This window comes from Leptodactylus fuscus, chromosome 5 (assembly GCF_031893055.1).
Source record: "Leptodactylus fuscus isolate aLepFus1 chromosome 5, aLepFus1.hap2, whole genome shotgun sequence".
NCBI classification, from domain to species: domain Eukaryota; kingdom Metazoa; phylum Chordata; class Amphibia; order Anura; family Leptodactylidae; genus Leptodactylus; species Leptodactylus fuscus.
The window spans coordinates 167,834,715-167,963,276 of record NC_134269.1 but is presented as its reverse complement, the minus strand read 5'-3'; the positions used below and the strand labels follow the sequence as shown (position 1 = coordinate 167,963,276).

The 128,562-nt window shown below is 42.3% G+C and overlaps 3 protein-coding genes across 3 annotated transcripts; 1 reads left to right on the top strand and 2 right to left on the bottom strand.

Moving 5' to 3' along the window:
• Window positions 1–7,568: 7,568 nt before the first annotated feature.
• Window positions 7,569–26,927, bottom strand: ATP6V0E1 (ATPase H+ transporting V0 subunit e1). Its single transcript, XM_075276362.1, has 4 exons — window positions 26,736–26,927; window positions 22,567–22,614; window positions 10,410–10,522; window positions 7,569–8,460 (listed from the first exon to the last, which is right to left on the bottom strand). The coding sequence occupies exons 1-3, from the start codon at window positions 26,837–26,839 to the stop codon at window positions 10,429–10,431; spliced, it is 246 nt and encodes an 81-aa protein (XP_075132463.1). The 5' UTR covers window positions 26,840–26,927; the 3' UTR covers window positions 7,569–8,460; window positions 10,410–10,428.
• Window positions 26,928–26,989: 62 nt separating this feature from the next.
• Window positions 26,990–32,711, top strand: RPL26L1 (ribosomal protein L26 like 1). The gene is made up of 4 exons (XM_075274714.1): window positions 26,990–27,065; window positions 27,975–28,147; window positions 29,461–29,601; window positions 32,548–32,711. The coding sequence occupies exons 2-4, from the start codon at window positions 27,980–27,982 to the stop codon at window positions 32,674–32,676; spliced, it is 438 nt and encodes a 145-aa protein (XP_075130815.1). The 5' UTR covers window positions 26,990–27,065; window positions 27,975–27,979; the 3' UTR covers window positions 32,677–32,711.
• A 22,902-nt stretch (window positions 32,712–55,613) lies between these two features.
• ERGIC1 (endoplasmic reticulum-golgi intermediate compartment 1) lies at window positions 55,614–126,064 on the bottom strand. Its single transcript, XM_075274727.1, has 10 exons — window positions 125,745–126,064; window positions 105,549–105,610; window positions 101,494–101,566; window positions 84,505–84,599; window positions 83,749–83,873; window positions 82,428–82,532; window positions 80,637–80,697; window positions 79,094–79,194; window positions 78,689–78,811; window positions 55,614–56,975 (listed from the first exon to the last, which is right to left on the bottom strand). The coding sequence occupies exons 1-10, from the start codon at window positions 125,762–125,764 to the stop codon at window positions 56,868–56,870; spliced, it is 873 nt and encodes a 290-aa protein (XP_075130828.1). The 5' UTR covers window positions 125,765–126,064; the 3' UTR covers window positions 55,614–56,867.
• Between the last annotated feature and the right edge of the window lie 2,498 nt (window positions 126,065–128,562).

Genomic DNA, 128,562 nt, shown 5'->3' with positions numbered 1-128,562 from the left:
TGTACATGTGCATAATAATTCCACCTAGCTGGTCACTGCACATTTTAAGAACTCTTGCGCTTATACCATCAGGTCCTCCCGCTTTGTCTGCTTTAATCTTCTTCATTTCCTTACATACTAGAGACTCCTGAAGGGTAAGATAGTCATATTGCAGTTTACCACCAGTAGGTGGGGGTTGGGTCTTGGTGTGTGAGGAGAGGGGGGTTGGCTGACATGCTGGTGGAGGGAGCATTGGCTTGGAGTCGAATCTATTGAAGTATAGATTAAGCTCGTTAAGCCACTTCCTGTCCCCAACTGTTCGATGCCCTGTTTTTTTGTTGTGTCCTGATATTGCCATAAGGCTGTCCCACACCTCCGAGATTCTACCTTCCCCCATCTGTAGTTCCATCTTCCGCCTGTAGTTGACTTTCCCTTCTCTGATCAATTGTCTTAGCAGTTTCTGCACCGCCCCCAGGCTATTTTTGCCCCCAGACATAAAAATTTTCTTTTTTTCCCTTGAGAAGAGTTTTAATTTCAGAGTTGATCCATGGTTTGTTATTGGAGAAACACCTCACCTTTCTAGTTGGTACCGTGCTGTCCACGCAGAAATTAATGTAGTCTGTTATGCAGTGTGTGAGTCCCTCAATGTCCTCTGGAAATGAGTCTTGAAACACTTCCCATAATGTTATATTAAAACAGTCCCTTAGAGACTCGACACTCCCCTCTGACCAAATTTCCACTGTACGGGTAACCACCGGTTCTCTGCGCACCAGTGGAGTGTATGTGGGTTGCAGATGTACCAGGTTGTGATCTGATCTGCCTAGGGGTGGTAGGGCAGATGAGTTATATGCATCCCTTACATTGGCAAAGAGCAAGTCCAGTGTTTTGTTGTCTCTTGTATGGCAGGTTACATACTGGGTGAAGCCTGGTAGAGTGGATGCTGGAGAGACATGGTTGAAATCTCCCGACACTAGGAGCAGGGCATGGGGGTGAGATGATTGCAGCTCGCTCACAGCAGAATAAATTCTTATTTTATGTTTTATTTCATATTATTAAGTAATGTATATTTTGTTGTGTCTCGGCTTGCATTGAGATATGTTGTAAATATAGTATTTTCATTTTCAGTATTAAAATATAGTCATGTGTATAGAATATCTGCTTGTCTGGGTGAAATGTAACTCATCAGTATGCAGCTTTCTTATTGTTTTCACTGATTCTCACATCAATAGGTGTCAGCAGTGGCATAACGATCGTGGTCGCAGGGGTGCAATCAGACCCAGAGGGGTACAGGGCCCGTGGTCAGATGGAAATGGACGGGACCCCAGCCACCATGATAGCACCATGAAAGCCTTTCCCGACTGCTATCACTGGGCCCCTTTCTAATTGATGCCATTGTGACTAAAAAAAAAAAAAAAAAATCCTTTCTGAGGCTCTTTCTGCCAGTGACTGAGATCACTGGCCTTTCATTGGGCCCCAGCGGTCACATGGGGCACGCCGGAGTAATGACGTCATCATGCCACACATGACTGCTGAAGCCTAATCACATGCCTCAGATGTGATATTTGGGGAACGTGACCTCAGCTGTCAGGAAGAAGTGTGCGTTATTTTTAATCACTTCCCCTGGACCTCCAATTATTATATTCTGTGGTCTGAGCAGATCTCAGAGTATAATAATAGCACCGGCTCTAGAGTGGGCTCTTGGAAACATAGAATAGTGTGTGGGGGCCAGCATGTATCATATAATACTGTGTGGTGGCCAGTGTGGATCATATAATACTGTGTGGTGGCCAGTGTGGATCAAATAATACTGTGTGGGGGCCACTGTGTATCATATAATACTGTGTGGGGGCCACTGTGTAGCATATAATACTGTGTGGGGGCCACTGTGGAGCATATAATACTGTGTGGGGCCCACTGAGGAGCATATATTACTTTGTGGGGCAACTGTGGAGCATATTATACAGTGTGTGGGGGCCACTGTGGAGCATATAATACTGTTTAGGGGTCACTGTGAAGAATATAATACTTTGTGGGCCACTGTTGAGCATATTATACTGTGTGGGGGCCACTGTGGTGAATACAGTATAATATTTTGTGGGGGCCCGCTGCAGAGCATATAATACTGTGTAGGAGCCACTGTGGAGCATATTATACTGTACCAGTATTGTTTACATGCTAGGCGCTTTGCTGCTCACTCACTGTATTATTGATAAATACATGTGTGGGTACTACAGCTATTCCTTTCAAGTATCTGAGATATTGCTGATGCATATCTATCACTATCAGCAATTCACTCTAGGGAGGGGATAGGGGACCCTGGCCCACTTTAGTTACGCCACTGGGTGTCAGAGTATCCCAGGTATCTCAAGTACTTGCTACACAGGAGCAAGAGCAATTATTATCTACCTTCAAATTGAAAGGCAAATTCAGTAAATTATACAATGTTAAAACTGGTTGATAAGGAGGTAGTACCATCATTCTTCATCTGCTTCTTGTATTAGAAAGCAAAACCAATCTGATCATCAAAAGATCTTTGAGTATTAAGGTGAGACTGAGTGTCTACCAAACTGGGCGACAGCAGACAGCTAAAGGATATAGTGAGCGGAGATAATTTGGGGAACAAAGTGTCCCAGTGTAAGCTGGAGTCCAGCTAGTCTAGGTTTGTATCCAGCCAAGGACAACATCCGCAAGGAGTTTGTATGTTCTCCCTGTGTTTGCATTGTTTTTTCTCTGGGTACTCCGGTTTCTTACCACAGTCCAAGCACATACTGATAGTAAATGTACATTGTGAGCCCTGTATGGGACAGTAACTGTAAATGGCTGCAAAACACTGCAGAATATCTTGGTGCTATACAAGTAGGAAAAATAGTGAAAAATAATAATAATGTGCAGCACATCAACAGCCAAGTAACATCTAAAGCGTTCTTTACTGAAACTTGGATAAAAGGAACAACTTATAACCTATGAAAATTAGAAGTGGTTATGTAGGAACTACTTACTACCAGTCTTCAGTCACTAGCCCTGTGCCAGGGGAGTCTCCCTCTCATAGGTTATGGGAGGAAGGTGTTGGGGCTACTTCTATGAATCATGCCCCACTGTCTGCTCCAGCGCCGCACATCTAATGAGGTGACCTGAAGCAACCGCTTCAGGCGGTGCTACGCTGGGGCCCCATGGGGGGCGGCATTTTTACTGACCTAAGCCAGTCCAGGACAAGCTGTCCTGGACTTTCTTAGCGTCACCGTCTCAGCAACCTGGCAGGGGAAGCGAGCGGTTGTTTGGGGCGGCCCTGTGGACGCAGCGCTGCTTTAACTCACCTATTATCAGCACTGCTCCAGCGGCCGCCCCTCATGCTTAGAAGAGAGCAGGTTGTCTCCCTGCCTGCTCTCTGCATACTAATGCCGCCCCCTCCTCCCCACACGCCGGGTGACGTGGCCACATAATCAGGCCTGCACCCAACGTGTGCCTGCGCTCCTACACAATCTCCAGTCACAAGACCGCTGCGCAGGTTGAAGAGCAGAAACAGGTAAGCTTCTGCAGAACAAATGCAGTGATTTTTCAAGTATTTATCCCCTATCCTATGAATTCAGCGCACTGTCGGCTTTCACGATCTGTGCCCCCTCTGAAGAGCTATCGGTTACGGTACTGTAGCTCTTCACTGTCAGAAGGGTGTTTCTGACAGTCAGTCAGTAACGCCCTTCCTCACAGTAGAACCTATAGCGCTGTAATGTGAGGGGGGGGGGGGGGAACGCCCCTTCCCTCTCCTTACAGTGCTCGTCCATAGACGAGTACTGAGGGAGCGTTCTTCCCCCTCTCACAGACAGCGCTATAGCTGCTGCTGTGAGGAAGGGCATTCCTGACTGACTGTCAGGAACACCCTTCCGACAGTGAAGTGCTATGGTACTTGGTGTAGGTGAGGACAATATGGGTCGGGTGCCTGGAGAAGTGAGGAGTCAAAGATTTCTGTCTTGGAAACTTTACAGAGACAAATCACAGCTGGAAGAAGTGGTCGCGGTCGTCCAAAGGGAAGAGACGGGAAATGTGAGCGATTAGTCAGGGACGTCTCCGGTAAGTCACCACAAAATGTTACTCACTGGCAGCGCCTTTATTTCGTCCACCTCAGGCTAGGTTCACCACTGGTCTGCTCACCAGGTTCCAAAAAGCCAGTACACATTTTCCTAGCTAGAAACTCTTCTCCAGGGTTCACTGAGCTCCACTGTTTAGCCTAACCTTTCACGCACATAGAAAGGATCTGTGGCCTAACTGAACTCTACATGCCTACTAGAAGGGTTTGTCCACCTCCAATGGGTTACTGCACCTAACAGTCTGTGACAACAATATCAATACCCTCTAAAATTCCATATGTTAGCTGCTTTCCACGGTTCACCAGGAGAGAACTAGCTTGCGTCCCTTTGCCTTTAGGCTAAGATTTAAGTGTAGTAACTGATCAGTGGCCAGACGAGGACCATTGTGCAGAATGGAGAACCAAACAATGCTAGTCATATCTTTTTGTGGATTGTGTTCACTTCACTTCTTTATCACAATGACTTATGCAAAGCCTTTCTGAATGTCCTTCCTGAGATCTGTAGAAATGGTGCAGGGTATGACCATCAGTTACCTAAACCCCTTGCTGCCCTGGCAGAGACAACCTCAAGTACAACTCATTTTGGGCTGTCCCCAAAATTCAGCAACAAAAGGCCACTCAACCTAAACCTTTGCAGAGCCTTCACCTTTTAGAGTGGATTTACTATAGGCCATATCCTTGCGCATTTTGTATGTGACACACAGTACTTTTTATGTGTGCTGGTTAAGGTGATCTTGGGCTCTAACTAACTTTGAAATAAAGACATAACAGCGTTCTTATTTGGTATTTAAGTAATCTTTGTTTTGAATGATAGACATTATTGCTATCTTTGCAATGTTTAGTGTTTGTTCCTTTCTCCATACATAACTCCACATCAATCCAACAGTAAGGGAGCGTTCACACTACCGTCGGTGTCCGACATGTAGTGTCCGCTCAAAATCTGTCACGGACACTAGATGTGTCCGTGACACCTGTCATTCACTTGAATGGGCATCGGGTGCGTTCTTTTGCACTCTGTGCCCGTCCTTCTCTGTCCGCAAGAGAAGATGTCCGACTTCTCAAGCGGACAGAGGAACCCTGCATAGTTACTAAAGGTAAACCCTGCCAATGTTGATAAGATCTACTGACCATCATTGGTTCATGGATGGGTTTTGAACATGTACAAAATACAAGTTTCTCTTACCCATTTTTCTGTACTTTTTATTGCGGTCTTTATGCAATATTCTCCACCTAATCTTATCTTCAGAAAAATCTGATTAATAATGTAGGTCCAGATGGAGAATAGCAGCTGCCAAACTTCATTTCCACTCTCTGCTGCCATGACAATTCAACTTTGAGTGAAATAGCTGAGTCATAAGAGACCTGCAGGTTTACTACCGATTCACCCACTACAGCTTTTCATATTAAATGGCCTTATCAGACGTCTGGCCTTAGCTTCTAGATTGTTCTATGGCGGCTATGTATATTAGATCATTGTCAGTTATTATAAACCTAGGATTTTCTAATAACACTCACATGGCACAGCTAAATGCACATTATTACAACACAGCAAGTGAGAAGTTCAAGGATACAGTCCCAAATTGCAGCGCCCATAAGACGTGATGGGTTCTGGAACAGATGTGTAATCTGTTGCACAATTTTGCAGGTAAAGCACATGGCTATTATTGATGCTATGATATTATCTGGAAAGTTTTGCAGTCATTTAAAGGGGTTGGCCACTTTGAATAATAAAATGTTGTACAATTTACAATATACCTTCCGTATCAGTTCCTCATGCTTTCTAGATATTTGCTTGATTTCGGTAAACAGAATGAACGAATGAAAGAGAAGATCTACAAAACTGAAGAATTGAAATAAAGTATATTTGAAAATTGTATAAGTTTACAGATAATAACATTTGAGTCTCAATATTGGTCTGAAAATCCACTCCTCCCAGAGGGGCTGTGGTCTCCTATGGTGAATTCTTGGGGTGGACTGGGTTGGTTTCATGTGGCCGATCTTGTTGACCCTTTTTCGTTGGAGCTCAGGCCCTTTGATTACTTCACTACTACTTTACGCATGCCTAATGTGGAGTGCTTCCATTATCAACAGATATCACACTTTTTGCTTGACACTTTTGGGTCTCTGTCCCTACCAGTTTTGAGAGGTTGTGTCGTTCGGACACCTCTACTAAAGGGTTGATCTCCGATATTTACCAGTTGCTGTCCTCTCCGGAGGGTCGGACCCCCCAGATTCACAAATTTATGACTCGTTGGTCATCTGATTTGGTTAGGCAGATTTCCTTACCTCAGTGGCAGATCATCTGGTCTCGGGCTATTAAATCTTCTACTTGTATCACATACCGTGAAACCCAGTACAAAATTTTATTACACTGGTACCATACTTCGGTTATCCTCCATACCCTTAACCCTGTTAAACTTTCATTTTGTTGGAGATACCTTTCCAGTCTGGGACCATATTTTCAGGGATTGTTGTCTAAATCGCCCTTTCTGGTTGGAGGTTAAATCCCATCCACCATCATACTGTCCCATTAGTCTATCTCCTCAACCTCCCCCCTCCGCTCCCGGAGTAAGAATGCCTGGTATTCCTCACAGCCTCCCTTAATAATTCAGTGAAGTATCAGGCCATCTGGATGCCCTGGAAGGTCTACTCATGGTCTCTGATCATCTCTCTCACCCCCCCCCCCCCCCCTTGGTTCCCTTGTTTATGCTTTTTGGTTTTCTCCTTCCCTTTTTTTTTTTTCCCCTGTTTTTGTTATTGACTTCTTGTCTCTCTGTCTGCGGTTTTAGGGGGCATTCACACGGAGTAGCCCCGGGCGTGTATCACAGCCGTACACGCCGGCATTACGGCAAACTGCCGAACGCTTCCCATTCACTTCAATGGGAGCGCTCGTAACAGCGGCGTTTATGAGCGCTCCCATTGAAGTGAATGGGAAGTGTTCGGCAGTCTGCCGTAATGCCGGCGTGTACGGCTGTGATACACGCCCGGCGTTACTCCGTGTGAATGCCCCCTTACTGACTACTTGTTCATATTGACGGTGATTTATTGCTCTGTCACCTTTGTTTGCATTTGTTTCTTTGTTCTATATTTAAAATTTCAATAAAAATTTGTTTAAAAAATAAATAAATATTGGTCTGAAAGTGGACAACCCCTTTAACTATTTGGAAAGCCCATTAACTGTTTTTTCTTACAATGAGAGATCACCTCCCAAGTAAGCTAAAAAAAAAAATCCATCGGGGGGGATGGATTGATGGGATTATTTTCCTCTCCCCATTTAAATGGACATGCATGAATAGATATTAAAAAAAAAACAAAAACACAATGGCACCCTCAAACTATTTTTATGTCCCCCCACCGTGTACACATACATGGTTGTCTCCATAAATCAGTGAGAAAACATTATAGGTACCACATTCGCCAAGTTTTGAAGTTACCGGTTTCTTGAGAAAAACAACTATTTATAACATTTACGTAATAAATAAAGCAGAAAATGACAGCACAGAGCTCATGGTTTTCATACAACTATATTTTATTCTCCTAAAAACAGGAATTCCAGGAGCCTGACTAAAGGCACACAGTGAGTGATGACGACGAGGAACAGGAACAGCATGTCCTTTGCCGAAAATATGTAGAAATGGCATAAATAAGGCACTCATATTTGCAGATGATTCAATACTGAAGGAGAAGAGAGACGGAACACGTGTGTGTGTCCAATAATTTATAAAATACATACAATATAGAAACCTCTTACCCTCGGGAGTGGTTTGATGGGGAATTTAGGAGGTCAAATTATTTTTGTGACAGGTTTTAAACAGTTGTTGGGAAGCTCAGGTCATTAAAATACAGGTAATAAGATATAGGAATATCCTTCCATTGTGCCCTGCTGCTTGTATCATGGCTCAGTGATGGGTTGGGTTTCATCCATAGTGTTGTAACATCCCATCATTAGATGACCATGTCACCCAATGCGTATAGTGGGTGGGTGTGAATATAGTGTTAGAGCCAATGAGCGTCATGCCCCTTCACCTTACATATAACAGAGCCATCATGGGATAACAGGGATAATGTTACCATTGCTTTCAGTAGTCCTTATGTTCCCAGTGTTTGTTTAAAACCCTTCAAGGCCCAGATTCATCCTTTATCAGAATTACTGGATTTAAGCTGACCATACACCATATACATATATTGTTGAATCTGCTGAGAAGTCAGGAGAGCTAGAGATAGCTGTTAATGTGTATGGCCAGCCTTCAGATCCCATATAAAAAGGTTACTAGTGATGAGAGAAAACATGGCGTCCAAGTATTAGGAATGCATCATCTGAGAAATTTCAAGTAATACACATTTTAAGGCATTTTAAGAACTGGAAGAAAGTGAAGGCCAATCTTGATTGGGTTATTTTCCTGAAAAACAAGGAAGTGCAAAACAGAAATCAGATATCAATTAATTTATAAAATATATATATATATATATATATATATATATATATATATATATATATATACACACACACACTATAATTGGAAGTAATACAGAGGACATAGATCTAACATTCATAGTGTTGATTTACAAGGCAGATCAGTACATTTATGTGACATTTATTTCATAAATCTGTGCAATTGTTCTTTTCATCTGAATGGGGACCTTCAGAAATTGTATTTGCTACCAAACACCTCTATTCAGATGAATAGGACCTGGTTTCAGACACAGAGGTTTGTGCAACAAATCTGCTGCATATGAATCTAGCCCCAAAGGGAGTATGACCAAAATTCCTAACAAACCAAAACAGTGAATTGTAGGGGCATTTAAGAAGAGCAGAAACATATACTGGTGGATACATGCCGATCGAGAATTGCGTTTGTCTACATACAGATATAACGCAATCGATGGCTGAAAATAGAAGGCTGTAGCTCTGTCTCAGGCCTCGCCCCATGCATTTGAAGGCTGCTTTGCATATCCATATGAATAGGATTATGTTTGCATTGCTTAAGTCGTTTTTGGCCACAACAGTAGGTTGCTTTTGCTATCAAAGACCTCCTATTCAGATTACCTAACCTTTGTATAAATCAGCAGCAGAATTTGTGTGTACATGAGACACTATTTCTATCATTATATGACAACTTTTTTTTTTTTTGAGCCAAAGGCAGAAGTGGATTGAGGGAAAAAAGGAGAACTATAAGAACTTCCTATATATTTCCCATTCCTTTTGTAGCCACTCTTGCATTTCTGCAACATGGAGCCTCAGAATAAGGCCCCACAGGATATCCCGAAGCAAAAAAAGCGCTGCGAGAAAAACCGCGGCGGCAACACATCACAGTTCTTCCCAAAGCGATTTAGACATAAAGTTTGCAGAGTTTTCCTCCGCGGACTTTCTGTTGCAATTATACCAATGGGAAAACCGGGGGTGTTTCCGTAGGTATAATTGACATGCAACGATTTCCAAAACTGTGCTGGTGTCCAAACCAGGGTTTTTAATGCAAAGTGGGTATTGGATTCGCTAGAATCCCATCCACTTTGCCCTTAGTGTAAAACACCACCATTTTTCTCACAGTATTTCCGCCATGGGCAAATTGTTGCATTTCCGTCCCGTGGGGCCCCGGCCTAAAGCAGTTTTCCACAGACTGTGCCTGTGTTAGGAGGTTCTGCTATTTTTGGAAGCCCCATATAAGAGAATGGAGAGTTATGCATGAGTTATTCTGTGCTCACTGTAGCCATGAGACAGAGGTTGGGAACCCCTGTTCTCAACATATATGTGTGTCCCAGGGAGAAGATCCATATCTTGTAAATATGCCATAGATTTATGCGCCAACTCTGTGACTATACCCCAAGTGGTCATGAGTGGCAGAATTACTGCATATATCATATGCAAGGAACAGATTTCTGTAACAAACATGCCACATGCAAACATACACTAAAAATAACAGTGACTAGCAAACTGGCAGGTAGGAGTTCATGCATTTACAGGATCTAAAACGGTGTGGCTGAAAATGACAGGAAATATTAGAGTAAGTTCACACAGGTTTTTTTTGTTTTGTTTTTTTTTAGTCTCCAGCCTGGAAAATCCACTTCAAAAGACTAGCGGTTTTTTCAATAAATCACATCAAAAACTGTCATGTTTTTTCCACCTCATTGATTTCAATAGATTTTGCAAGGTAGAATCCACCTGAAGATAGGTTACGTGGCTTTTTTTCCCCTCTAGCTGAAAAAAAAAAAAGTCAGCTTGAGGGGAAAAAAAAAAAAATCTGCTTCTGGCTCCCATTGCAATGAATGAGCCTCAAAATCCTTCTGAAAAAAAATCTCCATTATTACATAGCTATGCTATGTACATATTGTAACTCATTTTACACCTTACCTTCATAAGGGGAACTGGTTTAAGGCCAATGGAATTTCAGATAATAGATCACTTCTGAACTTAGTTGAGGTCCAAATAATGGATTTAACTGGGCCAGTATGGCAATGAGCCAGCTGTGTGAGATAATATTCAGAAAATGAGAATGTTAGATATAAAAGATCAGGCAAATGCATAACACTGTAAGTAATAATAAAATAATTATAACGGCATACATAGAAGCTGACTACACACAGCTAGAACACTACTAAGCGACACTACTGTATCTTCAAGATAAGTACCACCAATGCACAGAAAGGAGCAATAAATGAGTTAACTAGCCTGCCCCTACCACTTCCCCTCTCCATAGACTTCTGTGTGAGGAGTGTATGGAGACAGATTCTCTACAGATATAACAGTCTGAGTGAAAATAAGGAGGAAGAGAACAAACCAGTAAGTGCGGAAGGAAACATTTCTTTCATAAATATTGCTGAAGCATAGAATAATGAAAACACACTGTGTATGTGTAGCGATTTGTTACCCATTCAGAGAATCTATTAAAGGGCTTTCTAGGAATCTACTAAGTAAAGGGACTGAAGCACTCATCTTCTTCTTCTGCTAGGGATGTTACATTCATGGGTGACTTGGCCTTTCTATGGCTTAGCTCCATGTAAGTGAATGGGACAGAGCTGCAAAAACAGGTACAGCCGATGCACATTGTTTAAAAACTGTACTTGGTATTCAATGAAGAGGCCATAGCCCCCACTATAAGATGATCAACGGAGGATAATAGAAGCCTGACCCCAACCAATCTGATACTTGAGGGAAATGTCACCTATATTCAAGCTTTGGCAAACCCCTTTAAGGCTAAGGCCCCTCATAGCGCACTGCAGCTAAAAAGTGCTGCGTGAAATACCACAGCGGAAACGTATCACGTTTTTTTTCCCACAGAGAGGAAACCTCAGAGGACTTTCTGGTTCAATTATATCTACAGGGAAAGATCCGGCCATAGGTATAATTGACATGCTCTGATTGCCAAAACCGGAATGGCTTTAAAAATGGCAGCATGTATTTTTCTACAAAGTTGAGGTGGGATTTGATAGAATCCCATCCACTTTGCGGGACTGTAAAACCCTGCGTTTTTTGCCACATGGGGCCCCAGCATCAGGCCCGTTTACACTGGGTTCACAGTAGCGTTCGGGTCTCCGTTCTGTGGTTTCCATCTTCTGCATGCAGAAGACAGAAACCTGTCAGAGCGGGTCCGGCAGTGAGCAGTGGTGAGCGTTTTATGCATTTTTTTAAAATCGGACACAGGGTACTGCATGTCCGACTCTGTGTCCGGTTTCGCGGCGGAGAGCATAAAACGCTCACCGCCGCACATCTTTCAGACCCATTCAAATGAATGAGTATGAAAGAGTCCTGCAGGTTTCCGTCTCCTGCCTCAGTTTTGTACAGGAAACGGAAACCTGCAGAACGGAGACCGGGCGCAGATATGAGCAAGCCCTTACAAAGGAGAATCAATAAAACATCTTCTGTATGATTCACTTTCCCTGTTGTCCCACGAATCCATTAGGAGAACATAGCTGCTGTTTATGGAGACTTGTAGCTTTCATGGGTTTCTAAGAAAGCCACAAGATTTGCAATTCCCCTTGTAAAATGCATTGGTATATGTAAGGGAACTGTGCATACAGTGTATATATGTATAAGTGTATATCCAAGTCTAAAAGCTTTGCTATGAACGTAGACATATTAAGAAGCCTTCTCTTCTATGCTCACGTCATACACATGTACACAACAGTAAATCAAGCTATTGAGGCAATTGTATAGACAAACAGTAAGCCACGTTGTGTAGGTATTGTGCATCTGAAAAGTAAACTGCTAGTGTTGTCAGAGAAGCATCCTCAGGAGGTTTATATGCCGCACTTTCCAGCTTTGTTTTGTTGCATTGCAGGGTTTAGGGAAAAAAACCACAGCAAGCTAAGCAGAGATTGCAGAGCTCTTGGAAAGAGCGTGGTTATGTAACGCTGCCCCAGAAATTCCAGCAGCTACTTGAGATGGATCCCTTGGTTCAGTTCACCGCTGAGGAAAGATAAAGGGATTTTTTTTTCTGTTATGGAGTAATGCAATGGCAATGTGAATTAAAAACACAGTATCAAAAAGTGACTGTTAATGTGCCATAGTATAACAACAGTAGCAGAGGAGGAGTACATCTGTACGTTACCAAGTTCCAAGACAACACTACAGATATCTTAATATGGTTGCTAGGCTTCGCCTAGGAGCTCAGTCAGCTGCAGATATTTACCATATTAACTTGAATATATTAAGCCTTGGCACTATTCATTATACTATATATCTGTGAAATATATCTATAAGCTATATCCTTCCTGCTGAAAAATCCCACCCAGCTGTGGCCTGATAAAATCACGGCAGACCCCCTGCGGCTACGTTACAGCTGGATAGTTCCAAACACCTCCGAACATTGAGAGATTGAGCCCATGTATAGCATCCAAACCAATGCCCAGGTAGAAGCTTCCATCAGTACAAATCTGACAAGACGTTGTAAGCAAATGACCACTCAAATCAATGGTACTTTTCTCTGGATATGGTGACAAAGATTCCTAGTAACTGGCTGGTTCCATGTGCAGAGCTAAATTATAGTGTATATGGCGCCTCTTCTCCCATACATGGTTGTAATAGGGGTCAAGTGGGGATCAGGTCCTAAAGGAAGTGTCCCCCAGCCACATTTTTATACAGAGGCCTCCACAACCCTTAATCCGGTCCTAGGTGCTGTAAAGGTCAGACCTCAGCATTGCTATTTTCTTATATGCATTTTTTTCAGCCTGGATTTCCCCTTTAAATTGACCTGTGGATAAAGAAGTGCTCTGCCTGTGCTGGTTGCAAAACATTACAGCAGATCTAAACCAAATTCAGGTAACTATGGTAACATACCAAAAAAACGGGTATCTACAACCTAAATATTAGATAACCCTAGAGCTACATGCCATATGGTACATGAGTTTCAATACTGTACACAAAGCAGTACAGGGCACCTATTTGCTATATGAAATGTACTGATAACTTCATATTGGACAACGCAAAGCTGCTGCTGAGGGAGTTGTCCTCATATCAAGGTAAAAAGTTTTTTGGGTTCTTCTTTCTGAAAGATTTTTACAAAGAAAAGATGCCCTAATGCCGCTAAAACTTTGAAAAAGAAAATAAAAAATAACTATATACTTTAAATTTGGTATCGCTGTGATCGTACTGACTCGCAGAATATAGGTGATATGTCATTTTTACCGCACAAGCGCCATGATTGGCACTTGAAATTGGCTGGAAGGGATCATCTGGCAAAAAAAAAACCCCATGGTTTCAAATGATAATTTATTAGCAATATAAAAATGTTTATAATATATTTGATGGGAAAATTCTCTTTTGAAAAATGAGGAAATTTTCCTCTGCCCTTGTGTGTTGAGACCCTCACACTTCTTCTGAAGCCAGTTCATATTTCAAGCAATTTTTATAGTAAGTCATACTACAGTATATGCAAGACAACAACATAGTAATGTGTGGAAGCCGCAGCTCTTATTAGAGCGAGGATTTTCTCAGTTAAAAGCCTCAATAGCAATATTCTTCTTACAGGTACAAAGCATTGGCAGGTACAGCTATATCCGTCAGTACCACAGAAGTGTAAAAACAATTATTTTGTTCCTGTGGAGAACATCATTGCTATTGAGGCTTTATAGCTATAAAGCCCTGACTCTAGTAGGAGGAAAGTGTATTGCTCAGCTCACCATGTCGTTTCCTTGCATCGCCTCAATCTTGTGTTCAAGACCCAGCAGAGACGTAATAAAAGTGACCTGAAATCTCAGAAGTGGCGCCAGTGCTGGGAGGAGGTGAAGGTCTTCCTGTTAAGTTAGTCATCTTCATGGTTGACATTTTTACATTATATACAATACATTGCATTAGAAAATAGCTTTTTCCTATATAAACAACCATTTAGAAATATATATTTTTGTCAAACAACCCCTTTTATACCTGGCCAGAAGAGAACACGCAGTAGCCACAATGCCTTTCATTCTGCACTCAGCTCCTCGAAGACCAGGCAGAAAGAAATGATAGGATCTACCTGCATACAAGTATTATGGCTCTGCCCAATATACGGTTACTACATGCACACCGCTATCATACGGTATTGGTTCTTCCTTGTAAATCACAAACTTCTGCGTGTAAGATTATATTGACAAACATTTTATAAAGAATCTGCAGCAGAAATCTGAGGCTGAAAGATTTGTATCAACACAGGGATTTACCTCTATTATCATTCCCTAGACCTAGTCCCTATAGTCATTCCCTAGGCCTAGTACCTCTAGTAATTCCCTAAACCTAATTGTCATTTCCTAGCCCTAGTCCCTATAGTCATGCCCTAGTCCCTCTAGTCATTCCCTAGGCCTAGTTCTTAGTCATTTCCTAGCCCTAGCCCCTCTAGTCATTCCCTAGGCCTAGTCCCTATAGAAATTCCCTAGCCCTAGTCCCTATAGTCATTCCCTAGCCCCTATAGTCATTTCCTAGCCCCTCTAGTCATTCCCTAGGCCTAGTCCTTATAGTACTTTCCTAGCCCTAGTCCCTATAGTCATTCCCTAGCCCTAGTCCCTATAGTCATTTCCTAGCCCTAGTCCCTCTAGTCATTCCCTAGGCCTAGTCCCTCTAGTCATTCCCTAGGCCTAGTCCCTCTAGTCATTCCCTAGGCCTAGTCCCTCTAGTCATTCCCTAGGCCTAGTCCCTCTAGTCATTCCCTAGGCCTAGTCCCTCTAGTCATTCCCTAGGCCTAGTCCCTCTAGTCATTCCCTAGGCCTAGTCCCTCTAGTCATTCCCTAGGCCTAGTCCCTCTAGTCATTCCCTAGGCCTAGTCCCTCTAGTCATTCCCTAGGCCTAGTCCCTCTAGTCATTCCCTAGGCCTAGTCCCTCTAGTCATTCCCTAGCCCTAGTCCCTAGTCATTCCCTAGCCCTAGTCCCTATAGTCATTTCCTAGCCCCTCTAGTCATTCCCTAGGCCTAGTCCTTATAGTACTTTCCTAGCCCTAGTCCCTATAGTCATTCCCTAGCCCCTATAGTCATTTCCTAGCCCTAGTCCCTCTAGTCATTTCCTAGCCCTAGTCCCTCTAGTCATTCCCTAGGCCTAGTCCCTCTAGTCATTCCCTAGGCCTAGTCCCTCTAGTCATTCCCTAGGCCTAGTCCCTCTAGTCATTCCCTAGGCCTAGTCCCTCTAGTCATTCCCTAGGCCTAGTCCTTATAGTACTTTCCTAGCCCTAGTCCCTATAGTCATTCCCTAGCCCTAGTCCCTCTAGTCATTCCCTAGTCCCTCTAGTCATTTCTTAGCCCCTCTAGTCATTCCCTAGGCCTAGTCCTTATAGTACTTTCCTAGCCCTAGTCCCTCTAGTCATTCCCTAGTCCCTCTAGTCATTTCTTAGCCCCTCTAGTCATTCCCTAGCCCTAGTCCTTATAGTACTTTCCTAGCCCTAGTCCCTCTAGTCATTTCCTAGCCCTAGTCCCTCTAGTCATTCCCTAGGCCTAGTCCCTCTAGTCATTCCCTAGGCCTAGTCCCTCTAGTCATTCCCTAGGCCTAGTCCCTATAGTCATTCCCTAGGCCTAGTCCCTCTAGTCATTCCCTAGGCCTAGTCCCTCTAGTCATTCCCTAGGCCTAGTCCCTATAGTCATTCCCTAGGCCTAGTCCCTATAGTCATTCCCTAGGCCTAGTCCCTATAGTCATTCCCTAGGCCTAGTCCCTATAGTCATTCCCTAGGCCTAGTCCCTATAGTCATTCCCTAGGCCTGGTCCCTATAGTCATTCCCTAGGCCAGGTCCCTATAGTCATTCCCTAGGCCTGGTCCCTATAGTCATTCCCTAGGCCTAGTCCCTATAAGTCATTCCCTAGGCCTAGTCCCTATAAGTCATTCCCTAGCCCTAGTCCTTATAGTCATTCCTAAGGCCCTCTTCCATGCAGGGTATAGAATAAACTGCAGATTCCACAGATTATTTTCTGCTATGTGTAAACTGGAAACTAAATATCACATTTGCTTATGTTAGATGCAGAATGTTGACAGATTTGATCATAGAAACTGGAAATATGTGAACATACCTTAAAAATTACATTCTTTTCTAGGGAATGATTTATACAGAGCACAGTAGTAATAAAGACAATAGGTTACATAATAGTCTGTAACAAAATGTTCCCTATAAAGTTCAGCACTTTGTGGTCTTAAACAGGGACTTTCTAGTTAAAGCCGGAAAGACGCAAGAGTTAATGTGAACCTTCAGCCAGAGCATGTGTCGTGGAAACTGGGAGCCGGCCAGGAGTCTGGACTAAATTAATCTCATGACAACCTGCTGGCCTGCTTTCTATCAGGGGCAGAGAAGCATTCCACCGACATCAGAAGCGGAACAAGGACACCGTCACATCTACAGGAGAGTTTAGCATATAGATTATATGCGTCATTATTAGTAATCTATAAATATAGAAGGTTGAGAAATCTCTAAGTCTTTATAGATTAAATTCCTATGGAAGACCCAGTAACACAAAGCTTATGGTCACGATCACCTGGTCAGAGCTGAAAAAGGAATTGTCTCAAAAAAAGCATTACTGTAAGGAATAAGTTCTGCAAGAGGCGTTTGGCAAGATCTTATCCCTACAATCATCTGCATGCAAAATAGTATACTCAGCCAAGCATGAATGTTTATTAGGACATCAGAGGACATCTCATATATGTGGTATATCATCTAGTCACGTAAATGCAGTCTTAAAGGTGGGTAGCATGATATAACATAGGGGAAGTGAAACAGGCTAACGTATCATTTTGTAAGAAAAGATTCAATATAACTTGCATTCACTGTAATTTTTCTATACTTATGAGCCCAGTGAGTGGCCTTACTTACTAAGTGATGTCTATTCCTGAATAAACACCACTCATATAGGGATGATATCAATCACTAGGGATAGTCCAGTTTTAACACCCCCCCCCCCCAAAAAAAAAAAAAAAACAAAAAACAAACAAAACACCAAAGCACACATCATCATCTCCATAATATATGCTCAAAGAGATTTTGCAAGAATATAAAAATAGTGCAAGAAAGCTGGAGATATGCTAAAATTAACCATAAATAAAAAAGAAAATCATTATTCTCTTTCTAAAACTCCAGTCACTTCCGTGGTCTCCGATGGTCTCTGAGTATCTGGTGTCAGGGTCTGGGGTTGCTAGGTGGGGTGGCATAGACACACAAGTCCAGTTTCTTTAGTCCAAAACAAAGGTAGAGTTTATTTTCACTCAAAAATACAGTGCAGCAACAAAAGGAAACAATACAAAAATAAATACCTGCCCGGCTAGGCTCTATCTAAACATAGAATAGGTTACCTCACCTAGAATCACAGAAATCAAAAGCCAGTTGAGTCATTCAGGACATCTCCAAAAATACGACCTCTCTGTTAGCTCTCCAGCCAAGCTCTGCCCAGAGTCTGCTGCTGGAGCTGGCTTCTTAAGCTCCCTTGATCTGCAGCTGAGTCGCTGCCAGAACATCCCCAAAGTGTGGACTGGAGGGGGGTGGAATGACAGGTGCCACTACCAACCTACCTGCCATTCCTAAAAATCCAGCCCAATACTGAGCATTTACCAAAATGCTCAGCAGACAAAGGTTGTCTGCTGAGAACAAACATTTCTTCTGGCGTTTTCTCATCTCACCCACCTTAGTAGTCTGGGTGAGATGTACACCCCCTCCATTACCTGACTAGCCATCGGCTTACACTAGCTACAGGGAAGACATCTTTATCTACCTATATGACCGTTGCAGCTAATCGCTGGCCTTAGTAGTTTTGTGCCTTATGCTGCTGTAGCGGTCACAATGGAAGACGTGCATGCCATCAATGTAGCGAATTACGGTAAACTAGAGGTAAAATTAACAGACTAATCCTTTTTTCAAATTCTCACACAATCCCTTTAACCCTTTTCTTTTCTCTACATCCTTCCAGGGTGTCACTTGTCTAGCCAAGGACATAGCTACTACGTGCTTACCTCTATTGCCCATATCTCTGGTCTTGTTTGGGCTATGAAGATAATTTTAGATTCATTTTAAAGATGAGAATCTCATGTTAACCCTTACTGTGCCAAAGCGATTCACTGTTGAAAACGCTATTGGGGTTTGAGATCCCATTGAAGATCTCAATTCCCGACAGCGTTTTTAACAGCGATTCGCTCAAAATCTGTAAGGGGAAGGGGGAGGAGGACTCCTGAAGCGAGCACACAGACAGAGAAGCATTTTCTCTGTCTCTGTGCATAACCTATATGTGACCCCAGTAGGGGGGGGGGGGAGGGGAAGGGGCTTTAGTCCCCTTTTCCCCCCTCCTGTCAATCACAGAGCATACTATACTTTTGCACTCTGATTGTCACATACAGGTATAATATAATTTCCCCCTGAGCTTTACTAGTGTGGTATGCTTATGTTATACCCTCTAAACATAACCAGGAAGTTTATTGGCGCTGTCACGCAGACATTTACCATTTTCCAGGTTGCAGCGCCAAAAAAAAAAAAAAAGTCACACCCAACACTTACACAACATATACACAAAATCATGAATAAAGTTTACATTTCACCCATTCCCTATCCTGTCTATACCTGAGCTTTCTAAAGTAAAATACGTCTCTAGTGATGTCCGTTACACGCTAAAATAATACTAATAACTATTATCACTAGAGATGAACGTATAGATTGCTAAACTTTTTATAGGGGGATGGTAAATAACATTTTTATGTAAAGTCCTATTTAATTTGCATGCACAAAATGGGTTGGCGCATTTCTGCGATTTTGGCATTTCTTTAACACCCACCCCTGTAAATATATACATGTGTGGTATGTATGAACTCCTCACATATTGCAGTTTTTTGAAAACTACATTGTGTTTGCAGAAAGGGATTGCTTGAGCCGCACTTTAGTGGCAAATTTGAATTTTTGTGCAATTTTTGCTTGCAAGCTCTGTTTGCTGCAAAGCTGTATGAAGGTGGTTGTATATATGAAACATTAAGTTGTGTTTTTATATATGGTATGCTGTGCAATCTCAAAAAAGTTAGATTTTGGTATCAGAGTCACAGTTTGCTAGGTGCTGTATAGCTTTTTAACATATTAGTGAATAACAGCAAAATCCTGCTTGTCTTCTGTATTAGTGTTTTTGGGAGTCCAAGCTCTTGTTGTAGTTGATGTTTGCGATACATATAGTATATATACACATTGTATACACCATAAGCTATTATTTTAAAAGTATTTTATATATGAATGAGATTGAATATGAATTTTAGGTGCAAATATGTGTTTTAGTGCATTTTTTCAAAAAATGTTTTCTGTTTGTCACAAAGTTGCATGAAGGTGGATGTGGCTATCGATCACCTATTGAGCCATTTGTAATCTTCAGGTAGTCTACTTTAAAAAAATATATAGGATTTAGGAGTTCACTTACTTTTCACAGTGTGTAATCCCTACATTTTATAGCATGATACTTTTTTTAACATTTCCAGCTTCAAAGCAGATTTTTGTTCCTTAAAGTTCTGGTGATTTTCTGAAGAAAGGATCATGCGAGTGTAGGCAATATGAATGAACTCTTCACATGTTGAACTCTTATTTTTAGGTTTTCATTGTTTGGTTTGCACTTTAACAACTAATATACATTTATTAGCATTTTTTCATAAAACATTCAGTTTAAATCAAAATTGCATGAAGGTGCCTGTTCGTATACAGTACCAAGTAGCATTGAGAGAATGCTGCAGGTGTCTACTTTAAGGAAATATATAGGTATGGGGGGGGGGGGGGGGTTGGATGATTTTTTTTAATGTTGCAATTTAGGTTTGATTTGTCCGTCTCAAAACTGTGAAAATTGCTCTGGCTACCGGAGGTACAAAATTTTCAGAGTCCATTGGCAGTGAAAGGGTTAAAGAGGAGTCTAGCACCACCAAAATTGTTTCTAAACCAGTTATATGCTGTCAAAGGGTCAGTTAGGGTCATATGGAACATCACTTTCGTGTATCAAAGTGAAATCTTTCTTCTGAGAATTTCAATTGTTATAACATATGAAATTGAACTGTTCTGGGTTCTCAAGGGCGCCCCAGCAGGTGTGGTCTCCTGTCCTCATCACTGGGGGAGACGGAGATCGGGGTTCCAGTTATCGGACACTTCTACCCTATCCACAGGATAGAAGATAAGTGTCCTTAACAGAACAACCCTTACAATTCTCCATTCAATTAGTTCCATTTTTGTCTAATGTTATAGTTATAACTGAGAAATACAGACATAGCAGAGTTAACCCGAACTTCTGTAAATGGTTAGGCTGCTTTTTTTTTTTTTTTGTCTTCTGTGATAAGATATCATTCTACGGCAGTTTATCCAATTGCAGAAATTTGGTTTAACTCTGGTATATTGGTATAATCTTCTTTGTGTCCCAGAAGCTCAGCCACACTGTAATAGTATGGGTGATATTGGGTATTTAAATATGGAGATTGCTCAGAAGCTAAATAGCCGCCGGGTCTTTGCTTTTATTATACAACAAATATGAGGCTCTAATGCCAGGACTAGTCGTGGTCATTAAGGCCCCCGATGCCTTGGTTAAGGCTGACCAAGGCACCGTTTTCCTGGAGGTACATGTGCACCGCCACTGTGTGGAGGATTCCATTGCCATCAAAGCTGGGAGCCTAGGAGAAAAAAAAAATAAAAATCTCCGCATCTCCAGAGGCAAAATTATAAAATAGTAACGGGTGTCAGGAGTCAGAATATGGTAACTTTAAGAAAAACATTTATTTATTTTACAAAGTTGTGGATTTTTGTTAAGGGGTAAAAATATAAATAAAACCATATAAATTTGGTATCTCTGAAATCAGACCGAAACATAGAATACAGATGACATTGGCTATCAACAAAGCCTTAAAGGGGTATTCCCATGTATATAATCATATCTAAAATTGTAGATAGTTAAAAGTTAAACATTTTTGCAAATATAAGTAGATAAAAATTCTGCAGAGTTTTAAAGATTTTCTCTAACTTTCTTAGTGGTGACAGTCTGTTTTGATCGGTTACCAATGGTTACGACCACTAATGCAGAAACTTTCTATGGTCTGGGACTTGTCAGGGACCCAGCCATGATTTTCTTATTGTAGCTGTGCTATCAGGCAGGGACACTTCATGTATCAGAAGATATCCTGGTCATGACTTATTTTCTGACTTCAGAAAGGTCCTGCATTCATGGTCGTATCCACTGGCAACAGATCATGGTAACAATTTGTGACCATAAGATATTTAGAGAAAATCTTTAAAACTCTGCAAAATGTTTAATTACTTATATTTGCAAAAATGTTTAACTTTTAATTATCTACAAAATTTAAAAATAATTATGTTCGTGGGAATACCCCTTTAAGAAAGGCGCACAAATGCTCTTTTTCTCCAATTCCAACCCATTCTGATTTTTTTTGCAACTTCCCAGTACATTGTACAGAATAATAAAGAGTACCATTATGAAGAACAATTTGTGGCTCTGTGAATGGAAAAATTTAAAAATTTTTTATGGGGTTTGGAAGGCGGGGAGTCTAAAACAAACAAAAAAATGCCTCCAGCGGGAAAGGTTAAAGGGATGATCCAAGACATGTTTTATTATTGAATACTGCTTCTAGTGGGCCAATAAATACAACAAACAAGGACTCACCTCTGACTCCAGGTCCGTTTCTTTGTATACAGGTTCCATGCCGTTTTCACGAGGGGGCTGCTGCAGCCACTCACAGGCCTCAGTGATCTCTTCTTAGGCGTCACGTCACAGCAGTGTCACCTCTTCGTAAATAAAACGTCAGAGCAAGTCACGTGTCGTTTGTGAAGAGGTCACATCTGACAGAAAGTTGAGTACTGGGTTTTTTTTTTTTTAATGTTTATTGGCCCACTTAAGCAGTTTCCAACAAAAAAAAAACAAAAAAAATTTTGGAACACCCCTTTAAATACAAGATCTGAAGTTGAGATATACTCAGAAAATGTAGTCACCAGAACTGTGTTTAGTAGACAGAAAGGTTCATGTTTATTGGACAACAAGGTCTGTCATATGGGATAAGTTGAAAGAAGGGCGTACCAAAGTCACTGCACACACTGACACTAAATACAGCTGTTTATACTCACAACAGATAGCAGCAGACCGCACACGTCACCAGCATTGTATTGATGACCCTTGAATGGAAGCAAAAGCAGGAATTAAAGGTCATGTAAAAAAATTAAGACTTACTTGACAGACAAGAGTACTGGATATGAGAGCATCATCTTTAAGGGGGTTGTCCAAGTCCTCATTTATTTTGAATATTGATGACCTACCCACAGGACAAGTTATCAGTGCGGCCATCTGACACTTGGATCCAACACCAATCAGCTGATCTGACTCCCGGTACCTGTATATAGTGTATACAAGCAGGAATTAGCTGTGCTCTTATACAACTGCAGTTCCCCGGCATCACCACTACAGTATAATACTCCAGAGCTGTAAATCCTGGAGAACCTATTGGCTTGTATAGGAGCAGAGCTGCTTCCGACCATATACTGCATACGTTAGTTGGATTATCTGATTGATGTTGGGCCTGGGTATTGGATCCCCACACATCAGATACTGAGACCTATTCTCCCGATAGGTCATAAGTATCCAGAACACGAGAGGTCTTTATATAGGTTTCTAAAATAGAACAATTTGCTAATAAAACAAAGTTAGCTATACACTTGCCTTAGGAATTAAGTTTGAGCTACACTTTGACTTGTGGCCACATGATATAAGATCATAATGTCACATTGTGAAATGCATAATAGTATGTGTGTTGTTACATTACTACCAAGGCAGGTTAGTTGGCAAACATCTAAACCCATCAGCGTGACCACATTGACTATCATTAACTGTGATTATAGGAGCAGGACATTGACTATCATGTATGCTCTCTCTTATTCCAAGTGCTTTCCTAGAAGAAAAAACAAACAAAAAAAAAACTCCACCACAGCAGTAGTAAAACCACATGAATTTCATGGCATTTTTACAAGTTTCAAAAAGTCCAAGAAAAACCCTTTAGGCTGAGGCCCCATGTTGTGTTTTTTTTTGAGCCAATCTCTACAAAAGGAATGGGAAATACATAGGAATTTCTTCTACATAATGCTCAATCCACTCCTGGCTTTGGCTCAAAAAACTGCAACAAAAAAGCTGCGGTTCCGCAACGTGGGGCTTCAGCCTAAAGAACACTATGCGTTTCCTTCTTGTAATCTTACTATGGATTATTTCAGACTAATGAATAATTCTTCCTCTGCAGCTCTTGAATAAGAGTCACTGCTTAGCAACAAGCCCGATGTCACAGGTAGAAGACCACAGAGCAGAAGGGAATAAAACTGCACAACATTGTACATCAGCCATTATTTTCTTGAGAAGGTGGGGGGGGGGGATGTCAAGGACGCACCATGAAGATGGATAACTGCAGAAATATCTGGTGTGTCGTAGGTTCAAAATCCACAGTGCAAGACAATTTACACAGTGTTTTTGCAGCATGTGGAAGATTTGTACAAGTCCCATCCACTACACTGGTTGTCCCTGTTCTAAAGTGTAATTTAGTTCTTATCAATAACCCACATTTTCTAAGGGGTTATACAAGAAACCACACATCCACAATATAAGCGATAAGTGTCTGATCAGTGGAGGTTTGACTGATGGGGCTCCCATAGAACACAAGCAATTGGTCCTGTATCCCCTGTCCCTTGCAACACAAGGCTCACACTAGATTTCTGCACGCTGTACTTTTATATTTGACATTCACAAAATAATGTAAAAAAAAATAAAAATGCAAATATACACATAGCATGTACTAACCCTGTAAAAACCCTATACATTGCATACCATGTATATTATTTTCAGTGCTGAATAATAATAATAATGCCTGGAACAAACGTGCAGCCCTAATTTGCTGTGTACTTATGTTATGTGCATCTGGGGTAAACAAGCAATGGATCTGCACCTTGTATTTGCATTCTATACAACTGTAATTAGATATACATCCCCCTCACCCAGACTCCTGGAACAACTAGATGTATCTGGTGTTGAGCATACAAACACTAAGTACAGGCTGATTAAACTGGTATAGGCAGATGAAGGTTTACACTACAAATATAGGCACTGCTGTGGCACCAAGCTGTAGAGCTGAGCTGTCAACACAAAAAACACAGCCTGGTTTATTCAGTAAAGGAGCCTGGTCTAGTACTGTGATCTGGTTACAAGCACTGTCACAAGATATGCTGTAAAGAGAAACAGATCAGGTACACAGTACAGAAATGTAGACGTTATCCAAGGAGACCTCAGTACCAGAGACAAGAAAGATCATATAATGTTTGTGAAAAGAGATGTGAAGACACTATTAAAGGAACCAAAACATATATATGATGGCATACAGCACCTAGTACAAGCCCTAAAGGGGTAGGTGCAAAGATAGGAGGAATACTGAAGAGATATAAAACCTGCTTTGCCAGGACTGCTCCTGTGACTACACTGACAGCTCAGTTTTACATAAGAATATTACAGATGTAGATCAACAATGTCGCAAGTTTGGAAACCCACATATGGGCCAGACACAGGCTAAGTTTTAAGTTTGCGGAAAATTGGCCCCACTTATTGTCTACAGCAGGGGTAGGGAACCTTTGGCTCTCCAGCTGCTGTGAAACTACAACTCCCAACATGCTCCATTCACTTCCATGGGAGTTCCCAGAACAGCAGAGCCAGTATGCATGCTGGGAGTTGTAGTTTCGCAACAGCTGGAGAGCAGTACGTTCCCTACCCCTGGTCTACAGCAACAGAAATGTCTTGTATTACATGACTGCGGCATATCTAGGGGGGCCAAGAAGTATCAATTGGCAAATAAGGAGAAGCAACTGCAGCTATGGAGACACAACATCAAAGACTCCTTACCCTGATCACAAAGACTAACTCTAAAGGAGAGACCGAAATGTATCAGGTATTTATTACCTATCGTATGTACAAGGACATATTAGTGTCTGACATGGGAATAGCTCTGAGCTAAATATTTAGTGCTAAAGATCAGTATCCAACAGAAGAAAGCGGAGTATGGGAAGAGTTTTAGTGTTGTTTCCTTTTGACTATAACTGATACAATGCACGGCATGAAAGGGGGTATAGGGGCCCCAATAACAAAAAATCCCTCTAGCACGGTCACTAAGCACTGCAAAATCAAACGCACTATTCTGCCCATTCTATGTTTTTAACATTGATACTATGACATCATACATGGACAAGTGACCATTTACCCAATCACTAACTATACTGACTGTTTCGGTCCGAGAATGGCTGGGTGGTCACGACTGGCCATGTACAAGGCTGCAGGCAAACATGGTACAATCTGGATAAAGCAGAACACGTCACAGCCAAGAGTCGTGCGGTGTGGATATGTGGCAGGAGTCATGTGGGCACTTGCGTTATTACTGTATGTACTGATCCCCTCCTTCTAGGAATCCCTGACTCAGTATTAGGAACAAAGAATATGGGGAAGTTGTGGACATGGACATCATGGACAATGGTGGGGGTGGGTTAAACGTCCGGAGGGCTGCAGTCACTGCAGAGGGCTAGGGGAGTCTCTCCATCACTGGGGTAAAAAATCAGTTTATTGCCATAGTCTTGTATCTTAATACCCTGACCATGACAGAGGCAACTGCCCCGGTCACTCATGGGTGTAAGCCACAATACAGCCAGCACTAGCCATAACGCGGAGACAGATCCAGGTTGTTAGAGGTCTCCACAAAACGTCTAACATTCAATCAACATCTGTCAGAGAATTTCCCATACAAAGGATTACAGTACCGCAACGTTACAGACAGAAGCCGCAGGAATGGAGAAGTCACTGCTCAGTGGCCCCAGCAGGCAGGAACTCACCCCTACTACCCCGCACACTCACCCTCGGTGAATCCACCCCTACTACCCCGCACACTCACCCTCGGTGAATCCACCCCTACTACCCCGCACACTCACCCTCGGTGAGCTCACCCCTACTACCCCGCACACTCACCCTCGGTGAATCCACCCCTACTACCCCGCACACTCACCCTCGGTGAATCCACCCCTACTACCCCGCACACTCACCCTCGGTGAGCTCACCCCTACTACCCCGCACACTCACCCTCGGTGAATCCACCCCTACTACCCCGCACACTCACCCTCGGTGAATCCACCCCTACTACCCCGCACACTCACCCTCGGTGAATCCACCCCTACTACCCCGCACACTCACCCTCGGTGAATCCACCCCTACTACCCCGCACACTCACCCTCGGTTTGGTCCTTTGGGGACGAACCACGGCAGCACACCGCCCACAATGCCCCAGAACACAGTCATGACGATGATAGGGACGAGGAGCCCGGGATACGCCATGTTGTCACCTTAGGACTCACGAAGAGCAACGCCAGCGCCCGCAGCTCAGGAAACTACTCGGCGAAGTGTCAGTCATGTGACTACACCTAGCCCCGTCATGTGACACGCAGTACACGCCCCGCCCTCCGAGATTTCCACTTCTCGCGAGATTTCTACAGTCGACTAACGCGAACGGAAGTTGGTGCTATTTCTCTTTTCCGGCGGCCATAGTGGACTGTGCAGCTGGGTAAGGAGCTCAGGAGAGCGATGTGAAGTGTAATCCAGCGCAATCCTCTCCCGCAGCGCTCTCTTCGTGCCCCGTCACAGGCTGAGTGTGTAGCGGAGGCTTCTCCGAGCTTCACATGGGAACTATTTGTGGTGTTTGGTGTATTTCGGGGGAGTTTGGGTGAATGGAGTAGTCCGCCGGTGCGTGACATTATACGACTCGTGCTGGGTAATAAAAGTGCAACCCCCATGTTAAGCTTAATGGTTTGTGCTGCCCGTGGTTATCACTATTGTCTGGGGTAAGGGTGTGTGTGGTAGGAGTGAGGAAGATGGCCGCTGTGGTATATAGGGCTGTATGGGCCGGGTGTAGCCGGGGGCTGCTGACTGTACGTGCATGTCTCTAGTGTTGTACTGCTATTCCCTAAGTATTGTAGTGTATACGGTAATGCATACTAGTATGGTGACCTACAGCTGTGGTGCTTGGGCCTTGTATATGAGATAGTGCTGGCTCTTATATTGTGACATACAGCTGTGGTGCTTGGGCCTTGTATATGAGATAGTGCTGGCTCTTATATTGTCACATACAGCTGTGGTGCTTGGGCCTTGTATATGAGATAGTGCTGGCTCTTATATTGTGACATACAGCTGTGGTGCTTGGGCCTTGTGTATGGTAGTATATATTGTACTAGTCTGGTGACCTACAGCTGTGGTGCTTGGGCCTTGTGTATAGTAGTATATATTGTACTAGTCTGGTGACCTACAGCTGTGGTGCTTGGGCCTTGTGTATAGGATAGTGCAGGCTCTTACATTGGACTAGTATGGTCACACACAGCTGTGGTGCTTGGGCCTTGTGTCCCTCTGATCCTGCCACACAGTCTGGTGAGAGTCTTGTAATCCAGTCCTGAATGTCATATGTGTTTTGTCTCTACAGTCACCATGAAGTTCAGTCCGTTTGTTACCTCAGACCGCAGCAAGAACCGTAAAAGGCACTTCAATGCCCCCTCTCATGTGCGCAGGAAGATCATGTCCTCTCCCCTGTCTAAGGAGCTGAGGCAGAAGTACAATGTCCGCTCTATGCCCATCCGCAAGGATGATGAAGTCCAGGTAAGTGGCTCTGAGCAGTGTCTGATGGATTATGTTCTCTACCTCTGTCTAAGGCTGGGTTTACATGATTAGCCCCAAAAACTGCATGGAAACACACCCTAAGGTTGCCTATTCACGGTGCAACCTTGGTGCCCTAATTGCATGCGACTCCTGCTAACTGCTGAGCTGATACTTGCTGTTTTAAGTCCAGGGGCAGCCTGGTAGTTAGCAGTAAACCCATGTGATAGCTGTAGCCAGGTTAAATCTATCATGTATGGCCACCATAATGATACTTTTACACCAGCACTCATTCCAGGTAAAGTAACTTGCTCATCAAGTAAGTTATGTAGCTCTTACATCGGGATTACTTGTCTTATTTCATGTGCCTTGCTCTGTGTTACCCATGACCTATGGCAGAGCCTCTATTGCAATTGATCCCTTTGACTTGTATGATTTGGCTAGCTTCTCAATATTAATAAGGGGAACTAAACTCTGCAGACAGTGCTATTCATCCTGATGGGAATTAAAGGGGTTTCTGTTTTCACTATACTGATGGCCTATCCTTGGGCTAGGCCATTAATATCAAATCAGTGGGTTCCTCTTTCAGCAAACCCACTTAATGGAATGGGCACACCGCATGCAGTTAGTTTGAACCATGTAAACCATGAAGATGCTGCTGTTTTTCCTTCAGACAGCTGATTTGGTAAGCCACCATTTTGGTGAAACAGGAAAACCCCTATAAACTGATGGCAGTGTAAGCGGAACATCGTACTTGTCCGCCTCAGCTAGAGAGTTAAATAGAATGAACCATTATATAAGGAAACATACAATCGGCCCAAAAGATATTTGTTAATATATTTGGCTCACAGATGATTTCCTTGACTGGTTGCCGCAGTTTATAGGTATGAGAAGTATTAGGTATTCAACCTCTTGAAGTCAAGTTAGACAGAATGGTCAACCATGTTATACTTGTCATGCTGCACTCCTATATACTGTATATTGTAACTAGCGATGTGAGTATTGTCTTGTTTATATGACTTAGCCTTGAACCTTTTTATAGGCTAAAATGTTAAAAAAAAAAATATATATAATAATTTCAAGGAATGTTACAAGAAGATAACCTTGGACATTTTCTCCTCCCTGTGAGACGTTCCCTTCGATACCTGTGTATGAAGGACTTGTTATGGGGAGGTAGATTGATTCATCTGATTTGGAGCGGTGTCCTTCCTGTGATTTGACACCTCATGAACAGATGGAACATGTAGATCTGTTTCTGCTGTCTTTTTTGCTTTTCTGTTATGTGAACTATTTAATAACTTTTTACTCTCTTGTAGGTGGTTCGTGGACACTACAAAGGCCAGCAAATTGGTAAAGTTGTCCAGGTCTACAGAAAGAAATACGTGATCTACATTGAACGTGTGCAGCGTGAGAAGGCCAACGGCACCACTGTCCATGTTGGTATTCACCCCAGCAAGGTATGTATAGGTTGAATTTACAGTTACTGCTGTAACTATGAAGCCGTGATGATTTAATACAGAGAATATTTTGCGTTTTTTTTTTTTTTATTGAGTACTCTGGTTCTAGACTCTTAACCCTATCCACAGGATACAGGGATAACTGCCTAAGGCTAGGTTCACATCTGTGTTGGGGTCTCTGCTGCAGAAACCTCTGAAAAACGGCATATAGAAAAGTCCTTCACGGAGGACTTTAAGTCAGTTTCAGCATAAAACCATCAAACACGGCGGGCCCCATTATAGTCTATGGAGTTTGCGGATAACCTCTTTTTAAGAGCGTTAGGTTTCTGTCTTTCGGGTCCCCAGTGGACATACTGAGGAATGGTTATCTATTGTGCTTGGTGTAGAACCTGAGGGTTGCACACCTTTTGCTTTAGTGTTTGACACAGTAGGCCGTATATAGATTCAACTCTCTTTTCAGGCAGAATTTCATAGAAAAAGGGTCCATTCAGATAATATAACAAATTTAAAGGTTCTGTCCATCCCCAAATAGAGTTCCCATACTAATGATGTATCCACAGGGATAGCTCATCAGTATGTGGTCGGTCGGAGTCCAACAATCAGACCTTACATAGATCATCTGTTCTAGCAGCCTCCAGCAACACCACTCCTGTACGAATGAGAGCGCTGCTTCAGTTCGTTGGGACCACTACTATGCAGTGGACGGAGCTACGCCAGTGCTGCACGTCATCTGTTTTAATAGTAGCTTCGGATACCTGGAGGCTGCTAGAACAGATGATTTGGATGTTGGATCCCAACAGATCATACTGATGATGTATCCTGTGGATAGGTAATCGGCATGAAAATTCCTAGATCCCAACAACTGGTAAGTGATTTGTTGGCTGCGTTCTTCCTTCCTGCATGCCACATGTACTCTGGTTACAAAATAGTCTCGAGTATGTTGGTATTATGGCAGTTGCAGGTTGGAGTGGGCATATTGAATAGCCAAGAGACTTGCCCGCTACAGTATACCCTTGCAATGTCTAGACATGGAATGAGCTGACGTGTTTGCTATCGGGTTGTCCTAGCGATGTGGAGTGTTCAGGCAGATACTGGCCATATATTGTTTGATGCTAATGATCCTTTCGGTGACAAACGAATGGTACTATAATGAGTTAATTTTGTATTTGCAAGGAACTGTGAATACTTTAGATACTGAACATTATAATAGAATTATCAACTTCTCACTATTAGGTTTCAACTGTGTACAGGCCCCATAAGATACATACGGTGGGCTCGCATGTGAGGGTGCACTGAGGAAGTTGGGAGGTTATATAATCCTGCTGTATGTTGTCGTTATAGTATTTAGTTTTTCTGTTCTGATAAACTAAATTGGTGCTGCCCTGGAAACTAATTCTCTGGGGTTACATGAAAATAACCTTCATGGTAATTATTCACAATTCTGGGTATCTCCAGATAAAGGCCATGCTAGCTGCTTATACATAATCTGTTCTTTATACCTAATGGTTTGCTAAAGGGAACTTGTTAGGTCTTCTTGGGCTCTTGTGGACCAATGGTTTACTGTCCCAAATAGCCCTAACTGTGTCAGTAGCTTTGGTCTTTTGCACATAAAACAATTTTAATGTGGGTTCATATATAAGAAGTGGATTCAAATTTCTTCTATATGTGTCTGACATTCGCTTGTAGTGGAATCTTTCTGCAGCAAAATAGCTTTTGCTGTAAATTTGCTACCGACTTCACTTTTGCATTTTGGCTTTAGGACATACTACACTTTTAAATAAAAAAACAAAAACATAGCCCACCAAGTATATTGCTGGTTTATTTTTGCTTCCACACATGCATGGGACTTTGAAAGAGCCTGCATTAGTGTGATGGGAGAAAATATTACTGTTTGCACCAGTAAACACATCTGCACCCCAGTCTCCGCTTTCAGGGTTCCACCTTCTGCTGACAGGTGACGGAAACCCGACAGACCGCATCTGCCCATGAGAGTTTTGTGGTCTCCGTGGCGAAAGCGTTTTTTTTTTAATATAACCAGACACCAAGTCCTGTATGTCTGACTTTGCATCTGGTTTAAAAAAACAAAACCTGTTTTGTTGCGGAGACCACAAAATGCTCACGGGCGGACACTTTGCAAACCCATTCGAATGAATGGTTTGAAAACTGACTGCCAGTTTCCGTCTCCTGTCCAGTTTCTCGGTCAGAAAACGGAAATCTGAAAGGGGTGATCAGGGCGCAGATGTTAACCTCCCCTAAGAATGCATTTGTGAGCAGATGAGGGAGGGTTCAGTGTGGCAGCATGTACTGGTGGTCTCGCTGCTCATTCACTTATTTGTCCATTAGCTACAGGTTACCTGGAGCAAGTGTCTCTTACTTCAGGCATTCTTTGCTGCAATGAAATTTATTTATTTTGGGGGGCATGCTGCTATTGCCTATGGACTTTTTGCAGCATTTTTTTCTGAATATAGGCCTAGATGTGGACTGATGAGGAAAAAGTGTTTTCAAATTTTGCTGCAGTTCTTTGAGCCAAACACAGAAGAGTATTTGGCAGAGGGGATTAGAATCTGCTTTTTGTTGTATTTACTCCTTGTTTTGACTAAAAAAAAAAAAAAATGCCGCTAAATCTGCCACAACAACAAAACAAAGTATTCTCTGCCACATGGGGACACAGCTCAAATATACGAGGTTTGAAGTCTGCTGGAAATGTAAAAGTCCAGCTAAACAAGGACAGCATTTGCCCAGAGATCACATTTCAGGGTGACTTTTCAGCCAACATACGGTTTGGAGTAAGGCGGATGCAAACTGCTTGGCTGATGTTCTCCTGCTTTGCTCATTTGGCTACACATATACAACCAATGACATTTTGGGGGGAATTTTCCTAAACTGTTATCTTTATTCACTTGTTTGTAACAATTCCATAACTTTTTTTTTTTTTCGCCCCTTCAGGTGGTGATCACCAGACTAAAGCTTGACAAAGATCGCAAGAAGATCTTGGAACGCAAGGCCAAGTCTCGCCAAGTTGGCAAAGAGAAGGGCAAATACAAGGAAGAAACTATCGAGAAGATGCAGGAGTAACTTTATCAATAAAACAAACTGTTCAGTTTCTACAAGTGTGGCTTTCTTATTCATACCTGTGTTTTTTCTAATGGTGACTCAGAACTTCAGGCCTTAGCTATAGTCAGTACAGTATCTTACGTTTTGTTCCACAAATTTAATTGCTGAACATACGGTTTCACATTAAGGCTTGAGGGGTATATAGTAAGGGCGGGTTCACACCTGCGCCCCGGTCTCTGCTTTCAGTTTCCGTCTTCTGCCCAAGGAACTGGACAGGAGACAGAAACTGGTAATCATTTTTCAATCCCATTCATTTGAATGGATTTGTAAAGTGTCCGCCCATGAGCGTTTTATGGTCTCCCTGGCGAAACCAGTTTTATTTAACCGGACACAAAGTCGGACATGCAGGCCTTTGTGTCCGGCTTTAAAAAAAAAAAAAAAAAACTGTTTTGCTGCGGAGACCACAAAACGCTCATGGGTGGACACGGTCTGTCAGGTTTGTCTCCTGTCGGCAGAAGATGAAACCTGAAAGCGGAGACCGGGACGCAGATGTGAACCCGCCCTAAATGGTATAGTCAGTCTAATACTAAACTGACCAGCGTTTCAGGCTGCTGTTGATCTGACAGTCTTTTTCGGTTTTCAAAATGGGGTCACTTTCTAGAGGTTTCCACTGTTTTGACACCTCAAGGCCTTTGTAAGTGCGACATGGTTCCTGAAACTGATCACAGCCAGATCTGCCCTCTAAAAAAAGCTCCTTGGCGCGCCTTCCCTTCTGCGTCTCGCTGTGCGTCCATATATTAGTTTACACCCACAAGTGGGGTACTATGGTAGTCGGGAGAACTTGCATAACAAATTGTGGGATGCGTTTTCTCCTTTAACCCCTTGTGACTGTGCAAATTCTAGGGCTAAACGAAAATATTAGTAAAATCAAATGTGTAAATTTCACCTCCATTTTGTCTTAATTCCTGTTAAGCACTTAGGGTTGAAATACTTTTGTTGTTTTGGCTTATTTAAGGGGTGCATGGGAAGAATATGCAAATCTGTCTTCCATGATGTAATTAGGAAGTCAGCTGCTGCCTCAGTGTTGCAAACCAATAGAGGGCGCTCACTGGAACACTGAGGCAGCAGCTGACTTCCTAATTATATCATGGAAGACAGGTTTGCATATTCTTCCCATGGTCCCTTGCGAAGTGGAGTGCTAAAGGCTTAAGTCTCCACACACCTATATGGTGGTCTCTCCCAAAGGAGTGACAATATCCCCTTAAGGGGTGCAGTTTTGAAAATGGGGTGATTTATGAGGGGTTTTAGTACATAGTAGATGAGGTTACAAGGGTCTTTCAAAACCCCTTCGTAACTGGATTAGTCCCTTAAAAAATGGGTTTTAGAAATTTCTTGAAAATTTTGAATGTTGTTTCACTTGTAAATCTTATAATGTCCGTAAAAAATAAAAGGGTGACTAAAGATTGGCGACATAAAGTAGAGATCTGGGACATGAGATTTATGATGTAATTTTGGCGGTCTATCTGTATGCAATGCACATCATTTCAAACTTTATAAAATGCATATTTCCATTACATCCACTATGACGGCTACACAAGGAGGTTGACCTCTGACCCGCTGTAGGGACAGGAACTGAGACACCTGTTAAATACACCACTCCCACCACCATTCACCAATGTTTTCTGTCCCTACACAGGGTCGGAATCAGAGGCTCTCCTCCGTCTGGGGGATAGGTAAGGTATTACCAAAATCCGGCCCTCAGTCGTAGTCAAAGGCGCCTGCCTCCCTGGGCCATTAAGGACACGGGAGTATCGCTCCGGCCTGCCCCCGAGTGGGAAAACTGCCCCATTCCAGCGGTCCGTTATGGCTAATGCAAGGGGTAGAGTGGATGCCGACTCCGGCCAGCACACGGGAGGAACGGCCTACCTAGGCGTACTGGCGTTACAGGAGGTGAGATAGCCGTACACAAGGGATGAATGCTGGGCGGTGAGTGAACTAGGTGGTATTCCTGCAAGGTATGTGATGTATCACTGTATGTTCCAGCATGTTGCTCTCTGAGGCTGATCACAGATCCCCTGGCTGTTCCAGCTCCCTTGGTGTTGTGAGTACTTGGAACAGCTGCTCTGTACCTGAATTTTTTTATTTTTTTTTTTTTCCCTTCTCCTTTTAGTTGGGCAGAGTGTAATTTGGGCTTCCATTCTCCAATTGTAAGTAGAGACGGAAGGTTCCCATAGGAGCAAGGGTGTATTAAAAACTCCCAGGGAATGACCACTTTGTAGGAAGGAGTTGGCATTCCTGTTCTAGAAGCCCTATGCTCAGGAAGTACGGCAAAGGCCCTTAAGTGGGTAAGCCGACTTGGGAGGACTTAGGTCTTTCAGTATAAAGAAGTCCAGTCCTCGCCTTGTGCCCTGTCTAGATGACAGAAGCAAAAGTAGGTTTATTTGTCTTAAAGCCTTAGAATGGGTAGGACCTTGTGGCTTATAGGAGGCTTTTCCTGAGCTAAAGACTAAGCTTAGCCAGGGAAAACATAGAGGGTAAAGTTCTATTGAGAGGCAAATTCCCATTATGCCTAGTGTGTAACAGTTGCTAGTAGATGGAGTAAAGCTTTGTAGCAGTTTGTTGATTATCCCGCAGATCCTGCTGGGGGAAATGCCCAAGGTGAAAGGCTTATCTCAGGTGAAGCCTCGCTAGCTGGGATTCTGACAAAACGGTTTGCACATGTGCAACATTGTCTGGCGGGGCCTCAGTTAAAGTTTGGCCTGGTCTGATCACCACCTGCCACATCCTAAAGGGTGCGGTGGGTAAGGTCAGGGCTGAGACCTGATCAAAACCGGCTGATCTGCTATGTTAAAGACAGAGTGGTACATACCGATAGGTATACATGCATAACACCATGGGTGAATGATATATAATGGATGCGTTATGGCAGTGCTGGACGATATATACTAAGTGATATATAGCAGGCATAACACCATTGTTAAGGGTAGATACTGATGATACCATTGCCTTACGATATATATGGATAATGCCAATGCTCATTGATGTATGGGTGTATGTGTATATGTAGGTATAGTGTACACTGATATGTATGTGTGTATATACAGATATGGCAGGCATAACGCTTTGTGGTGTGGGTTAACCCCATTGTGGAGTCATATGTACTGATAGCATGCATAACACCATTGCTGGTTGATATATGTGGTTCCTTTTGGAACAATATGTGCTGAAGGTGGTATGCCAGGGTGTGCCATTATGGAATGAGATCTTACAGAGACCTTGGCTGTGCTTATTATATGCTCTTTGACATATGAACACTGTGTGAACAAAGGCAAAAAATTAACTGGATGAATACAAGCCATTTACTGACTTGTATGGCTGCATGGCCGAAAAGCTTTTACTAACCTGTATAGCTTCAAGGCTAAAAGGTATTTACTAACCTGTATAGCTTCATGGCTAAAAGGTATTTACTAACCTGTATGGATGCATGGCTGAAAGGTATTTACTAACCTGGATAGCTGCAGGGCTAAAAGGAATTTACTAACCTGTATGGATGCATGGCTGAAAGGTATTTACTAACCTGTATAACTTCATGGCTAAAAGGTATATCTTCAGGGCTGAAGGCGGTTACTGACATATATAAACCCTTTGCTGAAGGGTATATATGGACAGAGTACTGATCTCCATGGGGGAGATAGGTATAGCATGTCTATCACCATTACGGAACAGCATATACGGATGAACTTATGAGGCTTACATAACTCCATCATTGAATGGTGTGTGTATGTATGTGTATATGTATATATATATATATATATATATATATATATATATATATATATATATATATATATTATGTGTGTGTGTGCATGGCATATATAACACCATTGTGGAATGGTATATAATGCGGGCTACAGATAGGTGTGTGTGTGTATATATAGCATGTATGACACCATTGTTGAATGGTATATAACGGATGCAATACATTAGTATTGAAGGCTATATATACGAAAAGATATAGCATGCTCAATACCATTTTGAACGGTATATAATGATATAGCAGGGGTAGGGAACCTTTGGCTCTCCAGCTGCTGTGAAACTACAACTCCCAGCATGCTCCATTCACTTCCATGGGAGTTCCCAGAACAGCAGAGCCAATATGCATGCTGGGAATTGTAGTTTTGCAATAGCTGGAGAGCCCTACGTTCCCTACCCCTGTGATATAGCATCAGGCTTCCAAAACTACCATTGCAGGGGGATTAATGTGACAATCCTGCAGGCTTTCCTGTTAAGGAATCTACCAGAGCCAGGGAACATCAAAGCTCATTCAACTGGAGCAACTTCCTCCTCTTGGGCTGAGATACGGAGAGTTTCCCTAGAGCAGATATGCAGGGTTCCCACTTGAGCTAGTTCGCTGACCTTTGCTAAACACTACAGGTTAGGTTCGGTAAGTGATTTAGCCTTTGGACGTGAGGTCCTTTCGGCAGGTAATCCCGCCCTAGGAGTTGTAATCTGGTATATCTCCTTGTGTAGCCGTCATGGTGGATGAAATGGAAAACCGGAGTTAGACTTACCGGTAACTCTATTTCCATGAAATCCACCATAACTGCGTCTAATTACCCTCCCTAGTTAATATTTTTATGTAAGACAGCATACTGTAGTTTATATTTCGCACCTTTCCTTTGTAATTTGGTAAACACTGGTGAGTGGTGGGAGTGGTGTATTTAACAAAGTCTCTCAGTTCCTGTCCCTACAGCGGGTCAGAGGTCAAACTCCTTGTGTAGCCGTCATGGTGGATTTCATGGAAATAGAGTTACCGGTAAGTCTAACTCCGTTTTTTTTTTTTTTCAAAAGTTCCACCAAATTTCCTATTTTTTCATAATTAAACACAAAATATATCAACCAAAATTTACCACTAACATGAAGTACAATGTGTTACGAAAAAACAATCTCAAAATCACTTTGGTAAGTTAAAGTGTTCCAAAGTTATTGCCACATAAAGTCAGTTTTGAAAAATCGAGCTTGGTCAGGAAGTCAAAAAGTGCCATCGGCAGGAAGGGGTTAAAGGGGTATTTCCATCTCTTCCTTTGGCTGAGATGTGGATGTGTGTACTGTACAATAGTGTTTTCTGTAACTTTCAAAGAAATGGAAGTTACAGAAACGCCATAGCTGGCTTTGTGGTTTTTGTCCCATTCACTCCAACGGATGTTACAAAAACAGCATGATGCCGGGTTCGCGCCTGCGTTCGGGTTTCCTTTCTGAACATAAACAGGTGCTGCTCGTTATAGTCACAGCCCAGTAATCAGACACCTGCCTGGTAATCAGCTGTGCACCTGTGTACATCACATGACCATGGACCGTAAATCACATGACCATGGTCAGAGTTTTATCCTCTAGAAGTAACAGAATGAATGACAGCAAGCCGAAATCTAGAAAACCACGAAAACATCTAGCAAAATCAGACTCCCACTTCAAAAAGGGAGGAGACTCCGCAAATTGGTGGTCGTTGGCTATAAGGAGGTAGAGAGGTTTCACGCCTCTGGATTTTGATGCTAAAGGGCTTTGTAAGAAATATCCAAAAACTGCTGGGGTAGAGGAAGTAGTAGAGGGTCTAGCTAACAGAAAGTCCCTAAGTTGAATGTATCTGAACATCTCCTGGGAAGGGAGTGAGAATTTTGACTGGAGTTGTTGGAAAGATATAACAGATGTACCGTATTCCACTTGCAATCCATGTTGCTAAGGAAATATTGTGGATATGGTACATCAGAGCCTAAATGGGAATACTCATATTTATTCTGGGAAGTAAGGAGAGGTGTGTGATACATCTCACTCGCCAGGGCCTTAAATGAGACACAAATAGATCGAGGAACCAACGGAGAGGACAAAGTAGGTTCAGGAAGATATAGCAGGAGTGTTCTCATGTGAGAAATGTGGGCTACTTGAGCTTCCGTTGTTGTTTCTTTTTACTAGACCCTATCAGAACGGATATCCAAGGCCCCTAAGTAGACTGTATGTTGCCTGTAAACACAAACAGTATATATCGTTATTTTACTTCTGAAGACACCATAGGTAAATCCAGATAAATGGGGTCTCAATTCAGTTATTGTCCAGGGCACACAAGATCGGAGGTCTTATTTTAGCCTGAGGTTTAACAAAATCTCTAAACCAGAGGTGGATTATACAAAATGACTCCCAGAATCGTTGATTATGATGTTAATCTGTTTTCCCTTAGTCCTAACAGCAGCACAATACGGGGGTATTTCTGCCACTGTGTGCTGGTAGGGCAGGCAGAATTTTTAATTAGCATAATAAATTGCAGGGCAACACCCCTATAAGAAGACAAAAGAGACCTCCTCCCCTTGTGTCAATTATAAAGAAAACAATATTACTTCAGGGGGAAAAGCTTGTGCTGCTGTTAGGACTAAGGGAAAACAGATTAACATCAAAATCAACGATTACCTTACATCCTACCAGCAGCACAATATGGGGGTGTAGAAAATAATTCCCCTAGGGAGGGATTCCTCTCTCTGAAGAACTTAAGACATACCATACAAAGGAAGTTGCCTCTGAACTACAGACATCTAACTGATAGTGTTTAACAAAGGTTACCTGGAATGACCAGAAAGGAGCTGCACAAATCTGATCAAAAGGCAAGACGGACTCTCAGCCAAGGAGACTGGTTGCAGAAAATAGCAAACAAAAAGGAAGCGTACTGAGGCCTCCCCCTATACGAGACAACCATTGTCTTGGAGGAAAGTTTAAATAGGTAGGGAGGAGAGACCATACTTCCCCATAAAAACCTATATACTCTTATAGAGACCCAAACAATGGGGTCTTTAATACTGCTACAGCGGTAAAGAGAATGGCCTTAAAACTCGTCCGGTAGCGTAATCCAGTGGTACAGGAAGAAGGCTGCAAAAGTGTAACACAAAAAAGGGTCGACAGGGAAACAGGACCCGCAAAAAAGGTTTCGGAGCCTAAAGTGACAATATCACTTCCCTTGGCTCCAAAGCATGATCTCTGCTGAAGCTCCCAGCAAGGCCAGAAGCTGCACAGCGGCTGTGATCCGACAAGGGCAGGCACACCCGGCCACTGACACAGAGCACAACAGAGAGAAAGAAGGAAGCCTCAGGGGAAAAAAAAAACTCCAGAGGAAAAGAGATGAACAGCGGAAGAGGAGAAACCTACTAAAAAGTAGTTAACCCTCAAAATCCTTTTAGGAAAAAATATGAGGACAAAAATATCCCAGGACAGAAAGGAGGTCTTTTTTGCCCTCTTATAGGGGTGTTGTCATGCAATTAATTATGCCAATTAAAAATTTTGCCTGTCCAATCACCACATGGGGCAGAAATACTCCCGTATTGTGCTGCTGGTAAGAGATAAGGGAAAGCAGGCTTACTGCCAAGTGGGAACTGGTTGTTAAAGGTTTACAAGCAAATCTGAGAGTGGACAGAAGCATCTCAGCCATTCAGCCACACAATCATGAGGAGGGAGGACTTACATGATGTAAACAGCAGGTGGCAGCAAAGCTTGAGATTTGCCTGAGCTTCCAATGTCCTTTCTCCTATATAGCCAAAGAGTAGGGCACTTATCCTGTTACCTCCAGATTCTAATACAATAATCATAGGACTGTAACAGATGACAGACAGCAAAATGTAGATGTGGTTTTATTTTACTGCAATACATTTAGGGTCTTCAAGGCATCATTGACAAGTATCTCTTTAGGGCTTAGGCTTCAAATCACAGCTAAACAAAGGCTGCACGAAAAAAATGCAGAAATAATGCAGCATGTATGTAAGGGACATATGTGGCGATGGGAGTGACATGGGTGCAGTCACTGGCCCTGCTAGAGTTATGATCACTGGCGCAAATGATCCATGAAATTTACGCCAGCTATAAAATTTAAATGGAATATTGCTTGGATAGGCAAGCAATATCAGGTTAAATTCTCGTCGCCTCTACCACTGTATAAAGGGGCCGCATCATGTGGTTCTCTTTATTGTTTACATCAGTCCGTCCACCTGTACTTTGTGGACTTATTAATGACGTGCAATTCAGAGAAGAGTATAAGTGCCATGGGTACCAGCCAAGCAGTGCTTCATTGAGAGTTACCGGAATATAGGAAAACATTTTGCAGCTCTCCAAAAGGATTCTGCCTAAAAGCGTGTACTCGCTCATGTTCAGAATGCAGCATTGCAATCTCTCTGAGACTGTACCACACTAAACTACAAAGGGGTGAAGTGGGCACAACATCCACACAGATAACTGCCACCACTCGCCCCTTATGATAGACTAGACATTGATATACCCCGACCATTCACACCTGTGCACTTTGGCACAAAAAAGGGTAACCAACGGGGCCCATTCACACGGAGTAACGTGCCATGTGACCTGGCAAGTATACGCCGTGTGAGATTTTGCGGGCCGTGTGCGCTCCCATTGATTTCAATGGGAGCATGGATCGTAAACGCTGCGTTATTTTGCGGCCGTGATTTTGCAAAATAATGGGAGCATATACGGCCCGCAAAATCTCACATGGCGTATACGTGCCAGGTCACGCAGGTTACTCTGTGTGAATGCACACATATGTTGCATTTTCTCTCTTCAGGATTTTGGGGACACTTAGAGTCAAGGAAAATCTTATTAAAGGGGTTGGCCAGGCAAAAATGGACAACCCTTTTAACTTTTAAATCAGCCAGGAAGCATTGAAAAAAAAAAAAAAAAAAAATCATACTCACCTGTCCCTGATATATAGATGTCCTCCTGGCGCGTCATAGTTCTTCTGCTGGAACTCTTCCGGAGTTCCAATGAAGCCACTGATTGGCCTCAATGGTCATGTGACCGTTGAGGCAAATCAGTGAAGGGCCTGCAATGTCACTACCTGTGACATTACAGGTCTTCTTGCTGAGGCTGCTGATTGGCCTCAGGGGGTCACCATTGAGGCCAATCAGCGGCTTCATCAGAACTCCGGAAGAGACCTGAAAGAAGCCACCAGAAGAACCAGGAGGTGCTGGAGGACACCGGAGCATCGGGACAGCCCCCAGCTGATTTAAAGGTTAAAAGGGTTGTCCATTTTTGCCTGGACAACCCCTTTAAATTTTAATATTTAATATACCGAGAAAAAAAACAAAAATACATGAAAGCAGGCAAAAACAGTACACAATAAAAAGGGAATTAAATAAAGAACAAATGACCTACAAGGCTCAGAGGAAGAACTATAGACTGGGCCACATATACAAGTATCTGACATATGTAGCATTCCTAACCCAGCCATGAAAAGTCTGTGCCATGACTTGCTCAAGTAGTTAATCGGTGGAGGTGTCAAGAATAAGACTCTTAGCAGTCAGATATTGGTAGCTTATCCTAAAAACAGTGTTCTGTTGTAGAAAAGCTACATTTGTTGCAGAGTTTGCAGAGTGAGCCAAAACCAAGACTTCAAAAGGTTTGGGAAATCTAATGGAAAGAATCTGCAACAAAAAAAGGTACTATTCCGTTATCGGGCCAGCAGCAGCGCATTTCAGCACCAGCTTTCGGGACAGCAGTTCAGTTCAGCAGCGGGAATTACAATGACATCCGAGGACTGCTGGCCCGATGCTTGTGCCCAGTAGCCAGTACATCAATGACCCCCCCTCCATCTCCTCCTCCTTCCAGTGCTGCCCCCCAGCTCTCCTTACATCTACCCCGTACCCTCTCCCCGCCACATGACTAAGCCGATGCTGGCCCGATGATAGAGGCCGTGCTTGTGTGTAGTAGGCAGTACATCGATCGATGCCCTCATCCTCCTCTTCCTTCCAGTGCTGCCCCCCAGCTCTTCTTACATCTGCCCCGTACCCTCTCCCTGTAATAGGCCTCACCGTAAATCTTGAGCAATGAATGCTACTAGATAGCCGCCGGACGCTGCAGAAAGTTTGTCCCTCCGGCTCGCTGTAGCTCACCGTTCCTATAGTCGGCGTGTTTCTTGTCAGGGCCTGGATTGAGCCCCGGTGTCTTTCCTTTCGGTCTCGGTACTAGCGCTGAGGTGAGGCCTAGTCGTGTGGCGGGGAGAGGGTACGGGGAAGATGTAAGGAGAGCTGGGGGGCAGCACTGGCAGGAGGAGAAGGATGGGGGAGGGGGGTCATCGATGTACTGGTTACTGGGCACAAGCATCGGGCCAGCAGTCCTCGGATGTCATTGTAATTCCCGCTGCTGAACTGCTGTCCCGAAAGCTGCTGCTGAACTGCGCTGCTGCTGGCCCGATAACGGAATAGTACCCAAAAAAATGAATCTTTTCCTCAATGTGGGGACTTTGAGTTTTTAATTAAATGTGAGGTCTACAAATGTGTATATACATCATGTCTGCTGCATTTGTCCATCAGCAGGGGGCGCTGTTACTCTAGGAAAAGGATAAACAATATTTGATTCAACACCATTTGTCACCTAGCAGTGCTCTATATTTGCGGAAATTAATAAATGGCATTCTTAGTGGCCTTATGTGAGTAACAAAAAGACACCAGAATTAGGGCACAATTTGTGGCAAAAAAAAACTGGTGCACACGCCTTATAACACATTTATTAGTATAGATTCACTTACCTGATCTGGTGGAATCTTGATGATTGGCCCTGGGGTAACAGCCTGCTTACAGTCACATGACTTGTAGTTTAGGCCAGACCAGAACTCCCAGGTCTTTCATACATAATAGATATGTGGAATTATATACTGCTAGAAAGCCGAAAGTACACTGAATTCAGCACCCTGTTGGGTTTCCCGTTAAGCGCCCCGGGCTGGAGATATTGGTGCTGTTAATTTCAGCACCAGTATCTCCCCACTGTCAGGAGGGTGGGTCTTAAAGCTTGGCGTCATCACTGGGCTGTAAGAATCCCCCCCCCCCCCCAAATGTACAAGCCTATGAAAGAATACAGCCGGGAGGGCATTCCTCGTAGTCCAGCGATGGTGCTAGGCTGTAAGGCAATGGGGAGTTATTCGTGCTGAAATGAATGGGATCGATATCTCCAGCACAGGGCGCATAGCGGGAAACTCGGCACTGCGCTAAATGCAGTGCACCGTCAGCTTTCTAGTGGTAAATAGTACCACATGTTTATGAGGACTTGAAGCGTCTTCTTTAAAACATCGTCCATAGAGATGCAATGTCCCAAAACAGTGGCTACCATGGGACATTATACTGTGTGAAAGGACCGCTATGGGTCATTATACTGTGTGAAAGGACCGCTATGAGACATTATACTGTGTGAAAGGACCGCTATGGGTCATTATACTGTGTGAAAGTTCCACTATGAGACATTATACTAAGTGAAAGGACCGCTATGGGACATTATACTGTGTGAAAGGACCGCTATGAGACATTATACTGTGTAAAAGGACCGCTATGGGACATTATACTGTGTGAAAGGACCGCTATGGGACATTATACTGTGTGAAAGGACCGCTATGGGACATTATACTGTGTGAAAGGACCGCTATGAGACATTATACTGTGTGACAGGACCGCTATGGGACATTATACTGTGTGAAAGGACCGCTATGGGACATTATACTGTGTGGAAGGACCGCTATGAGACATTATACTGTGTGAAAGGACCGCTATGAGACATTATACTGTGTGAAAGGACCGCTATGAGACATTATACTGTGTGCAAGGACCGCTATGAGACATTATACTGTGTGAAAGGACCGCTATGGGACATTATACTGTGTGAAAGGACCGCTATGGGACATTATACTGTGTGAAAGGACCGCTATGGGACATTATACTGTGTGCAAGGACCGCTATGAGACATTATACTGTGTGAAAGGACCGCTATGGGACATTATACTGTGTGGAAGGACCGCTATGGGACATTATACTGTGTGAAAGGACCGCTATGAGACATTATACTGTGTGAAAGGACCGCTATGAGACATTATACTGTGTGCAAGGACCGCTATGAGACATTATACTGTGTGAAAGGACCGCTATGGGACATTATACTGTGTGAAAGGACCGCTATGGGACATTATACTGTGTGAAAGGACCGCTATGGGACATTATACTGTGTGAAAGGACCGCTATGGGACATTATACTGTGTGAAAGGACCGCTATGGGACATTATACTGTGTGAAAGGACCGCTATGGGACATTATACTGTGTGAAAGGACCGCTATGGGACATTATACTGTGTGAAAGGACCGCTATGGGACATTATACTGTGTGAAAGGACCGCTATGGGACATTATACTGTGTGAAAGGACCGCTATGGGACATTATACTGTGTGAAAGGACCGCTATGGGACATTATACTGTGTGAAAGGACCGCTATGAGACATTATACTGTGTGACAGGACCGCTATGAGACATTATACTGTGTGACAGGACCGCTATGGGACATTATACTGTGTGACAGGACCGCTATGGGACATTATACTGTGTGAAAGGACCGGTATGAGACATTATACTGTGTGAAAGGACCGCTATGGGGCATTATACTGTGTGAAAGGACCGCTATGGGACATTATACTTTATGGAGCGACCACAACCTGACATTATATGGTATGGAGGGATCACTATGGAAAATTATACATGAGTCCCCCTGCGAACTTCCGGTTGGCACATGCGCAATGGAAGGGCGGCAAGAAGACTTCCTGTTCCTTAGTGAATTAACCAGGGCTGGGTATGTACTTCAGGGTATGGTCCTCGGGTTACGACGAGCCTGCTGCAGAACCTCATTTTCTGAATGCTATACAGTGTATAGCATTCGGCAAATGAAGGCTGATTGTGTAGCAGGCTCGTCCTTGCTACGAGCAGGTAAGTATGCTGTTACCAGTTGACTTTTTCTCATTGAAATGAATAGACCAGCGTTGATTGGCCAGTTGCCAGTGATTTGGCCAATCAACGCTGGTTCTGCCAGAGGCTCGTCTGAGGAGGCGGAGTCTAACATCGGACTATTCATTCCAATGAGAAAAACTCTTGCCTGCCCGTGGCAAGGACGTGCCTGCTGCAGAATCAGTGTTCATTTGCCGAATGCTATACATATATATAGCATTCGGCAAATAAATATATATACTGTATAGCATTTAGCAAATGAGGTTCTGCAGCAGGCTCGTCGTAACCACGAAACAGTATGCCTATACCCCTGCTAGACATGGCAAACTCTCAAAACCGGAAAGAGATCTTCGACCGGAAATAGGAAGGGCGGGACTTAATCCTTTGTTATTGTTGTCAAAGGGGGACTCATGTATACTGTGTGGAGAGGCCACTATGAAACATTATATTACATGGAGGGCCATATTATTTTTTTTAATATTTATAAGTAATTTCTAATTTGTGATGCTTTCCCACTGGGGGTACTTCACTTGAGAACCATTGGTTTAGAGAGTACAGAATAGTAATGCTGCTCCTACCACCGCTTTATGATCGGCCATGATTTCCATGTGCTGTCTATAGAGTATATCAGGTTACCTTAGCTTTTATCAGTCATCTAGTCTACAAATGGTGCAACTCATTCTAGAACAATGTATTGAATATTTTAGGTTTGCTACAACATAATACAGAAGTGAGGAAAATACTTTCATTTCTGTTTCTGAATTTAGCGCCATCTGCTGTCATGAAAGTAAATTACAACTGGTTTAACAGAAAAAAAAGGGGGCCTGTGAGACTGGCTATTGTAGTTCAGATCACAGAAGTGAACATGTTTAGTTGTAATAAAATTCTATAACTTTAATACATTCCATTGAAAAAGTTTTGGGCTAATTTTAATTAAATTTATGATCTGAGCTATATAGTATTTTCATGAAAACTTAAGTTACAATTGTTATTCTGCTTAATAAATATTATTTCATTTATTTTTTTTTACATTACCTGATACTCTAAGGCCAGTGGCGGAAAGTGAAGAGAAATTTTAGGCGGTCTTCCACTCCAGATTCCGCTCCGATTTCTGGCCCACTATTTTCCGCCATGACTTCACTCACTGACTAGTCTCAGGTAGAGTGGGGTTAGTTAGCAGAGCGTCTTGCACCTTGTGTTGTGCGACTGAATCCGCTGCGGAATCTGTAGCAAAGATCGAGTAGGACACATCTTTATTTGTAGTCCTGAAAAAAAGAAAAATCTAGAGCCGCCTCACGAATGCGAAGCAGAAAGTGGCTGGAATATGGAGTTGATCTTGAGGAAGAATCCACCAAAATCAGCTACAAATTCAGTTGTGTGAAATTATCCTTAAAGGGATTCTACCATTAAAACCTTTTTTTTTGTGGATAAGATGTTGAAATAGCCTTTAGAAAGGCTATTCGTCTCTTACCTTTAGTCGTGGTCTCCCCTGGCCGTTCATCAGAAATACCGGTATGCAAATGAGTTCTCCCGCAGCGATGGGGGCGGGCCCCATCGCTCAAACAGCGATGAGGGCGTCCCCACCGCTGCCAGAGAAGTGTCTCCAGCGCCGCCTCCTTCTTCGTCCGCCGCGTCATCTTCAATGTCTTCTTCCAGCGCAGGCTCGTAACTTCTAGCAGAGCAGACTGCGCAGGCGCACAGGCCATGGGAAAATGGCCGCTAACAATACTGTGCAAGCGGCCATTTTCCCGTGACCTGTGCGCCTGCTCTGCCCAAGGCCTAGAGGTTACAAGCCTGCGCCGGAAGAAGACATTGAAGATGACGTTGCGGACGAAGAAGGAGGCGGAGCTTGGAGACACTTCTCTGGCAGCAGTGAGGACACCCCCATCGCTGTTTGATCGCTGGGGCCCGCCCCCATCGCTGCGAGAGAACTCATTTGCATACCGGTAAAAAACTGTATTTCTAAGGAACGGCGTAGCGGAGACCACGTCTAAAGGTAAGAGACGAATAGCCTTTCTAAAGGCTATTCCGACGTCTTATCCACAAAAAAAGGTTTTAATGGTAGAATCCCTTTAAGGCTTCTTTCATACTACAATTCTGATGTCCTTCGTTCTGATCCATCAGGGGATCAACACACATTAAAACTATCAGATTGATGGATAGAAGCAGAAAACTTGCTCTCATTGCTGATGGGTACCAGCATCTTAAGTGTCTTAGGTTTGTATACTTCAGTCTTAATGTCTATTATGTTGATGCTCTGATGGACTAGAACAACAGATCTGTGTAAAACCATCTTAAGTCATGTCATGGATGTCTGACTCATCTCTGGGTCCCTTGAGGTTCCCAATAACATGGTGGCTGCTTCATAGGACAGAGCAGACAGTCACACACATAAGCTGCCATCTTTCTATTCCTTCACCACCTGGAAGACTTGACAGCCATAGTATGGTTAATAAGACTATCAATCTCTCTGTGGACAGAATGACAAGTGCGCTTAATCCCGCACGGAGATTACATTAAATCTATAGGCTAAAAAGGAAGGAGGTCTCTGATAAGCTAGCAGTCATTTCAACCAGGTTGTATTTAGTCAGGTTCACCACTTTATTGATGCCAAGTCTTTTACTACAGATAACTCAGTAGAGGAACTCACCTATCAGGTATAGCAAAAGACTAGATGCTATGGGGCCCCACAACTAAGGGGGGCCATGTCCACTGACAACTAGGGTGCTATTAGTGATAACAACGGATAAAGGAAGGTGAAGTGGAAAACTGAATGCATCTCTATTACTTTGCTGGGACATCATTATTACTTTATTAGATCATATATGCTGTGGTGTCACAGTGATTATCCCTGTAGTATGATGTCATAGTGTGCATTGTTCAAATATTGTGACATCACTGAGTTTATTATCCCTATACTGTGGCATCACTATGTTTATTGTCCCCATAAGATCAATGTGTGGTTGTTCCTGCGCTGTGATCTCTCTGTACTGTGACATCACTGTTTATTATCTCTGTAACCATTCTGTGCATTCCCTGTACTGTAAAATCACTGTGTGTGTCATCCCTGAGTGTATGGTGGTCATGGTACATTGGGGCTCCGTTACAAGTTTTGCTATGGGGCCCCACGGTTACTTGTTACGCTCCTGGCAAGACTGTATGTTTGCTATATAAATATTGACTACTGCACTGCATGAACTAGGATTTACGGTAGTTGGGAGAACAAGGAATCCTTTCCCGCTAGGTACTATATCCAGAGGCCTCTTATGTGTAATGGAAAATCCAGTACTGGCAGGTTATACAATGGCACTAGTAGTTGGAGAATGTGGTCCATTATTTAAGAAAATGAAGTGCAATTACCTTTATAATGTAAGTCACTGAGAACTTATTCTGCCTTCCCGTGTATAATTTCACTCGCCATTCCTTCCCATATGGAGGAAACAATCCCAATAATAGATGTATATTTGAGGATTGTTGTTTATTTCGCACACAAAAATAGTTGCATCCTTAAACGTCTTATCCAACACTGTTGGATATTAAGATGGAGCAGCATATCTTGTGAGTACACACCAGCGTCACTCCTTTGTGGGTGTGATGCCGTCAAGTCCATGGCAGATATAAATGTTTCGCACATACTTCACTCTTGCCCCTCCGGCTGTGTTATTTCAATAGCGCATGCCAGAAAATCACAAAGGAATCCATATTGTTTAGTCTTGCACATTTTTTCTTGCTGATCCAGGAGTGAGGGGGATTGGTTTGACAGCCATTTGCACATATATCAGGGGTGTAATACAGTAGTTAAGCAGCACAGAAAGTAAAGTTGACAATCCAGGATTATAATACGTCACTACATTTACCGGGTCTTCCTTAGACGGGTGAATAGCATGCCAGAAATACTCTTAACATCATTCCAAGACACTGGAGAAAGTGAAATCTTGCAAATGAAATGCCAGAAGGCAGAATGAAGGTGAAGATGAAACCATATGTTGAAACTCTGCATATTGCCATAATAGAGACCACTCCACATATTATATATGGAACACTCCCAAACTTAAAATGGCGTGTTGTGGAAATTTCATGCAGATTTAGGAATGTATTATGTGATGAAATATGTGTCTTAATGTGAATTGCTGTTAGGGGCAATTTTTATCACATAGGTTTAAAATTCACACAAATAAGACTGGGTTCACACCAGTGTTCGCGCTACATTCGGGGATATCATCCCCAAATCTGCTTGCAAAATGCAGAGAGAAAAGTCCTAGGGTCTATGGGGTCCGCAGGTAGCCGCTTTTTAATCACATTGGGTTTCTATTTTTCAGGTTCCCAAGCGGATCCAAAGAACGAAAACCCAAGCGCAGATGTGAACCCTGAGTAAGTGACATGACACACAGTAAAGAGAAAATAGTGTTAGGCTACTACACATGGATCTGAAGCATTGAGGTGCCATATATGTGAGCATTACCAGAGATATATGGCTGGGTTTATCTACATAATAATGTGTTTTCATGGCAGCACCAAATCTACACAAAGTGCCCCCTTTCTGGGGCTGTTCCTCTAATTCCCTTTCCCATATTCATTTCTTCGGACTCTTCAGCCAACTCCCTGCACATTGTGCTTTAATAGTCTAAGACACTCCCTGCACTTGGCAGATCTATCCAGAAGCTGAGGGGGATTATATAAAACTACTAGAGTACAATGAGCGTAGAATACACGGAGACAGTGGCAGCCATTTAAAAGATATGAAGAAGGACTGGGAATCTCTGGAACTAGGTCAGAAAGAGTAAAAAGGAGGACACCAGGTATTTCAACTATGCTTAAAGAGGACCTTTCACTGATTTGTGCCCCGGGTAAAGAACTATCGGTGCCGGTACCGTAGCTCTTTACAGTCAGAAGGGCGTTCCTGACAGTCAGTCAGGTACGTCGTTCTCCACAGCAGCACCTATAGTGCTGTACAGTGTGAGCGGGGAGGAACGCCCCCTCTCTCTGCTCACAGTGCTCGTCCATAGACGAGTATTATCAGGATGGGAGGGGGCGTTCCTCCTTGCTCACACTGTACAGCACTATTGGTGCTGCTGTGGAGAAGGACGTACCTGACTGTCAGGAACGCCCTTCTGACTGTAAAGAGCTACGGTACCGGCACCGCTAGCTCTGTACCCGGGGCACAGATCAGGAAAGCCGACAGTGCACTGAATTCAGCGCACTGTCTGCTTTCCAGCAGTATATGGAACTGCCTGTGCCCAAATCGGTGAAAGGTCCACTTTAACGGTGAACATTTTATAGTGAACTGAAGGGTCACTTTCAATAGTAAAACCAACCAAGTGGAGGTACTTATATAAATGCCTGTAGCATCCCAGATTTTTGATGTAATGTTGCATTTGTGTTAGGAAGCCCTTAAAGGGTTTTTCCGGGCAAACAAATGTTTTATTAAAAAAAAGTCTTCGTGCTACCATTGGGTTAATAAATGCACCCATACACCTATATCAGTATTTTGGGTAATTTCTGGGTGTCTCTGAGGGCTGCAGGTATCTCTGTTTTTGTTTACATGCTGCTGCTTTCTGCTCTGTAACTTCCTCTCTCCCCTGCCTCTCTCTAACTATCCCACCCTTTCCTACCTACTCAACCCAACCCCTAGTACATACTTACCCCTCCATGCTTCCTGCAAGACGGCCCCTCCTCCTCCTATACTGCTCCCGTACTCCTCCTCAGCAGTGGCGACGAGAAGAGACACCTCTACTGTGCATGCGTGGAAGCGGAGTACAGGTAAATTACATTGGTGGCGCACACAGTGAAGAAGAGCGCACACCGCACAGACAGCAGGAGGAGGCGCTGTCTTGCCGGAAGAAGCCATGGATGGATAAGTATTAGTGGAGTGGATGGGGGAGGGGGAGTAGTAGTGACGATCCTTTTACGGAATTGGGGAAACTGATAGTCACCGGATAATCAGAATATGTCCCCAGGTCTGTCACATTTAATAATCAATGTTATTTAGAAAGTAGAAGGGGGAGGGTGTTTAGATTAGTGTAGGGATTTTAGAGTTTCCCGGACAACCCCTTTAACATCACGAGATTATTAACTCTTACCACCTTGAACAATGTGCTACTTAGGGCAGGATCAGGGTCTACAACTCACTTTATCAACTACTAATTTCAATGATTAAATCTATAAAGCAAGTTACGACACTGGGACACAATGTGCACACTCTTGACTTCAGACCTCAGGCCGGCTTCCATCACATCTAAGCTAGCGTTTATCATTTGTTTAGATAGCTTGACTCAGTCTCCCTACAATCTCACCATGACCTGTAAACCATCCACAGATGTTTTCAGGAGGGGTTATGACTAACAGCAGTAATGACCCCATTCTTGTGCTCATTTTGGCAGTGGAATGTTCCATCAGATGGGATACCATATGATACCATTAAGTTAAACACAGATCAAAGAGGAAGAAAAAGCAAAAAAAAAGGTTTAAAATAGTTTTTATTTCAAGGTTTACAAAAACAGAAACTCCGTAACAGAACAAAATCAGACCAAATTGCACAAAGTTCCACCATCTTCCCCATAGCGTCCTACTTCCTCATTCCCTTCATGTACCATTAAAAACAAAGAAAAAAAAAAGTAACTTTTTCCAGAAAGGACCAGAAAACATCGTGTCATAGCCTGCAAGTAAACAAAGCCAAGATTTTATATAAATATACAGCCCTTAGTCGTGTAACATGGCCCGACTTGTATTTATATAAAATCACCAAGTGTTAAAGTGAATTTTTACCCCTTCTATATTTAATCTCTTCTTGCTAACAGTATAGTGAAGAATGACACCATGTTTTAAGACGTCTGACCCATCTGTAAGTGTCTGGGTCTTAGAGGTCCTTTAACTGACCTAGGATTACATTAACAAATGCTGCTATTCTCGGTCTATAGAATAAAAAAACAAAACAAACAAACATGCCTTATATTGGAAAAATCTGTTTTTTTTAGGTGGAAAGGCATTACATAAGAAGAGAGAAGTCTAAACATTTTACCATCTAAGAGGTAGATAAAAACAACAATGACAGCACTTAAGGAACACACACAAGCTCAGAACTCCTTCATATACACCCAAGTGAAATCAAAACACTTAATTCTCCAAGCATATCCTTATTCTACCTAGAAAAGCATAGAAGCTCACCCAAATGAAGCTAGAGAAACCAATGGGTAACTCCACCAGTACAAATAGCATTTATGCAAAACCATCTCCATCTTGTAGTCATCCTAAGTCAAGTGTCATCAGTGGAAGACTTCTATCCATCTGTGTCAATAGTGAATGAGATGACTGCAGAAGCACAGTGAAGTTACTATGTCAGCCAATACTAGATCATGTTTTGGCACCTGCTCAGCACCAATGTTTTTGGGAAGTATGGACTGAATAGTGTAATGTGAATTATATGTAATAAAATCCACTTGAGGACCTTTCACCACCACTACGACCTCTAGTTCTTAGCATGTTATTAGGTGCTGCTCCACTGATTCCCGCTCCTATCTTTCACAAGCAATCAGTGCAGATAGTTTTGGTGTCTGATATGGTACTTAGGCTCTGCACTGTCAAGTGGGCGGTGTCAGGCAGGGAGATGTGATTCAGAGCTCCAATCATAGCTTCAGAGCTCAGATTCGCACTCCTTGTCTGACGGAGACACAAACTAGAAAATGAGGCACCAAAACCAACAGCACTTATTGTTTGGGAAAGGCAGAGGCTAGGGAAAAAAAATTCCAGCTGTGTCAGAATCAGTGGAGCAGTGACCATTAACAGATACTAGATGCTTGAATTAGTGTTGGAAGGTCCTCTTAAGTGGTTTCCTGGGATTTTACGACTGATGGTCAATTCCTTTGGATAGGCCATCAGTATAAGGTAAGTGTGGGCTGATTCTTGGCACCCCACTGATCAGCTGATTAAAAGGGGTTACAGCATTTGAGTGTTCATACCAGCTCAGTCCCATTTATGAAAATGCAACGTATGGACTGGATCAGAGCACGGTGTCCCTTCAATCAGTTGACTGGCGGGGGTTAGTCTAACAAGGATGGCCTGGAATACAACATTTAACAATCACTAGTGCTGGACTCTTCATAAATATTTGAGGAATGAACAATTACAAGAATGGACAAATACTCTTAGTGTTTTTTAGTGTCATGTATGATACATTTAAGCAATTCTTCCACCTAGAAGTTATGACCCCCATTGACTTGTATTTGGTGTCAATGCTGTGCAGTTTCAATGAGGTATTGTACTGAATTTTTATGATGGCTTCTTAAGACAGAAGTAATTCAACCAAAGTCATTTTCTAGCCCACTGACTGGTAGACTGGTGGCATCTAGTGGATTAACCAGTGCTATTAAACAAAGGCAAATCTTACGTTTCTGTCTGTACATCAAGGATGTAGCAAATATAAACTTGTAGTGATGTGATAAGTAATTTGATTTTCACATAACCTAAAAGATGCCTGGACTTCTGAATAGTGAGTGGCTTAAGAGACTCTGTCAGAAGCATTTGCCACTGTTTATGTACGGAACGTTTCTTGGCTGTTATGACGGAGCTGCTGAATGACAGACTCTCACATGTTTGCACTTAACAAGGTTTCACAATGTGGAATGTTATAGGATAAACCAGGGTCCATCCAAGTGCAATGGTCAGTCGTCCAGTGCTGTTGGCAGTTGTCGGCCGCATGGCTGTGTTTAGTAAATATGAACCCTGTTGTCGCCTGACACTTTTAGATATGTAATCAGATACACAGAACTATAGATAGAACATCTGACATGCACTAAGTTGGTCCCTAATATAGGATACAGCTACTATGAAAATGATCCTTCTCTAATCCTCAGATCTGCTCCAACAGGATGTACTTGGGATGCCTTCTATGGAAAACCTAGAATTCATCTGCAGACAGATTTATTGAGGATGGTTCAGAAAAGTCAAAACCAATCATGCAAGGTCTAAAGAGTGATGAGATAGGCCTGATCTGTATAATCTCTCGTACTACTATATACTGCTCTTCGGAAATAAACAGCAAGCCATCAGATCACTGCATCATTGGACAGTAAGCTGGCATCTGATTGGTGGAACACTTCTTAGGTATGATGCCCTATGTCATATCTTCACCTATTGTATCACAAACAAACAGAAATTACTTCGAAGGGTTGTCCACTTCACATATAATCTAGTGAAATACATTTGACATGGTAATAAAGTCAGTTTAGTAACAAATGTTATGTATTTTGCCACTTTGACAGGCATAGATAGATTTGTACATTCACCACATCAAACACATAAGACTTGGTTATAAGTGAAGTGGTCAGCCCCTTTATATAAAAAAAAAAAAAAAAAAAAAAAAAGAGGCGTCTTCATGGCCTGGAAATTAGTTTCATTATCAGATTCTGCACTGCAAGTGAAAGTATTTTCTTTATCACTAAGGTCAACATCTAAAAGTATTTTTACTAAAAGTCAACCAAAAATAAGTTGTGAAAAGATAAGGCTACGATCACATCTGCGTCAGTCTCCATCGCAGGGTCTACCCAAAATCGTTGGATGGAACGTTTTAAAAAAAAAAAACGGACACCTGGAGGACCCCAATATTATTATAGTCAATGGGATCAGTTGGTTTCCACACATATCTGCTATTATAGCGGTCCTCTAACAGACCAGAACAACATTCCAGGGCAAATGTGAACTTAGCCTTAGAGTCTGTTTACACTAGCTTATGAGTTCCATCCAGAAGGAGTCCGCATGAGGACGACCCCGGATGGAATACAAGCGCAACTGCAAGCGCTGTGCAGTTAAAGCACACGGACCCCATAGACTAAAATGGGGTCTATGTGCTTGCTGCGCACAAATCATTTGTGCAGGCAGTGCTCGGCAAGCACACGGACCCAGTTATAGTCTATGGGGGCCCGTGCTCTTTAACTGCACAGCGCTTATATTCCATCCGGGGTCGTCCTCATGCGGACTCCTTCCGAATGGAACACATAAGCTAGTGTGTAGCGGGTATTAGGCTGCTTTCACACTAGCTATCCATCTTGTGGACTACAAAACCAGGGATGTTGTACATCCTAGCCCATTTTTTTTTCATAGGCCCATAGACTTGAAAGTCCAAAATGAATAGAGATAAGAGGTAAAAAACGGCATGTCACTAATTTTTTTTTTTCTCAATGCCTCGCGGTCTGTGAAAAACAACAGACTTGTGAATGGCTTCATTGGCTATAATGGGTCTCTGTGCTGTCTTATTTTTTTCCCCAGACAGCGCACAGACCAAAACAGTTTGTGTGAAAGGTCATTTTTACCTCTATTATATGACCTTCAGTTCTTACACAATATTGGAGCATAAGGTTATTTAATAATGCCACATTTCAGAAGGGCATCTGGATACTGCTAATGGTGGGCACAGCTGCTTGACAGGATATCATGTAACTCCCTAAAAATCCCTCACTAATAAAATAACCAGCGGTGGGTTCTATATGGCAGGACAAATATACACTAGTATTACAAAGGAGGGCCAAGGCTACAATATAGAAGTGGTGGATAGCTGAAGCCATTTAGGTATCTCATTGCAAGGACACAAACCTATCTTTTTGGGAGAACCGGCTTCATGGATATCTTCATCTAGCAGCCTATGAAGCTTGCAATACAAATAAGATTGGTTAAACTAAGTGAGTATGTTTATGTACAGGTCAAGGGAAATAGCAGTCTGCTACGACCGGGATGACCCAACGATTTTGCCATCAACTTGTCGCTTAGTACAACAAAGGATTGCCATGTTGAAATCCATCAACTTTCTTCCCCTACCTCTGGAATGGATATGTTACCATTGTCATCTCCTTTACTCCAGTTTGTAAGAATGACTATGTAAATAAATACAAAAATATGCATCAAAAAGGACAAATCTCAGAATAAAACCACTCAATTCAAAATATGAATTGGTCAAAATCTCTACCGCGGGATATGGGATTATCATCATTTCTTTTGGCACAAAATACAGGACTGCACTGTAACTTCATAATAAAGTGCTTTGCAAGTGATCAACCATATAATCTGGAATATGTCACTATATGTAGAAAGATATGTGAAGCCAAATGACCTATTGTCTTCTAGATAGGTAACCATTTGAAAAGGATCAATGGCTACGAAGAACAATCTAATAAAACATGAGGAGAAAACCAAAAGTCTGATGCCTCATGATACAAGGTACCTTTTTACATAAAGGGGCTCTAGAAGCCTTGTTAAAGTATTGCTGGAATTTTCTAAAATGTCCCTGTATTAGGATATACCCAGAAATAGATACTGAAGAGTCAGGTCGTCTTCTTCAATTATAACGACCCAATTGGAATTTCCTTACGAGTTGCTCCTTCAAAGTCTTCCACATGTTTTGGCTGGTGGCCGGAGAAGGTAAACAGTTTCTACTGCATTTTTCCCAGCTGAATTTTCTTCCAGGCTTCAGAAGCAGTGAAAATACAAGAATCCAGAATGCCGGCTACAGTGAATGTCCCTCCGATGATGGCACATACCTGCATTGGAAATAAAAAAAACATAAATCATACAATAAAGCCGCTATTATGACACTACTCAGGCATGAGGTATAAATTCATTCTGATCCCAATATGGCTTCTACATGGCATGGACTAGCGATATGTATGTGAATCACAGCAAAAAACAAACCCAATTCCCCAATCTTCAATTCCTATGATACAAACATCTTGGAGGAGATTTATGAAGATTGCCGTTTTCAGCTCCAGTATTCACATCCCCTGCACCGTAGGTCTTACACCCATAGGGCAGGCACCTGCACTGAAATCTAAGTCATCTTATAGCTGGTGTATATTTCAGGGATCATTTACTCTAGTGAAGATCCTTCACAATGCCGCTTCCAAGAAAGTGTCAAGGACCGCACGAAACTGAACAAAAAAAGCAGAATGAGATTAACACTATAAAAGGCTATGAGTTTTAGACAAAAGTGTCCTCAGTAATAACTAAGGATTGCTTGCGGCCAAAACGCGTAGACTTTTACAGCGCTATTCTCATTCTGCTTTTTGTTCATTTTTGTTGAACCCTCGCCACCTTCCTGGAAGGGGCCATTGTGAGTGATGTTCACTGGCGTAAAGGATTCCTGTAATATACACCAGCTATAAGCTGACAGATTTCAGTGCAGGTACGTGTCCCAATGTATGCGTGTGCCTATGAGCTGCTTATATGCTGTGAAAGTCTCCTTATTTTTGTACTTGCTCAGTTCTGGATGAAGTTAAATCTCTTGCATCATTTTATTACATTTTATTGATGTTTCACAATTTAGGATTTGAGTATGTGGCTAAAGTGTTACAAATAGATTTTGACTTTGAAAGTCCCGAAGATGGGAAGTTGGACAGAATTAGGAGTTAGCTATAATCTTACATATTTATTACAGGACATCAAGAGACAAGTGCGGAACAGTTACACGGAAGCAATTTCTAGCAACTTTCAACCGCATCCAGATAGAAATATTAGATTGCTGAATGATAAACCTGGACTATTATGGACGAGAACAGTATGGTCTTTAGCAAGGAGTCCAGGTTCTGTTTGGGATCTGACATTGGTCATTTCTAAGTACGGAGGCCTCATGGCGAGTGCTTCAATCCTGCAGTTGTTGTGGATCAGCACACTGCTCCAACTGATGGTGTGATGACCTGGGGAGGCCTTGAATATGACAGTGTCATATTCAGTAGATTAATGCTCGCCCATGCACAAGAGTTTTCAAGGAATGTCTTCACCAGATGGCAACACTTCCATGGCCTGCCAGATTTATCAAAGACCAGCTTCAGCAACCAATGAGTGCGCAGGACATACATGTCCAGGTGCAAATGTACTGCAGGATACCATACCTGTACAGTTTTTCCTAACAAACCTTTCACCCTAATATTGTATTGTATCACTTACACATATCATTACTGGGGTTGAGCGATCGGGATCGGAAAAGATCGGATTTCGATCGGCGTTCGAGTAAATTTCACGATCGCGATCGGAATTCCGACCCGATCTTTTCCAGCGGGATCAAGATCGGAGGTTTTCTCAAGATCGGCTCAACCCTAAAAGTGACTTTTCCCATAGAGAAGCATTGACTAGGGTTGAGGATCGGGTTCGGAAAGGATCGGATTCCGATCGGCGATCGAGCAAATTTCACGATCGCAATCAGGATCGAGATCGGCTGGAAAATGATCGGAAATTGGATTTTAAAATCGATCTTGAAATCTCAAGATCGGCTCAACCCCAATCATTACATTCACACGTAGAAAGTTTCATACAATTCCAACAACTCCTTCTTGATGTGCTACATTTTTGGGAATGAGTGTATGCAGCACAGACAAGGGCTTACCTTGATCTATAAAGTTGTGTACCCCTATATGTTAGAGTATATTTTACTAGAAGACAAACATGGACTGTAAAAACAGAGCCAGTCTAAATATGGGCCCAGTGACTCTCCCAGCATGCTTTGCCATTTGGAATGGGGCAGGTTGACATCCATTCTGTAGCCATCAGAACATATATTTGGTCTGTTTACAGACAACATATCTGTTCCCCAGGGCAACAGCTGTTTTAGATCCCACGTTCTGACATGCAAAATATGTGACCTGATTAATTTTGGTCGCTGAATGCTAATTTAGTAACTGAAATGATCCCCTCCTCACATACATGTCTGCAAAGAAAAGTAGCCAGAAATAGATAGTTCAGAATGGAAACCATTTGGTCTCTCGGTAAATTCAAGAAAATGAAGATACATTTAGTTATTGGATTTTCTATGATGAGAACATCATTAACATTATTACCAACTATACATTATGTGACCACTTACATTTGGAGGATATCAAATGTCAAAGACATTAGGAGGCAAGGGATTAGAGATTTTTAGGTTTGGCGTTATTTATCCAAGATCCATATGGAAAGAGGGAATTGCACTGGTCAAAACACGGAATAGAGACCCCTGGGTAATGCAGATTTTGCAGTGGGAAACAGTAACAAGCTGCACTATATGGCAGAAATACATGGTTGGCCCATGTCCACCAGAGCAAGAGCTCCACTAATACTTGTGTGCAGGGGCTATACTCATGGGACCACCTGCTAAAGGGAGCTTGTGAGCAGTATTGAGCAGCCACAACCGCTGATAGATCTAGGTAATGGCAGATGAAACATCCCATTAGTCATCTTTTTAATAAAATAACTCCCAATTATAACCAAGGCAGCACCTGCTGCAGTGCTCCAAGCAATGTACCCAGCACCTCCGCTCAGCTGAGTGACGGCTGTAGTGGTCTCCTAGTTGAACACTATGACTATGAGGTCAACACGTTCCAACCTGTTGACATACTCCCTTTAACAAAGTAATTAAAAAAACAATTATTTAAGTATTAAGCTATATTATGGAAATCCATGGGCCACCTAGGCTGTACACATGCATTGGAGATTTAGCCCAGGATAGCATTCATCAACATTTGTCAACACTGGGCACGTGCAGCGAGTTCAGGATGGTCAGATGTATTCCGGGTTTTAGCACTGGTACACAATGAACAGTTTTAGTTAATTTTTAGCTACAAATTCCTGTATATTCTTCAATATTACAATTCTTAGTAAACTTCTGGTAAAATAGGATTAGCTAAAACTATTAGTGTACTTTATGAAAGGAGAACTGGTGTACATATCTAGTTGGGGCTGAAAAGGTCAGAACTCCCTTATGACAATATTTTATAACACTGATGACCTCACCAGTAGTTATTGGCAAGGAGTCAGTGGCGTAACTAGGAATGGCGGGGCCCCGTGGCGAACTTTTGACATGCCCCCCCCCCGACCGACGACCTCGAACGACCCCCTCCTACGCATTTCTGCGCGTTCTATTATGCCCCATAGTGGCCACTTAACACAGTTATTAGCCCCCATAGTGGCCCCTGCACACAGTATTATCCCCCATAGTGGCCCCAGCACACAGTATTATCCCCATAGGGGCCCCTGCACACAGTATTATGCCCCATAGTGACCCCATAACACAGTATTATCCCCCATAGTGGCCCCTGCACACAGTATTATCCCCCATAGTGGCCCCTGCACACAGTATTATCCCCCATAGGGGCCCCTGCACACAGTATTATCCCCCATAGGGGCCCCTGCACACAGTATTATGCCCCATAGTGACCCCTTAACACAGTATTATCCCCCATAGTGGCCCCTGCACACAGTATTATCCCCCATAGGGGCCCCTGCACACATTATTATAGCCCATAGTGGCCCCTGCACACAGTATTATGCCCCATAGTGACCCCTTAACACAGTATTATCCCCCATAGTGGCCCCTGCACACAGTATTATCCCCCATAGGGGCCCCTGCACACAGTATTATCCCCCATAGGGGCCTCTGCACACAGTATTATCCACCATAGTGTCCCCTGCACGCAGTATTATCCACCGTAGGGGCCCCTGCACGCAGTATTATGCCCCATAGTGGACACCCATAAACAATTATTATACTCTGGGGTCTTTTCAGATCCCAGAGTATAATAATTGGAGACCCAGGGGGGAGAAAAACATAAAAAACTACTGTTACTTACCTGTCTCTGGCTCCTACATGGTCTTCTCCGCTGCCTTCTCCTCTGCCTTCTCCTCTGCCGTCCTTGTTTAATGACGTCTGACGTCACATGACCCGGGACGCAGGCCGGGTTCATGTGACGTCAGAAAGGACGTCAGGCAGGATCGTGGAGAGGTAAGTAACATGTTTTTTATGTTTCTTACCTCTCCCGGTCTGCCGATCATTATACTCGGGGGTCCAAAAAGACACCCCCCCCCCCCCCCCGAGTATAATGATAGCAGCGGTAGCAGCTGTCACCGGGCCCCTAATGTCCCGGGCCCTGTGGTAGCTGCCTCTGCTGCTATGTCGGTGGTTACGCCACTGCAAGGAGTATACATTATATCCAATATGAATACCGAAAATCACAATATTACAAAGTCTAAAAGCAAAAGGGTTTCATTGATTAAATCTTGAACTAAATAATTCTAGTCAACTGTCTATTTGTGGAATTCACATGAATGGAATTAACATAGAACTGAACATAAACCAATTGGTTTTGGCATTTAGCCAGGATTAGGTAACACTATGGCAAAGTCGCTTCCCTTTAAGATCCATTTCTTGTGACAATTCCACAAAAGAACAGGACCTTAAACATATAACAATAATGGGAACCTTAGATGTATGAGGCCTTCGTTATCTTGAAACATATTTTCTATAAATTACAAAGGCAATGCTAGAAAATAATCCAATGCAGATAACAGCATCCTTCTTTTAACATGACTTATTCCTGTGGATAGGTGCGTAGACATTGCCGGGTGACAAGGTGAGCCAGGCTTAAGGAAGGCTTAACTTGCTAAGAGCAGAAACATCACCTGCTTGTCTATGCACTAGTCATTGGCATGAATGACTAAGATTAAAAGGGGGAGGCTGTTGTCTGCTTTTACATCGGATTACAATAGGAGATGGAACCTACTCCATGTGACGTAGTGGCATGGCTGAATACATAGGAGCGTGTCGTGGCTGTGACGCTGGGTTCACACCTGCGTTCAATGTGTCCGTACTATGGTTTCCGTCTTCTGCATGGCAGAAGACGGAAACCATAGATCGGGTCCGGCCGTGCGCGGCGGTGAGCGTTTTATGCTCTCCGCCGCGAAACCGGATTTTTTTATCCGGACACAGAGTACTGCATGTCCGACTGTGTCCGGATTATAAAACCCGGTTTCGCGGCGGAGAGCGCAAAACGCTCACTGCCGCGCACGGCCGGACAGCTTTCTCACCCATTCAAATGAATGGGTGAGAAAGTCTCCTGCAGGCTTCCGTCTCCTGCATCTGTTTTATGCAGGAAACGGAAACCTGCAATAAGGAAAGAAGAACGCAGATGTGAACGAGCCCTGACTGGTTTGGCAACAAACAAGTTGAATATAAAAAATAAAATTAAATAAAATGAATGCCTAAGGGAGAGAATCTGTCCTCATCATAAGGTGATTTAAGAAAGACCAAGCTAGGAAAGAGACTAAATGCGGAATATTATCCATTGTCACAAGGTCGCTGTTGGCTTTTGGGCTCCACAAGGTGTTAACCATTAGCATGTGCCCAAGTGACACACAGGTTCCTATACACAGGCTGAGTATTTGCAGTGACGTGGGCCCAGAGCTGCCAGCGCAGAGCTGGGGAAACACTGACTCTATGTTAGAGAAACAGAACAGTGACTCACTATTGAAAATAAAAAGCAGAATGTGCTAATACTTAATGTGGAGTGACAGAGGGTGGGAAAGGAGGCATCAGCGACCCAAAAATTGTTTGAAGAATACATGTCAGGACATGTATTGCAGAAAGTCTAATATAGTCTCAGCCAATAGATTTACATAGAAATATCTATAGGCCTCAAGAATAAAGAACAGTGAAACCTATTCTAGCCAAACTATCTGTGCCGTTGTATATGGTGGAATTGCATAAATAACCTATATGAAAGTAATACAATACGTTTTAAGCCTGGCACTGGAAAAGCAAACCTTGTCCCTTAGAAAGAGGTCATAAAATCCATGGTAGCCACAAAATATGCTGTGTCTATTGGACTGCCATAGTGTTTAGCACTGAACGGTCAAAATGTCATAGTTTGCATATGGCTGCCATTAGCTCACTGCATACACAGAGTCATACAGCATTGATTATATTATATACTCATTGTATAACTCTATATGCCGTTAGCGCCCTCTACTGGTGACTGCAGGCAGTCAGAATTTTATCAAAGGGAATCTGTCTGGTGCCCCTAAACTATTAACAGCTTGGGTTTAAGGATCAAAACTTGTGAATAAGTCCCTGCATCTTTCTCCATTTCAGAGTTTAATAACGGATAACAATACTGATAAGTCCAGGACTCATTTCCAGCGGCTCCAGGTGTATGAGCATTGTGCCACTGAAGCAGAGGCTGGTACACCACTCTTTACTGTGCTTGACCCAAACCCCTGCATAAAGGATATGCTGGTGATTTAGTGGCCCCAAACAAGATGAAAAGGTTTCCTTTAAGCTCTATGGGATTTAGCAGTCTCTAGGCAGAGACCCTGTGGTATAAAGTTCTGTGTGGATCAATTTCATACATTGAAATCCACTTTTTTCCCTTCTGCATTCTTTGCCTGGTTTCATCCACTGGCTACTCAATGGAGAACAGATTCGGGTAATAAAGCAGGGAAGCAGAGTCCGGTGGGTCACTTTATAATGTTATCTTAGGAATTATAAAACATAGAATAGTGGTTTTTGTGTCCTATGAAATAAGATATTAGCAGGTTTCATCTTTCCTCAGACATCAAGATTTCTGTTTTAATTGTATTATTTCCAGGGATTATCAGTTGATAACATGGGATTGACATATGTACGGTATATACAGCTGTGAAGGGGCCCTAAAGTTTCCTCTGACACATATGATGATACCAGTATTCTACATTGCACATCACAAATCAGGGCACAAGATATTCACATTACACCCCTGTATCCACATTGTAGTGTTATTGTACTCACTGGCATCTTTCTGGGCATCTTGACCTGGACAATATTAAAATCAATATTTCCAAAATGTTGATTATGTTTTACATGAAATATTTCCAGATTGAGCTAAAATTAGGCTATTTTACTTTATCAAAAAGAAAAAAACTATTTATCCTTCAAATAAAGAAGAGTTTACTTTACACATGACATTCTTTGAAGCGTCCCTCTGGTGTGGTATAGAAAAGCAGGAGGGAAAATGACGCCAGTTTTCTATAGGGTCAGTTCTGGCATCTCTTGTACCAAGTATTGCACTGGACCTGACTCCGATCCCTATGTGGCTACTTGACATGTCTGGGACAGTCCCTTATTGAAGCTTAGGGAGTTACGAATAGTTGCAGGGTGTCACTGTTCTGGCACCAGTTTCCTGCCAGCTATTCTGTACCACACCGGTAGTAAACTGCATCTAACAACATGTATGTGTGAAGGCACCCCTTCATGGATCAATCTGTAGTATGGCTGGGATCTACAGTAGGAACCCTTCTTCACATTCATATTGTGAGGGTTCTGGAGTGTGAACCCCCCCCCAAAAAAAAAGGATCACACCCCATCATTCACTCTTTAACCTCTTACAGGGATCTGGACTTTGCAGTGGGAAGATCACAAGGTCAGTACCATTTGGAGTGGTCCCGGTGTACATGACGGTTGGTTTAGGGTGAGGAGAGACTGGTGTGTGGCACCATAGGTCATGGGAGAAAGAAATCCAGAAAGAAGGCAAAGGTCAATAGCAGGAGGAATCTGTGACTGGTCAGAAAAGCAAATAATCACGGTGGCTGGCTCAGGGGCAATGGTCATAAACAAGCCAAGGTCAGACATATTAGCAAGAGCAGAGATTAGCAGACATGGATGTAGTCATAGGAAAGGGCAAGGGTCAACAAACAGGTAAAATAAGCTATACAGCAGCAAAGCACCTTCTCAGGATACAAAAAACTAAGAATCCTTCGATCAGGTATCTCCTTGTAGAGGAAGATGCTATGAGTAGCCCACAGATACAGATGACTGACGACAGACTGCAAGGATTTCATCTTCTGAAAGGGCCAAGACACCTTACAGCCAAGTACAGATGCAGGTCAGTGTGCAAAGAAAGGATGCTGGTGGCCATGACCAGATGATACTACCTTAGGGCATTAAGCATAGAGGACACCTGCGTTGCCCTATATGTGGACTAGGCTTTATTTTTATTCCTGCAATTATTTAAAAGCAAAATAAAGCCATTTCTTTTGGAGTATCATAAGCTTCTATGCCATTTATTGGGAACTTCCTCTCACCAGAGACACCATGGAAGCTGCTACCTTTGAGACAAATTACCCCCAAGTTGTCACGATATATGCAAGAAAAATAGAAGATTGTGTAGTCCTGGCTGAAAAACTTCACATTAATGAGCTGACATTTGCATAAAATATTCTAGATAAGCTCGAGAACTCCACCATGTTGGCAATTGAAGATGATGCTCCAAACCATGCTATAGACATAAATTAACTTTAGAAGTGAACAGCTGTCACCGAAATCCTGCAGCCCACACAAAATAACATGAGGCGCCCCAAACTGGCAAGATGTCATGAGCTTGGAATATATTACATTCCTCTTCATCCTTAAATGAAATAATCAGAAATACTATTATTAGCTCCTTTGCTCTCCGAGAACTGCAATGGAAAACATGAATGTGTTTTGTTTAGACTGGTCACTTGTTATTACAGCTATATCTTCTTATACGCATTTCAGCGTGCCCATGTAATGTGCCATCTCAGCTTCTTTAGAGGTCGTGTATATAGGACTTTCATTAACAAGACATTGAACATTTAAAGGGGTTGTGCACTATGTAGACTTATAGGGTGTCAGATCTATGGGGTCGGAGGAAGAGAAGATATTGCAGTCCCGGCATCCCCAGAGAAGTGAATGGGCGCACTGGCACTCATTGGGACTTCCTCTTCCTTATTCTCCGCAGCCACTAGCCATTTCACGCTTATCCTTTATTTGGTGGATAACAGATAGGTGCATAGAGCGGCACCACTTCTTTTACTGAAGAGGTTTTGAGAGTACAATCCCTATCCTATATACACATCATAGAGGATGGTATTCCCTACTCCAGGGCTCCTTTATGAGACAGATCAGATATTGGGGCAGATTTATTAAAATGGTCTTATTTGCCCATAGCATCCAATGACCACACAGATGTCATTTCGTACTCTGCTTCTAAGATATGAAAGCTACATTGTGACTGGTTGCTATGAGCAACTAAATTTTGCTTTTAAAGTTTTTTTTTAATAAATCAGATCCATGGTCACTGTATAAATGTCCCATTCTGGTGGAATAAAACCTGGTTTGTATTAGGACAGTCATTTGTGCTAATGGTCATCACGTAATACCATATTTTCCCTGCAGAGGGCAAAGTTTCTGTATGGCCAACTGTAGCTTTTCCTGGCAAAATCAGCTGTTCGCTGGGCGTGGAGCGAATGTGACATGTGGAGGAGCCAGATTCTAAAAATGGCTTCCTCTGACAAACACTTTAAAGGGTTTATCCTAGTTCTTTAAATTGATGGCTTATCTTTAAATAAATCCCCACCACCGATCAGTTTTTTTTTTGTTTTTTTTCTTAAAGGGGCCACCATGTTCTTTGGCATATATACCCGTACTGTTGGCACTTTCTGTGCTCAGAATGCCATATTTATTTAGCGACTGCTGCAATATTCAGAACAGCCACTTAAAAAAAAAAAAAAAAAAAAAAAAAAGACTTGAGCTAAACAATGAAGAAGCAATCACATAAGTTTTGCGGCTCCTTCAAAGCCACCGAACAGCAAGGAGTGCCAAGAGTCAGGTCTCCAGAAACCACTGATGGCCTATTAATAGACTTTCTATACTTATTTACACATTTACTTCCATAAGTTTGAAGCCTGTCCTGTTTATAGGATATGGTCATATCATACAGATGTATATGGATCATTACAAGATACAGCACTGATAGCAGTACTACATAGCAGTACTATAGTTAGCTGCACACCAGTGTGAGGATAACCAAATTACCAGTAATGAAGCTATAAATGCCTGTTCCAATTTGGTTTTCTAATCCATCTTTAGAAAAGTTGGTAACAATCCCCATGCGAATAAGACCTGAAATTCATCATCTTGGGTACATACGTAACAATCTATTGAAATTGATTTTTGCTACTGATGCCCCCCCAAAATAAATAAATAAATAAATAAATAATTACTTATCCAGTTATCTTTGGTTGTGTGATGAGACCCGTCCCTAATTAAAATTGTAGGATTCCCCCCCCCCCCCAATTTGTTCCCCCACAGGTTACATAGCCACATTATTTTTTGTTCCCGCCACAATATATGACACCCTTTTTTGCCCCCCCCATATATTCCCTCTTTTCTTAGACCCCCCCATACAGCACATTACCCCCTTTTCTTGCCCCCCAACAGTATATGACTGATTTTTTTTTACTCCCCCCACACAGTTTATGGCACCCCTCTTTTTCCCCTCCAGTATAGGACTTATTTTTTGCCCCTCCCCAACAATTACTCCCTTTGTCATGGCTCCACTGTTGCTTCCAGGGTGTACGCTGGATGTAGCGTCCTGGCGTCCTTCAGCGTTGTGACAACAGTGCAGTGCTACCTAGAGGATGCGGTGGAGCCGACCTGCAGAGGAGCATGGATGATGGGCGACCCTTTTCCTGTGTCCCCCACCCCTTATTGCTAAAATAATCTCACTCTATAATCTATGCTGAATTCTCGCTTGCCAGAGCAACAAGGACAGAAGATCACAGAGATGTCATATTACAGCTTGCGGTAGAAGTCTATAGAATGAAAAGAGGGAGGAGTAAGCGAGCTGAGTGAGAAGTGAAAGACAGATAACAGTCAAATTTATATCCCATCCGAAAAGCTTTACTCACACTAATACAGTCAGGACTTGTATATAATATCCTATATAGTTCTGCTTCTAAGTGTGTGAGAGTATTAGGGAGCAGAGTCTCCTCTGTTTTCTGGCTCGCCTCCACCCAAACTCAGGGAGAACTGAAAATTAGAGACAGAGCCTGCAGAAGGGAAAACTGCTAAAAACATTTTTATTCATTTATTGATTTATGCAAAGTTTGTGGAAAGGTTATGTGCACTTTAAGCCTTTGTGAGCCAGCAGTTGACCTTTCTTGAGTCGATTATTTCTGCCAGTGACAACCTTTGTAAATGGGGCATAGTATATATATTCTAGCTCTATAAAACAGAAGAGAAACGGCACGTACATTTCCTTCTTGGCGTGTAAAACACCACCATGGGCAATGGAGTGGTTTACAGTCTAAACTTAGTTCAGAAATGTCAACTTTTTTTGTATCAGACACAGATTTCTGTTACAATTTCCATCAAGTGACATATCTGCCTTCTTAAAGGAAATGTGCTGTCGAAACATGACCTATTGTATCAATCACCTTTGTATGTTAAACTTTTTTTTTCTTTTTAATAAATTGTTACTTTCTGGTGACACATTCCCTTTAAAATAGACAAATACTGCCTCATAATAAGCAGTCACTTATGTCAGCTTGTATAGGAGGGGATTCACACTCCGTAGCAAATCTAAAAACAGGCAGAGGTTTACTATTATTTGAAGTCCTCAGTTTTATAAAAAACTGCAACTGCCTGTGAGACCTGTGACGGACATTAGTAAATCCAGCCCAAAATTGGAGTCATAAGCAGCTTAGATGTAGTTTTTGAGCAAAAGGGATCCAAAAGAGAAACTTTTTCTTCCCTTTATCCTTCTTTTTGGATGCACTTTTAGGGCCCCTTCACACGGAGTTTACGCTCCGTGTATTCTGTACATTGTACACGTGTAAAATGTAGTTAGCCATGGAGTTCAATGGCATGTTCGTATAACGCGCATCTTTTTGCGCGCATGCAAAAAGACGCGCATTATATGAAAAATCCATTGAACTGAATGGCTAACTACATTTTACACTTGTGTTTCTACACGTGTAAAATGAACAAATTGAGCGGAGCGTATACAGAATACACGGAGCGTAAACTCCGTGTGAAGGGGCCCTTTGCTTTGACCAAGAAAAACGTCAAACAACTGCATGTGTGAATCGAGCCTAAATATGGAAACTACAGCATCATAGTGATTGGACTGACTAAAAGGATTACAAGCTTTCTTCCTAAAATTGTCACCACATTTGTCAGTTGTGTCTGGTATCATATAAGTATATCTATACACTACATAGCAGCAACTCTGGAAGCAGAGTATTGTGTTTTTGGCCCTTTTCATCCTATTCCAATGCATCTTGTACTCAGTCTAGAAGGGGTGAATATGATTCCAAACTATACATGCACAAGCAGGGCAATGAAGCATAGTTCTGCTTTATAACCGCAGTCACATTTTCCTCAGATGTAGAGATAAAATACATGTAGTTGTATGAGGATATCTTTCTACCCTGCCCTAGCAGTCTGCTTCATCATATGATACAGGGCATCAGCCGCTACAGATCACCGAGCAGGATGGAAACAGTGGCTCATACATTGTGTGTGACATATGAATCAGGAGAACGCTATGTATAATCCCAAGATTTCCTTTATCAAGTAACTAAATAGGACGGTCTACTTGCTCTGATACAGTAGCACCTCTACGCCCTTATTACTATATAGATGATGATACAAGCATTATTGAATACAAGCAGCATCCAAGTACAGAGAGTTTGCCATATGGCAGAGATCACCACCACCTGCCATTTCCAGTTTACTAAGAGGTATATTCTCCATGTTATATAACCATCCATCATTCTGGGTGACACCTCCGTGAGAACTAGAACAGCCTTATATATTGGCTGTTGGACAAAAATAAACAAATAAAAATAGTTGAATAGAATTTTAACAATGTGACACAAGGGGCTTCTATTTACTGGAGATTTATATTTGTGGAGAATCAGATCAATGTGAGGAGGCAGAACGTGTATCTAACAAGTCACATGGAAAACACACAAGCCACGCTCACATTTAAGGGGGCTTCCGACCTCATGCAAATAAAGTTTAAATCATTACATAGTTCATCATCATTACATGTTCTAAAATACTTTGTGGGGGATTTATCAACCAAAACACCAGCTAAAAATGTATCAAGTATTTAGACACTTGGATGAAAAGGGGCGCGGTATATTTGGGGAAAGAGGTGTGGCCCAACTGGCATAAATATGCCCTAAAAAGGCACCAACAATTTTTATGCCAATTAATAAGTGGTGCAATATCATACTAGATGTGCCAGAGTTAGCAAACACTGTCTAGTCTAAAACTTTCAAGCAAGTCTCAGGTTTGTAGTCAGTGAATGACAACTAGCAAATACAATTGTATTCAGACTAAGCAATGCTCAGAGTTTAAATTGGTTGTCCCACATTCACAGTTTGTCACCTATCCCATGTGCCTGAACGTGGCGGATCTCACCACTCGGACCCCTACTATTAAAACGAACAAGGGTCCCATAATAGTAACAGTTATATAAATAGCGCCAACATATTCTGCAGAACGTTACAAACCATATTCTAATAGAGCAACAGCCGCACGCTGCCACTGCTTCCAATGTCTGTGGCCCTAGTAATAAGACTTTTCTATCCTATTCTTTTGATAGAATAAATTGTAATTCTGGGACAATCCCATTAACAGTTTGGTCTCCAGACTGACACATTGTAACAAACTATCAGAGAGCTTTGTGCAGCTGCTTCTGCTGATTTTTGCTTTGATCATTGACTAGACGGCTGTGAAGTGGATGAAATCGTAAGCAAAGAGCAGGACTATCTATGTACGGGGTTTGCAGCTTCTGCGTTCTCATTCACTGATAGCAAACAGAGACCTTGACAATGGTAAGGAACTGAAACAGTCTAATAGAGAGGAATAAGGATACAGGAATAAGGATTTTTACATGTAAACGGGAAATCCTTTTAAATGACCCCATATTTTGTGATTTTCTTTCTTTACAGACCATTGAATATTTTACATAGAGCATTCCCCTGTGCTGTCATCATACAGCTGCAGTTCTGCTGAATACATGCACATGTGTACTGTGTGGTTACATGGTAGCTTACAATAGCCAGAGAAGCACAGATGCTCCTATTAAAAGGAAGGCTTGAAATCAAGATGCACAATGGACGCGTGAGAATTAGTGGTCACGTCAGTTCTCAGACCAATCCCACAGAACCTGAGCGTGTCCAGAAGAGGGGATGTCAGAGAAACACTAGAGCCATAGGAGGAGTTACAAATGAGACATGCTGATTCTAGGGTGGGGGGATTAAAGCGTAGGCTTATGAGTCATCATTAAAACTGTATTATCATCTTTAGTCCAATACCCGAGTGCACCCCTTCCTGACTGACACATATAATACATTGAAAATAAAAGGACCTACCAGAAACAAAACGCATTACACCAAGAGTATCCCAACTGATAACGTAATAAAGTGGATTTAACTTTCGTAGTATTGAAAATTAAAACTAGATTATTAGTGACCATTTCACATAACGCAACGACAACAGCATTTCATTATATGGGAAAAGACACATTGGATGAATACGCTGCAGATTTGCTACCATGGAACTGCAGGTAGTAGATCCTCCTCAGTGTTTCCAGCAGCAGATTGGATGCTGTTTTAACCAAAACTTGGTGCAGTAATAAAACAAAAAAACCAAGCACAGAATACACAGAGATTGATCTGCGTTGTGGGTTTTAAATTGTAAATTTCTGCTGTGGGTTTTCATCACACACTTGACTCCCTTCAATGAGCTGGGCAAAGTCCATGGAAAATCTACAGCAAACAAACATCCGCAACAAACCATCTCGTAACTCGTGCAAATTTTAGCATAGATTTAGCACCAGTCTTTTCAGCTGAATTTCTATCCCTTGTGGATATACCCTAAAGTAAATATAAATAATTTTTTTTATGCAGTATATTTTCTTAAAGGGGTATTCCCATGTTAAAGACTTAGGCACAGGACCCTTCGTGATCAGGAAATTTGGGTCATGGGAATTCTGTGATCTGGCAAATGTGGACCATGTGACCTGGTATTTAAAGCATACTTATAAGTGTTAGGCAAGAGAACATAAAACAGATTCTGATCCTCACTTCTGATACTACGGATCTTGTGATTAAAAAACAGAAGAAACTCTGTCCTCACAAAAAAAATAAATAAATAAAATAAACTGTGATGGGTGAAAATCACTCATGTATATTAATAATAATAATAATAATAATAATAATAATAATAATAATAAGTAGGTTCTAACATCATGGATTGAATATCTAAAATACTCCATGAATGATATCCATCCACACACCACTACAAATGTGAAGGAGACAAGTAAACGGCTTTCCTCCAGTGCCCCATTTGCTCCCATTATGCAGTCGCAGCGGTGGGAGCGCAGCACACTTTCCACACTGCATTATTTAAATTTCTACAAACCAATTCATCCCTCCTACTGGGGAGCAACACGTCTAACGGACCCTGGGAAACCCCTCTGTTTTGTGGATGGTTTCTTTGTTCTGGCCTTCCTTTTAGCAGGGGGTTACAAAAGGTCCCCCCCTTCCACTATAAAAGAGAAGTTTCTTGATGGTCTGTTTATAGCCCCCCTCCTTCCTTAGCTGTTGCCCCACAGCTCCTCTCATTGACTGGGAAACACGAGTGAATAATGGATATGCTGCAGGTCTTGTGGACTTAACAAGAGCTTGTGAATGAGGCAGCAGCCCGAACAGCAGGTGTTTCTCCGCAGCCCCCACCCCTGATCTGCCAGCTTTAGTAATCCACACACCATCTGTTGGGTGGAAGAGCGGTGTCCTCGTGCTGAGAGACAGTTCACATACTAAAGACAAAGTGGATCATTGGCAGATGGAGATTATACGATCAGAAGAGGGGAGGACACTCTAGTACGTGACAGCGCCTATTAACTTCACAATGACTGTGACTTTGTTTATTTAATGTCTTTTGGTGACCACATCCCACTTTATAGATACATGGGAAGCAAACGTCTCAAAGGATTCCCAAGTCCCCTCCATAAAAGCCAAGCAGATGATCTATCGTGTACAGAACAGCTTCACAGCCCTACCAAGTGACCTTTTCTCTTTGGAGACACTGAATCATGTTGTATTTGCTGGCATTTCCTTATACGTGATAGGAAAAATATATTCCTAATTATTCCAATAAAACTTGGTTAGATTACAGTTCCAGCAAAATACTAGTTTATCAAGACTACACATCCGCATTGGGTTCAGTGACAGAACGAGTGTTGATCCATGCAGGACATATTTCTAAAAGTATCCTAATACAGAGAGCAGTTTGTAATTCAGTCCCTGTGTTGGTTTGGTGTTGGCTTGGTCTTCTGCTATAGGAGCATGCTGTTTATATACACAGACAGGACCATGCCGTGGACATTATAGTCTACGTAAGCCATATCGCTATTGAGGATGTCGCAATACATCACTTACAAACAGCAGCTATTCCAAAGAGTTGTATTCTAAAGGCTGCCTCAGATCACGTCATGAAACCTTAAGCGTCACTCCAGTTTCTTCCATTGCACACTAAGAGTCCTTTTCCATTAGCAACAATATAAGATGTCAGTCGCTGCCAGTTTAGTTAAACAGTATTGATCAGGATTGTTTTTCCTTATTTACGGTTGGCCAGTATGTCCTCCGGTTACATGAGTGTATATGCGCTGCTGACATCATGATCAATCTTATGCAAACACAAAAGAGGCATTTGCTTGTTTGTCCTTTGATCCTGATCACATTTGTGAGGGACTTTGTGGACAAGAGACTTTCTAGCTGTAGTTTAGGTGAGCGCTGCCCCATGTAAATACGTTTTAATACAGTTCTGGAAGACAACGCATTTTAATTCCCTAGTAAAATAACTGCAAGACTTAATTTGAGCATGCAAGATTTTACGGAAACTGCAGGGAAAGCCTTTGCAATACTGTTAGATGTCTAGAAAACTGGAGGCACCTGTCCTTTAACCAGAAATGCATCACTGTAAGTGCCATCAATTACCAATATTATAAGACATAAAACCCGTATATAAACAGGAGTGAAGCCTAGCTACGGCTTAAGGTAGAATATGAAAGAACGCAGAACTGCCATTCATTTTATCTTAGATGGAATAGGCAGATCCACCTGTATTCTCTATTGCAGCAACATCGTCACCAGGTCCTAAGCTTACATATTTAGGGCACGGAACATTCAGATAGCCGTTGTTGACTTTATTAGTGTGCCTATTGTAAGGATAACTTGCCTGTATGTACACAACTGAGCAGAAGTATTAATGTACTATATGGCTGATTTTCTGCTGTAAGGTTAGCACTTTTCCATCACATTGCAAAACCTTGCAGGCAGGGCAATCTATGGATTGATCGATCCATCCATCTATCCCTCCCTGTTCCAGTTGGTCATGGTTAGTATTGTTCTTCTTTTGTGTATTTTGTGTATCATATGTACAGTACCATGGAATTATTATAATAATGTACACGATATTAGGGGTAGTCATTGAAGAACTCCAGCTTAAGACTCCATACCTTGGCTAGATCCCCTCCATGAGAACCAGTACCCCCCCAATACTCTCCAAGTCTTATCTAGCCATTCCCAATTCCAATGCAGCCCAAACCAAACCTTTACCTCAAAATCTTCCCATAAAAAATAAAGTTTCCCCGGCTCTATAAAACGAATATTCATTCCTCCCATGTTCTCCCTGAAACTAAACCCCCGCACTAGCTTATCATAGGGTTCAATAGCGATGACGGGCATCCGCAGCTCATTTTCAGGTAGTTAGTATAAATTTATCTTCTGAGTCATGTAAGCAACAATGAGGTTTATTAAAAAAAATAATCTCATTCTACCATGGTCCTGCGGTGTGTACACAATGAGCGCCTTCTTATAGAGCTTGTTGTGTGGGTGGGGTGAGTACTGCTTTTGTAACCAAATGAAGTAAGCACAAACCGTATATAGCTTCACTCGTACTTATTAATTCTTGTTTTTTTCATTAGCTGGCATGGTACAGAAGCTGAAATCATAAAAATCCTATTTCGGGAATAGTGCTCCATGACGCGATTACAGGAATCTTTAATTCCTGAAATAACATTACTGGGATCTGTCCCAGCCAAAAGGGTTTGCATGGTTCCAACTGCTACGTTCATATGCTTAAAATAAAATGTGGTATTCTGAGAAATCGCAAGTTCCATCAGCATGCCCACTTCTACAAAGATAAAAAAAAAGTATCCTACTCTTAGGACTGTTAAAAACGAACAAAAAAACAAAACAAAACAAAAACAAAGCAAAAAACACATTCCCGGGGGCTTTAAGGGCCAATGAACCTACCGTACAAATGAACACACATCCATCACATATACATGAGATAAAGGGAGAAAAGATTGTTTTTCTACAAAAAGTGGCCATCTTGTGGGCATTCACAATCAATGCAATCACTTTTTTCACTAACTTAAGAAACTTTGAAGATAAGGAGCAGTAAAACAGATCTTCTTAGTACAATATATAACAATCGGACTGCCTGATTACATTATATTCACTGTATTCAGCCTCATACATAGAGCTCTATGAAGAAGGGAGAGATGGAGTAGACTTCTCCTGTAGAGTAGTTAATTGATTTGTTGCCTCATTCTGTGCACTCCTAGCTTCTTAACTACAACCTAGCAGTGTATTTTACATCCCCTCTCCCCTCTTCACTATTTAGGCAGAGATACTTTCTCTCATATTAGTAGAGAAGAAAAAATATTTCTTTAATATCATATATTACAAAGATTCCTAAATTAAATTAAACTATTAATTTATGAAAAGTGTTTTATAACAGGAAGTTACTGCTGTAAACCTAGTAGACCTGTAAATGATGTTGATGGTAAGTGAAAAGGGCCTTCTAAATTTTTCAGGGGGTTTCCATGCCCGACACCTGGCTTCGATCATACGTATTCATAGCACATTTAACTCCTGTCATAACATTCAAAATGTCTCCATAAAACACATCCTCCGTGACCTTGTGCCCCACAGAGATCTTTTGCAAGGTGACTTTATATAATAATAAATTATTGACAGATACAGAGAACAAGTTAGTTACCCAGAAAAAGGTGAAAAGTAAGTAGAGAAATGGCAGAGTCTTGATAAATTATATTTGCTGAAAAGAAAAAAAGACTGACTTAACACAAGTAACATAAGGTCACTTTTTGATTATATTTGTCAGAAGACGTTATCTGAATGACTTTGACCATGGAGAGATTGTTAGGTCTAGGCTGGGTCATTTTAGCATTTCAGAAACTACTGATCGTCTGGGAATTTAACCCTTAATGCACGCGTTTCGGTCCTTAAAGGGCCAGGCCATTTTAAAACATGAGCTGGTTAAATAAGTATAATTTGATGTACTTCTGAAATATTTTTTGCTTATTTTTGTGATAGCCGTTTATTATTTAATACCAATATTTCTATTATTTTTTTTATTTTTAGTTTTTTTATGTGATTTATCTAGTTTCTCAGAAAATACTTTTTGGAGGACATGATTCATTTATTTACTTTTACACTGCATATTTTCCCTGTTACTAGGGCTGGCATAGTAGCCCAGATACAGAAAGAGCGCTGATAATATGACAGTGTTTGGTCTAGTTAGAGACTCCAAGAAATACTGCTAAAGTAAAAACACTTATGGGCACTTGGCAAGGACAAGGATCAATAACACTTGAGATGATATGAAACTACCTCACCCAGCATGCATACTTACTCTTCTGTTCTTGAAACTCTCACCGAAGTGAATGGAGCTTTTTGGGACACTCACAGTAGCTGGAGTGGTGAAGGTTGCTGAGCATAATAATTTGTAATATTTGCTGAGAATGGTATACAAAGTAAAGAACATCCAGCAGAGCACAAGTCCATGGATCTACTCTTCCTATTGAACTGCCTAATGCCTTGTTCACATCTGCGTTTGGTAATCCGTTCGGGGAGTTCGCATGGGAACCCCCCAAACAGAATACCAAACGCACTGGCAAGCGGTGTGTAGTGTAAGCACACAGACCCCCTTAGACTATAATGGGGTCTGTGTGCTCTCCGCATGGAGCATGCGGACAGAAAAGTACTTTGTGATCTACTTTTATGTCTGCATGATTCGTGTGGGCAGCACGCGGCCCCCATTATAATCAATGGAGTCCGTGTGCTTTCACTGCTCACCACCTGCCAGTGCGTTCAGTAGTCCGTTTGGGGGGTCCCCATGCAGACTCACCGAATGGATTACCAAACGCAGCTGCGAACTAGGCACAAGGCTGGTGTGTAGGTTACAACGGTGCACTTTAGGCTCCTTAAATCTAACATATCATCTAAATATAGTTGAACATGTGAATGGCCATGGTCTACTAATCTTTTTATGGTTTCTTCTAGTATACTGCCATATTAAAATGAAATGTTATCTTTACCACTTTAGGATAAAGCCATTTTCAAGGCCGATTAAATTTGCAGGTTTTTCGTGCTTTAATATTTCTTAATTTTGGGTTATTCAAATACATTTAGGATCTTTTTTTAGTGATAAAAAGGGTTTATTTTTAAGTTTTTATTTTTGCAAGTTTTTTCTTCATTTTAAGATCTGAGAAAATTTAAGTGACAAAAAAAGAAAAGCCTTTTTTTTTTTTTTTTTTTTTTTTTTTTAAGATAAATAGCATAATTTTATTTTTTTAAATAGTGTATCCACTCCCTTAGAGTAATTTTTAAATAGAAGACATTTTTAGGTTTTGAGTGTGGTTATTATTTTGTTTAACATTTTACATTTTTTTTAAAAATAATTTTTGTTTTTCATAACAGACCCTTGGGGTTTTTTAACCTTACTTTTATTTTCTTCTTGCCAATTTCCCCAGTAACTGGGGCTGATACATTACCCCGTATTACAAGAGGAGTATAGCCTCTTGAGGTACGCTGTAGAGTTGATCTAGTTCCTCTAGGACTCAGCAGCTCCCGCAGGTCCTGACCCCTGGCAGATCACATGACCACCAGGCCACTTGGCGGCTCCTATAGCTGTTTGCGCAGTGATTGGGACAGCAGGGGTGGTAATAAACAGCTTAAACCTATGTCCCTACAAAGTCTACAGAAGCTCATTGCTTAACTCTGCAAGGACATACAGGTACTTCCTTGCAGGATTAAGAGTGGGCTTCCTGATTGTATATAGTAAATGGGTGGTCCAGAAGAAGTTAAGGTGGTTGCACATGGCAATGAGCTCTGTTTACTCTGTAGCCAGTTTATTATACTATTATGAATGGGATTTTATTGAGCTGAATGGTGGTTTGTACTCTTGGTTTTTCTTTCCACTACAGTAAGATAACAAGATGGTGTCCACACACAATGGAAATTTTCCAGCTCAACTTTGCCAGAAATGATGCATTATAATCCTGCTGATCTTCAATTGAAAGCAATGGGAAAAGCCGTGAGCTCACAAGTTTGACTGTCTTTTCCCAGAGGTACCCTGCTCTATAGTAAAGCACGATCTGCTGCCTTTCCTGCACAGTTCCTAAACTTGAATGCCGATGAATAGGACACTTTTGGCTTCTGTCAAGTGAACAGAATCCTACAGACATGTTTAGCAAGTACACCAGGAGCTTTCCAAACTATACAGTCTCAGCTAGTAGCTACTGCTATACCATGTAAGAGCTGTGGTACAGTAATGGCTACTCACCGTGGTTATAAATCGATACATAGGCTGCCGCCGTTCAGTATACTTTACTGTGATGGGACTCAGGTCATATCGGAACCAAATGGCAGGAATGATTCTTCCCGTGTGGCTGTATGCCACATATTCCTAAAGGAATTCAGAGAAACAAATCAATATGAATTAAAAGCAGGTTTATAGTTCATTTTATATGTCTAAGCACCACCATTAGTTAATTTAAGAGGCCTTCTTTGGTTATCTAAGGATTACATTACTGTTCAGCTATGTAACTTTGTTGGAATTTTTTATTTTCTTTAAGAAGTCTGCCTTTCAGTCTCTTGCTTTCTGGCAACCTCCTTCTGTGCAGTTTAAGAATAAATCTTACATCATGCTAGTAGATCATGCATTTCCTGTAGCCAGCTTTATTCTTACCTTATTAGCTACAGTGTATTGGTATGAAAACTTCTGCTTTCCACCCAAGTCTTCATATACGGTTGGCACGATCTTCAATATGTAGTCATGAGAAGCCAAGGCTGTACAAGAAATACACATGAGAGTATACACTGGTCTACATAATACGTGTGCATTCATGAACTTTTGATGTATATTGAATAATTGGCTCGGAGACAAGGACTCTGCAAGCCCTTTAAAAATGTCCAGTGGCATTGGGCACCAAGACTTAGCAGAACTTTCGGATTCTCAATTGGATTGATATTTGGAGAGTTTGAATCCCGGATCAATACCTTGAACCTTGTGGTCATGTTCCTATTTGCAGTATGGCAAGGTACTTTATCCAGCTTACAGAGACCACTGCAATTATGGAATACCATTGTCATAAAGATTATATTTGCTTAACATTATTTACGTACTCATGGGTACATTGTAGTCAGATTTGAAAGTGGACAAGAGTGATTATGGGTATGTGAACTAGTCTGTGGCTATATTCTGCAAGTTATGATGCACTGTGTGTGTCTAATAGCTTTCTATCACAACCAGCAATTCTTCACAATAGCTCTTTTATGGGGCTGAACCAGACATGCTAGCCTGTGACCCTCATGTACATCGATGAGACTTCCACTTCTTGCCACTGGTTGCCCTTTACTGGGCCACTGTGGATCAAAAGTGAGAATCAGCTAAATTAATAGTTGTTCACATTGATTACTTTAATTATTTTGCATCCATGCTATCCTGTCTCTCACTGCAATTGGCTAAGTATCCATGTCCACAGTCTGAGTGTGCCATCCAATTGCCGTTTCGGTAAGATAAATATACTATACTGTTCCATTTCATCAGAACAGAAAAGATTGAAAGCCCCATAGAAATAAGTGCACAACAGAATGCACTTGGATGATAGAGTGTAATCCGAATACATTCCTCTGCAAATTCGGCACCAACTCGAATGCACAATCGGTCGTGTGCATGGGATCCAAAGGATAGGTCACTAACAGTACACTATCCAATAAGGAAATATAGTGTGTGTGTAGCTGGCGTGACATGGTGTATATATATATATATATATATATATATATATTGTGTAGAATGTAAAAGGGGGGTGTCCTAAAATGATTGTTCATAAATCATAATCAAGCTAAAACAATCAATTAATTGTGATTTTAATTTAGGTCATATTTACTAAGCCCTAGTCTGTACTAACCATTGTATACTGGGAATGCGCCACAAGGCCTACCATTTTGGAGATCCTCTGATCCCGTCACCTAGCGATCGCAATTTAGCCCTTATTGACGTTGCTCAGACTTTAATGTGTTGAAAGTAGGAAAAAAATCAAACTTTAAGAATGGACTGCCCACTTGCTGCCCACTAAGTCACGTTTCTTGACAGGTGACACTTTCACAACTTTTAAAAAGTTTGAAGTCGATAGCCCATTCATCAAACAATTCTTCCCCCATTTTTTCTGACAGATAGGAATAACACAATACTTTAGCGTTGACATTAACCTAGTCTTAACTGTACTTACCATTGGATGCAAGTCTATCTGCTCCTCCCAAGGCATTGAACGCACCATGAACGTTTGTAACCTGAAAGACAAGCACCCACAGTTGAACTCCAACAGGATCTGATAATATTGTAATTGGGTGAAAGAATTAACTTTTGCATATTTTGGGAATTGTCACAGGATCCCTTTTTCTAATACTCCTTACATAGCAGGATAAGAGGCTACTCTGTTTCTGGCTGTTGGCCTATAAGGGTCCCTGTATCTTCACTAGAAGGCCGATATATGAATATTATCTTTATATGTATTTTATATACTCTGAGTTAGAAATGGATCCAATGTATCCGATGTACACGTTGTGAGAAAACATGACGTTCCTCACATTTCCATGTCCTCGAAATTTGCCAAAATATAAGACTGGCAACGCCTTATGTAACACATCACATAATTTACCCTTGAAGCTTGGGAGTGTCTCTGGGTGGGTATAAATGTTAGATAACATAGGTGGCATAATAAACATTCACTCAGTGAGGTCATGTACTGAGCTCATCCAAACACCATCAAGGCAAAAATTCAGACTATATTCACTTGCATTGATGTAAGAAAACTAAAAGTGGATCACCGCGTTGGCATTAAAATAGAGCTTACATGCACAGACCTTGCCACTTCCTTAGAAAGCTGGTGCCAGCATTGTTCTGGTGACGCAATGGCTTCGGGTCATTTAATCATACACTAGTCTAAGTAAACATAATGTTCCAGAACAGTATATTGTCTTAAGTCAACTAGGAGGATGCTCCATGGTTCATAGCAGAGTTGAAATTATTTAAAAAAAATAAAAATAACTATGATTTTATATATGCTCAAAGCAAAACTGCAAAGTAAATAAGGTTTACGTTTTCCACAGTATTTCCCCTAATGGAAGTGCTAGATGTACTAAATATTCTCCTTTAAAAGCAGACCAACAGGTTTGTTTAAGCACAGTGCTTCTATGCTGCAGCATGATCAGTAGAAATTACAGGTCCAAGGCCTGAGGCTGTACTACTGAGAGAGTCTCATGAGAACATGCTCTCTAATTTTTTTTTATTTTTTAATGTAGATTGTGAGCCCCATATAGGGATCACAATGTACTTTTTTTTTTCCAATCAGTATGTCTTTGTAGAATGGGAGGAAATCCACGCAAACACGGGGAGAACATACAAACTCCATGCAGATATTGTTCCTGGCGGGATTCAAACCTAGGACCCCAGCGCTGCAAGGCTGCACTGCTAACCACTGAGCCACCGTGTTGCCCCATGCTCTCTAAATTTCTGTCTGGTGTATTGCTGTCATGGAAAGCATTTGTGGGTCTAGTAGTTATCAAATGTATCAATATGTGGACATATTATATTTGGCCACCTGACTCATGAAAAGGATCAGACTCAAATATTCTTTATGTCCTCCAAATACTATATAAAACTTAGCGATGTGTGCACACAGGACACTTTAGCTCAGCTTTCGCCACTGCAATAACTTACAGCAGCAATTTAAAAAAAAAAATAACTACCATGTCCCCAACAGATTTCCACACAGACATCAATATGGAAAACTGACATTTTTATGGAAACCACAATTTTAGATCTAATATTGTTTTCTCAGAATTGGTTCTTGGATCACTTCTTAGAGCTGCTTCCTTAGGGACAATTTGCAGCAAAACCTTGAAGAAAGGACAAATAAAACTAAACTATGTGGAAACTTTCTTAGGATTTGTGAACATGTTGGCAGCCTTTATGTTGATAGACTCAACAGTGGAACAGGAGTGCTTAGGTGCACACTTACCTGTAACGTGTCCCCAAAGCTTAGCTTGTGAATGAAGTGGCTCATATCGGGGTTCTGAGGTTGAGCTGTGGCACTGTGTGTGGATACATGGAAGTTTCCAGGCACCTGATTAACCAATGAAGAGATAGAATTAGATTTGTGGGGTTTACTAAAGATTTAGATGGAGATAAGACACTTCAGTGAATGTGACTAGTGTCTAGAACAGTCATGGTCAACCTACAACAATCTATCACTCCTTCCATCCATTTCTATGTTCTCCGTGAAAAATCTAGGTTATACACCTTCAAAGGCCATTAACAGCTATTCCTCCTGCACTGCCATACACATCCATGCTCAAGTCAGCAGATTATGCATATATGTATTCTCAGTGAGTAGGTTGGTCAGTTTGGCCAAAATCAGCAGGACCTATTGACTTTGCTCTTAAGGTTAGCCGTAAAGGTGCCCAGACACATGGCGGATGGTGCCAGGCCACTCCCTTTCGATAAGAGGAATTGTAAAGTTGAGTTCTTAAATTATATTTTTTGAAGAGGAGTAACATAGGAACCATAGAATATAGAGTTGTAATAAGAAATGCTTTAAATACAACAAAGGTGTAAAGAAAAGATACTTTATTATTTATGGGCAAGTACTAAGACTCATGCCAGGATAGCAGACAGGTTCTCTAACCGTGGTGAGGGTCCACTTAGGGATAACTATTGATGAATGGTTCCACACCCAGTATCTAGGTACTCCATTATATTACATTACACCCAACCAAGATGCATGATCAAAAGACCAAAAATAGCCAATTGGAAACCATTCTTGGTGACCAATGGATTAAATAGAAGTCAAATCTTTATTAGTAGTTGTGGGACATCTCACCATCTAGACATTAAAATCTACTTGGAACCAACTCAGTGTTGATTCATGAAGGCTTTGAAGGGACTTGTATACTTGGCTCCATGACAAAATCTCCAGCCTGTTATATCATAATGAAATAGTTTCTATGGGGCGTTGTACAATTGTTCTAGTACAATTTTTGTCCCCACCCATATTATGGCATGAGCTTTCACATAACCCACTTCCATATTATTAAGTATTCACCAACTCATTCAGACATAATTTTTAGCCGGCCTATTATTCAATTCCATCATAAAAGTAACAGTGAGCGCACAGCTTGCTTATGTCAGGAATTCCACATTATCTTTGGTGCAGAACTGATTCAGCGATATAAATACAGTTTTTATTAATGTGCTTATAAAGTGGAGTATTGTATCCATTAAGGAGGGAGCCTGTAGTGAAACAGGAAACATTAGTATAGTGCTAAAGTATAATACATTACCTTATTAATAGTGAAGCGTCCTTCAAATCGGCATCCATTTCCATTATTCAGTGGAATTTTCATTGAGTTATCAATGTGTCCAACTTCATGCCGGCCCATTTCATCTTGAATATCCAATCCCACCACTGAGAATAGAGAAAATATTGTTCAGACCATGAAACCTGATCGGCTTTACAAAACACTTCTTGTACGCAGCAATTGCCAGCAACACAATGGTAGATTTTATAGCCCTTAGTCCCTGGTCTGTAGAGAGAAGGCGCAGAGAGTGGAGCCCATTCTACGATATCCATAGGCCCAATTACTGACTTTATGGGAATTCTGGGTCTTAAGACCCCAACACTTTTCCAAAGCTTGATCTTGCTTTAAAGGGGTCTCTGTATGTTAGACATTTATGGAATATCCACAGGATATGTTAGATAGATGTCTGATAGAGGTGTGGACCATGTCTGGTAACCGCACCATTTTCAGATCAGGTGGTCCCTAAACATGTCACTGGTTAGTATCCTGCATCCAGGCAGAGAATTAGTGTAGAGGTGGCTGTGCATGTGACGCCCTGTATGCTAGTCATAGAAACACTTTAGCGCACCATTTCCTAATGAGGAAGCTATCTTTCTACTTGGGGTTGGTGGGCAATGGCTACTTCACTAAAAGAACATCAACACAGGTATGAATTTAGCATCACTTTGCAACATCTGGAAAATGAACCCTAGAAATTCAATCTACGAATAAAGGAACATATGAGAATTGTATACTTACATTCACAGTTGAGGTTGGGTAAGCTGATGTTCAGGTTCACATCTATTTTACCCCCACTCTCTTTATCGGGGTCATCTACATACAGCTCATTAACACTGAAAAAGAGAAAAATACCAAAATGTCACTCGCTGACAAGACTGTACAGTGACTTTATGTAAATAATTAGGAATCTTAGGCATAAAATATAACAATAAAAACAATATGTTAGGACCAAATTATTAGAATCCGATGCTTCATGTGACACTTAGTCCTATACACTGGTGGAATTTGCATCAGATTTTATATATTTTTTTAAATTTCTTTTTCCTCCCCCATCAGTATGTCTTTGGAGTGTCGGAGGAAACCCACGCAAACACGGGGAGAACATACAAACTCCTTACCAACGTTGTCCTTGGCAGGATTTGTACCCAGGTCTCCAGCACTGCAAGGCTGCAGTGCAAACCATTGAGCCACCATGCTGCCCAATTTGCATCAGATTTATTACAGGCTCCAGCTTCTTATTTCACAAAGGTCAAGTGTGGGGCACAAATTTTGGCACACCCCAATATTGCCAATTAGTTCATGCTTTGCAGGTCTGGAAAATGGCATACAAGATTTGATAAACCAGCCTGTTTTTTTTTTTTTTTTTTTTAGCCTATAATGTTCTCTCAGAAAGCAATTCAAGCAGTAACACATGTAGTATGTGCCTGTGCACGGTAAACCAGGAGCGAGGAGGACATGTCTTATCTAGCCATTATCCAATTTTGGAGGCCAGTGGTGGCAAATTTGAACTCTGCCTTTGTGTATATGCTGTGTCCCCCTGATTGTGTTTGTTCCCCATGAGGGACAGGCACAAATAGTATTGCTGTACCTTTAAAGGGGCTCTATCAGCAAAATCATGCTGATAGAGCCCCACATATGCGTGAATAGCCTTTAAAAAGGCTATTCAGGCACTGTAAAAGTTATATTAAACTACCCTCCCCGTTTTAAAATAAAACCCTAAAACAGAATGTGATAAACTTACCGAAGGTGCACGCTGGGCGGGCATTCAGGGTGCGCCGTCTTCTTCATCCACGCCTCCTCTTCCTGCGATGTCCTTGGGTCCCATCTTCCTCCGGCACTCTCGAACTGACACTTGCTTAAAAAAATGGCCTGGGCGCATGTGCAGTAGCCGTAGTAGAAGCAGCATGCTACTGCGCATGCGCCCAGGCCATTTTTTTAATCAAATGTCAGTTCGCGAGCGCCGGAGAAAGACGGGACCAGAGGACATCGAAGGAAGAGGAGGCGTGGATGAAGAAGACGGCGCACCCTGAATGCCCGCCCAGCGTGCACCTTCGGTAAGTTTATCACATTCTGTTTTAAGGTTTTATTTTAAAACGGGGGGGGGGGGGGGGGCTTAGTTTAATATAACTTTTACAGTGCCTGAATAGCCTTTTTAAAGGCTATTCACGCATATGTGGGGCTCTATCAGCATGATTTTGCTGATAGAGCCCCTTTAACAAAGATAAATTTGCATTCAGCGTTCTGGTCATGATTTTATTCATAATGGGACACTGTAGCAGACTCTGCCATGGTGGACTCTGTTCTCCCAGTTTATGGTTCTACTCAGATTAAAATACACACATCTAATAAAGGGCTTCTTTACATGAAGGTACGTTGGTTCTTTGACTCTTTTGCATATACATTAAGATTTTAGTACAGGGAAGTAAAGTTAACAGTACTAGTAAGATTATACCAGTACCAGAACCCTGAATTCTATCATTCTCACTGCATCAATTTTCTATGTTAAACATGAAAAAATAGGCTACATGAGCGTTGACCACCACCCCATATATTTATAGATCAATATCTTTATACATCTAAATAGTAAAGATTCATTTCTTTCACGAACAGCCTAAGTGAATTATGTAGTGGAAATCTACTCCGCTAATCTCATTTGGCAGACCTGCGTAAAACTGATGGATGTCACTTCTAAAACAATTATGTAACATGCTGGATAAATGTATGCTGCAATTTTGGAACAGGAATATTCTGGGTGGGTTATATGGGCGCGCTCCAATCATTACTCACAAGGTGATTAAAAAAGTCAAGAAACTGGGTCACAGAGGAAACGTCAGTGAAACTTCTAGTGAGAATGAACGCATAATACAATAGAACGCTAGGAGAGAGAAATACACTTTGAAGCTAGTCTGGATGAAACCACAAAGCAGTGCTACTTTTATTTCTTCTTCTCTTTAGTAATGGCCATAAAAGAATACAATTTAATACATAAAATCATTCCCCGCCCCTATTCTCCTGTCCATTTAGAAAGTTTTCAGCACCATCTTCCAAGAGTTTCTGGAGAGTAGAGGTACAGTATAGCTCAGGAGAACAGTCCTTGGCTTATTTAGGTGGCATTTAGCACAAGCTTAATATAGACATTATACTGCTTGACAATATGTCTAGACTTAGCATATTGTTCACTTGAATATTGAATTCAGATAGTCTAAGGCAGTGATGGCGAACCCTTTAGACACAGAGTGCCCAAACTGCACCCAAATTCCACTAATTTATTGCAAAGTGCCAACATGGCAATTTAATCTTAATACTGCGGATCCACAATTACGGACCTGCAAAATAAGGTCCTATAAATTGGGCTTTACTGAGCTGTCAATGATACAAAACAACTTTGTACAGATGGTACTGGTCTCTGCATTTGGTACTTTTGAACAATTAATATTCACTATTTAGGCACAGATCTGTGTTATAGTGAACCATGCAATATTCTTACAACACACTGTACACGGTGGCCCCCACACAGTACAATCTGCTCCACAGTGGCCCCCACACAGTACAATCTGTTTCACAGATAGGCTCTGAGTGACACGAATGCCATAGGTTCGCCACCATGGGTCTAGGGAGTTCCCATGCGAGGCTATCAACTTAGGAGCTTGGTATAGAAGCTTCGGGATTTACAATCTCCTTAATAAATACTTTTTATAAAGGTGACACACAGAGGTTGTGTATAAAGCACAAAGTCTTAAGACATATACTCCACTCATTATATATCATTCACACAAGACCACCCTTGAAATATTGCAGTGTACAAATAGACAAGACACTTCTGCATCCTAAAGGTATTGGACTCTTGACCACTCATTGCTGCTTCCCCTCCAACTGGTACAGACATCTCCCTACTGTATTTTGAGTGTAGCGGGCACTTATAGAAGACCCTGTTGGTTGACACAAATTTTCAAGTAGAAATGCATGGACAGCAAACTGAAGATTTAAAGCAACTATACGATTATGACAAGGACAAAATTAACAAAGGAAACTGAGAAATATTATGTTGTGTGTAGATACAATGTATGTACGTGGCATAGATTTAAGGTGTCATCTATACCCAATATATAATTAGTTTAGCATATGTAGGTTGTAGACTAAGTGCCCAAGTATGTCATCTATGATGTGAAAATGAGGGACAATACACTAGAGCACTACCAGGTGTAAGTTGTATACATAGACAATATCTGGTCAGCTGGCATGTCTGACATGCTTGGTGAATCAAACAGAATTTAATGATGGCAAGAAAATTTGGAACAAGTAGTTATTTATGGCTGGAAAAATCCAGTCCACTTGAAGACTACAGGATCTTCTTTGGTGACCACATCATTGCTATCATCTCAGTTACAAAATACGATTTTGGCCTCAACTTATACCCTTGCTACCTTCTAAATTTGGTGGAGGCTACAGATTAGGACTGGCTAAATAATGTGTGCATCAGCAAATAAAGTTTTAATATTTAAGGACAATAGTATTGTCAGAGCATGTTGGTGTAAGGAGGTGCTGGTTAAACTCCTTAGTGCGGAGGAGGTGGTAGACAGTAGAGGGCCATATACAGAGTTTACACCCAAGACCGTTTAGCATCCCCTGAGTAATGATATTCAGTCAAGGTCATCCTTGTTGGTGACCATTGTCCAGATGTACTGTATAACAGCTGGTGATACAAAGTGCATGTTGTTGCATTTCGTTTGCAGGTACCATGTGTAGATGGCGTGTTGGCTGCATCAAGATTTCTTACAATGGGAGCATGTCAAGTGGTTTAACCCTGTTACCCTGGGGTGAGGGCTTGTGATAAATAGCAGAGCCTTTGCACCTTTTTGAGTGCGTCCACTTGGTTGACTGGTCTGCACGGTTTCAAAAAACAACTTCTGTGCCACCAGGAATCATAAGTCTAGTCTGAGTGTGTTAGGGAGCATCGCCTGTGGGAACAGCCATGACTGAACTTACAGAAATTACCCAAAACGTGTTGTATATGTGAGTGCTGATAACTTGTTGCTAACCTACTATCAACATCAGTAAAGAATATCATGGGGCCACACGGTGGCTCAGTGGTTAGCACTGCAGCCTTGCAGCGCTGGAGTCCTGGTGTTCAAATCCCGCCAAGGGCATAAAACCATCTGCAAGGAGTTTGTATGTTCTCCCTGTGTTTGCATGGATTTCCATCCCATATTCCAAAAAAAGACATACTGGTAGGGAAAAATGTACATTGTGAGCTCTATATGGGGCTCACAATCTACAAAAGAAAAAAAAAAAAAGTAAAGAATATCACATCTGGTGATATTCCTTCTGATACCAGTACCCTACACCACTAGGTTGGTGTAATGTTCTGTTCAGCGGGTCATCGGTTGTCTGGAATAGGACACTAAAAGATGCAGGACAGCATCAACCATGAACAAGGACAATCTTTTGTTAAAGCATGCAACAGGGCGGCACATATTGAATTATTATGTAGTTACTATATCTTCTTTTTTCCAATTGTACTATATTACTATGTAGATCCTATGAGTTATTTTGAGGGCATAGCAATAAATGCAAAAACTCCGTTTTTATAAAAATCTGGACTCCTTTTACAAATGTAGATTATAAAGTTTTTAAGCAACAGGTGTTCTATCTGAAGATTTAACACTTACATAACTATACAAAAGCTGGCACCAATGGCTGTTAGTATTCATACCACACCCTTACGAAAGGAATTATACTAAATCCACAAAATGACTTATATAACCTTTTACATGCAATATTTGTGTTATCTTTTATATATTTAGTTGTAAGCAAAGGTTGTAATTATCATGGAAACTAGGTTACTGTTAATAAGTACATGTAATTACAGGCAAGCCACAGGAGCAGAGAAACCACATGACGTGAGCAAGACGTCTGTGGGAGTAGGCATCATGATAGAAGATGGGTGATGATACCCAAACATAGTCATCATGCGAGCCCTTGTATTATAAGATCACCATTGGCCATGACCATGATGTGCCCAGATGGATTAGAACATTCCAGAGTATTATGCGAACCCCCATTAGGGCTCTAGTCACACTACGGGTTGACTCCACCTTTCTGTGGTCATCATTTTCACAGAAGAAGTAAAATGTTCCCTTTAATTTCAATGTTTTTTTTTCCTGAAGGTAGGTCATTGGTTTCATCAGTTCGCTTCCATTTTTTGGCGAGCTTCTGTTTTTTTGGCAGATGGATTACCATACCTTAGTTTTAATCTATTAAAAATGACTTTGCCGCAGGCCTAAAAACACATTTGGGGTACTTAGTGCAGATAGAAATACCGTATATACTTCAGTATAAGTCGACCCGAATATAAGCCGACCCCCCTAATTTTACCACAAAAAACGGGGAAAACTTATTGACTCGAGCATAAGCTGAGGGGGGGAAATGCATGACATTCTGTTTGTGCTCATGTTAATCCTAGCCGGCTTCAGGCCTATATGGTAATATCCCAGATGTAACGTGGTCTGGGATATTACCATATAGGCCCAAAGCCTGTGGTGGTAGTAATAGCCTGTTACCGCTAGCACAGGCTTTGGGCCTGTATGGCAACAGGCTGCTACTGCTATCATAATGCTTTGGGCCTGTATGATAATGCCCCTAGGCCTGAAGCCGGCTAGGATTAACATCGGATCCCGGAGAGGAGAGTAAAACCGTTTATTATTTTCTCTCACCTCCCCTGGAGCTCCGATTATTATACTTGCGCTGCTGCTTCCAATGCTGCCACTGCACATCTTCTACCCGCGTCTGCTTGTCTTCTACCACGGCTGCTCCTGCGTCTCAGCATAGGGGGTGTGATGACGCCGCCTGTGCTGAGATGCAGCAAGAAGTCATCGACATACGCTGGGTGCGGACCTGAGCTAATGTGGCCACGTCACCTGGGGGAGGGGGCCGGGACTGGAGCAGGGGGCCGGGACTGGAGCAGAGGCCCGCTGCAGCGAGTCAATACGGTCGAGTCAATTACCGTATTGACTCGAGTGGTAATTTCTCTGGTCCACAGTAAAAGACATCTGTGGGAGGCCGCTGGAACAGCGCTGCTGCCGATAGGTGGTCGGTGAGGCAGCGCTGTCTCCAGGGCCGCCTGAAGATGTTTCCAAGGTAGAGAAGATGCTCTGGAAACATCTTGGGGCGGTCCTGGAGGCAGCGCTGCCTCACCACTCACCTATCGCTGCTCCAGCGGCCTCCCACAGAGGTCTTTCACTGTGGACCAGTTATGTGACATTTTCAATTACCGTATTGACGCGAGTATAAGCTGAGGCGCACTTTTTCAGCACAAAAACTGTGCAGAAAAACTCGGCTTATACTTGAGTATATACGGTAGGTTGTAGGGTGAAAACCAAATTGTTTTAGTTTTTATTTATTTAAATAAACTGCACAAGTCTTATGAAACGTTTCTATGAATAGTATGAATGAAGTCCAACAAGTAAGAGAATGCATGCACTGTTCTTCATAAGTCCAGATACGCCAATAAACTTATACAATAATCAGATCCAACCAAAACAAGAGTGTGAAGATGAATCCCCAAGTCAGAGATCTCTCCACAATACAATATGTAAAGCAGCTGTTTCCCCAAACGTCCTCGCTGTCCCATAAACTATATAAACTCCACTTGCTTGTCCCATAAATTCCTGTTTTCTTTATTCATATTATGGCACATAAAAAGGAATTACATTTCTATACACTAGTGGACACATTTATAAATCCGAGCAAAATAAAGGGATTTGTCCATACCAACCAATAAGGCCACAAAGGTTTCTATGCTATATAGTTCTCTATAAAAGAACAGATTTATTTTTTGCTTAGGGGTAACAATTGCAACTGACGAAAAACAGGTCCCCCAACGTGCATGGCCACTTCCCGTAGCTTATTTTCAGACAGATTTTAGGCTAAGGCCCATGTAGCGGGCTACAGCAAAAAAGTGCTGTGAGAAAAACTGCAACGGCAACGCATTGCATTTTGTCTCAAAACACTTTTCATAAAAAGTCACTTTCTGCTTCAGTTATACCTATAGTAAAACCGCCTGTGTTACCATAGGTATAACTGACATGCTGTGATTTCCAAAACTGCAATGGTTTTGTAAATTGCAGCATGTCCGCTGTGCACATTTAACCTAAATGTGTGAATGGGATTTGCTAGGGATTTGTGGGGCCCTGGCCTTAAGCATGATTATTTTCTTGATACCACAATTGCACTTTGACAAAAAGCTAAATTCACTACAGAACTAATAGACCAACAGCAATATATACCGTAAGTTATTTGGAAGCCATATTTGTGGTGATGGCCTCCCTTTAAGACCTGGTATTTTTTGTTTCACCCTGGCATGGCCATAAATGTACTTTTCCCTTCAGTAGGTCAGGTTGTATTTTTCATAAGCACCATAGCTTGTACTGATTTATTTATTTTTTTAAAGGGAGGGGGACACAAATATAAATAGATACAATTCTGCCATTTTCTGGGTATTGTTCTGTGAATCTTGTATTTAGTGCCGGATCATTCTGTGGGTCAGTACATGAGATATCATATTTATAGATTTTTTTTTTTCTTCAATTTAGGATTCAGTTTTTGTGGGGCAAAGTAACTAAAATGAGCAATACACGTTTTTTTATTTTGTTTTTTTTCAGTATTCGCTATGCAGTTATGTGATTATTTTACAGTTCAAGTTGTTATGAACACGATGATACCATTTCTGTGTAATTTTTTTTTAAATGAACTACTTTTTACAAGGACTAATAGGTATACCATAATACCATACCTGGGGGCCATGGATAGGCTTCTTGCTGCCATGAAAACCTATCAACACCCAACAATCACAACGCTGAGGGATAGTGGTGTAACACGGAATGGCGGGCCCCGTGGTGAACTTTCGACATGGTGCGACGCTGAAGACCCTGACTGACCAACCGACCCCCCCTTCACCCCTGTGCACACTCTTATGCTCCAAAGTGGCCCCTTCACGCACTATTATGCCCCATAGTGGCCCCTGCACACAGTATTATGCTCCATAGTGGCCCTTTCACACACTATTATGCCCCATAGTGGCCCTTTCACACACTATTATGCCCCATAGTGGCCCCTGCACACAGTATTATGCCCCATAGTGGCCCCTGCACACACTATTATGCCCCACTGTGGACACCCATGAACAATTATTATACTCTGGCGTCTTTTCAGACCCCAGAGCATAATAATCGGAGACCGAGGAGGGATGGCGTTGGCCATCTTCAATGACATAGAGACATCACATGACCCGGGACGCAGGCCCCATTCATGTGACGTCAGGGACATCACACTAGAAGGCCAGAAGCCTGTCTGGAGCCCAGAGAGGTAAGTAATAGTGTTTTTTATGTTCCCTTACCTCTCCTGGGTAAGAGAACATAATAATAGTATATGTGGGGCCCGCGGCATCACTTAAAGATCCTCACCCCTGCCAGAATCGGTAAGTAAATAGGGCTCGTTACCTTCTGGGGTAGCTCCTGCCGGTAACGGCCTAAAACCCCCCCAAAAAAACTCAGCGGTAGTTGCTGGGCCCCTAATATCTCGGCCCCTGTGGCAGCCGTTACCTCGGTAGTTACGCGCCAGCTGGGGGACCAATAGTGTGATCAAGAAAGCCCTCTCTCATTGTCTAACCACTTAAGTTTGTATTGACAAGGTCAAGTAAGGGGTTAAGCTGCTGGATTTGGAGCATTACTCAGCCATGCGTGACATTTTTTTCTCATGGGTCATTAATGGGTTAATGATCTGATTTTAAGAACATTAGTAATGTAATAAGGAAATAAGATAAAATAGTAAATAAAATACAGAACCCCTAATTAAAAGGGAATTCTTACGTAAACTGATCTGGGATGGCTTCACCATTTCTACTTTGGAATGCAATGCCCAGGTATAAAATAGGTCAAACATCTGAAGCATCTACCCTCATCAAAACTACACAGCAATGTAATAACATAAGAATGTAAAAAGTGCTTCATAACTACCCTGATAAGATCCACAGTGTCTGGTTTTCTTTCAGGAACTAAGAAGCATGTACAAGTTTCCTAAAAGACTTAAGGTCTAGGTCACAAGAAAGAAAAGGGGGGAAAATATGACAAGTGAATTGAATAACATTGATTATCTCGTGACAACGGTGGCTGTCAAGCGATGGGATCAGACAGCAAGTGAAGAGTCAGTTCCTAAAGTGATGTTTGCTATGACCACCTTGAGAAAATATGCAGAATCCTTGTTTTTCCTTTTAGGAACTAAGGAGCAAGTAATACATTCCTACGAGACTGAAGTCAGAGATATGCTCTAGGTCACAAGGAAGAAAAGGGAAGAATGACAGGAGACCTGAATATCATTAGTTATCTTGTGACGGCACTCAGTATGGAATATATTCGAGGTGCTCAGAGAGGAGCTCAACAGTCAGTACTTAAAGTTTGTGTGTTAGAATGTGGAAAAAATGAACAACTAAAGATTGTAGCTACCTCATGGCCACAATTGTGAGGTTTAGACTACTGGGTCAATGAATCTGCAAAATGGCAGGTCTTCTGGTGGCCAGTAGACAGTAATGATTTAAGTTTTCTTTTATAGTGACTTTTCAGTGACTACTCACCGATTACTAGCTGAAGCAGGATAACTACATCCACTTGCTATACATTATATCAGACATATAGCAGTTTGAATGCGAGACTTGGAGAAGTAACATAGGCTGTTCTTACAGAGCTCCTTGGTTCTCACAAATCTAGCCTGTTATAGGGACATACTGTACTGGCGCACTGCTACAAGACTCACCAGATGTAGCATGCCAAGTATATCTGCGCTAGACTCGACACTTCTGCAGAGATATAATCTCTACTAGGGGTTGCCATTAACCACTGGATAGCAATACGTACACTTATTTAATAGTGATCCACTTGGTTTAAATACAACGCATCATTAACTACTACGCCGACATCAGAGTACTCGAAGATACATTATAGTAGCGTATGCTGGTAAATATTTGTGAGAAGTTTGCATACAAGGGACAGTGTTTCACTGGTTAGTGGACCTATTCAGATATATAAGCCATTCCAGATTCTATGAGGAATTCCTGCACATACTGGATACTTTTCCTCAGATATTATATACCTCTGATGAACCAGCTCTGACATCTTTCTAGCTGGGCAAACGCGTCAGAAGTTTCTATATATGAGGTATGTGTGTGTATGTAATATATTATATGATGCATATGCAGTACTGTACGATGCTATATGGCTGTATCATGTATGATACTGAGGAGACCAGCTAAATTAAAATTGAATACAGTGTTATGTAGACTGGAGGGTCTGGATGAGTTCTACCACTAGGATCCCCCATCTGCACACGACGAATCACTATTTGCCCATGACTATATACTGCAGGGGGAGAGCAGCCCGATACATCCCCACTATGCTCTTTGTTGGGTAGATGAGTTTGTTTCAATTGAGATTAATAAATTATATTGTAATATTGTCTATATCAGGCAGGTATTTTTCATGAGCGTTCTATAGAAAAATATTTTTCTACAACAATTTGAGTTTTCCTTTATACCATGAGGATCAACAATGGTGCATACCCACAGAAACGCTGGAACCAAAGTGCACTGAAAGGGGAAAAATGGAGTAACGCTTCAGACAATTTATTGCCAAAAAAACATTAAATGGGTTGTCCAGGACCTAGAAAAATTGTTACTGATGTCCTATCCACAGGACAGATCATCAGTAACAATTGGACTGACAGACCCTGTGCTTACCAGCTGTTTCACCCACAAGAAGCTGTATACAGATACATGACCAGCTCTGCAACAATTCAAAGGAATCAGATCAGATTTGCAGTTCCTGGAATATAGCTTCCTGTCCATACGATGTAGCGGTGACAGCTGGAACTGCAGTTCTGCTCCCATTCACCTTAATAGGAACAGAGCTAGTTCTGGCCAACTACCTAGTATACAGTTTCTGGTGGACAAAACAGCTACGGGCGTGGGGTTCAAGTGTCGTATCCAAATTGATCTGACACTCAGTATCAAACTTTGCTAGATCCTGGAATCTCCTTTAAGGCCTACTACTATTTAAACATGGATGCAGACCAACTACAACGTCTCATGGCAACAGCATTCCCAAATTCCTCTTTCAATAGGATAATGCGACCTGCCACACTGACAAGGAAATCCTAGTCGTGTTCCTCAAACCATTCTGGAATCACAGTGCTGAATTTGCCTCCACATTTGATAAAGCTTCTGTGGGATATGCTTGCAACTTAATGGGCTTAAAGGGGGTTGTCTAGGGAGTGGTCATTTATTTAATTGGTCTCGGGGATCTCTGTGATGGACCCTGGGGGTTCTGGTGAAGTCATAACACTGGGTCATGTGTTCCGAAGCACCGTTCCCCTCCCTGTCCTTCCACAGGGACCCCTCTGACCAGTCCTCTCCTAATCCATTAGGTAATTAATGAATTACCTGTGATATCAGGGGAAACAAAAAACAAAACTACTTCATATCACAGGACCCAGTGCTGGAACTCTCAGGTCATCATCATGGATCCCCAAGACCACGTAAGTAAATTACTACCCCAGACAACTCTGTTAAAGGATCTGCTACCAATGTCTTAGAACCCGATACCACAGGACAACTTGAGAAGTCTTGGAAAGTGCATGGTTTGACAGATTAGAAATGCGTTAGTGACACAAGGGGGGCCTACACAATATGAGACTAGTGGATTCATGTTATGGCTGACCAGTCTAGGGAGTGTATCCAGTTAGAAACTATGACAGCGGGAGTTCGGGGTATAGAGTTCCTGACAGGTACCTAGAACATTCAACTGAACAGAAAAGCAAAAAGAAAGTAGATTTCTACAGAAGTGAGAACATGAAGATACAATAACCAGACTGGAATCCCCAAGTAACACCCAGGAAGTGACAGGGCCTCCGAGCACGAGCTGCTCCTGCGGTGTTAGTAGGGCATACTGGTTAGCATATCTTATATTACTCCATACTGACAGCTCACACATCAGACATGCACTATTGTGTGTGTTTATTTTAATAGTATCTATGCATTAGTATGGTTGCTAGGAGACAATGGCGATTTACATGCCCCGGGGATTATAACTAGTCAGATACTCAAACTATCGACATAGGATTTCAGCATGTAACTCGTGTGAATCAGAGAATATAGAAAGGAAGAAACAGTGAATAGGAATCCAATGAGTATGGAAGGATTATCATCTCAGTGAGTGAAGAATGACTGGACTCACAGGAGAAGATACACTTAATTATACAATAAAATGCATACAGTATCACTGCGTATGTATGAAGACTTGTAACCAGGCCTCTTTATAATAATCCCATATATAATAGCAGATTGTCACAGGCCCCATATGCTGTACCATTAGAGGACTCCCTACATAAGAAATACTACATTCACATCTGCACCAGAAGAAAGAAAAAACGTACCCCAAAAGTAGTGGACACAAACAGAGCCATGGGAACCCATTGACTAAAAGGTGTCAGATTTTTTGTTTTCTTACTAAAATCGGCAGATGAAAAACTCAGGCTTGCATCGCCAGGTTTATGCCATGGATCTATGCCAGGTGTGAACGTAGCCTTGCACAGGTGTCTATTTATTGGGCTAGCTATCCACTATACCAGATCATAGGGGTGCAATTATTCTGTATATAAGGACTTGGACAGTAGACGGGGTGCACAACTGGGCATCGCATCAGTGCTTTGCAGGAAAAATAGACAAGTATGAAATTCACCAGAAGTGTGTGGCTTGGACTGTATGTAATGTAATTTGGGTGGGGAGAACCATTACCTGGTAGGGAGCTAATGGGGGGGGGGGGGTCACCAATATCTATGTGGGGGGACAAATGGGACACTATTACCTATGGAAGGACTGTTACCTATATGGGGAGGGGGGGGAGAGAAGATAATTCAGACACTATGTGTATTAACAGTACATTAATGGCAGCCTTAGGGTTGCCTTCAATAAGCTATAAATGTAACTACACATCATTGGCAAAGATACAGAATTACTAACAGTCCTTTGAAGACAACCTTAAAGCGAATGTGGCCCTTGGGAAAAATTAGTTTGATACCCCTGACTTAAACCAAATGACGATAAATCAAGTATTTTCTCTTTATTACAATTAATGGAGGCCACACCTCTTTTAAAAAGCAACATCCTCAGAGCTGGATTATAATTGACCATTTGCCTCCATTATAATCCAACTTTATAATCAATTGTATTGGCATCTGCAGATACAGTTGACCACTGTTGTGGGGCACGAGTCTACAAGACATAAAAAAGCGTCAGGTGAACCTCAAGATTTGTCTCACAAGGTTCATCTGGTGGTTTTGTTTGGGTTGAACCTGTCTGTACTGGAATGGCTATTATACTCAGGGGTCTCTTCAGTCCACAGAGTAGAAGCAATGGAAGCCCAGGGTTATTATTTGATTAATTGCCTAGCCCTAACATTTAGATTCACTTTATTACATATAGATTGTGTGAAAACACAGCCCTCCATAGAGTGGTGGGACTCATAGTGCCAGTAAACGCGTGGTAGCAGTCACCGTAACTGTGACTCACTAGGGAGTAAGTGTATTGGGTGTAAAAAAAGAAGTGTGGGGGAGGGTAGAGTAACTGAAGAGAATGAATATGGGGAAAGAGCGATGGTGGTGGTGGTGGTGATGATGATGATGAGATCTTCACGAAGTGCACGTTTCTGTAGGATGATACCGGACGGGAAGCAAAGTATTGTCCAGGAAACATTACGAGGACTATGAGAATGTCTGTGGGAAGCAGAGGAGTATCCAGTATAACAATTACCTTATATTAGGAAATGCCTTCAGGAATATGTAATCTGTACTGAAAGGAGCACATTCAGCCAAAAATGTAGTTTTATCTTTAAGGTAAAAAAAAATTAATATACTTTCATTTTAGTATATCTCATACCGACGTGGGTTTCTAAAAAGTCAGTTCAACAACCCTAGTTTATTTACATTTAGAAGAATGGCCATTCAATAAAATTATAGGCTATGCCATATTTGTATTTTTTATTGACTTGTATGTATTTTGGACTAATAAATAAATAAAAGATTAAGATGGGTTCAAGTAAAAGCTGGGATAATAATAATAATAATAATAATAATAATAATAAATTTTATTTATATAGGATTTGCTTAGCTTCTTTAGCTAGCATGAATAAGTACAACCCAAGCTACAGAATTGGCTCTATCTCCAGCCCCGCTCACAAAAGATCTTTAAGCTGATTTATGACCAAATTAAAGTTAAATTAATGCAAAGTTGTACAAATAATGGTAGGTAACAACCCCAAGAGTGTCAAGTGAATTCCTTTATTGGACAATGCTTTCATTATACTTGCGCTCCAGTATGGTGACAACATCTGCCACAAAGTTAGGCCTATAACAGAAGTCAACAGTTTTATTGAAGCAAAGTAACCACAAAGGCAGAAACTGATGTAGGTATAGTTTGATAATACACACCACATAAGCATATTACCAACTCATTTGTATACCTGTATGATGGACTAGTGGGACTATCCAGGAAACAAGTATCAATGGTACACATGTAGAAACCAGTCTTGTTCAATGGCCAGTATCACTTATGTATACTTACATAGATACAAGAAATTGGCCTAACCATCACAAATATATATATATATATATATATATATATATATATATATATATATATATATATATATATATATATATATATATATATTGTATATGTTGTGTTGGTGGTAGTAATGATACTTTTCCATTGAAGAGCTTGACATGAAGAAGGCATGCAGCTGATTCACTGTACATTGCTGGCATGCCTGTTTAATATGCGATTCGTAATACTTGCGTATGTAGTCTTCCTGAATCGCTATGTAATTAGTATGGCCACCATTACATGTGTGTTGCTTACACCTGCACCACTGCTTGAGAATAGCTCTAAGAAGCGCAGCCTTGTATTCATGTTTGGGGAATATAAATTGAATCCTTACACTATCTTCTTGGATATTGCAACCTCCTGCTTTGTTGAACTTCATCCATATATTGTGTGTGAGAAAAAGAACCAAGTGGATAAACTCACAAGGTTTCCCTTTTTGGAATTTTTTTTTTCACACATTTTTATTATGTGGAGTAAAATCATTGCCATTCATTATCATTGATATGGTAACAGAGCTTGGATTCTGATCCTGTTCTTCTGACCTCCTGTGTACAACCTCAGCCTGTCCCTAACCTGTGAACTTGAGCTGCCCGTCCTGATCTTTTGGCCGGTTTATGACCTATTCCACTTGCCTGCCACAGACCATTACTGATTTGCTTTAGGCTTTTGGCCAGCTGCCATCCTCACCAGGACCACATCAAGAGGTAGTGACCTAGTAGTCTCCCAGCAGGAAAGTTCAGATTCACATACAAGGGTTAAACTGTAAATAACCAGGGAGGCTACTGCAATAATGCCCCTGCAGTGGTCTAAATTACAACCCAATGTCGGTTACAAGCATAGAAGTTGTTTCATTCATATAATGTGCTGTTATACACACAACACATCAATTGACTTTTTGTGCGCTCTTCCACATGCTAATTTTTACTTTCTACTACTAGCCCTACCAAGATATAATAATAAAGCAGGTGAAATCACAAGTTTCATGGGTCGCCCACTGTGATGAGAATATGTATACAGTACTGCTTAGAAGTAGGAGTAGAACAAGGTCGGTCACCGCTACAATAGCTACACATATCTGGCACAGATTTTGCCATTAAAGGGGTATTCCCAACTAGCTTGTACAGCAACCTGCATGCTCTCTTCACTTCCTGGTTTTCTTGGTACATTGGTGGGCGGCGGTCACTTGTTGTCTCCCAGGCAAAGCGCTGCTATCGCTCTTCATAGCAGTTCATGTTTGCAGTCAGTAATGAGGGATTGGTTGTACATAAATTAGAACAGTATCACTGGAAGATGCACGATTTGAGTCAGTTTGCAATAAACTCGTTTTAGGTCTGTGTATACATACAGAGTTAACGGACTCCCTATCTCAGCCCTTATCAGCCAAATTCAACTAACCGACTGATAACTGGAAGAGACGGAGATAAAGAGCTCAGAAATTCAAGCTGCTCCCCCACTCAGCTCCCTCCTCCCCTATCTGAGAGCAGGGAGCTACTTCACTTGTGCGGTGCAGAGAGAAATACAAGCTGCTCCAAGCACTCAGCCCCCGCACCCCCTGAGAGGAGGGAGCTACATCACTTATCAATGTCAATTTGTAGAAAAATAAAGTGTTGTGCAAATAAGACAGTTGGTGCACTGGAGGCGGGCCTTCAGCTTCCGGGTGCACTACTCTTACTGCTCAGATCCATATCATCTCTCACTCTGTGCAGTGGGAGTTGATTTTGTACATCACAAGAGCATTTCTTTAGGAAGCCGAAGGCCAAACCCCCAGTGCACCAACTGCTTAATTTACATAAGACCTCAAAAGTTGTTTTTCTCCAAATCTACGAAAGTGACATACATAACAGAGCAGTATGTTGTATATTGCTGCAATGAGCTCTGTAACATGGTGGCAGCCGTTGAACATGCTTGGGGCAGACTCCCTTTAAGTTCATGTATCGCTAGACAAGATGGATGTTTGGTTACCAAAACACATACACACATCTTACACCTCCTTCACTTATTTATCTGGGGTAAATACTCACATTTCACTGGCAATAAATCCAGTCAATTCTGACAAGAACAGAAAGGTGATGAAGAAACAGCAGCAAATGGAAACTGTAAGAGAGCAAAGAGCAAGATTCTGTTACTGGAAGAACCAAAACATACTGAGGGTACAGTCACAATCATGTGAGCAGCGGCAGGGGAGACAGTCAGCATGGATTACATATACAAACCAAACATTGCTCAAACAGCAGATGTGACTCACAGCCCACCAGCGTGCAGCGAGAACTTGTGTGATGCCAGTGGATGTGAACGTGTAATATGGTTAACACTGAGGGTTTTTATTCCAGCAACAGAAAAAGTTCTACGGATACAGAGGTCCGCGATCCCTATAGCATAGTTGCTATCCTGTCCAAAATTTGCCTACATTTTTATAGACAGTCCCAGAAAATATTTGTCTCAGCAATTTGGAAGTCCGATGAGCATCAATGTGGTGGAGGTGATCATTAGGAGAGGCCATTGCTCTCCTCCCCATTTCTTCTGTCCTGGCAATAACACATTCTGTACCATTTTGTCCCAATTTTTTGACTTGTACATAAGAGTCACTACTTGTAAATGGGGGATGTGATGCATAAATAGGAAAGTGGTATGAAAAAAAAAAAAAAGAAGGGAATTTTGCATTTTCCATTGTTAATCCATGGCAATTGTATAGTTCCTAAACCCTGAGAGGTTTGGGCTCACACATGTTGATCTCTACCTTTAACTATAGTGTCGTTGTGATTCTACATTAGATCTTTTACCTAACTACACATTATAATACATACACCCAAATATAGGAGCAAATGCACTAGGAACATTCAGCATCACAATGGCAATGCCGCCGCCTGTCACCAGTGTCTACCTTGGTGACAGGGGGTTAAGAAACTAAGTTCATTAATATGGTGATGTAGCAAGACATCCGGCACACAAAATCCCAGCAAAGCCGATTAGCCATTTCCACAGCTCACGTACTAGTGCTCACAGCTGATGAAGTCCCTCATTCATGGAGACTGAAATCAACCAATAAATCTGAATGTTTTAATTTGGAGACTGTAAAACACGGCATAGAAGGCGGCATTGGAAATTACATTATGCCAACACAGAATATATGGATAAATGCAGAGCAAATAAAATAGCCAATGTAGGTTTTTACTCAAATTCAGATTAAGTTATAGCCAGATTAATAAAAAATGCCATATTGAATACGCTTTAGATCCACAGGGTTATGAGATCTAGGCCCCACAAACCATTGCCACATTCTGGATAACCAACTGAATCACTTGGCTGTATAAAATCGATCTGTTCCACACTTCAGCGCTGTATATGGAATTCAATAACCTGTCAGGGCATCTGGAGCTGCAAGCAAGGCAACAAGGTCCCGAGCCTCATATGGAGAACATCAAAATTATTATTATTTTATTTTTCTTTAACTATGTTCACCGACAACGTAAATTGTCTTTGTCATGATGTGATCTACTAGCTGGTGTTTTTTTTTTTTTGTTTTTTTTTTAAAGCAGAGCTCAGAAGTGTTTTAAAGCCGCCAATTTACAGAAGGCATAAGGTATGTTGGCAAGGCGGAAAATGAAGAGGAATTCCTCTTGATTTTCCACTGCTGGCATTTTCACCACCGCCTAGCCTCCATGCGATACGGATGCAGTGCATCAGCATTCTGTCATGGCATCCCGCTACTGGTTAGGCCTGGATAAATGGGCTTAATCAGCAGGATACTGTTTTTTCCACGTTTTGCTGCGATATCTGCTTCCCATTGAAAACAGTGGGAGGCGGATTCTGGGAGGAATCTTCTCCAGATTCAGGGGCAAAATCCACGGCAAATTACTCTGTGTAAACAAAGCCTTAATTGCCCAAACAATGGTTCCCAACTATTTCCCAATGGAAATATGTATTGTGCCCTCACTGATCACATCTTTATGCTGACCTAAGAATCATTGTTGGTTGGCAGGAGATCTCCTGATCTCTAGACGTGTAAGGAAAACCTGAAACAATGTTAATGTATGGAAAAAATAATGTTACTATTACATGTAAATGAAAAACAATTGCTAATTGACCTGTTATATTGTGGATTGAAACTCATTTTATCTGCCATGTGAATGGACCCTTAAAAAGACATACTTGGAAGTTACAAGTTTACTATTTATATTATATTAGAAAGTTTGACACCAATGTACATGATTATACCAACACACATCTAAAACAACTGTCCCCCATCAGGACACACAGGGTGACCTTATATTCAGGTATCTGGATGGCACAGCTAGGTTTGCCTTTGTTTGTTCATATGGAACATTTTAACATGGAGCCACCTGATACCTCAATTTGAAACAGAATTTTGGAATAAGTTAACCAAGAATTAATTAAAAAGTTATATATTATTATGCACTGATCTCACTTTGTTGTCACAATGATCCCAAGAAGGTGGAAACAAAATTGTTTCCTTGAGAGTTAAAAAAAAATATATGTATATTTCGTACCGTAACTTGGAACCAATAACTGCAGTGCATTGGGAACTGCACTAATAGGAGTTGCCATACATATCATGATAGGGCAACAGAACAGGAGTCAACCAAAGGTTTCCCTACTTGAGACTATGGAGATCTACGAACAGAGCAACCTAGGTTTAATGAATACCCAGGCCCATTTCATTATGGAAGGCCCACTACATTATGGCAGAACATAACTCTATGATTCAGATGAAAACTGTTCCAGCTTTTGTCTTGTTAATCATTAAATGGTTAATGTAGCACATTTTGTGATCGCTATGCCCGGTGGTTATGGATAAGCAAGACCTGAAAGATCACTCTGTGCTGGCTACAATAGAGCATTGTTAGAGCACCAGTATTTTGCAAATCAGCATTGATGTCAGAGGAAATAAATACCAGGAGGAAACGTCTTAGCCAGCATGTGACTAGAATGGGAATTCAATTTCATTCTGAAATTATATAGTACATTTACAGATCTATTTATAAGGCCTAAACCCCCTCCTCCAAAAGTGCTCCTTCCAATAATATTACTATTGGATTCTACATGACCATCACAGGATCAGTCTAGGACATGGAAAACTCAACTTAATATGTGGGCCCAAGGAGTGTGTGGCCAGAGATGAAAAGAAGAGTTCTTTCATATGAAAAAAACCCAAACTACATCAAATAATTGCGTAATATCGTGTGGCCATGTTGCTACTGTTGGCTGCAGAAAGTCATCAGTAACTCTTTTGGTCATCAGAAAATAGAACGGCTGTCAGATGATAGCTGCTCATTTCATGTTTCCGGTCACAAGTGAAAAGCAGAGAAGACGCATGGATTAAGGTTACCCATCATTAATACAATGACAGCCATGATATACAAACACACAGTAGTATATACATTCTAAGCATGTTACATACACATCACATACAGTATACGTATATTGTAAATTCACACATTAAGAAGTTAGGGCGGGTTCACATCTGCGCCCGGTCTCTGCTTTGTGGGTTTCCGTCTTCTGCCCGAGAAACTGGAGAGGAGATGGAAACCCAGCAGTCAGTGTCCGCCCGTGAGCGTCTTCTAGTCTCCACGGTGAAACAGTTTTTTTTTTTAACCGAACACAAAGTCCTGCATGTCCGACTTTGTGTCTGATTAAAAAAAAGACGGTTTTGTCGTGGAGAGGCAGAAGACGCTCATGGGCGGACACTTTGCAAACCCATTCAAGTGAATGGGTTTGAAAACTGACTGCCGGTTTCCGTCTCCTGTCCAGTTTCTTGAGCAGAAGATGGAAACCTGCAAAGCGGAGACCGGGCGCAGGTGTGAACCCGCCCTAACTCTACCAGCATGATCCTGGAGTGCTCTGTAGTATAGTGATGAATACATCTCTCTAGCCAATAATGCAGGACAGTAGAACTGCAGAAGGCAGGGGCTCCTAGCATGATAGATCACTATGATGCAAGGAGTGAGGGTCTCCTGACTCCATTGGGGGACTAATAGTTATTGCCAACAATTAAATAACTTAAATTTAAAAATTGTAGATACCGTGTATAGAATATATTGCAGTATAGAGAACTTACTGATAGCGCCAGTGTAGGTAGGTTGCGTTAGGTCCTTGGGTACCTTCCGGTAGATGTCAAACCTAGGGTGAAATTAAATAAATAAAATGATGTGACCTAAATCAGACAACCCTGTTAATAACTAAAGCAATTTTTGTTAGATCACTTAGCCAGGTATTGAAAATTTTTCAAAAACCGCTTATAACTTTGTGAAATAATAAAATGACTAATGTTAATCTCACCACCCTCCTCCCGCTTCAATGTGTAGGTGTCCCCAGTCCACAGAATAGCAGTGACCTCAGTGGGATTTACACACCATAGCAAGATCAGTAAGAACAGGGACTGACTGGGGACGGAGTGGAAAAGTGTTTTCTTTAAGACATTAGAAGTTAGCTTTAAAAACTTTCAAGGGGCTTGTCTACAGCCAGCCCCGATTTACCTGTACTATCCAAATATTTTTTGTTGCATGGTTTTTGATTACGTTGCATGCCCATACTGTATTTTACTGTACAACGTTTCAATTACAATAGCGCAACGTGTAATACTAGTCAATGAATGTAGTCCTCAGGCCAGGTATGTGCTTAAAAACATGCACGGAAACATGCACGGTCACAAAGATTCCTTAGCATATGGACAGATGCCTAAGCATGGGCCAAGTTCATGTACAATGTAAGGAGGACACAAGGGAACATTCACACTACCATTATGAACAAATGTTGCTTTCATAAATCATAGGATGAGAGCAACGGACATTAACAGCAGTAGAGTGACAGAGGCAGATGAAGCCTTCTCCATCTGTGGCTATTTCCATGGACTGTAATGTAAAGCAAATGACGGAAGCTATCTTCCCTCAGGTTTGCTTACTTTTAGGCCAGGTTCAGACGCGGAATTTTTGTCAAAATCCTGACCAAAAAAAGCCGCCTGCCATTGAAATCAATGGGAGCCGGTCATTTCTTCAGGCAACATACCCTTTCTTTAGGCGGATTCTGCGGCTGATTCATCCGCCTCGCCATACCTCCCTCCCGATTAGGCCCATTCATTTGGGCCTAATCCGAAGTGGAATGCTGCGCCTGGATGATGATGCAGTGCACCACCTGAAGAAAGCTTTTTTTCCGCTAACGAAAAAATTCCGCGAGTGGAAAAATAAAGCGAGCGGAACCCATAGAACTCTATGGGGAGGTGTTTTTTTCATGTTGATTCTGACGCGGATGTGAATGGACCCTTATAACGGAAGAAAAAGTCCTATGTAAAGTAAAAAACATCGCGAAAGAAAGACATTTATCCATAAGGATGAAAGCAGTATGACACCAGATGGAGGGGGCTCCGTCTGAGCCAAATTATTCGGATGAGAACTACAGACATTAATAACGATAGTGTGAACCTACCCTAGAAATATATCACGTGAGTTAGGGATATGGCATATGTTGGCACCACTATTATTAACTAGTGCAAGACTGGGCAAATATACCTTTTGCCCCGTTCATGACAGAACAGGTTCAAATTTATTTTATTTTTTTTTTAGTATATGCAATTTTGAAAGCAACAATGTCTTTTCATTTTGGTTAATCAAATACTTTTTTTGCATATACATGGCTCCAACAACAACACAGTATACAGAGCCAAAAGCAAATAACTCCCTACACTGTGCAGTGACCAAAACAGGTTACTGCAGTTCATCTCCCATTTATTTCAATGGTGCAATAACCCACAAGTATGGAGCCTACAGCTTTGTACACTGTGTTTTTGTGTAAACTGTGGTTGATCAGTCGAAAGGGAGGCCGCGTATGAGACAAGAATCATCTGATAAGACATATCCGAAAGAAAGTTATTAATATCATAATCATGGAAATCCCTTTTAACTTCAAAGTCACATATATAACATCTCCCAATAAATTAAAGCATCTCAGGGGAAAAAAAATGCAACAAAAACACAAGACACAGCTTTCTTTTTCCACTTCCCGTTCCAAAACCAACACGCCATTCAACTCCTTCCACGTCAAATGTATTAAATTGCCCAGATAACTGACTGCATGGGCTCGGAGCCAAAGGAGCTGCTTTGGCACAGACTTGCAGGGACTTTAATAAAAGATTTTGACATGCCATTGCTAAGGCAGTTTATCCCAAGGTTAAGCTCATGTGTTTCACAAATGGAGAACAGCATACAATTGGAGCTTGTTAAAAGAGCCTTAATCTAGGGTATGCAATGAGTGGGCCATGAGGTTAAACCTCTTGAGATAATCCGTTATTGAATAAACACTCTTAGAAAGGTGGATTCAGGGCTTTACCAACAAAGCCATTACCTGCAGTCTGCATATTATATTGCATTAAACACTAAACCTAGGAAGCCTCACCTACAATGAATCAGGTTGCTGTACTGTAACAAAAAGGTCTACACAGTAACTTTCCATGCAGGATTTCCACAGTTCAGTAACCACAATTGTTGACGACATTTCTCTTTCAATGATTCACATAGAATTTCTCAGATGTATAGCGCTCTATAGAGGCTGGAAAAGCTCTGCCATGTGTACAAGCACATAGATTGTAAACTTTAGTGGGTAGTGACCAATTGGCGTAAAAAAACGTTACGCTTAAAGTTGATCAACGCAAAGCTAACACAAAGCAACGTGTATGGACTTTTACACCTGCTGTGATCTCCAGGGTCCCATAATAACCTGGGGTTTTTGTAATAATATTAAATATATATATAAAGAAGCGGAAAATGGAAACCAGGGCTCCAGTGCTGCCGCCAGGAAAGACCTGCTTCCTGCCGCTATTTTAAGGTTACAAAAGAGTGCTGACACCTATAATCCATATCCTTAAACTGCCCCTCCTTAAAATAAGAATAATAATAAAATGAAAAGCTACCAAAAAACACCACCTCCTATAATAAGGCGATTTATCAGCCATCGCCCCACTTTGCTTTTTGGGATTTTATAAATGTCTGAACTTATCTAAGGCGGACTTCACATTGTACATCATCAAGTCATATACAGAAATGGTTTGAAATTTGTACAATACTTGCGGTCATGTAACTATTTTAGGCTGCGATTTGCCTGCATGTGATTAAGGATAGGGCCCCATGGGTCAGAAACGCCGCAATTTTTTCTTTCTTTTTCTTTTTGGTAGAGTTGGAAGGGACCTCAAGGGCCATCGGGTCCAACCCCCTGCGAGTGCAGGTTTTCCTAAATCATCCCAGCTATATGTTTATCCAGATTCCGCTCAGTAATTTGCAGTAATCGCGGCATGCAATTACTGTAAAACTTCACAATCTTGAAAACTGGCATGGTTTTGGAAATCGCAGCATGTCAATTATATCTACGGAAATGTCGGCGGCTTCCTCGTAAATATAATTGTAACAGAAAGTCTGCGTTTTTTCCTGCAGCGCTTTATAGCTGCGGCTCGTCCCGTGGAGCCTTGGCCTTGAGGTTTGCAAAACTCAAAAAAAATAAATAATAATAATAGCCATACGCATCAGATGAAAACAGTCTGTGACATGAACAATACCAGCAATATAAACAAGTAAACTCTTTGATCAAGAGGGGCATCTAGAAAAAAAATAAATCTTGATGTGAAAATTGGCAAGATCAACCAAATTTGGTTAGTCGTTTGCCAAACACTTTCAGAGCGACAGATGTTTTTTTTGGCCAGACATCTGCCATTGGTTTTTCTGAACAGTTGTTTTCATGAAATTTTCAGGGGGTTTTTGGTCAACGAAAAAGTCTAAAATGTTCCATTTCAGCGACTAAAATCTAACGTGTATGACCGCTGTGTTGAAAAGTTGAACACTTTTCCAATATATTTTTTGTATCAATTCCCCATAGTTTTCTAGATCTCTGCTTGCTGTCATTCATTCTAGTTATTTCCAGTGGATAACAATCAGTCCATGGTTAGATGATGTACAGTTCTTGGTCAGGTGATGTGCGGTCCATGGTCAGGCGATGTACGGTCCATGGTCAGGCGATGTGCGGTCCATGGTCAGGCGATGTGCGGTCCATGGTCAGGTGATGTGCGGTCCATGGTCAGGCGATGTGCGGTCCATGGTCAGGTGATGTGCGGTCCATGGTCAGGCGATGTACGGTCCATGGTCAGGCGATGTACGGTCCATGGTCAGGCGATGTACGGTCCATGGTCAGGCTATGTGCGGTCCATGGTCAGGTGATGTGCGGTCCATGGTCAGGTGATGTGCGGTCCATGGTCAGGTGATGTACGGTCCATGGTCAGGTGATGTGCGGTCCATGGTCAGGTGATGTGCGGTACATGGTCAGGTGATGTGCGGTCCATGGTCAGGTGGTATATACAAAGGTGCACAGCTCATTACCAGGCAGATGACTGATTACTGTACTGTGACTGTAACGAGCCGTGCACCTGTGTGTCCATCACATGACCATGGACTACTTTGTATTCACTAGAAGTAAACAATGGATGACAGCAAGCATAGATCTATAAAACTGAGGAACTGATACAGAAAGTATATTGGAAGAATTGTATAACTTAATTACACAAACAAAATTTGTTTGAAACTGGAGCCTGTAAATGTCTATATATATTGATCTGCAAAGAATGGATGCAGAAAATATATATATAAAAATGTTGTCATGATCCAGTCATGTTATTATAGTTCCTTTTATACACTGTAGTGGACTTGTGGACACTTTTCGGATCTAAATCACGTAAATGCCAGCAGTTTCCTCGTCTCCATCACACACTATTTACATTACTGCCAAGCTATGACATCATGCCACTGCTCAGAGGAAAGAAATGGACTTCCTGCATGCATAAAGCTGACGCCCAGTGGCGGCTCCAAGCCATTCCTCCAGACAAACAAACCAGCAGAGAAGGTGAGAACAGGATGGGTTGGAGGAATGCATTTCACTCTGGCTTCCTGCGTAGACACTAGGAGGAAGATGTGAGCAGATCACTAGGAAATTCTTGTATTCTGACAGTAGATGAATGTCATGATGAATACAAGCATTAGTAACCAATTCATTAGACATGACAATTCCTCAGTTACTTCCCCATTTCATTACCTTTAATGAATCAAGATGTTTTCAAAACAGAAGACAACAATACAAGGAATACTGATACGGCCTCACCAGCAGATATAAGGGAAGATAGTAAAGGCCTCTTTATATAAAGGACCAAATACTGCTACAATGTCTTTCTATAACTGCTGATCGATCAAGTCTTATATACCGTTATCAGAGCCTGAGACAATAAATGTGTATTGTGGTGGCATTTACACAAAGCATCCCGGCTGCTCATAAGAGCTGCTACTTAAAGGGAACCTGTGAGTCTGAAGGTAGCATGTTATAGATCAGATTGATATGTATGTTGGTTCATAATTCATTGTCAATTATCCATTGACGTTTTTGGCCTTTCTAGAATCATAATAACTCTTTATATAGTGGCAAATTATTCCGCAGCACTTTACAAATCGCAGGTTACATGAACAGACAGTATTTGACGTTACAATATGACAATGAAATTAACATATCAAACAATAGGAGTGAGGGTCTTGCTCACAATCTATGAGGGAATGGGGAGACACAAGAGGTAAGAGGGCTTGTATGGTACAATGGTCCAACCATCAGTTCATAAATAAGTTCATATAACTGAAGCTGTATGAGCCAGTCACCAGCCAGTATCTGTGTATATACAGATGCTAAGTGCAGGGAGTGCAGAGTAACTTATGGATGGAGGGACAGGTTCTGAGCAATAGAGTAGGAAGGATAGCTTAGGAGAAGAAATGTTAGTGTAGTGTACGGAGGTGTAGTACAAGGTGATGAGATTATATGATAAACCTGCCTAAACAGATGTGATTTTAGGGCAGTTTTGACGCTGCGGTAGGTGGGAGTTAATCAGACACTCCTGGGTAAAGCATTCCAGAGCACAGGTGCAGTTCGAGAAAAGTCAAAGATGGAATTGGGATGTTCGAATAACAGAGGATACAAGTCTAACGGTCATTGGCAGAATGGAGAGAACGATTAAGGTTGTAGACTGTAACAAAGGAGGAGATGTAGGGAGGTGCAACACTATGGATGGATTTGAGGGAGACTGGAAAAAGAAAACCAAGAGAGAGCAGTCTCTTTGAGGCCAGTAGAGTGAAGCATAGTGAGGAGGAGTTGGTGGACTACAGTGTCAATAGCCGCTGAAAGATCCAGAAGTCTAAGTAGTGAATAGTTTAATTTAGTTTCCAGGAGATCGTTGGAGACTTTTGTAAGGGCAGTTTCTTTAGAGTGTAGTGTCTGAAAACCTGATTGTAAGGGGTCCAGGAGAAAGTTATCAGCGAGATAGTGGATTAGGCAGGAATAGACCATGCGTTCCAGTTTAGAGATGAAGGAGAGGTTATAGACGGGTCAATAGTTAGCAGGACAGGATGGGTGGAGGGAAGGTTTTTTCAGTAGTGGGGTTATGACAGCATGCTTGAAGGAAGAAGGAAAGATTCAAGAGGAGAGAGAGGGGTTACAAACTTTAATAAGGCAAGTTGTAGCAGCAGGAGACAGAGACCGGAGGAGGTTTGATGGGTCCAGGAATGAGAATTCACAATGAAAATCAAGGGAGGGAAGAGGACTGCTTGAAGATTGGGTTCTCTCTTGATGCAGGTTGTTAATTTGGTCTTTAAAGGGATCCTATCTTTTAAACACATTTTTTTCTCTTGACAGACCACCTTATAGTCTAGGGATCTCTGGGTAACTGCTTTTTAGGCTAAGGCCTAAGGTGTCCCACAGCAAAAAAGTGCTGCTGGAAAAACCGTCGCGGCAACACATTGCGGTTCCTCTGCGGACTGTTTCAATTATACCTATGGGGAAACCTCCGTAGTTTCCGTAGGTATAATTAACATGTTGTGACTTCCAAAACTGTGCTGGTTTTGGAAATTGCGTAGTGCTCGCACCACGGTTTTTACCGCAAAGTGGGTATTGGATTTACGAGAATCCCATCCTCTTTGCCCTGACTGGAAAATGCTGCGATTTTTCCTGTGGCATTTATGTCTTGTGGGGCCCCAAAATTAAGTGGACAGGGTCTCCGTCTTTCGGAAACCCCATGCAGACCTGAACGCTAGAGTGAACCTAACATTACATGTATGAAAAACAGAAAGAGCCCTGATGCGATATCTAGTTGACGATAGCCCTGATGTGATATCTAGCAGAAACCGCAGACTGTAAACTTGATCCAAATATGTGAGCACTTGTTACTAATGTTTGAAACAACGTTTAAGTTATAGGTAGGAGCTGTGCCTCAACCTTTAAGCAGGGAACCAACACAAACCTGGGAGGTCTTAAAGGATAAAAAGACAAAATCTTACAAATCATAAACCTTGGCTTGGTAGAACTACAGGTCAGATCACCAAGCCATAGGACCATCCACAACTTTTTCTATGACACTCCCTCCTCCAGACAGCATGTCTCTTCTCATCGTCCATAGATATTTCTCTTGAATTTGTATAGACCTCAGTTTCAGGTCTTTAGATGTATTACACATTTGTGTAAGTCCAGGTTGGTGGATACTGTGTATAATTATTATATAGCTATAGAGCTGTTTTCTAGAAAGATATGTTCATGACAAAAATTGAACAGTAATTTTTGGGATGACTTCCATCTCAAATCCCTCTTCAGTTTTCCTCCTCTCTAGCATTAACTCCAGAAAATCAGCAGAATGGTTCCAATACAAGATCAAGAAGGACGCTTATATTTTTCTGGGAAGCAGGGCTTATATCTATATCATTGGGTTTTTTAGACTGTGTGTCAGCTACCCTTTAAAAGAACTGTACAAGACTACAGAAAAGGGTCACTTACGCATGGACTGTTTCTGGTATAGAGGAGACATGTAAAGAAGAATCTGCTAAACAAAATTTAACAAATTGACAAATTTTTCAAGAACAGGCCTATAGGTAAAGTGAGGAAACCTGTAAAATTGGTAACGGTTACCAACCACAGATCCACGTACTGTAGCTACATTTCCACCTACGCCTTTGTAGATCCTTTTTATACAGGGAGATATACAATAAATACACTGTTTAGACACTATGACAGCCGTCTTTGTATATAGAAACCACAGAGGCTCCTCCAGGTCTGATAGCATTATTAACTAATTGTTCACTCCAACAGCCAACTATGACGAAGACAGCGAGCATGAGGATGTCCTATGACTGCGATCATCATTAAAGCAGAAAATTAGATACCAAGAAAGGCAGACAGAGGAACTAGTAAGAAATCTTCTGCATGTTAATGGAAGGAAATTAGATCAAGAAAATATTTTAAGACAGGAAGTAAAAAAATGCACACATTGTTGCTTTGATGGCTGGAAAAAAAACAAAAAGTGACATCACAGGCAAATTACAATATAAGCATTGTCTGCATAAAAGATCTAAAGGGACAAGCAGAAGGAATGAACACATTACTTAACCATTGACCTTACATGAGTCTTACATGAATATGGAATCAGTGGCCGCACCAAATAGCAAATGACACTCGTATAGTTATAAACCATACGTTTTATATATATATATATATATATATATATATATATATATATATATATATATATATATATATATATATATATATACACTCACCGGCCACTTTATTAGGTACACCTGTCCAACTGCTCGTTAACACTTAATTTCTAATCAGCCAATCACATGGCGGCAACTCAGTACATTTAGGCATGTAGACATGGTCAAGACAATCTCCTGCAGTTCAAACCGAGCATCAGTATGGGGAAGAAAGGTGATTTGAGTGCCTTTGAACGTGGCATGGTTGTTGGTGCCAGAAGGGCTGGTCAGAGTATTTCAGAAACTGCTGATCTACTGGGATTTTCACGCTCAACCATCTCTAGGGTTTACAGAGAATGGTCCGAAAAAGAAAAAACATCCAGTGAGCGGCAGTTCTGTGGGCGGAAATGCGTTGTTGATGCCAGAGGTCAGAGGAGAATGGCCAGACTGGTTCGAGCTGATAGAAAAGCAACAGTGACTCAAATAGCCACCCGTTACAACCAAGGTAGCCAGAAGAGCATCTCTGAACGCACAGTACGTCGAACTTTGAGGCAGATGGGCTACAGCAGCAGAAGACCACACCGGGTGCCACTCCTTTCAGCTAAGAACAGGAAACTGAGGCTACAATTTGCACAAGCTCATCGAAATTGGACAATTGAAGATTGGAAAAACATCGCCTGGTCTGATGAGTCTCGATTTCTGCTGCGATATTCGGATGGTAGGGTCAGAATTTGGCGTCAACAACATGAAAGCATGGATCCATCCTGCCTTGTATCAACGGTTCAGGCTGGTGGTGGTGGTGTCATGGTGTGGGGAATATTTTCTTGGCACTCTTTGGGCCCCTTGGTACCAATTGAGCATCGTTGCAATGCCAAAGCCTACCTGAGTATTGTTGCTGACCATGTCCATCCCTTTATGACCACAATGTACCCAACATCTGATGGCTACTTTCAGCAGGATAATGCGCCATTTCATAAAGCTGGAATCATATCAGACTGGTTTCTTGAACATGACAATGAGTTCACTGTACTCCAATGGCCTCCACAGTCACCAGATCTCAATCCAATAGAGCATCTTTGGGATGTGGTGGAACGGGAGATTCGCATCATGGATGTGCAGCAGACAAATCTGCGGCAACTGTGTGATGCCATCATGTCAATATGGACCAAAATCTCTGAGGAATGCTTCCAGCACCTTGTTGAATCTATGCCACGAAGAATTGAGGCAGTTCTGAAGGCAAAAGGGGGTCCAACCCGTTATTCGCATGGTGTATCTAATAAAGTGGCCGGTGAGTGTATATATATATATATATATATATATATATATATATATATTTAGATTCAAAACACAAATGATTATAAGGTAGAGGCCTGGCACACACAAACCTGTATAGAACTATCAATAAGGAATCGAACAAATAACCATAGGCAGTTTTGTTACTTTAGTGTTTAGTCATATTGTATGAAGAAAAAAAATAGGACAAGGGGGAAAATTTAAAAGGGGTTGTCCAGATTTTGGAGAAACCTGTGGGACAGCCAAGGAGCGTGTAAAAGAAAAAGGAAGAATGGAATACTCATCCTTCACTCCATTTTACGCTTCTGGTCACATTTCCATTGCGTGTTGGGCATGTGACCACAGAGTAATCAATGGCCTCAGTGTTTGCCAGATCGGGACCAGTGATGTCACTCACATGCGCCAATAGTTCCTTACCAGTGACTGACTGGTCTCAGCAGTCACGTGAGCCTCATGGCTCAACTTCTAAGGTTGCGGTCACTCTAACGTACAGTAACTGTACAGGGAATCTGTCCCCCATTACGCTTAAAACATGCAGAGAGAAATAGTTTAAAGGGTCCGCGGGTCACCGCTTTTTAAATGGATAGGATTTCGTTATTTTTTTGTTTGTTTGTTTTTTGGGGGGGTCCCCAAGCGGAACCAAAGAACGGAAACTCAAACGCTAGTGTGTACTTAGCAACAAATCTTGCAAAAATATTAAACACCGGATATTTATGCGAAAAGTCTAAAACCCATGTTAGAGTCAGTTCACACGTGAGCAAAAAACCTTCAAAATGCTTCAAAAACCACCCCTTTACAATGGTGGTCTATGCAGACCGCCGGGCTTCTTTTTTCCGCTAGCGGCGGGCTGCTGCTAGCGGAGAAAAGAAGCCACATGTCCTTTCTTCAGGTGGAAGCCGCGGTGCGCTGGGCCGCGGCTTCCGCCTAGCGGCAGCACCCTCCTATATCGGCTCATTCATTTGAGTCGACATAGGAGGGCAAAGCCGTGACCGCGATGGTCGTGGCAGGCGGGTATTGACCAGAGAGAGACGCGGCTCGCTGCGTCTCTCTCTGTGTCAAATCCCGCGTGGACCCCCAACGTGTGAACTAGCCCTTAGAGACATACTTTGCCACTTGTATTTGGATCGGTTATGGAAGGTGCTGACTTTTTATATTAATTTTTTGGGGTTCAAAAATGTGAAGGTGACAGTATCCAAGTACAACCTTCTATTAACGTAGTGGCTGTCCAGTGCACCACATCAGGTTTATAGCATGTTTGAAATATGGCACAGGTCACAATAAAAATTTTAAAGTGAATAAAATGCACAAAGAAAAAAATAAATAATAAACTTTAGAAAAATAAAGTGCATAAATATCATTGATGTGGTCAGCCAGCTGCAAATAATGCTTGTTCACGGATCTAGGATATTTGTTCACCTTATCAGCAAAGGGAGCATGAATATGATAAGGAATCATATAGAAAAGTAGGAACAGGAGCAGAGACAGCACTACCTGTTACACGCTATATTATTGTATACCTATATAGCGCAAGATATGGATTTAAAAGGCTTTTCTGGGCTAAAGTTACTGATAGACTCTTGCTGGACTGTTATTAATGAACTGACAAACACTGACATTGATTAGCTGTTGTGAGTTACAGATACACAGATTATATGGCAGGAAGCAGACAGTGCTGTTCATGTGCAGTGGCTGAACCAAGTCATTGCATCTTACCTCCAATTTAAAGAGGACCTTTCATCAGATCGGGCACAGGCAGTGTTATATACTGCTGGAAAGCTGACAGTGCATTCAGCGCACTGTCGGCTTTCCCGATCTGTGCCCGGTGTAAAGCGCTATCGGTCCCGGGACCGTAGCGCTTTAGTGTCAGAAGGGCGTTTCTGCCAGTTAGCCAGGGACGCCCTTCTGGCCAGCAGCGCCTATTGCGCTGTAGAGTGTGAGCAGGGAGGAACGCCCCCCTCAGTATATAAAACTGCATGTGCCCGATCTGATGAAAGGTCCTCTTTAAGCAAATGAGAGCTAACCTGTAGTACCTAGTTTGGTCACATCAAACAGCTGTCTGCTCCCTGTGCCATTGTCTGTAAAATCAGCAACTGTGAATTGATGGGAGTGTCAGGGGTCAGACACTCAATGTGCTGATACTGACGAACTATGCTTCGTTTAGGTCATCAATAATTAATTTTAGCCCAGAAAACCTCTTTACGGCCAAGGCACCACATAGCGTAAACGCCACGGTTTGTCCTTGGTAGAAACACCACGGCAAAAACAATCACAGCAAAGTGGATGGGATTCTAGCAAAAGGGCTTTGGGAAGAACCGCAATGTGTCACCTATGCGTTTTTATTCCCTGCATGCGCTTTTTTGATGCAGGACACCATGTGGGGCCTTAGTCTAAAACACTTGTATATACCAATTGGTATAGTCCTATATAAATATACCAAAACGTACAAATCTATGCTACTGCGAACTCAAAGAAATGTATACCTGCAAATAAGGTTTACGCTTATTTATGACCCAATGCAAAGTAAAATATACAATGACTTGCCAGCAGACAGATTTGTGTTACTACAGATCCTGGAGAATTTATATGAAGCAACATCTACTTCCAAGATATTTGGCCACCTGACTGTTTATTGGAGTTATATGGCATTTCTAACATTCCATGGTCATACTCTGCAGAGGGTCCACACACATTGAGGTCTCAAGAGTGTCTTCTTCTGGCTCGACTACTCACTAATACACCTCACTGCATTTTTGGTGCCTACTTCCAGCAAGCAGACTCTGCAAAATTACTGCTTGGAACACTTGTAGGTATATCAGGGAAAAGGGAAAAAATACAATGCGCCAAATTTCTCTACATAAGAAGTAAACATGCCCAAAGCACTAAGAGAAAAGCTACAAAGAAGTAGTAACTGATCCAAGACAAACAAACATACAACAAAAGAAAATTATGACCTACGTTGTATATTTACTTTCTGGAAAACAATGGGATTTTTTGGAGTCTTTTTAAACAATACATTCCAAATTAGAATAACCTGCAATTCAATTTATAGAGAGCTGCTCCATTTACCAGCAAGAATGTGCCAGCAATAAGAATAAGGACTATGGGAATAATTCATTATGCTATATCTGTCTCTAGTGCAGCGGTTCTCAACCTGTGGGTCGCGACCCCGGCGGGGGATGAACGACCAAAACACAGGGGTCGCCTAAAGCATACCTCCCAACCTTCCTGGTCAGTGGGAGGTATGTCCCGGTTTCAACTTATCGGCGCCCGGAGGACGCCGATGAGTTGAACGCACAGGCGAATAAAGCAGGAGCTGTCACAGCCAGCTCCTGCTTTAACGCTGCGCTGTGACTTCTGCATGTGTAGCCGCGATGTGATGACGTCACATCGCGGCTACAATTATATGAGTAAGCGAGACCGCGTAGAGAGTGGCGGGGGTGTTTTGCAAGGGGAGTATAAGAGTTTTTTTTTTTTATTTGCTTTAAACATTAAGGTGGAACATAATGAAGGGGCAGATGAAGGGGGTGACGGCATGACACTGGGGAAAGAGATGGAGGGACATGAAGCTCTGGACAGATGAAGGGGGGGACGGCATGACACTGGGGACAGAGATGGGGGGGACATGAAAATGGGGAAGAGATGGGGGGGACATGAAACTGGGGGCAGATGAAGGGGTTATATGAAACTGGGGGAGAGATGGCGAGGGGACATATAATGTCTGGGTGACTGTAGGAGGATTATACTGTGTGGGAGCACATGAAAAATGAGAATGGGCGGAGTCAACATAAAGTGGGCGGAGCATATTTTGTCCCTCTTTATAATCTTCAAACATTGTGAGGTATGTCTAAAGCCATCAGAAAATACATATTTCTGATGGCTTTAGCCACTGAGAAGCCATGCTACTGCAGCAGTGCTATTCAGCTGGAACGCACGCCGTTATGGACGCGTGTTCCAAACTGAATGGGGTCACCGCAACATGAGGAACTGTATTGCGGGTCACCGCATTAGAAAGGTTGAGAACCACTGCTCTAGTGCATGTACTTGCTCACTAAATTTTACTCTCTATAAACTTTAGAAAATTTTAAAAATGAAAATAATAATAATAACTAGCTATAACCCGCGACTTCGTCCGCTGTCCCTTCACCCTTGCGCGGCCTGTGGCCCCCCACGGCCCTTTCCTTGCGGCCGGCGCTAGGCTCTCCCACAGTATCGTGGGCCGGGACCCCACGGCCCCGCTGCTGCACCTCCGGCCCTCCCGTTTCCCCCCACCCGCGCCCCCGGCCCCCTTCCCCCCTTTAGAGATCACAGTCACCTCCTACATCTACCTCTTCCCCCCACCACCACCTACCCGTGACCACGGTTACCCTCCCCCCTCTTTCCACATATGCAATCTGGCCCCCCTCCCCCCTACTTACCTTCTGCCCTCCGGTGCCAACCCCCCCCCCTCCCTAACCCCCACCACCTCCCCCATACCACCAACACCCCCCCCATCACATCACCTGTTGTACCCCCTCCATCCCTTAAGCAACCCGCCGATCCCTGTTCCCCGCAGCAATCACCATGTAGATGCTGGGGAGCTGTGTGTCTCGTGGCTGCAGCTTCAGCGAGCATGTGCGATCCTTCCCGTGCCGTGTTTTCCCGGCCACACAGTTCACGAGTATGTGCGGCTGGACTTGTTTGGGCCGGGTGCACTGCTGCATGCTATGCCGGCCTGAGGTAATGTGTGGCCGGCTGGCATGGCAGCGGCATTCGGAACCATGCGGGCAGCCGCCATGTTGAGGAAAGAGTCCCCGCGCGCTGGCCACGTCCACAATACGGCGCCAACCTATGGGCTGCTGTGCTGGCTCCCTATCCCGCCCACACACCGCCATGCACCAATAGGAGTGGCGTGTAACTACCTGTGCTGACTTCATGCCTGGGCCGACAGCAGAGTAGGAGACAACTTTTGAGGGTCACGGTGGCGTTTTGGGGTGAGTGAGAAACTTTTAAAGTAGCCCAATTTTCCTTCCTTGCCAATATGTAGGGGTGTGTCAAATTTCTATGAAATCCATTCAGCCGTTCCAGTGTGATTGAGGAACAAACATCCAAACCCACAAACATCCAACATTTATAATATTAATAGGATAATGTTAATGAGGAAATCCCACAAAGACATATGAAGTTCTGGGTGGGTACTGAACTGTGGGAATTTAGATTTTGGGTCCCCAGCTGTCAGCTTTGTGACATATTCTACAAAAAAACATCTTTTGCGGAATTCCAGTAAGTAAGTTGTAATTAGAAATCATAATGAAGTAGGTGAAATTGATTTAATAACTTAAAGAGGACCTTTCATGTCCTTCTGCACATGCGGTTTTGTATACTGCTAGAAAGCGGACAGTACGCTGAATTCGGCACCCTGTTGGCTTTCTCATTATGTGCCCCCAGGCTGGAGATATCGGTGCCGTTTGTTTCAGCACCAATCTCTGCACACTATCAGAAGGACACTCCTGACAGTCTTAGCAGGGCTGTGAAGAAGGACCCTCCCCCGACAGTACTCGTTTATAGACTTGTACTGGCGGGGGGCGTTCCTCACAGTTCAGCGTCATCGCTGGGCGGTAAAGGAATACCCTCTCTGACAGTACAGAGCTATGGACAAGTACTGTGAGGAGGGGCATTCTGCAATCCTCATAGCCCAGCTGCACTGTCAGGAATGCCGTTCTGATGAAGGGCAGAGATCGGTGCTGAAACCTCGTAAATGCCTTGGAACAAATTGCAGCATTTTACAATCAGAGCAAAGTGGATGGGATTCTAATGAATTCCATGCTCACTTTGCGGTAAAAACCATGCTGCGGACACGCCACAGTTTTGGAAATTGCAGCATGTCAATTATACCTACAGAAACGCCAGGTGTAATTGAAACCGGATCTCCACAGAGGAAACATCTGCAAACTTTCTGTCTAAAGCACTGCGCAGAACCGTGATCCGATGCCACGTGGAGCCATAACCTTACAGCCCGAATGAGTTCTCATACATTGCAGGCTGCTCAATACCATTCTTCAAAGATTTAAGCCTCACTACCCATGAAGTTACGTCGCAGCAGAGCAGACCACTTCAACCAATCCAGCAGCCAACTCTAAAACGATGAGCCACATGAATAGCAACCAGAATATTTATATATTGATGTCTATTAAGTATACATGCCGCCGACTGCACAATGCCATCTTCTACAGCTAACAAAGGCTGCAGAAGAGCAATTTTAATAGAATGACCTTAAAGGGGTTGTCTAGGAATTGAAGCAAACTGTGTGAAGGTCGATGGAGGCGCAAAATAAAAAATAAAGCATATACTCACTTGTCGCTGGCGCTCTGTTGTCAGCTGCCAGCGCCCAGTCAGTCCTGCAGCGGTCCATGGATACCAGAACTCTTCAGCCTCTTATGTCAGCTGAGGCCAAGCTGTGGCCTCAGTAGTCCCTAGAGAGGGACGGGTGACTGTCACCGGTTCTTTCCTCCAGTGATTGGTCTCAGCGGTCAGGTGAGGCGGAGAACTTCTGGCATCCTGGTACTGGCACAAAATGGAATGGACACCCACGCAGACAATAGAGCGCAGGGGACAGGTATGTATGATTTATTTATTTATTTACATCACTCCCTGCCTCCACATGGCTTACTCCTACCCCTGGACAACTCCTTTAATATGATATTCTTTTATGGTGTTCACATTACACACTTTTGATTTACAGGCTTATTGTGGTATGAAATGAAAGTTTTAGTTGTCAGCTCTCCACATGCCACATGAAGGCTTCAGAAGACATGTGGTTGAGCACTTATTGCTAAAACCAACTGCAAATACAATTTTATCACTAACAGATACATTCAATAGAAAATAGAATTGACACAAACATGTCAATAATCTTTAGGCTATACACATAGGTGTACAAACGTTTGATCTTCTGCACTAAAACGCACACTGATTTTGCAGCAAATTTCACCCCTCTCCTTGAAAAAGATGGAATCTGCAAAACGAACTGTCATGCTGTGGACATTACGATTTTTCTCTATATGTCAATTTCCATGCCCTAAAATATCTGTATCGTTACATGAGATTAAGTAAAATGATTGACTTAAATCTTTGCGTAATCCGCAACATGTGCATGTAGTCCTAAAGATGTCTGGTTTACCCTCAAGGTAGATAACCATATAGCAGCAAAGTCTCAAAAAGCAATGACGAAATAGAAATGTGTGAACGTAGTGTCTAAAGGCATAGTAAAAGAACGAAAACCTTCACAGACTGTAGACTGAGCAAGAAAACGAACATTACAGCTCTAATCAAGGAAAATGTTTGTTCTCGTACCGTGTTAGCCAGTGGGTAGGAAATATAAAAAAAACAAACAACAAACTTGATAGTCTTCAGTAGTTGATACCTTTTTAATGGCTAACCAATAATGATGACAGATTACAACGTTTCAGAACTCTCGGCTCCTACTTGAGAAAGGAGCATAGAGTTCCGAAACGTTGTAATCTGTCATCATTATCAGTTAGCCATTAAAAAGGTATCAACTACTGAGCTCTAATCAATAAATAGTTCTAGCGATACAAGTGTATTGTCTCATATCAGATGACTTACCACATCTCCACCAAGGCAGCAAAGGACTGAACTGCACTGAACTGGTAAGTGAAGTGTCAACCTGAGTGATGCAGGACGTCCTATGTGGCAACTCTTATCATGGCTTAAAATGGAACTAATCTTTGGCTAGGTTCACATCTGCGCTTGCGTCTCTGGTGTTCAAGTCCATGGGGTGAGGGGAACCCAAATGATGGAGAGGTGGACCGCTAAAACAGCGGTTATCTGCAAATCAAATAGACTATAACGGGGTCCGCCGGGTTTCCACGATTTTTGCCGGTTTCTGTGGCAGAGACTTGAACAGAGACTATGGCGAAAATGTGAAGCTAGCCTTACCAAAGATTGTTGGAGACTGTAGGTTAGAAGAGTATAAGGTTATTCATGTCCATTCAGATTATTCTTACCACACTATTACACCTTTACAACTTCTTACAGCACATAAGCACTCACACAAGAAAACGCTAAAGTATATGTGCATACACATCACACTTCTGGAGGACGATGCAAGAAGTAACTTTAGTAGCTAGGTAGCAAGCCTGATGAAGTGCGCTATGCGCGAAATGGATGTTGCTGTGATTTTTTTCTGATCAATGCTACCATTCTTCCTGTTGATGTGCTTACAAGTTTTTAAAGAAAGGGAATAAAAGACTTGCGTTTTTAAGAATCGCTATGGCGAGTGCCCTGCTTTTTCAGCCTCTGAATTTTCTGGACTTTTGTATATATTGTTATGCAGTGTGCACCACCTGGGCTGCGACCAGCAGTTTTATTTGCTAGCGATTTGAACTGTCTACACAACTTTACTTTGCCCTGTTTCTTGAAAATTAAAAAAAAAGTCCATAGATTTATCCTGGGAACAGTAGTGCCGCCGGTGTTATATATTTCTTTTTTACATTTCCCTCTGGGGGACCTGACGCAATCATGCATAATGTGGCTGCCCATTCAATTGGATAGGTGCTCTGTGTATTCCCACTTCACCTTTCTCAACTGATCCTCTGAGGTTTGCAACCATGAGATCCCACCTTCAATCAACTGACCCCTGGGGGCAACTTCTTATTGTAAAAGTATTGTCTACTGTGAACAACCCCTTTACTTAAAGAGGACCTTTCATGGTTTGGGGCACAGGCAGTTCTATATACTGCTGGAAAGCCGAGAGTGTGTGCTGAATTCAGTGCACTGTCTGCTTTCCAATCTGTGCCCCGGGTAAAGAGCTGACAGTGCACTGAATTCAGTGCACTCTCGGTTTTCCAGCAGTATATAGAACTGCCTGTGCCCCAAACCATGAAAAGTCCTCTTTAATGTATTGTGACACAATAGTCAAGATTTATTACACTAAATATGTTAGAAGTGTGGCATAAATGAGTTTATGGGGATTTTGTTTGATGTCCCAGCATAAGACATCCATAGGATAGGTCATCGGTATGAGATCTATGAAGGTCTGACATTTGAACCCTTCACAGATCAGCTGTTCCTGCAGCCTCTGGGTGCAGCAGCTGCTGGTGAACCAGGAGTGCATGCAGCACCTCTCCTATTCTAGTAATAGGTGCAGTGTTGTAATTTAATGTAACCACCGCTATGCAGCGGACAGGGCTGCAGCACCTTTCCCATCACTTGAACTGGAACAGCCTGCACACACTCCCAGTCCACTAGTGTAGCTTCCAGCACCTGAAGGGTCCTGGAAAAGCTGATCTATGCACAGATTGGACCCTAGAGATGACATACTTAAGGCCTATCCTGTGGCGAAGTCATCAGAAGTGTAAAATCAATTTGGGACATATCTGGCAACCCTTTTAAGATTAATAAATGCATATTTTCCACAATCACAGACACGGCTTATCTAACTGCAGAAATTCCATTGTATGTAGTTGAAAAGTTTGTCACATCTGATCTCCAACCTATGGGTTAGCCAATGAAAATCTGCATCAAAGAACCTACAATTTTAATTGATATTACACACAGATTTTTGGTACTACTTTTAGACTCAAGGCAGAGGATATGCCATAAACGCCCAATAGATGTGTGTTCCCCATATGGGACCTGCATTTATCTTTAAAATGTGGGTCCCTTGCCCTCCTATCTCCCAGCCACAGTGAAGTGGGAGATGGACATGCATGCTTGGCCTCTATGGTTGCAAGTCAGGGGTCAGGGGACCACCCTTCTGGAGAATTCATTTTACTTAATAATTAACAAGACATCAGAGTCTTTGTGTAGTCAGGGCTAAAAGTATATTCACACGTAGCTGCATTATTGCAGAAATGTTTGCAATTGTCCCATCCATCCAAAATCCATGTATATGCTGCAGAAACATACATGGGGCAGATTTTGCAGTTCTGCAAGAAGTTTGCAGCCGGTGACTCTTCCCTGTGACCCCATTACATACGTTCTTTATAGGTGTTTACATCACTTTCTCAGAAATAGGCTCATTGGAGTACAGACATACCTGGCACAGAATATCTAATGAGATGTAATGTTTTACTTCTATCACTTATAAATACTAATAGTGGAGAAGTCCTTTAAAACAAATCATCTCCTGACATAATATAGTGTCCCAGTGTATACAACAGTCATGTCATCCCAGATGGAAATCTCCCATAGAAGCAATACCCTGGTACATAGCATAGATATGGATGCAACAAATGAATGAATGAAACATGACAGCAAAGACTGATATCAGGAGGATGCCAAGGTCCTGTGCAGGTTACATTGGTAAGCGGCACACCTGCTCTACTGTAACACTGGATAGCTCACCTTATAGGAGCTATAGTCTGCAGAATGAGGAGGGGGCACAGTCTGCAGGATGATGCCCCCTTCTCCTGGACAGTGCATACACCACTCACCTTCTGAAGTCAAAGGGCATGGTGTACTGCCTCCCACTGACACTGGGCGCTGATTTAAAGGGGCCGCTACCCACGTCCTGGCAGCCTGTGTCACAATCCTCTTCAAGCCTGCCGGCTAGACACAAAGGAACTGTCGTCAGCAGAGCTCGCCGAGCGTCCTGTGATTGGAGGCGGCCTGAGGAGGAGAGGGCACATCCGGCTCCGGCTTAAAGAGCCTCACAGCCGGCCACGTGGGGTGTTCCTATAAGTCCTGACTGCCTGGCATCCCGACTCTGCATCCTGCTTCCTGCACCATGATATGCCAAGGATCACTGAATGCCTGGCACATGGACGGAGCAGGGCGGGGAAGCCCTTTTGGAAGCAGCTGCATGTGTCTCTCCTGAAGCTCTGCACTCAGTAGCAGAGATCAATCACAATCAAGGCCCAGGAAGCAGCTTGCTTGGAGCTTCTGCTCAACCCTCCTTCCTCTCTGCAGTTAACCCTCGCCCTGCCGTGCTATGGAGAGAAGTCAACAGGAGCAGCAGCACCACCAGCAGCACTTAGAGTAGCTGCTACTAAAAGAAAGTCAGAAAGGGACAGCCTGGCTGGAGTCCCTGCTTCAGGAGAGCGGGGCGTCAGCCCAGGCTCTCCCCAAGCAGCTGGTGAAGCCCACGGCCCGTCCAGTTAAGATGGCCAGGCCAACAGTCCGGCTCCCCCAAGACCCCCTTCTCCACGCAGCAGGATTAAAGCTCCTGCGAGTGGAACAGCCCACACCCTTAAAAGAGAGATGGTCAAGTGGTGCCGGCTATTTGACGCCACAGCCAAATGGGCACAAGGTCCCAAAGGCCAGGCTGACCAAGGGCGTTGTAGGCCTGGGGGTCAGCACATGGCTAGTGGCAGATAGTCAGCCTCTGATCGCCACCCCCAACCAGGCCCTTGGTAGCCCACCTGCTACCCCCATACTCCCCTGCCCAGTATGCTGGGAACTTGGGGGAAGCATTTAGCTCAGGCCCATCAGCTGCTGCTTCCTATCAGAACCTAGTGCCACTTATTACAGTCCACAGCAGTGGGGATTTATTAAAGGTCGAAAATCCCACTATAACAGCCCATGCACCTAAAGTCCCCAGAAAATCCTCTAGGTGCCGCGACTACTCCTGGCGCTTGGATGACCGCCCCTACAGGGGTTCTGAGGCACCTGGGTCAGGTAGGTCCAGTAGCCCCTTGCATAACAGTAGGAGCCCCTGCCGTAGCCGGTATAGGTCCCTCAGTAGATTATCCAAGAGATCAAGAAAAGTGCTGAACAGGCTGGTGTCGCGCCACATTCAAATGCTAGGCGGGGTAGCGGTCAGGCACCGCCAGCTAGAAGGGGATAATCGGATGCTGTTGCAAAAGGATGGTGTACACCTAAATGACATTAACCTGCACATTTTTCTGGCTGGGATCCAAAATGGAGTAGAAAGGGTGCTGCTCCTGCTAGGGGGTGGGGAGTCGAACTTCGTTGTAAGCTTACACTGAGATCCATTGGCATATAGCAGGACCTTGGCCCCCTTTCTCAGCGATGAAGAGGACCATCAACATGCCCCACTGGAGACAAATCCAACACATGCCCACCAGGAGGTGGCTGGCACTTAGGGGGCAAACACCACAACGTTCACTGAGGAGGAGGCTAATGGGGAACAGAGTTGCTGCACATGTGACTCGACTCTGTTTCCTGCACTGTGACATGCCAAGGATCACTGACTTCCTGGCACATGGACAGTGAGCGCATTATATGCTCTACTGGCTGCCAGCAGTACTCTATATGCAGCTGAATGGGCTGGATTGTTCTCTGTTATCAGCCAGGCATCTCCTGGAGTGTACTTTAAATGGCATATGTCACTAAACAGCTCTTTCTAGGGCATCCTGTAAAAGGGAAGATGTGAACCTACACCAGGTTCCCATATGGTGTGAAGATCTGGGCTCCTGAAGGGGTGGGTGCACATTAGGGCATTTTCTGTCTGCTTAGGTTACATGCACACAGGACTTGATGTATATGTCCAACTAAGAAGACTCAACAGAATATATTCAATGTTGAAGTGGCAAATATAGAGAGATAAACCGTTCGCATGGACCAGACAATATGAACGGTAAAAGCATACAGGGATCAGGGAGAGGGGACAAAACCCCAAAGAGAAAAAAAAAAAACAGAACAACCAGTCAGGAACACCACACATAGACAAAAGAGAGGGGGAAGACAAGACAAGAAAACACAAGGATGAACCAAATAGGAAGGAGAGAGACAAAGAGGGAACAAGGAGGATCAGTGACGCAACCAGATTCCCACTCAGGCGAAAGAGGAAGAAAAGTCAGAGGACTCCTGCAACATCACCCAGGGCCGCCAGAGCTGCTCAAACCTAGAAAAGTCAGGAGAGTCGTCTGCAACCAGGGCCTCCATTCTCCGAATAAGGGGGAACTCAAGAAGAGTAGGCAGGGTAGGGCTGCGCCAATGCCTCGGGATGACAGCCCTGGCGGCCGTGAGGAAGTGCCCCTGAAGGTCGTAACGGGCCCTATTGAAATTACTGATACTGGCAGGGGCTGGGATCGGTAAGTAACGCTGCAGGCCTTACAAACACTATTATTATACTCAGGGGTCTGTTCAGACTCCCAAGTATAATGATCGGAGGCCCAGGAGAGGTAAGGGAACATTAAAAAAAAAAAGTGTTACTTGCTTCTCCGGGCAGGTTTCAGGTTTACTTGTGTGACGTCCCTGATGTCACATGAACGGGGTCTGCGTCCTTAAACCCAGATGATGTCCCAGGCGTCATTGAAGATGGCCGCCATAAGCGGGGAGTGCAGCGGA

Coding starts and splice junctions, on each gene's coding strand:
- ATP6V0E1 (XM_075276362.1), bottom strand. CDS start 26,839: ATGGCGTATCCCGGGCTCCTCGTCCCTATCATCGTCATGACTGTGTTC. Junction 22,615..26,735: donor CCCAAAGGACCAAACCGAGG/GTGAGTGTGCGG, acceptor CTTCCATTCAAG/GGTCATCAATACAATGCTGG. Junction 10,523..22,566: donor GCGGTCTGCTGCTATCTGTT/GTGAGTATAAAC, acceptor TATCTCACACAG/CTGGCTCATTGCCATACTGG.
- RPL26L1 (XM_075274714.1), top strand. CDS start 27,980: ATGAAGTTCAGTCCGTTTGTTACCTCAGACCGCAGCAAGAACCGTAAA. Junction 28,148..29,460: donor GCAAGGATGATGAAGTCCAG/GTAAGTGGCTCT, acceptor ACTCTCTTGTAG/GTGGTTCGTGGACACTACAA. Junction 29,602..32,547: donor TTGGTATTCACCCCAGCAAG/GTATGTATAGGT, acceptor TCGCCCCTTCAG/GTGGTGATCACCAGACTAAA.
- ERGIC1 (XM_075274727.1), bottom strand. CDS start 125,764: ATGCCCTTTGACTTCAGAAG. Junction 78,812..79,093: donor AATACACTGTAGCTAATAAG/GTAAGAATAAAG, acceptor GAATTCCTTTAG/GAATATGTGGCATACAGCCA. Junction 56,976..78,688: donor TGTATCGATTTATAACCACG/GTGAGTAGCCAT, acceptor TTTCCAATGCAG/GTATGTGCCATCATCGGAGG.